Genomic DNA, 144,179 nt, shown 5'->3' with positions numbered 1-144,179 from the left:
TTGCTTTGACAAGTGCATTCCTTTGGCAAAACTCTGTTAACCCTTGCCTGTTTCATTTTGTACTCCAAGGCCAAATTTTCCCATTACTCCAGTTATGTCGTGACTCTCTACTTTTGCATTCCAGTGACCTATGATGAAAAGGACATCTTTTTTGTATTAATTCTAGAAGGTCTTGTAGGTCTTCATAGAACCGTTCAACTTTAGCTTCTTCAGCATTAGTGGTTGGACATAGACTTGGATTACTGTGATATTGAATGGTTTGCCTTGGAAACAAAGAGAGATCATTCTGTTGTTTTTAAGATTGCACCCAAGAACTGCGTTTTGGACTCTTTTATTGACTCTGAGGGCTACTCTGTTTCTTCTATGAGATTCTTGCCCACAGTAGTAAATGTAGTGGTCATCTGAATTAAATTCACCCATTCCAGTACATTTTAGTTCACTGATTCCTAAAATGTCAATGTTTACTCTTTCCAGCTCCTGTTTGATCACTTCCAATATATCTTGATTCCAGGTTCCTATGCAATTAATATTGTTCTTTACAGAATCTAGGCTTTACTTTCACCACCAGACACATCCACACCTTGGCATTGTTTCTGCTATTGCTCAGCTTCTTCATTTCTTCTGGAGCTATTTCTATGGTCTTCTCTAGTAGCATATTTGGCACCTACCAAGCTGGGGAGCTCATCTTTCAGTAATCGACAGGAGAAATTTAGATCTCAACAAAAAAGATACTCCCCTTCCAAGGGCAAAGGAGAAGCCCCAACAAGATTGTAGGAGGGGCACAACTGCATTTAAAATCAAATCCCTGCCAGAGATTCTTGGAGGATGCAAATGAAACCTTGTGAGCACCAGGACTAAGGGGATGGAGCAGTGACCCCTACAAGGACTGAGCCAGACCTGCCTTTGAGTGCTTGAGTGTCTCCTGCTGAGGCACAGGTCAGTAGTGACCTGCCACGGGGACAGGAGCTCTAGCTGCAGCAGAGCCAAACTACAGGGAGGCAACACAGCCCCCGCATCAGCCAAAAATTGGGTTAAAGATTTACTGAGCACAGCCTTGCCCACAAGAGCAGGACCCAGTTTTATCCACAGCTAGTCCCTCCAATCAGAAAGCTTCCAAAAGCCTCTTAGGGTTTCCCTGGTGGCTCACATGGAAAGAATCTGTCTGCAATGTGGGAGACCTGGGTTTGATTCCTGGGTTGGGAAATACCCTGGAGGAGGAGATGGCAACCCACTCCACTTCTTGTCTTGAGAATCCCCATGGACAGAGCAGTCTGGAGGGCTACAGTCCTTGGGGTTGCAGAGTCGAACATGACTGAGTGACTCAGCACAACAGAGCACAAGCCTCTTACTCTCATCCATCAGAGGGCAGACAGAATGAAAAACAAATAGACATCAGATCAGATCAATCAGATCAGTCGCTCAGTCGTGTCCGAACCTTGTGACCCCATGAATCGCAGCACGCCAGGCCTCCTTGTCCATCACCAACTCCCGGAGTTCACTCAGACTCACGTCCATTAAATCGGTGATGCCATCTAGCCATCTCATCCTCTGTCATCCCCTTCTCCTCTTGCCCCCAATCCCTCACAGCATCAGAGTCTTTTCCAATGAGTCAACTCTTCGCATGAGGTGGCCAAAGTACTGAAGTTTCAGCTTCAGCATCATTCCTACCAAAGAAATCCCAGGGCTGATCTCCTTCAGAATGGACTGGTTGGATCTCCTTGCAGTCCAAGGGACTCTCAAGAGTCTTCTCCAACACCACAGTTCAAAAGCATCAACTCTTCGGCACTCAGCTTTCTTCACAGTCCAACTCTCACATCCATACATGACCACAGGAAAAACCATAGCCTTGACTAGACGGACCTTTGTTGGCAAAGTAATGTCTCTGCTTTTGAATATGCTATCTAGGTTGGTCATAACTTTCCTTCCAAGGAGTAAGCGTCTTTTAATTTCATGGCTGCAGTCACCATCTGTAGTGATTTTGAAACCCAGAAAAATAAAGTCTGACACTGTTTCCACTGTTTTCCCATCTATTTCTCATGAAGTGATGGGACCGGATGCCATGATCTTCGTTTTCTGAATGTTGAGCTTTAAGCCAACTTTTTCACTCTCCTCTTTCGCTTTCATCAAGAGGCTTTTTAGTTCCTCTTCACTTTCTGCCATAAGGGTGGTGTCATCTGCATATCTGAGGTTATTGATATTTCTCCTGGCAATCTTGATTCCAGCTTGTGTTTCTTCCAGTCCAGCGTTTCTCATGATGTACTCTGCATGTAAGTTAAATAAACAGGGTGACAATATACAGCCTTGATGTATTCCTTTCCCTATTTGGAACCAATCTGTTGCTCCATGTCCAGTTCTACCTGTTGCTTCCTGACCTGCATACAAATTTCTCAAGAGGCAGATCAGGTGGTCTGGTATTCCCATGTTTCAGAATTTTCCACAGTTTATTGTAATCCACACAGTCAAAGGCTTTGTCATAGTCAATAAAGCAGAAATAGATGTTTTTCTGGAACTCTCTTGCTTTTCTATGATCCAGCGGATGTTGGCAATTTGATCTCTGGTTCCTCTGCCTTTTCTAAAACCAGCTTGCACATCAGGAAGTTCATGATTCACATATTGCTGAAGCCTGGCTTGGAGAATTTTGAGCATTACTTTGCTAGTGTGTGAGATGAGTGCAATTGTGCGGTAGTTTGAGCATTCTTTGGAATTGCCTTTTTTGGGGATTGGAATGAAAACTGACCTTTTCCAGTCCTGTGGCCACTGCAGAGTTTTCCAAATTTGCTGGCATATTGAGTGCAGCACTTTCACAGCATCATCTTTCAGGATTTGAAATAGCTCAACTGGAATTCCATCACCTCCACTAGCTTTGTTCGTAGTGATGCTTTCTAAGGCCCACTTGACTTCACATCCCAGGATGTCTGGCTCTAGGTCAGAGATCACACCATAGTGATTATCTGGGTCGTGAAGCTCTTTTTAGTACAGTTCTTCTGTGTATTCTTGCCATCTCTTCTTAATATCTTCTGCTTCTGTTAGGTCCATACCATTTCTGTCCTTTATCGAGCCCCTCTTTGCATGAAATGTTCCCTTGGTATCTCTGATTTTCTTGAAGAGATCTCTAGTCTTTCCCATTCTGTTGTTTTCCTCTATTTCTTTGCATTGATTGCTGAAGAAGGCTTTCTTATCTCTCCTTGCTAGTCTTTGGAACTCTGCATTGAGATGCTTATATCTTTCCTTTTCTCCTTTGCTTTTCACTTCTCTTCTTTTCACAGCTATTTGTAAGGCCTCCCCAGACAGCCATTTTGCTTTTTTGCATTTCTTTTCCATGGGGATGGTCTTGATCCCTGTCTCCTGTACAGTGTCACGAACCTCATTCCATAGTTCATCAGGCACTCTATCTATCAGACCTAGGCCCTTAAATTTATTTCTCACTCCCACTGTATAATATAAGGGATTTGATTTAGGTCATACCTGAATGTTCTAGTGGTTTTCCCTACTTTCTTCAATTTCAGTCTGAATTTGGCAATAAGGAGTTCATGATCTGAGCCACAGTCAGCTCCTGGTCTTGTTTTTGCTGACTGTATAGAGCTTCTCCATCTTTGGCTGCAAAGAATATAATCAATCTGATTTTGGTGTTGACCATCTAGTGATGTCCATGTAGAGAGTCTTAGCATGGCATTAATGCTAAAGAATTGGAGTCTAAAGAGATGAAGTGATTAGTAAAATCAAAGTTTCTCTAACAGAAATGGAAGTGCCTTGATTGCGTTAAAAAAGGTATTTGACTGAAGTGTTACCTATGCTGCATTGGTTTATACCTGTGTCCCTCCTCACCTAAGGATGTTGGGGGTAATCTTAGCCTATCACTGTATAGCTCTAGTGGTTCAGATGATAAAGAGTTGACCTGCAATGCAACAGACCTGGGTTGCATCCCTGGGTTGGGAAGATCCCCTGGAGAAGGAAATGGTAACCCACTCCAGTATTCTTGCCTAGAAAATCCCATGGATGGAGGAGCCTGCGGGCTACAGTTCACAGGGTCACAAACAGTCACACATGACTGAGCAACTAACACTTCAGCCTGTGCCTAGAGTTCAACAGCTATGCTAGAATAACGGCCATTCTGTATTGTCTCAGGCTAAAATTCTCCAAGTTGGCCCTGGATTCTTCAAAACCTTTCTTCTAGCAGGACAAGCTCTCAGTACCCTAGGTAGTGTGGGGAGAAATCAGTAGGGAAGAACAATACAAGTGGAGCCCTTTTTCCAAGTCATAACATTAAAAAGCTTTGAAAATGATTATCCTATCCTAATCTGTATTTTACACAAAGCCATTATAGCCCTTTACCTGTCCCTTATGATATCAGTTCTAAAACCTTTACTTTCTTCAATACCTTCTGAAAATGTGCTATTTAGTTGGTAATTTCCCAAGCTTGCTCTGAACAATAGATTCACAATGCTCTGAATGCTCCCCATCCTAGGATATGCAAGCTCCTTTATATCTTTTTCTTCCATTGTGGTTGCCCATGAAAAACCATTGCTCTTTTTCTCCATTTCGATATTAAACCTCCTTTCCCATTATCTATTTTGCCACTAAAATTGTTTCTTTCTTAATATTATCTCTGCACCATCATTCACAGAAATGAGTTATTTTCTAACTCTTAGTTAAATCAGCTTCTGCTGTCTCTAGGTTTGTATTTGAATCACTGAGTCTCTATCATAAGTATTTCAAGTAAGTAATTCTAGTTACCCACAGAAATGAATATGCGTTTAGTATTTTATTAGTTTTTATCACTCTTAGTTAGCTCTAAATTTAACTAACCAGCACCCCTTTACCTAGAAAGAGTAAAAAAAAATTTTTTTTCTGTAGTAATATCAACATAAGAATATTTGATAATGAATAACAATATATGTAAAGATAGCGATGACTTCCTGATTTAATCCTTGATTCAATTTCCTCTCTAGACCCAGGAGGGAGTTATTTAAGAGATCCCAATTAGGAATGATTTGAATTAATTGGAGCAACATAATGTACACACTGCACTGCATTCCCAATTAAGTTGGAAAGAGATAGAAGATATTCTGCTGACAGAATGTCTTTATTGAGCTAATAGTCATTATTTATGTATCATCAATTCTTTATCTAACATCAAGTGTTTTGCTTTTTCTGAACACAATATGCATTAAGAAACAAAATACCAGTGAATAATAGATTGGTTTAGTAAATAGGAATAAGCTTTGAACATATAGTATGAACTGATGAATTTCAAATACCCAGATTTCACCTCTTGTATATGTGTATGAATTGAATGTCAATAGTATGTATGAATTGGATGCCCCTCTGAACCCACTCTAGGAGAAGGCAATGGCACCCCACTCCAGTACTCTTGCCTGGAAAATCCCATGGATGGAGGAGCCGGGTGGGCTGCAGTCCATGGGGTCGCGAAGAGTCAGACAGGACTGAGTGACTTCACTTTCACTTTTCACTTTCATGCATTGGAGAAGGAAATGGCAACCCACTCCAGTGTTCTTGCCTGGAGAATCCCAGGGGCGGGGGAGCCTGGCGGGCTGCCGTCTATGGGGTTGCACAGAGTTGGACACAACTGAAGCGACTTAGCAGCAGCAGCAGCAGCTGAACCCATTCTGACTTAAGATAAAGCCCAAATCTATTGGATCTTGATAGCTCTCTGTTTGATACTGAAGCTAAAATGTGTCATGGAGAACACAGAGATTCTTATTGTGTTTAGGACATTCATAAAATAAAATTATTCTCAGGTTTTAAAGGCTTTAATACTGACATTTTAGAATAAAGAGTATTCTTTTTGCAATATAAACATTTATTTTTATTTACTTCAAACTTGTAGTATTTTAACAAGATCTTTTATTGTTTTTAGGATTGTGTTTGCTATATAATAACTTTTTCCTCTGATATTTTATGTCTCACAAATAAATAAATGTAGAATTTGAATTCACAACACCCAGACCTAATTGTTTTGAAACCCAGGCCTGCTAATTACACCTGTGTGGCATTGCATTGGTCATTTAGCATAGGTCAATGAGATTCTCATTTTATTCATGTAAGGTTAATAACTCTCTCTCTCTTCAAGTGATAGTTGAACGAGAGAGACAGAGGCAGAAAGAGATAAAGAGAGAAGGGTTATTGTTTTTAGATCAAAATAAATGCAACCATGTGATGTTCTTTGTGAAAGTCATTCAGTTGTGTCTGATTCTTTGCAACTCCATGGCTACAGAGTCCATGGAATTCTTCAGGCCAGAATACTGGAGTGGGTAGCCATTTTGGATAAAAGCAAATCCCCGTATGTAAGTCGTAGAACACTTTAATAAGATGCTGTGGTTTTATAGAGCAATTTTAATCAAATAATTTTTGTAGTATGTCTATAGAATTAGACTAATTCCTCTTCCACATAACCTCTGATTGAAGTCAATTACAACTTTTAGCTGATGCCTACAAAATGTTAACTCAATGAACTGAAAAACTTATTTAAAAATAAATCAATTTTTTTTCCAAAAAAATACAACTCGACAGCCCAATTATTGGTTTCACTGAATACCCCACATCAGTTTACCAGTTGACTAGTTGTGGCTGTCAATTACGCAGACCTAGACTTAATTGAAGCTGAGTACAAAGTCTTATTTCTAAGAGCAGATGAAGCCTTCCTGTTTCCCAAAAGCTATTATAGTTTCATTATAAGTAGTTTTCTGAGGCAAGTACCCAGACTAATTAAGTCTAATTTCCTATGGATTAAAAAAAAAGGCAATAAGATATCACTGATGTTAGGTAAAGAAATTCTGAATATAACACATTTATTCTGTTAAATTACTCGTGAACACGAGAGGACATGGCTGTGGGCCTTAAGAGCCAGTGGTGTTTTCCTCCAGTGGGAGCTGAGAGGTATAGGGAATTCAAGAGCCCTTAAAGCCTGTTTAGTAGAAACCCTGTGGGCAATCTCATTTCTAGATAAAGCTGAACTAATATCACAGGTCAAAACTTGCCAGCTAAGACATCTAAGAAAAATATATAAGTATCACTTCATATCTTATTATATAATAGGAATCTACACAATATTTTACAACCAAGAAAACCATGAAAGGCTAACCTTGCATCTATTTTGAACAAATGAATGATATATGTATATAATATAGTTGCATATATTCTAAACCCAAAATCACATCAGCAAATTTATAGTTTCAGGGCATATCAGAAGAAAACCAATTGTCAATTTGCTAGAAATATCAGTTGTTTCAGACTATCCTATGTTATAATCAGTTTTAAAAGGCACATTACTGTTACCATAAACCATTAAAGGTGGTTTATAACCAGGGGAAAAAATCCTTTAAAGTCTCTCACTGCTACAATTCACAAGCCATTGCTACAATTCACAACTCATTTGTTAGTCTTAACCGCCCTCAGCTTTGCCTTGGGCCATTAACTAACAAACCAATCATTAACTGTTAGTAATGACCATTTTTCCCAGGGATTATTGCTTAATTGAACTCTTGTACAGGACCCATTATTTTCTGAGATGTCAAAATAACTATGCTTTACTACATTTTTCTATAATATTAACACCTCCCAAAATAAGCAATAGCAGTGTCGGAGAATTAAATTTTTCAATGTACACACTATTTAAAATACATTACTTTAATGAACAATTCTGATGTTTCAGAGGAACTTTCTTAGTTTCTCATTCTCCTGAGCGTATCCATCATGTAACTTAGATGCAGAATTAATGTGTATTTCTCTTCAGTAATATACACAATGTCGAGACATTTATATTAGTAAACTGTATTATATATTCATCTGGGTAAAGCACATTTGGTTATTAGCATTCTGCTCCCGAGAAACAAGACACAATTGCTTGTCTGTTGCCATGGAAATAAATTAGGAAGGATAACCTGCCTACTTATCAATTTTTATTAATGCAATCAGCCTACCTGCTTAACCCATAAGTAACAATAGCACATTTAAACTAAGCTAATAAAGCACTGTAACTCTAGGGGTGCCAGTTAAAGTAAATAGAATAGAAAATTGCTGAAATAAAAAGGCTGAGTTATGTGTCATCGTTCTGGATGTGCCCCATTAATATTACAGGATAAAGAATGTTGCCATTTGAGAGGTCTTTAATGGTGACATTACCATCAACTAATATTTACTGAGAGGAATGTAAGACAAGAAGTCAAGAGTGATGTAATAAAACACGATTGCCCTCCTACTGTGTTGAAACACTTTATAGACATGTGTTAAAATTTGAACTAAGGAATCCCAATCCAATGCTAGCCAAACAAAGGTGAACAAAGCAGAATATATTTAATTGAGGATTAAAATGTAAATTCTAGAAACCTGTGCTGGAATGTTCACCTTTCTATAATCTAAGAAGAAAAAAAAAAAATACTAATCAATCAACAGCAATTTATAAGGTCCAAAAGATAGTTAACCTAAAAAATATAGTGTACTAATTTTTAAGGACTCTAGACCCATATTATAGCAGTTCCAATGAGGCTTAAAAATAATTGGCATTTTCTCTTTCTAATTCAGACTGACTTAATTCTCAATGCCTATACATTAATAATATTTACAAAAAGTGTTGTCAAGGAAATCAACAGCAAATATACTGTTTCTATAAGAAAAAAAATCACTTAAGTCTATGTATCTAGTGTCTGGAGGCTAAGGGTACATTTTTCTCATTACAGAAACAAAATCTGTTATATTTTAAAAAATAATGCTTAAGCTTTAGATGATAAGTTTATAATAATAAAAAAAACTAGCCTTAATTGTCTTTTAATTTTATTTTATTGTAGTAAGAACTACTAACATGAGATCAACTTTAATAAATTTTGAAGTGTACCAAACATTACGGTTGACTATAGATACCATTGGAGAAGGCAATGGCACCCCACTCCAGTACTCTTGCCTGGAAAATCCCATGGATGGCAGAGCCTGGTAGGCTGCAGTCCATGGGGTCGCTAAGAGTTGGACACGACTGAGTGACTTCACTTTCACTTTTCCCTTTCACGCAGTGGAGAAGGAAATGGCAGCCCACTCCAGTGTTCTTGCCTAGAGAATCCCAGGGACGGGGGAGCCTGGTGGGCTTTCGTCTATGGGGTCCCATAGAGTCGGACACGACTGAGGCGACTTAGCAGCAGCAGCAGCATAGATACCATGTGATACAATGGATTTCTCTAGATTCCTCATCTTGCTTAACTGGAACTTTATGCATATTGATTTGTATCTCCTCACTTTCCCCTCCCCTCAGCTCTTGATAATCACCACATTTTATTTTTTAAAAGTGTTTATTTTTTATTTTTATTTTTTAATTTTATTTTATTTTTAAACTTTACAATATTGTATTAGTTTTGCCAAATATTGAAATGAATCTGCCACAGGTATACCTGTGTTCCCCATCCTGAACCCTCCTCCCTCCTCCCTCCTCATACCCTCCCTCTGGGTCGTCCCAATGCACCAGCCCCAAGCATCCAGTATCGTGCATCGAACCTGGACTGGCAACTCGGTTCATACATGATATTATACATGTTTCAATGCCATTCTCCCAAATCTCCCCACCCTCTCCCTCTCCCTCAGAGTCCATAAGACTGATCTATACATCAGTGTCTCTTTTGCTGTCTCGTATACAGGGTTATCGTTACCATCTTTCTAAATTCCATATATATGCGTTAGTATACTGTATTGGTGTTTTTCTTTCTGGCTTACTTCACTCTGTATAATAGGTTCCAGTTTCATCCATCTCATTAGAACTGATTCAAATGTATTCTTTTTAATGGCTGAGTAATACTCCATTGTGTATATGTACCACTGCTTTCTTATCCATTCATCTGTTGATGGACATCTAGGTTGCTTCCATGTCCTGGCTATTATAAACAGTGCTGCGATGAACATTGGGGTACACATGTCTCTTTCCCTTCTGGTTTCCTCAGTGTGTATGCCCAGCAGTGGGATTGCTGGATCATAAGGCAGTTCTATTTCCAGTTTTTTAAGGAATCTCCACACTGTTCTCCATAGTGGCTGTACTAGTTTGCATTCCCACCAACAGTGTAAGAGGGTTCCCTTTTCTCCACACCCTCTCCAGCATTTATTGCTTGTAGACTTTTGGATCCCATCCATTCTGACTGGTGTGAAATGGTACCTCATAGTGGTTTTGATTTTCATTTCTCCGATAATGAGTGATGTTGAGCATCTTTTCCTGTGTTTGTTAGCCATCTGTATGTCTCCTTTGGAGAAATGTCTATTTAGTTCTTTGGCCCATTTTTTGATTGGGTCCTTTATTTTTCTGGAGTTGACCTGTAGGTGTTGCTTGTATATTTTTGAGATTAGTTATCAGTTGCTTCATTTGCTATTATTTTCTCCCATTCTGAAGGCTGCCTTTTCACCTTGCTAATAGTTTCCTTTGTTGTGCCAAAGCTTTTAAGTTTAATTAGGTCCCATTTGTTTATTTTTGCTTTTATTTCCAATATTCTGGGAGATGGGTCATAGAGGATCCTGCTGTGATGTATGTTGGAGAGTTCTTTGCCTATGTTCTCCTCTAGGAGTTTTATAGTTTCTGGTCTTACATTGAGATCTTTAATCCATTTTGAGTTTATTCTTGTGTATCGTGTTTGAAAGTGCTCTAGTTTCATTCGTTTGCAAGTGGTTGACCAGTTTTCCCAGCACCACTTGTTAAAGAGATTGTCTTTAATCCATTGTATATTCTTGCCTCATTTGTCAAAGATAAGGTGTCCATATCTGTGTGGATTTATCTCTGGGCTTTCTATTTTGTTCCATTGATCAATATTTCTGTCTTTGTGCCAGTACCATACTGTCTTGATAACTGTGGCTTTGTAATAGAGCCTGAAGTCAGGTAGGTTGATTCCTCCAGTTCCATTCTTCTTTCTCAAGATCGCTTTGGCTATTCGAGGTTTTTTGTATTTCCATACAAATTGTGAAATTATTTGTTCTAGCTCTGTGAGGAATACTGTTGGTAGCTTGATAGGGATTGCATTGAATCTATAAATTGCTTTGGGTAGTATACTCATTTTCACTATATTGATTCTTCCAATCCATGAACATGGTATATTTCTCCATCTATTAGTGTCCTCTTTGATTCCTTTCACCAGTGTTTTATAGTTTCCTATATATAGGTCTTTAGTTTCTTTAGGTAGATATATTCCTAAGTATTTTATTCTTTCCGTTGCAATGGTGAATGGAATTGTTTCCTTAATTTCTCTTTCTATTTTCTCATTATTAGTGTATAGGAATGCAAGGGATTTCTGTGTGTTGATTTTATATCCTGCAACTTTACTATAATCATTGATTATTTCTAGTAATTTTCTGGTGGAATCTTTAGGGTTTTCTATGTAGAGGATCATGTCATCTGCAAATAGTGAGAGTTTTACTTCTTCTTTTCCAATTTGGATTCCTTTTATTTCTTTTTCTGCTCTGATTGCTGTGGCCAAAACTTCCAGAACTATGTTGAATAGTAATGGGATAATCACCACATTTAAAAGCATTTTTAATCTTCAAATATATTTACTTGATCAGAGTTTAGTATTCAGAAAAAGCTAAATTTAATGACTAATCATTACAAAGTTCTTTCATGTTAGATACAGTTTAAAACTAACAAAGATATTTGTTCTAACTTTTCCAAAAAAAAAACCCAAACAAACAATAAAAACTCAAGTTTCTGTTATAATTCATAGTTACTTAAAATATGATTCATACAAAGTAAAAAGAAAAAAAAATCTTGTCTTTACACTGGAAAGAAGGAAATTGTCATTTAAAGGATCATCTCTTCTATCTGTCCATGTCTACCTAATCACATCTGTTCATAAAGATCACTGCAACATCTCTGATATTGAAAGGATAACATGAGTGTGCCAGGGCCAAGATGAAGCCTAACACATATATTATTTCATTCATCAACAACATGAAACAATGAAGACAGATATTAATTTTCTAGATCAGAAAATGAATGTTAAAAAAGATAAATTATGTGTCAAAATTAACAAATAGTAAATGCCAGAACTAGAACCAAAATCAAAACTTGTATTATTATATTGCATATTTGAAGATGTATGTCCCTTTTCTTAACTTGCTTTCCTAAAAATATGCAATAACACTGATTCCATATAATTGTTGAAGAAGAAGAAATTTATGCCCAGATAGTGCTGGGGATAAAAAATATAACATAAACAGGGTTTATGCTGTAATAAAAATAATAAAGGTGTAATGCAAATAAATACAAGTGTAACTTTAGTTATAGGCCTGTAAATGAATTTGCTAAGAAAGATAATATAGTTTTCTTTCATTTTTAAAAAAATAGTACACTGAGATGTAAGTCACATTCATGTTAATGGAATCATGTAATACAGAATGATATATAATATGATTCAAATATATCCTTTGTGATGTAGAATCATACAAATGGAATCTTTTGATATTGGCTTCTTTCATTTGGTATAATATTTTTATCATGTACCGTGTATCAATATATTCTTTTTTATGACTGACTATTAATTCTATCATGTGAGTATACCACTTTTTGTTTAAACTTCAAGGATATTTCAGTTATTTCCTTCTTTGGTTAGAGATCCCTTCAAGAAAATTAGAGATACCAAGGGAATATTTCATGCAAAGATGGGCACAAAAAAGGACAGAAACGTGATGGACCTAACAGAAGCAGAGATATTAAGAAGAGGTGGCAAGAGTATCCAGAAGAACTATACAACAAGGATCTGAATGACCCAGATAACCACAATGGTGTAATCACTCACCTAGAGCAATGTATCCTAGAATGCGAAGTCAAGTGGACCTTTGGAAGCATCACCACGAACAAAGCTAGTGGAGGTGATGGAATTTCAGCTGAGCTATTTCAAATAATAAAAGATGATGCTGTGAAAATGCTGCACTCAATATGCCAGCAAATTTGGAAAACTCAGCAGTGACCACAGGACTGGAAAAGGTCTGTTGTCATTCCAATCCCAAAGAAAGACAATGTCAAAGAATGTTCAAACTACTGCACAATTGCATTCATTTCACATGTTGGCAAAGTAATGCTCAAAATTTTCCAAGCAAGTATACAACAGTACATGAATGGAGAACTTCCAGATGTTCAAGCTGGATATAGAAAAGGCAGAGAAACCAGAGATCAAATGACCAAACTCCTTTGGATCATACAAAAAGCAGGAGAGTTCTAGAAAAAAACATCTGCTTTATTGACTACACAGAAGACTTTGACTGTGTGGGCCATAACAAACTGTGGAAAATTCTTCAAGAGGTGGGAATACCAGACCACATAACCTGCCTCCTGAGAAATTTGGATGAAGGTTAAGAAGCAACAATTAGAACCAGACGTGGACCAACAGACTAGTTCCAAATTGGGAAAGGAGTACATCAAGGCTGAATATTGTCACCCTGCTTATTTAAATTCTATGCAGAGTATATGATGCAAAATGCTAGGCTGGATGAAGCACAAGCTGGAATGAAGATTGCAGGAGAAATATCAATAGCGTCAGATATGCAGATGACACCAACCTTATCGTAGAAAGCAAGGAAGAACTAAAGAGCCTCTTGATGAAAGTGAAAGAGGAGAGTGAAAAAGCTGGCTTAAAACTCAACATCCAAAAAACGAAGATCATGGCATCTGGTCACATAACTTCATGGGAAATATATGGGGAAACAGTGGAAACAGTGTCAGACTTTATTTTTTGGGGCTCCAAAATCACTGCAGATGATGACTGCAGCCATGAAATTAAAAGATGCTTGCTCCTTGGATGAAAAGCTATGACAAAACTAGACAGCATATTAAGAAGCAAAGACTTTCCTTTGCCGACAAATGTCTGTGTAGTAAAAGCTATGGTTTTTCCAGTAGTCATGTATGGATGTGAGAGTTGGACCATAAAGAAAGTTGAGCACTGAAGAACTGATGCTTTTGAACTGTGGTGTTGAAGAAGACTCTTGAGAATCCCTTAGACTGCAAGGAGATCAAATCAGTCAATCATAAAGGAAATCAATCCTGAATATACATTGGAAGGACTGATGCTGAAGCTGAAACTCCAATACTTTGGCCACCTGATGCAAAGCATTGACTCATTGGAAAAGACCTTGATGCTGGGAAAGACTGAAGCCAGGAGGAGAAGGGGATGACAGAAGATGAGTTGGTGAATAGCATCACTGACTCAATGGACATGAGTTTAAGCAAGTGCCAAGAGTTGGTGATGGACACGCATGCCTGGCATGCTGTATTCCATGGGGTTTCAGACAGGTGGACATGACTGAGCTGAAATGAACTTCTTTGGGCTATTATTAATAATGCTGCTCTAAAGATTTATGTACAATTTTATGTTATACATATGTTTTCACTTCTTGTATATTTATATCTCCCTAATGGGTGGGATACCCCAGGTCCAAGGTAAGAGAAACCCAAGATGGTAGGTATTGCTAGAGGGCATCAGAGGGCAGACACACTGAGACCATAATCACAGAAAACTAGTCAATCTAATCACACGGACCACAGCCTTGTCTAACTCAATGAAACTAAACCATGCCATGTGGGGCCACCCAAGATGGACAGGTCATGGTGGAAAGGTCTGACAAAATGTGGTCCACTGGAGAAGGGAATGGCAAACCACTTCAGTATTCTTGCCTTGAGAACCCCATGAACAGTATGAAAAGGCAAAATGATAGGATACTGAAAGAGGAACTCCCCAGGTTGGTAGGTGCCCAATATGCTACTGGAGATCAGTGGAGAAATAACTTCAGAAAGAATGAAGGGATGGAGCCAAAGCAAAAACAATACCCAGCTGTGGATGTGACTGGTGATAGAAGCAAGGTCCGATGCTGTAAAGAGCAATATTGCATAGGAACCTGGAATGTTAGGTCCATGAATCAAGGCAAATTGAAGTGGTCAAACAGGAGATGGCAAGAGTGAGCATTGACATTCTAGGAATCAGCAAACTAAAATGGACTGGAATGGGTGAACTGAACTCAGATGACCATTATATCTACTACTGTTGGCAGGAATTCCTTAGAAGAAATGGAGTGGCCATCATGGTCAACAAAAGAGTCCAAAATGCAGTACTTGGATGCAATCTCAAAAATGACAGAATGATCTCTGTTTGTTTCCAAGCCAAACCATTCAATATATCAGTAATTCAAGCCTATGCCTCAACCAGTAATGCTGAAGAAGCTGAAGTTGAATGGTTCTATGAAGACCTACAAGACCTTTTAGAACTAACATCCAAAAAAGATGTCCTTTTCATGATAGAGGACTGGAATGCAAAAGTAGGAAGTCAAGAAACACCTGGAGGAACAGGCAAATTTGGCCTTGGAATATAGAATGAAGAAGGGCAACAGCTAATAGAGTTTTGCCAAGAGAGTGCACTGGTCATAGCAAACACCCTCTTCCAACAACACAAGAGAAGACTCTACACATGGACGTCACCAGATGGTCAACACCAAAATCAGATTGATTATATTCTTTGCAGCCAAAGATGGAGAAGCTCTATACAGTCAGCAAAAACAAGACTGGGAGCTGACTGTGGCTCAGATCATGAACTCCTTATTGCCAAATTCAGACTGAAATTGAAGAAAGTAGGGAAAACCACTAGACCATTCAGGTATGACCCAAATCAAATCCCTTATGATTATACGGTGGAAGTGAGAAATAGATTTAAGGGCCTAGGTCTGATAGATAGAGTGCCTGATGAACTATGGAATGAGGTTCGTGACACTGTACAGGAGACAGGGATCAAGACCATCCCCATGGAAAAGAAATGCAAAAAAGCAAAATGGCTGTCTGGGGAGGCCTTACAAATAGCTGTGAAAAGAAGAGAAGCGAAAAGCAAAGGAGAAAAGGAAAGATATAAGCATCTCAATGCAGAGTTCCAAAGACTAGCAAGGAGAGATAAGAAAGCCTTCCTCAGCGATCAATGCAAAGAAATAGAGGAAAACAGCAGAATGGGAAAGACTAGAGATCTCTTCAAGAAAATTGGAGATACAAAGGGAACATTTCATGCAAAGAGGGGCTCGATAAAGGACAGAAATGGTATGGACCTAACAGAAGCAGAAGATATTAAGAAGAGGTGGCAAGAATACACAGAAGAACTGTACAAAAAAGATCTTCATGACCCAGATAATCATGATGGTGTGATCACTGACCTAGAGCCAGACATCCAAGAATGTGAGGTCAAGTGGGTCTTAGAAAGCATCACTATGAACAAAGCTAGAGGAGGGGATGGATTCCAGTTGAGCCATTTCAAATTCTGGAAGATGATGCTGTTGAAGTGCTGCACTCAACATGCCAGCAAATTTGGAAAACTCAGCAGTGGCCACAGGGCTGGAAAAGGTCAGTTTTCATTCCAATCCCAAAGAAAGGCAATGTCAAAGAATGCTCAAACCCCCTCACAATTGCATTCATCTCACATGCTGGTAAAGTATGCTCAAAATTCTCCAAGCCAGGCCTCAGTAATACGTGAACTGTGAACTTCCAGATGTTCAAGCTGGTTTTAGAAAAGGCAAAGGAACCAGAGATCAAATTGCCAACATCCGATGGATCATTGAAAAAGCAAGAGAGTTCCAGAAAAACATCTATTTCTGCTTTATTGACTATGCCAAAGCCTTTGACTGTGTAGATCACAATAAACTGTGGAAAATTCTGAAAGAGATGGTCATACCAGACCACTTGACCTGCCTCTTGAGAAACCTATATGCAGGTCAGGAAGCAACAGTTAGAACTGGACATGGAACAATAGACTGGTTCCAAATAGGAAAAGGAGTATGTCAAACCTGTATATTGTCAGTCTGCTTATTTAACTTATATGCAGAGTACATCATGAGAAATGCTGGACTAGAAGAAGCACAAGCTGGAATCAAGATTGCCAGGAGAAATATCAATAATCTCAAATATGCAGATGACACCACCCTTATAGCAGAAAGTGAAGAGGAATTAAAAAGCCTCTTGATGAAGTAAAAGAAGAGAGTGAAAAAGTTGGCTTAAAACTCAACATTCAGAAAAGTAAGATCATGGCCTCTGGTCCCATCACTTCATGGGAAATAGATTGGGAAACAGTGGAAACAGTGTCAGAGTTTATTTTTGGGGGGCTCAAAAATCATTGCAGATGGTTATTGCAGCCATGAAATTAAAAGATGCTCTCCTTGGAAGGAAAGTTATGACCAACCTAGATAGCATATTCAAAAGCAGAGACATTACTTTGCCAACAAAGGTCTGTCTAGTCAAGGCTATGGATTCTCCAGTGGTCATGTATGGATGTGAGAGTTGGACAGTGAAGAAAGCTGAGTGCTGAGGAATTGATGCTTTTGAACAGTAGTGTTGGAGAAGACTCTTGAGAGTCCCTTGGACTGCAAGGAGATCCAACCAGTCCATTCTGAAGGAGATCAGCCCTGGGATTTCTTTCGAAGGAATGATGCTAAAGCTGAAACTCCAGTTCTTTGGCCACCTCATGCGAAGAGTTGACTCATTGGAAAAGACTCTGATGATGGGAGGGATCGGGGGCAGGAGGAGAAGGGGACGACAGAGGATGAGGTGGCTGGATGGGATCACTGACTCGATGGATGTGAGTTTGAGTGAACTTCAGGAGTTAGTGATGGACAGGGAGGCCTGGCGTGCTGCAATTCCTGGGGTCGCAAAGAGTCGGACACGACTCAGAGACAACTCAACTGAATGGATGGAAAGTGCTATCTCAATATGTTTTGGATGTGCATTTCCCCGTTTACTAAAGGTATCAAGATTCCTTCATGAGCTCATTGGCCTTTTGTAAATCTCCTGGGATAATGTTTATACTAGTATTTGCTAATTTTTTATTGGATGCTTTGACTTCATATTATTAAGTTATATGTGCTTATTATTCTGATTCCCTTGCAATTTCACATAAGTTTTAGAAACAACTTGTCAATTTGTAGAAATAGTCACCTGGATTCTGACAGAGATCGAGTTGAATCTGGTGAACAGTAAAGAATACTGGGATCTTATCAATAGTAAATCTTCTGCTTCAGTAATATCAGATTTTTCCCTATTTATTTACATTTTTACTTTATTGCATGATGTTTTATAGCTTTTGCAGTACAAATTTTTTACTTCTATTTATTTCTAAATATTTTGTTATTTCTGATGCTATTGTGAATGGAACTGTTTTCTTAAATTTCATTTTCAGATTGTCTGTTGCAAGTATTTAGAAATATTTTGAATTTTGCATGTTAAGTTTATATCCTGCAACCTTGCTGAATTCATTTATTAGTGCTCATGGGTTTCTTGAATTCCTCAGAATTTTTTATGTAAAATGTCATGTTAGTAAAGAAAGAATCGCTTTACACCAATCTGAATGCATTTTTTTCTTTCCTAATATCCTGGCTAGAATCTCTATTACAAAATTAAACAGAAATGGTGAGAACAAACATCTTTTCTTTTTCATGGTTTTGTGGGGAAAGTTTCCAGTCTTTCTCCATTAACTGTAATGTTAGCTATGGGGTTTTCATAGATGCCTTTTATCAGGTTGTTTCCTTCAGTTCCTCCTAGTTTGCTCAGTACTTTTATTATGAAAATGTGTTGGGTTTTGTCAAATGCCTTTTACATATTGATATAATCTTGTTTAAAAAGTGATTGATATATTATATTAATTATTATTTGATATTAAACTGATCTTGTGTACCTGGGGTAAATCTAACTTGGTCATAAAGTATAGTTCTTTTTTTTTTTTTTTTTTTTTGCATTTTTGGATTCACTTTGCTAGTATGTTCTTGAGATTTTTTGTGCCCATATTTTAAAAGAGATATTGGTCTGTAGCTTTCTTACAATGTTTATCTTTTTTGGGCTTGAGGGTAATACTAGACTCAGAGAATGAGTTGGGAAATGCTACCCATTCTTCTACTTTTTAGAAGAGTATATGAATATTTGGTATTATTTGTATTTTAAAATGTTTGGTCAGATTCAGTTGTGCAACCATCTGGACCTGGCTTTCTTGTGGATATGTCCGGAAGATCCCCTGGAGAAGGAGATATCCACCCATTCCAGGATTCTTGCCTGGAGAATTCCATGGACAAAAAAACCCAACAGGACAGTCCGTGGGGTCACAAAGAGTCAGACATGACTGAGCAACTAGCGCTTTCATTTTCAGTGTTTCGATAATTAATTAAATGCTGTTACTTAATATACTTTAATTGGATTGTTTGTTTCTTAAGTCAGTTTTGGTAGTTTGTATCTTTAAAAGATATTTTTTATTTCAACTAAGCTAATTCATTAATATACAATTTTATAAATTTTTGCAATAAACTTTATTTCTCTAAGGTGAGTAATAATATCATGTCTTTTACTTCTGATATGATTCTAGTGATATGATTTCTGTGTCTTTGCTCTGTCTTTCTGGTCAGCTGAGCTAAAGATTTGTCTGTCGATATTTTTGAAGCATCAGTTTTTACTTTCATTGATCTTCTCTATTTTTTACTCTCTATTTCATTAATTTGTTCTAACCTTTATCATTTCCTTCCTCTTCTTGCTTTTTCCTTTGCCCTAAGATAGAAGATTAGATCATTGGTTTGATAACTTTCTTCTTTTTTAGGATAGGCATTATTGCCTTAAATTTAATCGTAAGCTCTATCTTTTCTGCATTTCATGAATTCTGCTATATTGCCTCTCATTTTCATTCATTTCAAAGTAATTTATGATTTCCTATCTGTTTCCTTCTTTGACTTATTGGTTATTTAGCAGTGTGTTTAATTTGCACATATTTGTAAGTATCCTAAATATCTTTCTGCAATTGATTTCTAATTTAATTCCATTGTGTTTGAAGAGCATATACCTTTTACACTCCCTGGTGGCTCAGAGGTAAAGAATTTGCCTGTAATGCAAAAGACCCAGGTTTGATCCCTGGGGCAGGGCATGGCAACCCACTCTAGTACTCTTGCCTAGAGAATCCCATGGACAGAGGCACCTAGCCGGCTGTTGTCCATAGGGTCCCACAGAGTCGGACACGACTGAAGCGACTGAGCAGAAGCAGCATACGTTTATAACTATTCTACCTTATGAAGGATTGGCACTATTATCATGATAAAATGTTCTTTATATCATTAGTAATATTTTTTGTTTTAAAATGTATTTTGTCTTATAGTGCTATAGTCACTCCAGCTTTCTTATAGTTGTTGTCTGTCTCTCTTTGCCTTTGAATCTAAATGATTTTTAAGAGCAAATAGTTGGATTTCCTTGTCCCATCACCTCTCTGCCTTTAAAAACATCCCTTTTTTTTTTTTTTTTTTTTTGCAAAGTAATAGTAGGTTATAAAAGTGAAAATTAAAGAAGTAATAATTTTACAATTTGTATGGAAATACAAAAAACCTCAAATAGACAAAGCAATCTGGAGAAAGAAGAATGGAACTGGAGGAATCAAGCTGCCTGATTTCAGGCTCTACTACAAAGCCACAGTCATCAAGACAGTATGGTACTGGCACAAAGACAGAAATATAGATCAATGGAACAAAATAGAAAGCCCAGAGATAAATCCATGCACCTATGGACACTTTATCTTTGACAAAGGAGGCAAGAATATATAATGGATTAAAGACAACCTCTTCAACAAGTGGTGCTGGGAAAACTGGTCAACCACTTGTAAAAGAATGAAACTAGAACATTTCTAACACCATACACAAAAATAAACTCAAAATGGATTAAAGATCTCAACGTAAGACCAGAAACTATAAAACTCCTAGAGGAGAACATAGGCAAAACACTCTCCAACATATATCACAGCAGGATCCTCTATGACCCATCTCCCAGAATATTGGAAATAAAAGCAAAAATAAACAAATGGGACCTAATTAAACTTAAAAGCTTCTGCACAACAAAGGAAACTATAAGCAAGGTGAAAAGACAGCCTTCAGAATGGGAGAAAATAATGGCAAATGAAGCAACTGACAAACAACTAATCTCAAAAATATACAAGCAACTCTTACAGCTCAGTTCCAGAAAAATTAAATGACCCAATCAAAAAATGGGCTAAAGAACTAAATAGACATTTCTCCAAAGAAGAAATACAGATGGATAACAAACACATGAAAAGATGCTCAACATCACTCATTATCGGAGAAATGCAAATCAAAACCATTATGAGGTACCATTTCACGCCAGCCAGAATGGCTGTGATCCAAAGTCTACAAGCAATAAATGCTGGAGAGGGTGTGGAGAAAAAGGAACCCTCTTACACTGTTGGTGGGAATGCAAACTAGTACAGCCACTATGGAGAACAGTGTGGAGATTCCTTAAAAAACTGGAAATAGAACTGCCTTATGATCCAGCAATCCCACTGCTGGGCATACACACTGAGGAAACCAGAATTGAAAGAGACACATGTACCCCAATGTTCATCACAGCACTGTTTATAATAGCCAGGACATGGAAGCAACCTAGATGTCCATCAGCAGATGAATGGATAAGAAAGCAGTGGTACATATACACAATGGAGTATTAGACATTAAAAAGAATACGTTTGAATCAGTTCTAATGAGGTGGATGAAACTGGAACCTATTATACGGAGTGAAGTAAGCCAGAAAGAAAAACACCAATACAGTATACTAACGCATATATCAGAGAAGGCAATGGCATCCCACTCCAGTACTCTTGTCTGGAAAATCCCATGGATGGAGAGCCTGGTAGGCTGCAGTCCATGGGGTCACTAAGAGTCGGACACGACTGAGTGACTTCACTTTCACGCATTGGAGAAGGAAATGGCAACCCACTCCAGTGTTCTTGCCTGGAGAATCCCAGGGATGGGGGAGCCTGGTGGGCTGCTGTCTATGGGGTCACGCAGAGGTGGACATGACTGAAGTGACTTAGCAGCAGCAGCAGCAGCAACGCATGTATATGGAATTTAGAAAGATGGTAACAATAACCCTGTATAGGAGACAGCAAAAGAGACACTGATGCATAAAACAGTCTTTTGGACTCTGTGGGAGAGGGAGAGGGTGGGATGATTTGGGAGAATGGCATTGAAACATGTATAATACCATATATGAAACGAGTCGCCAGTCCAGGTTCGATGCATGATACTGGATGCTTGGTGCTGGTGCAATGGGACGACCCAGAGGGGTGGTAAGGGGAGGGAGGAGGGAGGAGGGTTCAGGATGGGGAACATGTGTATACCTGTGGCGGATTCATGTTGATATATGGCAAAACCAATACAATATTGTAAAGTTAAAAATAAAATAAAATATATAAAAAATAAAAAAGATTAATAAATGGGTTTATTAATCCCCCCCAAAAATCCCATTTTGTACAGTTCCTTGGCACTCCCCTCTACTGACTAGATGGGGTGTTGTCTGATTTACAATTGTTGAATGAAGCTAATTAGATTATCAATAAAAAAGGCAAGTAGTTGGATCTTGTATTTTTTTCATCCAGTCTGACTTAATTGGATGGTTAAATTGATTCACATTTAATACGCTATTAATGTAATCAGATTTGTAACTGCCATTTTACTGTTTATTTCCTATATGTCTTTTGCCTCCCCCCATTCCTTTCTTACTTTTTTACATTGCATTAGTAAACATTTTGTAATGTATCATGTATGCTTCTCTAATATTTTCTCACTAATATCTTTCAATATTTTTTAGTGGATCTTCTAGGGCTTTCCATATACTCTTTACTATATCCATATCAATTCTAGATTTATACTAGCTTAATTCCTGTTCAATAGAGAAATGTTATACCTCTATTCTCTTTTGTTATAATTATTACATTATATAATTTCATATCTTTTAAAGAAGCTGAGTGGAGAGAAGCCAGCAAGTAAATATTTACAACTTTTGTTATATTAATCTGATTTACCATTTCTTTTTCTTTCTATTTGTTATTGTGGATTTGAGTACCATCTGGAGTCATTTCCTTAGCCAAATACAGATTTTCTCCTATCTGTCTCTTTTGTATTGTTTTTGAAAAAAATATTGCATTTTTATATGTTATGGGTTCAATGTATATATATATATATATGTATGTATATACAGAAAGAGAGAGAGTTTTGTATAACTATCTTTTAAATCAATTAAGAGAAGACAGGAAAAGAAATATACATTTATATCATCTTCTATCATTGCCAGGAGAAATATCAATAACCTCAGATATGCAGATGACACCATCCTTATGGCAGAAAGTGAAGAACTAAAAAGCCTCTTGATGAAAGGGAAAGAGAAGAGTGAAAAAGTTGGCTTAAAGCTCAACATTCCGAAAACTAAAATCATGGCATCTGGTCCCATCACTTCATGGCAAATAGATGGGGAAACAGTGGAAACAGTAGCTGACTTCTATTTTGGGGGGCTCCAAAATCACTGTAGATGGTGATTGCAGCCACGAAATTAAAAGACACTTACTCCTTGGAAGGAAAGTTATGACCAACCTAGATAGCATATTCAAAAGCAGAGACATTACTTTGTCAACAAAGGTCCATCTAGTCAAGTTTTTCCAGTAGTCATGTATGGATATGAGAGTTAGACTATAAAGAAAGCTGAGCACAGAATTGATGCTTTTGAACTGTGGTGTTGGAGAAGACTCTTGAGAGTCCCTTGGACTGCAAGGAGATCCAACCAGTCCATCCTAAAGGAAATCAGTCCTGGTGTTCATTGGAAGAACTGATGTTGAAGCTGAAACTCCAATATTTTGGCCACCTGATGCGAAGAGCTGACTCATTTGAAAAGACCCTGATGCTGGGAAAGATTGAAGGCAGGAGGAGAAGGGAATGACAGAGAATGAGATGGTTGAATGGCATCACCGACTCAATGAACATGAGTTTGAGTAAACTCCAGGAGTTGGTGATGGACAGGGAGGCCTGGCGTGCTGTGGTTCATGGGGTCGCAAAAAGTTGGACAAGACTGAGCGACTGAACTGAACTGAACTGAATTACCTTTACTACGGTAATTCTTTGCTTTTTGTGTGGATTTAATTTTCTATCTGCATTGACTTGATTTCAGCCTGAAGAACTTCCTTTAGAATTTCTTGTAAGATAGGTCTCCTAGCAACAAATTTGTTCAGTTTTTGATTATCTGGTAATGTTTTTATTTCACTTTAAATTTGAAAGATAGCTTTGTTGTAAATAGGACTCTTGGTTTACTGTTGCTATGAGCACTTTGAATGTGATATGTTATTATTACATTGCCTTCGAGCCTTCATTGTTTCTAACAAGAAGCTGATCATCTTTTTGGAGCTTAAGTGTAAGCGATGCATTATTTTTCTCTTTACTTTTAGGATTTTTTCCTTGTTTTCGATTTTGGCATTTTTACTGTGATATGTTTGCAGATCTCTTTGTTTTTATACTGTTTGAAGTTTATTGAACTTCATGAATGTGTAGATTATTGTATTTCAATGAATTGGAAAGGTGTGAACCAGCAAGTCTTTGAATATTTTTTCTCCTCCTTTCTCGTCCTTCTCTTCTTGTAATATTCTCATTATTCTTACACTGGTATACTTAATAATGCCCACTTTTTCAGAGATTTTATTTTTCTTAATTCTTTCTTTTTCTCTCTGTTCTTCAGTTTGCATAATCTCTATCACTCTAGCTTTACATTTGCTAATTTTTTCCTTAGCCAGTTCAACTCTACCGTTTAATCCCTCTACTGAGTTTTCCACTTTAATTATACTTTTATATTGCAAAAGTTCCACTTAGTTGTTTCTATTATATCTATCTCTTTATTTATATTTTCTGTTTAATAAGATATTGTCATCGTATTTCTTTTATTTCTTTAATTGTAGCTTTCTTTTTTCTTTGAGCATATTTACAATAGCATTGTGAAGTCTCTTTCTATTAAATTCTAAACATATTCACTATTACAGGCAGCTTCTGTTGCCTATTTTTTTCTTTCATATCTCATTTTTTGCTGATGAAAAGGATAAATTTTACATGTTTTGTAACACCTCTGGGTACACTCCCTCTTAAACTTGTTATTTGTATCTGTTTCTTATTGGTTTAGTGATTAGCTGAGTTGTTTTAATGGAAACTCTTCATCTCCTAAGAAAGTTTTAAACCTTTGATGTTGTCTTCACAGGGGCTGTTAACAATTACATTTTTTCCTCTAAAATTCATATGTTGGAGTGCTAATCCCCAGTACCACAGAATGTGATTTTATTAGACAATAAGGTCATTGTAGATGTAATTAGTTGTTAGGATGAGGTAGTATGGAATGAGTGTTCAGTCGCTCAATCATGTCCAAGTCTTTGCAATCCCATGGACTGTAGCCAACAGGCATCTCTGTCCATGGAATTTTCCAGGCAGGAATACTGGAGTGGATTACCATTTCCTTCTCCAAGTACGGAGTAGAATGGACGTTTAATCCGGTATGGCTGGTGTCCTTAGAAAAAGAAGATATCTGGGCACTGATTTGCATACAAGAAGAGCACTATGAGAAGAGAAAGGATGTTTCTATGAGACAGGGAGCACCAATGATTGCCAGCAAACTAATAGAAACTAGTTGAGAGGCATGGGAAAGATTGTCATAACCCTCAGAAGGAATCAACCCTGTCAACACTTTATTCTGGGCTTCTAGCCTCTAAGGTCAGTTCAGTTGCTCAGTCGTTTCCAACTCTTTGCGACCCTATGAACCGCATCTAGCCTCTGGAACTGTAAAATAATGTGTTTCTATTACTTAAGGCCCTTAGTTTCAGTCACTCTGATACAACAATGATTTTGACAGGGCTATCTTAGTCTCTTTCCATGACCTTATCCAGCTGTTATGTTCCCAAAATTGCCAACTTATTGCTTGATAATGTTTATCATTGTGCTGGGACATAAATGGATCCATAGATGAAGCCATTCAAGTTTGTGTTCCTTTGAAGGGATAATTCTGGAGATTAATGTTTGGGATTTTTTTTTTTTTTTTCCTGACTCTAGGTGAATCTTCACAATTGTCTCTTTCTCTGATTCTCTCAAGAGAAAGTAATTAGTACACAATTTAGCCTGTGTGCCCAATGAACCTATCAATCTCCTCACAAATTCCCTTTATTTTTGTGCTGTTTTTGGCTCAAAATTGTCCACACTTTATATCAAGTCAGGTTTCTTTAAGAGACTCAGAGCTATCATTTGTATGACTTGCTTCCCTCTCTCCTCTCACCCCAGACAAATCTCTGAGCCCCATCTCTGGAATTGGATATAAAGACAATGTTGTGCTTTTCTCTGAGTGACATGGTTGCTTTAGGAATTGAGTGTTCCATGGTTGGAGAAAGGAATTTGGCTAAAATCTTCTTGCCTGACACTCCCAGTGTGGAATCACTACCTTAAGAGCTAGGCACAATCAGGGCCTTAATATTGTTAGTGGCACCATATCCAAGGCAGAGTTTCCAACCCACAGTGTGGTCCTGAGTGGAAGAAGGGAGCTCCTACTTCTCAGCAATATATACACATATCTTAACCTCAACAACATGTAGCTGGGTACAGAATGAAAAGTGTTCATGTCCTGTACCTCTTGGGAAAATATCCTCCTGGTTGGAGCTGGAGGAAGAAGTAGCCTAGTGCTCTTGGTTGCACTTATCTAGAGCAGAATTTCTATCTTCCAGGTATGACAGGGCAATTGAGGCAGCAAATCTCAGTTCAAATGCAACAGATTCTCACTCTTCTTACAGTAATTATGTTTCCTTGAATAATTGTTTCTTTATTGTCTCTGTGTTCCTGACACCATTCCCTGAGACTTTAAGTGGTTGTTTTTTAAAAATTTCTTGCCAGTTTTGCTGGACAGAAGGTTCAGCCAGTGCCTCCCTCATTCTATCAATCTGTAATTTATTTAATACCATTTTGAATACCATTTTAAAATGTCTGTTTAAAAACAGAGATTATCATGAGATTTTACAATATTGTCCTTTATCTTTAAAAAAATTTAGTCATAAATACTCCAGGAAAAAGTTACACTGGAAAGAAAATACAGTCTTTAAGTCTGACAACAACTCTGACCTATTTCTCTTATATTTTGTTTCAAGATCAACCCAAGATTTCTTAATTCATGATTTAAAAAAAAATACTTTCAAGTTCAAAACTCTACACTTGATTTTCTAACTTCCTATTTCCAAAATGTAATATGTTTTAGTAAATAAATAAAATGATTAAGTTTTGAATAATTGAATGGTCCATTTATGATACAATTAAGTTTCATTGTCTTATTTTTTTATATGCTTGCTTTTGTTTTTAATTCAGAGAAAGTGAAAGAAAAGCAAGTATGACATATTATTTCCTTGTGAACAGAATTTAATTGGAAAAAAGCTAAGAGTGTTATAAAATTTGGGGTTGGAGGAATGTGTTATATTTACTAACATATGTAGTAAATTAGAAGTCTGATAGTTACAACATTTTTTAAAAATCTTTTGCACCATTGTTTTTAATAAATGAATCACTGGGTTTGTTTCATACAGCTTATAATTTAAAAGTATTTGAACAAATTTGAGAATATCAATTGCCTTTTTCCAATTTCTAGAAACCTAGAAAATTTATTTATACTTAAAGAACAACATAGGACTCTAGGCTTAACTATTCTTATGATGTTAAATTTCCTGAAAAAAAATACTGCAATTGTTACTTTTTAGGTTCACAGTGAGAATCAAAGGAAATAAGGCAGAAAATAAAATAAAGAGCAGTACCATAGATATCTTAATGTCTAGACTTAATTAAGCTTTGAAAAGTGCTAGGTGAGGACTTTTATCATTCAGTTCAGTTCAGTCGCTCAGTCGTGTCCGACTCTTGCCACCCCATGAATTGCAGCACGCCAGGCCTCCCTGTCCATCATCAGCTCCCGGAGTTCACTCAGATTCACGTCCATCGAGTTAGTGATGCCATCCAGCCATCTCACCCTCTGTCGTCCCCTTCTCCTCCTGCTCCCAATCCCTCCCAGCATCAGAGTCTTTTCCAATGAGTCAACTCTTTGCATGAGGTGGCCAAAGTACTGGAGTTTCAGCTTTAGCATCATTGCTTCAAAGAAATCCCAGGGCTGATCTCCTTCAGAATGGACTGGTTGGATCTCCTTGCAGTCCAAGGGACTCTCAAGAGTCTTCTCCAGCACCACAGTTCAAAAGCATCAATTCTTCGGTGCTCAGCCTTCTTCACAGTCCAACCCTCACATCCATACATGACCACAGGAAAAACCATAGCCTTGACTAGACGGACCTTTGTCGGCAATGTAATGTCTCTGCTTTTGAATATGCTATCTAGGTTGGTCATAACTTTTCTTCCAAGGAGTAAGCGTCTTTTAATGTCATGGCTGCAGTCACCATCTGCAGTGATTTTGGAGCCCATTGGCAGAAGGTAAATCAGTTAATGACTTATATCAATGTCATTGATTTTAGGCTCTTACCATATCTATAAGTATGATTTTTCCCACAATCATTGTATACAATGACATTAAAATTATTTTTGGTATAGATACTGGCTCAAGAAAGATTTTCAGTCATTTATAACTATTATTTGACAGTAAGAGAGCAGAATGCCTTTTGAAAAATTTAGGTCTGTACAATGACATAAAATAATTTATCACAAATGTTAATACTATATTGTAAAGCAATTAGCCTACAATTAAAAGAAACAAAAAATTAAAAAAGATTATATTATTATAGTTAACATGTTGATATATACTAAACATTTTATATACTTGATACAAGTTAATTGCCAACAATTTTGTCATCTAGACATTTTTCAAATTATATATAAGAAAATTGAAGCCTAGCAAGATTAAGGAAGTAATCCGAAGTCACAAAGAGAGTGACTCAAAGGCACATAGTGATTTTGAGGCTTTGAGTGTGCATACAACTACTATTTACACAGTATTTTAATCTGTCTTGAAGACACAACTATAGTATATCAGAAAAAGAAAACAACCCATGTAGCATTCTTTAGCCTATATAGAGGTAATAGAATGTGTGTATATATAATTAATACTTAATTACATAATTAACATTATAATTGATAAAACATCACGCTATTGTGTCACCTCATTTTTTATGCCTGGTTATTTTAAAAGTCTTATTATAATATATTTGACCTTTCTTCATGAGCTTGAGGGAAATTTTAATTGCCTCACAATAGTATGAAATTTTTCATGGAACATAATTAATTTTATATAATAATTAATTTTCAGTTTCTTTCCAAATTAATTATTATTTATTCCTAAATAGATTCAAAATTTTAAATTAGATACAAATTTTTATTAATATATGTTGTATTCATAGGTAACATATATTAAAAATAGATAGCTTAGTTTATCATACCTGAATACATTTTAATAAGAATAGTATTCTGAATACACACAAGAAGAGATTTTTTATAATTATAAAACAAGATAACACATCAAAAAAGTGAACAGCAGAAGCCTTGTAAGCCAAAATGTTTTATTATTAGTAATTGCAAAAGTAATATGAGAAAGCAAGGATGCTAATGAATAATACCATAAATAAAACACAATAATATTCTTTCTTTATTATCTAAAGATGTTGCAGTGTTAAATAGTAATTATAGAATCCATAATTAGTTAATGAAGTTCAATAAGAAAACTTGTCAATAACAAAAAGTCCAAAACAATGAAAGTAAAGAATTTCACATGCGCTAGAAATTTTAGATATTTTATCTTTAGACTTACCAACTGAGATACTGGATTCTAGATGATCTTAGAAGTTATATTTTTCATGTAATACACACACTTATAAATTCTATAAAGAAGAGTAGATTTTGTATATAATATATATGATATATATAACAAATTCTTTTGTCAAATACTGGCAACTAAATACATGTCTTGCTAATGGACATAGGAGCCTGGTGGTCTACAGTCCACGGGGTCACAAAGAGTCGGAGGTAACAGAGTGACTAAACACACAGCACTGCTGCTGCTGCTAAGTCACTTCAGTCGTGTCCGACTCTGTGCGACCCCATAGATGGCAGCCCACCAGGCTCCCCTGTCCCTGGGATTCTCTAGGCAAGAACACTGGAGTGGGTTGCCAGTTCCTTCTCCAATGCTTGAAAGTGAAAAGTGAAAAGGAAGTCATTCAGTTGTGTCCGACTCTGTGCGACCCCATGGACTGCAGCCCACCAGGCCCCTCGGTCCATGGGATTTTCCAGGCAAGAGTACTGGAGTGGGGTGTCATTGCCTTCTCCTGTAGTGAACATAAAACTAGACATCAGTGGATAAAATGATTGCCAGAAAACAAATTTCAAGTCACAACACTTACTTTAGGCTTGACTGATCCACAAATAATCAGTATTTTAAAGTAGGAGATTGTGTCATACTTTAGCTTGATTTGTTGTTACTAAATATAATCTATACCAAGTATAACAATCACTAATATTCTGTTTCTTATGATATGGTAAAAATTTTATTAACTTGTTTGAAATATAGAAGTATTTTTAAACTATAAAGGATTATTATAAGATCTTTATAAAATTATCATGATATTGTCAAATTTATCACTTATTATCTTTCCATGTTTCTAATAATTCTTTTGCTGCCATGTTTTTAAGAAATTTCCAATAATAATTACTTTTGGAAATCTCTGTAAATGTAGCCTATAATTTAATATCTTGTTATCTTTGAAGTTTAAATATGTATTTGCTATAGTTGCTTGTTTTCTCACACATAATATATGAATATAACAACTGTACTATGGTACTAAATTTTATTACTTTCACTTATTAATGAAATACATTTGTGCTTGGGAAGGTATTTTTAGAAATGTGTTCACTGAAAATGATCTCTCATCTATAATTTCTACCATAAGGCAGCTAAGATTCCCTCTTAAGTAAGATACATGTACAAATTTAGTATTTTAATGAGAAAGTCTAAATTTATTTTCAAGAACACTTCACTTAGCCCATGTTATTTTGAATGTGTATAAATATAGGCACTCAGTGTTTCAAAGGGGAACCACTAGTTGATTATAGTTCTAGGATATAGGTACTCAGTTTGGGTACAATTTAACCTTCCCTAAAGATCCCTTTATTATGATTTCTTCCAGAGCATATTCTATTTATTTACCTTTTCATGAACTTATACTCACCTCTGAATGACCTCTATTTAGCTTGTGTAGAATACCTTTCTGTCCCTGGAGTTGAATCAGCAGATACCCGAGGAAGAGCATTCAATCCCCCAAACCCCCTCCTGAAGGTCTCTATAGAGAGCTGCCTCAATCCCAGGAGCAGGATTACAAGTCTTGAACTAAGCCTTGTACAGGTGGTAGAGTAACTAAAGTAAGACATAAAAGTTGGGCTCACCACTCACTGAGAGAATCCACATGAAAATAGCAATGGGGAGATTTCTTTCTCTCCCATTTACTCTAATGTTTGAATATAGTTTTCTATATCCAGAAATTATATGTTTATAGAGGGTACATAAGATGAAGATTAAAAGATGTATGTAAAAAATTTTTTTAATGCGTCTTTTATTGGGGAAAGTGTTATAAATCTGACTTTTCTAAAGTCTGAGTTATTGTCACAGACCAAAAAGAGATGTATAGAAGTAAATAGATGATTATACTTAAGTTGCAAAGATAAACTATTTCCAGTTTGAAATGAAAATGATGGTAGCTATATTGCAACTGTCTTCTTGGATCAAAATTACATTGAATAGACCAATTAATAAAAAAGAAAAGACATAAACTTGTTGAAACTAGAAGAACATAAATTTTCCATATAGAATATAGTGCTGGGTTATAAAGAGATATTTATTTAATGTATATTCCCATACAGACATAGAATTGTGTATGTATATATGTATTATGTATATGTCAATAGTAAATTTTATATATTGAATTATTTTCTTCTTCCAAAAAGTTTATGTTCTGAATTTGAGATATTGATTCCCTGTAGACATTGAATCCTAAATGAGAAAAACACAGGAGACATTTATCATAAAAACTGCCTTCCAGGAACTGATGAACTCCCCTTCCAATTAGCACTAGATCAAAACTATGTTTTTTCATGTAGAGTTTCTTGTTTGTTTGCACTCATTTTCTGTCTCTAATCAAAAGGGAAAACAGATCCAAGTAAGACCAAATTTCTTTCATGGTATTAACATATCTTTACAACAATGAATGTATATATAATATTTGTAACAATGAAAGGTAATCTTTCCTCTCAGGAAAGATTTCAGAGAGTTACCCATCATTATTTTTATTATGAAAATTTTCAAATATACTTTAAAAATGGAGAGGCTAACATGGTAAAACACTGTCATGTCCTGTCAGTTGACTGAGTGATGGTTGCTCAGTCATATCTGACTCTGTGCAACCCCAAGACTGTGGCCTGCCAGGCTCCTTTGTCCATGGAATTCTCCAGGTAAGAATGTTGGAGTGGGTTGCCATTTTCTTCTGTCAGTTAGCTTTAGCAAATATCAACTGTGGCTAATTTATTTCTACTCTCCCATTTCTCCTTCAAAACTTTTGGGGGGAAACCCAGGTGTAATATTACTTACTCCATAAGTATTCCTGTATAAATCTGTTAAAACATACAAAAACTTAAAAAAAATAGAACATAATATAATACATATGAGTTACAAACTCAGTATATTGCCAAATACATGTTCAATGTGAATTTTTCATAATCAGCCCAAAATATTTTTATTTTTATTTTCATATGTGAATCAGATACTCAGGTAAGGTTCATATGTTCAAACTAGTTGATGTACCCAACATATATACTGTTATCTATAGATTTTCTCTGTTTTCTTTGCTTATTATTTAGTCAAGAAAGGAGTTGATTGTCCTTATAGAGTTTCCCACAATTATCATCATCCTATATCTACTACAGTCTCTGTAAATTACAGTCATGTCTAGAAGATTTATCGTATCAAAGTTTTGCTTCTTTTTTTTAATAATTCTTCATAGACCCTTTTGCATTATTCCCTCAAGAGATAGATAACATATAGTTACTTGGTTATCAACAATTGATAGACATTGTCTCAATGCATTAATACGCTGAGGTTTTAAAACACCTTTATAAACTTGGATTACTTCTTCAATCATTAGCAGAATATTCTGAAATAAAAATTTCACCATTAACTATTTGGTTACACTGAAGTATATTTTATATAGGAAATGCCGGATGTATCCTTGATTATTTTCCTTTTTAAAATCTATTTTCTTCCTTTGAATGTTGATTCCCATACCATCTTCCTAATGTGATTGTTCTAGATACCCACTGTCATGAAACTATATACTGTAAACCTTGGTGGCTTAAAACAATGACAATCATTTGCTTACTGGCCATATTTCTGTGGGTCATGAAATAGAGAGGAGTTTAGCTAGGCAATTCTGGTCCTTCAGAATTCTAATGTTATTGGAGTCAAATAGTGGCTATAACTGGAATAGTAGGAGATTAGGTAATGGCTTGGCCAGGCACCTGCCTTTGTATATGAATGTTATGCTTCCATGTTGAGTACTTTAAATTTCATGTCGGAAGCAGAAGATATTAAGAGGAGGTGGCAAGAATACACAGAAGAACTGTACAAAAAAGATCTTCATGACCCAGATAATCACGATGGTGTGATCACTGACCTAGAGCCAGACATCCTGGAATGTGAAGTCAAGTGGGCCTTAGAAAACATCACTATGAACAAAGCTAGTAGAGGTGATGGAATTCCAGTTGAGCTGTTTCAAGTCCTAAAAGATGACTCTGTGAAAGTGCTGCACTCAATATGTCAGCATATTTGGAACACTCAGCAGTGGCCACAGGACTGGAAAAGATGAGTTTTCATTCCAATCCCAAAGAAAGGCAATGCCAAAGAATGCTCAAACTACTGCACAATTGCACTCATCTCACACGCTAGTAAAGTAATGCTCAAAATTCTCCAAGACAGGCTTCAGCAATACATGAACCGTGAACTTCCAGATGTTCAAGCTGGTTTTAGAAGAGGCAGAGGAACCAGAGATCAAATTGCCAACATCCGATGGATCATCAAACAAGCAAGAGAGTTCCAGAAAAACATCTATTTCTGCTTTATTGACTATGCAAAGCCTTTGACTGTGTGGATCACAATAAACTGTGGAAAATTCTGAAAGAGATGGGAATACCAGACCACCAGACCTACCTCTTGAGAAATCTGTATGCAGGTCAGGAAGCAACAGTAAGAACTGGACATGGAACAACAGACTGGTTCCAAATAGGAAAAGGAGTATGTCAAGGCTGTATATTATCACCCTGCTTATTTAACTTACATGCAGAGTACATCATGATGTACATCAGATGGAATCAAGATTGCTGGGAGAAATATCAATAACCTCAGATATACAGATGACACCACCCTTATGGCAGAAAGTGAAGAAGAACTAACAAGCCTCTTGATGAATATGAAAGAGGAGAGTGAAAAAGTTGGCTTAAACCTCAGCATTCAGAATACTAAGATCATGGCATCTGGTCCCATCACTTCATGGCAAATAGATGGGGAAACGGTGGAAACAGTGGCTGACTTTATTTTTTTAGGCACCAAAATCACGGCAGATGGTGATTGCAGCCATGAAATTAAAAGACACTTACTCCTTGGAAGGAAAGTTATGACCAACCTACTGCTGCTACTGCTAAGTCGCTTCAGTCATGTCCGACTCTGTGCAACCCCATAGACGGCAGCCCAACAGGCTCCCCTATCCCTGGGATTCTCCAGGCAAGAACACTGGAGTGGGTTGCCATTTCCTTCTCCAATGCTTGAAAGTGAAAAGTGAAAGTGAAGTCGCTCAGTTGTGTCTGACTCCTAGCGACCCCATGGACTGCAGCCCACCAGGCTCCTCCATCCATGGGATTTTCCAGGCAAGAGTACTGGAGTGGGGTGCCATTGCCTTCTCTGTGACCAACCTAGACAGCATATTGAAAAGCAGAGACATTGCTTTGCCAACAAAGGTCCGTCTAATCAAGGTGATGGTTTTTCCAGTGGTCATGTATGGATGTGAGAGTTCGACTATAAAGAAAGCTGAGCCCCAAAGCATTGATGCTTTTGAACTGTGGTGTTGGAGAAGACTCTTGAGAGTCCCTTGGACTGCAAGGAGATCCAACCAGTCTATCCTAAAGGAAATCAGTCCTGGGTGTTCATTAGGACTGATGTTGAAGCTGAAACTCCAATACTTTGGCCACCTGATGAGAAGAGCTAACTCACTGGAAAAGACCCTGATGCTGGGAAAGATTGAGTGCAGGAGGAGAAGGGGATGACACAGGATGAGATGGTTGGATGGCATCACTGACTCAGTGGAAATGGGTTTGGTTGGACTCCGGGAGTTGGTGATGGACAGGGAGGCCTGGCGTGCTGCGGTTCATGGGGACACAAAGAGTTGGACACGACTGAGCTACTGAACTGAATTTAGTATCTTAGGGTCCCCTGGAAGAAAAATAGATTGAACCTTCACATCGTAAGACTCCTGATTAAAATTCTGAAAACTTATGACAAAATAAACAACCAAAGAGCAGTTTCATGTAGAGAACCACTGATTTGAATGACCGTGGATTTGTCATATAAAAAAACTGAGTCCAGAAGTGACACAACATTTTTCAGGTGCTGAAGGAAAAGACCTATCATCTATGGATTCTATATCTAGAAAAAATATCCTTTATGAATTAAAGTGAAACTTCAGAAGTTTTAAGAAATATAAAACTAACACCTTCTCTGGAAAAAGAAAAAAAGTCTAAAACTGGTCTCCAAGTAGGAAGGAAATGGAAACAGTGGAAAGTTGAAACTTCAGAAGGAAGTAAATCAATGATGTCAATAAGTAAGGAAGGTGTTTAATGTGTTGCTATTATGATTGATTGTGACTTTCAAGAGAAAATTGGATAACTTTACAAAAATGGGAACCACAATAGTTTGTAACCCATGGGATCCTCTACATCAAGGGATTACTACATCACTACTAACTTCAGGAATTAAATTTGGCTTGATTCCACTAGGCAAGCAATCATGTCCAACTCAGGGAAAAGAGACAATGGAATAGAAGACAGAAATCATAAATATCATTACCACCATTTGACCCATTACTGAAATGAATTATGAGTATTTTTCTTAATTTGATATTCTCGCATATATTTATATGTATACATATGCATCTTTTCATATATATATATATATGTAAATATGTCTGTGCGCTTTAATTTTTAAATTTTATTTCAACATGGCTGAGGGGTCATATGTGACATTCTTTTGTATAGAGGGTTTTTACGGTTTTGGTTATGTGAGGAATAATTGCATCTTCTATGTGAGAGATTTTCTATTACCTTCAGCTGGAAGTTAAACATGGTTTAAGGAGTTGTGTGTGGACAAGGGATGGACATGTTGGCTTTGTACTTTGCTAACTTGGTAATGGTACCACTACATTTGCCAGAAAGTCCCTTTTCTGAATTCTTGTCAATAGAGTGTGGGGGGAAATGCACTCATGATTTGGAAGACAAATGACAGCACCTATTACCCTCTGAAAGTATTCCTGTTTAGAGGTAATGAGAGACAAATGTAGCTTGTCCTTGGCTTTTTTGGCATTATGATAAGTTCTTTATCCTGACGTCTATCAGCATGGAACTATAGGCTTAACATTAGACAAAGAGGCCATAGGTTTCTTCAGGGTCAGTCCCCTCCCCACACCCCACCCCCCATCCCCGTTCTTCTTCTCGGTGTTATCTAGCAACTAGACTTGTCTGGACTGGTTACTGATTCTGACGCTTCAATTCCTTGTATCAGACCCATGTTTCCACTGCTTCTCTCACCATTTCTGTAATAACTTTCTTTGGTCCATAATGCATGCTTTAACTGAACCCTGGCTGTTACCATCACTTTGCTCTTTGTGGAGAGCTTTCCACTTCTGGAGAGAGGATGTGTACATTAATGATTGCATTAGATATAGTCGCTTTACACTTTCTGAGATTCAGTTCACTTCAGTCACTCAGTCGTGTCTGACTCTTTGTGACTCCAGGGACCGCAACATGCCAGGCCTCCCTGACCATTACCAACTCCCGGAGTTTACCCAAACTCATGTTCATTGAGTCAGTGATGCCATCCGGCCATCTCATCCTCTGTCATCCCCTTCTCCTCCTGCCCTCAATCTTTCCCAGCATCAGGGTCTTTTCAAATGAGTCAGCTCTTTGCATCAGGTGGCCAAAGTATTGGACTTTCAGCTTCAACATCGGTCCTTCCAATGAACACCCAGAACTAATCTCCTTTAGGATGAATTGGTTGGATCTCTTTGCAGTCCATGGGACTCTCAAGAGTCTTCTCCAACACCACAGTTCAAAAGCATCAGTTCTTCAATGCTCAGCTTTCTTTATAGTCCAACTCTTACATCCATACATAACCACTGGAAAAACCATAGCCCTGACTAGATAGACGTTTGTTAGCAAAGTAATGTCTCTGCTTTTTAATATGCTGTCTAGGTTGGTCATAACTTTTCTTCCAAGGAGTAAGCGTCTTTTAATTTCATGGCTGTGGTCACCATCTGCAGTGATTTTGGAGCCACCCAAAATCAAGTCTGTCACTGTTTCCACTGTTTCCCCATCTATTCGCCATGAAACTGATTCCCTCCTACCCCCACCCCTGCCCATGGAAACTTAGAGACTTAAAGTTAATACAAAAATTATTATTTTTAACTATTTATATTGCACTGATTTATTTATTAGGTACAAGCACTCTGTTTTTCTGTAGCTAAAATGTTAGCATTTGTACACCAAAATACACCTTTACTTAGGCTATAAATACTTCTTATAAGCTAAATACAGCTAAATAGTTCTTAAATATGTATATGTATATAAATACATATGTATGTATATAGGTGAATGTTATGTTTCACTAAAACTTTCTTAGAGGTGAGAGAATTTTTCTTTGAAAAATTACTGTAATATTTGTACACTCTGTGAAAATAAACATTGAATTATTTCCTACTAAGTAAGGTTTGAAGCAATTTTATTGGTACAGTTGCTTTTCTCTTTGTTGAATTAATTTTATTTAACTAAACATTGAATTATGGACTTCATATGTCATATTTGTTACATTTAAATTTTATTATATACATGTTGTATGTTTAATTGGAGAAGGGAATGGCAACCCACTCCATATGCTTGCCTGGAAAATGTCATGGACAGAGGAGCCTGGCAGGCTACAGTCCATGGAGTCTCAGAGTCAGAGACAATTGAAGCAACTGAACATGTACACTTGTCACGTTTAATATATGCTTGTCATGTTTAATATACTGCAGTTGCTTGAATATAAAAAGGTATTTTTCATGTGTAATAAAGCAAAACATTAATATCACATTATTTTCATTTTTTAGAATGTTAAAAACTAGAAAGTTATATAAAGTTATAGTGGGGATGTGGGGATAAAGGGATGCAGTCATTCTTTTGCATTCCTTGAAGGAGTAGAGGCTTGTTGAAGCATTCAGTAGGTTAGTTCTGTTCTCATTTATTTGAAATATATTTCAAATATGTTTACTTCTGCTTATATTCTATTTGAACTGTTATTTGAACTGTGGTGTTGGAGAAGACTCTTGAGAGTCCCTTGGACTACAAAGAGATCCAACCAGTCCATCCTAAAGGAAATCAGTCCTGGGTATTCATTGGAAGGACTGATGTTGAAGCTGAAACTCCAATACTTTGGCCACCTGATGAGAAGAGCTGACTCATTGGAAAAGACCCTGATGCTGGAAAAGATTGAAGGTGGGGAGGAGAAGGGGACGACAGAGGATGAGATGGTTGGATGGCATCACCGACTCAGTGAACATGATTTTGAGTAAACTCCAGGAGTTGGTGATGGACAGGTAGGCCTGGTGTGCTGCAGTCCATGGGGTTGCAAAGTCAGACGCAACGGAGCAACCAAACTGAGTTGAACTGAATTGATACTGTACGTTAAGCATATGTCTCTTTATATAATGTTTTCATAAAACACTTTATAGAATTCCAAAAATCAAAGCTATACTAAAAAAATTTACTCAGTATTTGCCTTCTTAAGTGTTTGACCTCCTTTCCCAACTAATCTCCTAAATTTTCAATTGAGGTTTCCTATGCATTTCTTGACAAAACAGGCAGTTACATGAATATTTTTAGAGTTTTCCCTTATTCTTACACAAAAGCTAAAAAACTTAGAAGTGTCTTGCATTTTGCTTTTTCTTTTTTTTGAAATCACAGCATAAGTTCATAAAGATCACTCTTAATTTTTGAAAGTATCTTCATAGTACACCATTGAGTAGGTGAACAACCATTCTTCATGGAATCTTCCATGTATGAGCATTTAGGACTTTTATTTTTCAATATGTTGTAATTGCAAATAATCCCTGACTGAATAAATGTGTGCATGTGTGTTCTTCTATCAGCTAGATTCCCAGAAGCAAGTTGCTAAGTAAAAAACAATAAAATGTGATTTTCTTATATACTGCCAAATTTTTCTCCATGTGGTTATATCAATTTGCATTTTCATCAGAATGTGAGTACCTGTTTTTTCATAGCCTTACCAACAAAACGTCTGTGAAATTTGTAACTTTGCCAATATGATAGGGGAGAAATGCAATTATGTTTAACATTTCTCTAATAATGACTGAAGCTGAACATCATTTTTTTTAATTTACCAATTTTATTATTTTTATCAGTAATTTCTTATAACTAGCAACTTTTCAATCATGTATTTAAAATGTTTTCCTCACTTTTAAAGAGTTCCTTATAAATTATATATGCCATTCCTTTTTCTGCAGTTTATGTTGCAAATAGTCTCCAACTTTTTTTTTAATATCTCCATAAAGACTTGTTGGTATTTTTATTGAGATTATGTTGAATGTGTAAATCTACTTGGAGTTAACAAATAACTATGATATTGAGTCATCCCACCCCGAAACAAGAGTCTTTTAATTTCTTCCAGTCTATTTTGTATTTTTCAGAAGTGTTTATATCCGTATTTATTTGTGTTTTTATTTCTTCATGGTATTTTGTTTTGTATGCAATCTTAATTGGATATTTAAAGGTATCAGTCTTTTCACTTATTACATTTAGTTTTAAGTCACACTGAAGCTTTTCTTTTTTAATATCCTATTTATAGAGAAATTAATCCTGTTTTCTTCTAAAGCTTGTATAGTTGCATTCAAGTCTCTGATCAGTTTGGGGCTTCTTTTGTATATGGTGTGATGTATGTACAAATTTTATCTTTGTTTTTTCCAAATGGCCTTCCAGTTTTCTCAGCACTATTTATTTAAAAATTCTACTTTATTCAGTGATTAAGATTCCTTTTCAAGTTTTTTAATGAACTTTTATTATCTTCTACTGACCAGCAGGCCAGTATCAATTTATTTTAATTGTAGAAGCTATATGTAATAATTTAGCCTCCAGCAGAACTTCAGATATGCAGATGATACCATGGCAGAAAGCAAAGAGGAATTGAAGAACCTCTTGATGAGGGTAAAAGACAAGAATGAGAAAGCTGGCTTAAAACGTAGCATTCAAAAAACTAAGATCATGGCATCTGGTCCCATCACTTCATGGCAAATAACTGGGGAAAAAATGGAAACAGTGACAGATTTTATTTAGGCTCCAAAATTGTGATGGCACTCATGAAATTAAAAGACACTTGCTGCTTGGAAGAAAAGTGATGAGAAACCTAGACAGTGTATTAAAAAGCAGAGACATCACTTTGCCAACAAAACTACAGTTTTTCCAATAGTCATATATGGATATGAGTGTTGGACCATAAAGAAGGCTGAGAGCCGAAGAATTGATGCTTTCGAATTTTAGTGCTGGAGAAGACTCTTGAGAGTCCCTTGGACTGGAAGGAGATTAAACCAGTCAATCCTAAAGGAACTCAACCCTGAGTATTCATTGGAAGGACTGATGTTGAAGCTGAAACTCCAATACTTTGGCCACTTGATGCAAAGAACCAACTCATTGTAGAGACCCGGATGTTGGGAAAGATTGAGGGAAGTAGAAGGGGAAGACAGAGGATGAGATGGTTAGATGGCATCACAAACTCAATGGACATGACTTTGAGCAAACTCTGGGATATAGAGAAGGACAGGGAAGCCTGCTGTGCTGCAGTTCATGGGGTCACAAAAAGTAGGACACAACTTAGCGACTGAACAACAACAAATGTTCCTGGCTTGTCTTCTTTAAAGTTCTCCTTGCTATTTTTGAGAATTGGATTTTCTAAGCTCTTTTTATTTTTATATCCCCATAAAGATTTGTTGGTATCTTTATTGAAATTATGTTGAATGTGTAAATCTAGTTAGAGTTAACAAATAACTGTGATATTGAGTAATCCCACCCAGAAAGAAGAGAGTCTTTTAATTTCTTCCAGTCTATTTTGTATCTTTCAGGAGTGTTTATGTCCATATTTAAATAGATTTTGAATAATCCTTGTTAAATATATTTCTAAATATTTTAGTTATTTTGTCCTACTTCATACAAGGAATTCTCTACATTATGTCCTCTACCTCATTTTTATGTAGATGAAGGGCTATTGATTTTAATATGTTTATATTCTTCCACCTTACTAAAAATTTTAATTCTAGAATTATGTGAAGCTATTCATTTTCTGGGACTTTCTAGGTATACTATTACTCTGTTTTTGTAGTGGACACTGTGTAGCATGTCTCTCAGATTTCTCCCTTCTGGATCCAGTGCTTAATTGCTGGAGTACTGGCACTTGCTGGCTCCATGAATTCGTTTCATCTAAAGGGAGAAGCCTTATCATAAGTCATACTCTTTTGGTGATATCATATATCCAAAGATTACTGTGTTTTGGTGCGTGAGGCCTCAGGACCCTTTGGAGATAGGTCATACATATCTCCAAAGATAGGTCTAACAGTCCTACATATCTGGCTCCCTGGCAGTTGTTGATTGCAAAGACACTCCCTCCAAAATATCCTAAATGCAAATCTCCCAATCTATGTTTACTTCCTGGAAAACATAATGTAGAAAAACCTTCAAAGAGAGGTCTTTTCAGATCTTCTTTTCCTATTCTTAAGATTCAGTTGACTTGATTCATTGGCTAAAATTTGCAATACAATATTGAAAAGTAATGGCAAGAGTGGAAATCTTTCCCTTTTCTTGATTTTTGTGGCCATGTCACTAAAATTCCTTATAAGTGAGATGATAGCTTTATGGCTATTATATATATTTATATATATATATATTTATATATATATATATACACACACACATACACAGAGAGAGAGAGGAATGAATAAGAATAGAATATCATTAATTCTTACTTTATTGAGCATATTAAAAAGTTTTAAATGAATGTTGAATTTTGCTAAGCATTTTTGAGTATCTATGGATATTTATTTTCTGCCCTTAGGTCTATGAAAGCAGTGTATGATATTACTAGATACCCTAACATTCAATCAGCTTGGATTATAGGAATAAATCAACTTGGATGGCACATCTGTTTAAAATGTGTGTTGAATTATTTTACATATATTTTACAGTATAATTTGTGTATCAGTTCAGTTCAGTTTAGTCCCTCAGTCATATTTGACTCTTTGCAACCTCATGAATTGCAGCACGCTAGGCCTCCCTGTCCATCACCAACTCCTGGAGTTCACTCAGACTCACGTCCATCGAGTTGGTGATGCCATCCAGCCATGTCATCCTCTGGTGTCCCCTTCTCCTCCTGCCCACAATCCCTCCCAGCATCAGAGTCTTTTCCAATGAGTCAACTCTCCACATGAGGTGGCCAAAGTACTGGAGTTTCAGCTTTACCATCATTCCTTCCAAAGAACACCCAGGACTGATCTCCTTTAGAATGGACTGGTTGGATCTCCTTGCAGTCCAAGGGACTCTCAAGAGTCTTCTCCAATCCACAGTTCAAAAGCATCAATTCTTTGACACTCAGCTTTCTTCACAGTCCAACTCTCACATGCATACATGACCACTTGAGAAACCATAGCCTTGACTAGATGGACCTTTGTTGACAAAGTAATGTCTCTGCTTTTGAATATGCTGTCTAAGTTGGTCATAACTTTCCTTCCAAGAAGTAAGCATCTTTTAATTTCATGGCTGCACTCACCATCTGCCATGATTTTGGAGCCCCCCAAAATAAAGTCTGACACTGTTTCCAGTATTTCCCCATCTATTTCCCATGAAGTGGTGGGACCAGATGCCATGATCTTAGTTTTCTGAATGTTGAGCTTTAAGCCAACTTTTTCACTCTCCTCTTTCACTTTCATCAAGAGGCTTTTTCGTTCCTCTTCACTTTCTGCCATAAGGGTGGTGTCATCTGCATATCTGAGGTTATTGATATTTCTCCCATCAATCTTGATTCCAGCTTGTGCTTCTTCCAGCTACATTTTCATAAATGATACTGATGTCTGATTTTGTTTTTGTGCTATCTTTATCTGGTTTCAGTGTCACTTTTTAGTGAAATTAATTTAAAATTTTTAGTGTCTTCTGTTTTAGCAATGCTGAAGGAGTGGAATGTGTGTTGTTTCTTTTGCTCTTTCAGTTGATCTGATTCAGTTTTCAGTATAGTTTGTGGATACTGTGTGAAAAGATTTGTTTTAGGCCAATAGCTCAACTATGAAAGACAAAATGTTTTACTTCATGATCTATGATGAAAATATGAAGAATTTATTTGGCTAAAATTCACAGACTTACAATATTTGCATTTTATTTGCAATATGTGTATTATATTATAGATAAATTTTAATAGTCTACCATGTAAGGAAAGTAAAAATTAATGGGGTGTATTGTGGGAGTTAGGTCAAGAATCTAATCAGAGAGATGAATGAAGTGACTATTGTAACAATAAAGTGAGTTGATCACCCTGAATGCTATGATGTTGTAACTAGTGTTACAGAGTTGTAGATGGGTTAATGTTTACTTGGCCTATACAATATATAGAATTGTGTAATAGATTGGATCACAGCCTTGTCGTGGCGAAGGAGCTCGCATAACTTAATGAAGCTATAAGCCATGCTGTGCAGGGCCACTTAAGACTAAGGAGTTATGGTGAAGAGTTCTGACAAAATGTGGTCCACTGGATAAATGAGTAGAAAACTACTCCTGCATTGTTGCCGTGAGAACCCCATGAGCAGTATGAAAAGGCAAAAAGACAACACTGGAAGATGAGTCCCCTGGATCAGAATGTGTCCAATATGCTACTGGGGAAAAGTGGAGGGCAATTACAAATAGCTTCAGAAAGACTGAAGTGGCTGAGTCTAAGCAGAAACGATGCTCAGATGTGGATGTGTGGTGGTGAAGGTAAAGTGCAATGCTATACAGGAACCCGGAATGTTAAGTTCAGGGATCAATGTAAGTTGGATGTGGTCAAGCAGGAGATGGCAAGAGTGAACATCGACATCTTCGAAATTAGTGAACTATGATGGACAGGAATGGGCAAATTTAATTCAGAGGCCTATTATATCTACTACTGTGGGTAAAAATCCCTTAGAAGAACTGGAGTAGCCCTCACAGTCAACAAAAGGTTCCAAAATGCAGTACTTGGGTACAATCTCAAAAACAAGAAAATGAGATCAGTTCATTTTCAAGGCAAATCATTCAACATCACATAGTAATCCAAGTCTCCACCAACCATTGATGCTGAAGAGGCTAAAGTTGAATTGTTTAAACCTACAAGACCTTCTAGAACTAACACCGGGATAAGATGTCTTTTTTATCATAGGGGCTGGATTGCAAAAGTAGGAGACCAAGAGATATTTGGAGTAATGGGTAAGTTTGGCTGTGGAATACACAATGAATTAGGGGGAAAGTGAACATAGTTTTCTCAAGAGAACACACTGGTCATGAAAAAACACTCTTTCCAACAACACAAAAGATGTCTTTACACATGGATATTACCAGATGGTCAATACCAAAATCAGATTGATTATTCCTTTGCAGCCAAAGATGGAAAATCTCTATACAGCCTGCAAAAATAAACAGAGCTTACTGTGGCTCAGATCATGAACTTCTTATTGCAAAATTCAGACTTAAATTGAAGAAAGTAGGGAAAACCATTAGGCCATTCAGACATGACCTAAATCAAATCCCTTATAGTTATACAATGGAAGTGACAAATAGATTCAAGGGATTAGATGTGGTAGGTAGTGTGCCTGAAAACTCTGAATAGAGGTTAGTAACGTTGTACAGGAGGCAGTGACCAAAACCATCCCAAAGAAAAACAAATACAAGAACAAAAAGTGGTTGTCTGAGTAAGCTCTACAAATAGCTGAGTAAAGAAGAGAAACAAAAAGCAAAGGAGATAGGGAGAGATATACCCAGTTGAATGCGGAGTTCCAGACAATAGCAAGGAGAAATAAGAAAGCCTCCTTCAATGAACAATGTAAAGAAATAGAGGAAAACATTAGAATGAGAAAGAATAGTGATCTCAAGAAAATTGAGATATCAAGGGAATATTTCATGAAAAGTTGGGCATGATAAAGTACAGAAATGACATGTACCTAATAAAAGCAGAAGATATTAAGAAGAGGTGGCAAAAATACACAGAAGAATTATACACAAGAAGTCTTAATGACCTGGCTAACCACAATGATGTGGTAACTTACTTAGAGCCAGACATCCTGGAATGTGAAGGCAAGTGGACCTTAAGAAACAGTACTAAAAACAAAGCTAGTGGAGTTGATGGAATTCCAGCTGAGCTATTTAAATCCTATAAGATGTTACTCTTAAAGTGCTGCACTCAATATGTCAGCAAATTTGGAAAACTCAACAGTGGCCACAGAACTGATGAAAGTCAGTTTTCATTCCAATCCCAAAGAAGGGCAATGTCAAAGAATGTTCAAAGTACCATACAGCTGTGCTTATTTCAGAGGCTAAGAAGGTTATGCTCAAAATCCTTCAAGAAAGGCTTCAGCACTGCATAAAGTGAGAACTTCCAGATGGTCAGGCGGGATTTAGAAAAGGCAGAACTAGAAATCAAATTGCCAACATTCGTTGGATCATAGAGAAAGAAAGGGAACTGCAGAAAAACATCTACTTCTGCTTCATTGATTATGTTTACGCCTTTGACTGTGTGGATCACAACAAACTGTGGAAAATTCTTAAAGAAATGGGAATACCAAACCACTTTACCTTCCTCCTGAGAAATCTGTATGCAGGTCAAGAGCAATAGTTAGAACCCGATATGGAACAACAGACTGCTTCAAAGGAGAACAACAAGGCTATATATTGTTACTCTGCTTATTTAACTTATCATTTAACATCAGTGAAATGCTGGGCTAGATGAAACACAAGCTGCAGTCAAGTGGCTCTCATTATCACTGCATTCTGGGGAAGTACACAGGGATCTAGCAGGTTTGGATATCAGACACTGTATGTATTCTGACCTTTTGGTTACTAGGCTTTTAGGCTGTGTGATTAAGGAGTATCCCTCCCTTGGCATCATGGATGCTATGATCTCAAAGCCATATAATATAGTAGAATTCCAGCCTGCAGCCTTATTCTTTCACTTCAGGGTACATGATTAAGGGATATCTGTATATTCCCTGGTATGATCGAGGTGTGATGTCCAAGACTCTTAACTGTAGCTTTCCAATGTTGTGTACCTTTTGTGTTAGATCCTGATCTCCCATTTCTTTAGCATTCCATGGGACTCTTCAAGAGGCCACATGTCTCGCTGGAAGGCTATTTTACAAGGAATCAATCTTGAGCAATTAACACATTTTTGAGTAGTGTGCAAAATGGTGGATCAGAAGGTATGATTTTGCAGTGAGATAATAATTTTATTTTTATCTCTAAAAAGATCTGGAGAAAATGGGTAAGGTAATAGGAACATGAGAAATGACATGGGATAGTCATTCACTGATAGTCAGCTCAGAAATTTAGGAGTAAACCTGAATCTGCAGGACAAAGAATGATTCTGCATAACACAGAGGCAGTAGAAATAAAGCAAGAGATGAAATTTTGACAAATGCATCAAGTTTTCACTATTTTCAAATTTAAAAATGTGTACATAAAAAAAAAGTCAAAGACCACAGCTCCACATGTGGATGAAAGAAAATGATTTTAAAGTTCTTCTTGTTGCACACAATCTATTTTTCTACCCTAATTTGTATATTGTTGTTTCCACAACATTCATTTTTATACTGTTATCATTTTGTTGGTTTCCTAACTTAATATTACTAATGTCCCTTAACTCTTTTTGTTGTCTAGATATATGTTCTATTGCTTTGAATTCAAATGGACTCTTTTAATGTCTGTTTTTAATTTATATACTTTCTCTTGAGATAACATCAGGTGCACAGGCAAAGAGCCAGATGTGCAATTTCTGCAAAGCTCTGAAATCATATGAAAACAGGGGAGGGATAGATTTGTTGGACTTACTCTAAAATCATGAGAGGGCTAGGACCTTCTGCAGAGGAAATTCTGCAGAGGCATTTAAACACTGGTTTAAATAGCAGTGTTCTCAGGAAATTTTATTTCAATACTAATTTAAGAAATTAAAAAATAAAACTTTACTGTTTGATATGAGAGATATTGTGGAAAAGAGAAATGATTGTCTTTTAAATTGACAATTGTAATGTAAATTTTGCGTTTTGACTAATGATATACTGTTGTTAATATTTATGGAGAAAGGAAACATTTTGAGACTAAATAAAACCTGTTTCTCATCATGTTACAACCCTTCTAAAATATGTGCTCCTTTCATAGTCACGTATACTCTGATTTTCCTCTTCCCCTCGCATATGTCTTTTACTGTGTTAAGGGCCGCTCACCTCATGAACAGATACTCCATATCTAGACATACTCTATTTCTGCATGCGTGCATGTGTGCATGCTCAGTCGTGTCCAACTCTTTGCAAACCCGTGGACTGTAGCCCAACATGCTCCTTTCTCCATGGAATTTTCCAGATAAGAATACTGGAGTGGTTAGAGACTTTATTGCTTCAAAATAATCCCTCATCCATACTACTGATATGATGTGAAAGTCTCTCAGGCCCATCCAACTCTTTGCCACCCTATAAACTATACAGTCCACTGAATTCTCCAGGCCAGAATACTAGAGTGGGAAGCCTTTCCCTCTCCAGGGGATCTTCCCAACCAAGAGATGGAACCTAGGTCTCCCACATCTCAGGCGGATTCTTTACCAGCTCACCCACCAGGGAAGCCCAAGAATACTGGAGTGGGTAGCCTATCTCTTCTCCAGCATATCCTCCCGTCCCAGGAATCACACCGGGGTCTTCTGCATTGCAGGCAGATTCTTTAACAACTGAGCTATCAGGGAAGCCCATACTACTGATACCACTGTTAAAGGTCTCTTCCAGGAACTTCATGAGATGCAAATCTCCCTGAGAAGAAAACACGAAAAGTTTAAATGAGTCTTTCAGAATGTAGTACAAATTAAATTGTGTGGTTTTTTTTCCCCTAAGAGTAGAGGTTACTAGGTAAAGTGGGAAATAAAAAGGATATAAAATCACTAGGTAACCAAGGAAGAACATTGAAGAAGCCATGGGGCCAGGGGCATCAAGTACTAAATGTCTCTATTTTCAATTTTGGAAAAGGTTAAAGAGTCTGGAAGGACTCAATCATAATTTTCCTGGAAGCTGATAATTATTAGACACAATTTTTAGTAATGAGATCTGCTCAATTGAGAGCACAACACAATCATGTTTTAATGCCTTTGCCACAGGAATACTGCAAAATGAATACAAAGCAAGCAACCAGGGAAAAGTGGACCATTTAAATAAAGCCAGACTTTATCATTCTGGAGAGATACAGATTTAAAGGAATTTTAATTGGGGACTGATTTTATCACCCCACTGTTATATTGCATGCATATCAAAGTCCAGAAAGCTCATTCCTTTTACTAGGGGAGCACCAGATCACCTTGATTTTCATATCTGAAATGATGGATTTACATGAGATATATGAAATAGTGAAACTATGGAAGCAGATAATCCCAGTTTAAGAGTTACTGCCTCAAACTGCTATAATATCCCTTTCATCATGAATTAGGTATATATGCTTTAAGTATTGCTTTAAAAAAAGTGAATGAGGGGATTATTTTCTTGAAGTTGAAGGTATTTGAACAAGACTTCGCAAAGCATTTTAAACCTTTTTGGAAATGTATAGACTTCTTAAATGTGCAGAGATTTGGGGCTATGAGTGGGAGCCACCAAACTCAGCTCGCCAATCAGAGGGTAGTTAAGGGGAAACAAGACAGTCTGGGCTTTGTGATTGCATGAGTCGTGTCCAGACCCTTTGCAATGCTATGGACTATAGTCTGCCAGGCTCCTCTGTCCATGGGATTCTCCAGGCAAGAATCCTGGAGTGGGTTGCCAGTTCCTTCTCCAAGGGATCTTCCCCATCCAGGGCTTAAACCTGCCTCTCTTATGCCTCTTGCATTGACAGGTGGGTTCTTTACCGCTAGTGCCACCAAGGAAATCCCAGGCTTGGTGATTAGAGACAACCAACTCCTTGCCAATGTTGCTGATGATTTTGCATTATTCTTGGGTTTTCTCTTCACATCACAGTTCTCTTAGGTACCTCCAGTTCATCTTAGTTCCCAGCTGTTATCCTTCATTTTAATCTTTTCCCTGTGAAGCATTCCCTTTATCTCACAACTCTTCATATGCATGGCAGCTTTTTTATCATCAAATTTTTACTTAAGGACCTACATCATGGATTCTAACTGGGCTGATTATGTGCATTCTAAGTCCTACTTGATGAACATGAGATGACATTTAACAGTAAGGATGGTTTATGGCAAAGAAAGCCAAATACCACATATTAAAAATCTTTAGTTATTTTAGAGGTATCCTCACCTTTCTAAAACTGCTGTAATATAATTTACTTACTTGACTTTCCTAGGATTTTTGCTTTGGGACCAAACATCTACATAAATCACAAAAGTTTGATGATTTTTCTAAGCCAATTATAATCTTATTTTTGTTTCAATGCTTATAAATAAATATGAAATGGTTAAGTAGATGAAAGTAACATAACTTACAAGTTGTAAATAGTTACTGTTTTATTATTTATACACCACTCAAATTGAGTGTGATTTTCAATATTTAATGTAGAATTATATCATGCAGTTGTCAAGTAACTCTAATCATTTCAGGACTTAACAGATAAAACATTAATAGAGTAAATACTAAAAAAGATATTTTTGTAAAATGTATGCATACTTTAGTTAATGAATTGCTATTAAAGAAAAAAGTTACTTAAAATAGTACTGTGAATATAAATTAAAAATGATAGAGCCTAGAGTAACGTACCAATAGGCTTTAGTAAATATATCCATTGTGGTCAAAATCAGCAGTCTAGTAACAGAGATCCCACACTCCTATGTACTTGAATATTGAGAGAAAATTATAATTGAATATGAGGAGGCTAAAAAGGTATAACCTACATATCAACACAATTTTCAATCAAAATCTAAAGAATGAAAAATATCTAGACTATATATTGCTTATTATTTTTAAATACAAAAGATACATGTGATAGTTGTATTTCTTAACATTATGATGGCTTACCTCACATATTTCTGAATAAATTCAAATTTGGTAATTGTTTTCTTTAATAATTTTTGTTTCATGCTGTATAGCTACATTTTCTTCCGTATCTACCTATTTCAGCAATTTGTTGAAATGAAAACTATTTGAAATAGGTATTTATAAGATAGCATAAAAATGTACCCATCTCACCACTGAGATATATGAAATATAAACATTTTGCCACTTTTACCTTTAACTTTGTTTTGAGAAGTTTTTCTTCAAGTCCACTTTGCACCCTTTCTAGATTTCGTTCACTGTCACACCTCACTATTTAAGATTTAGTATGCTTTCTCCCCATTCCTGCTTTTGTTTACCAGCTGGCAAGAGCTTCAGGAGCAGAGGCAGCTTGTCCTCAGTCTCTGAAATGCAATCATGCCTGGTGCCCTAAGATAACCTTCAGAATACAATGAACTCTGCTTCAGTTTCATCTTCCAGATATAGTGCAATCTCTCTTTTTCTTAACTATAAACTAGAACTACATTAAGAGATTCTAGGAATTGTAGTCCTAACTATAAACTAGAACTATATTAGAAGATTCTAGGAATTGTAGTTCTAACCTGACTCTTCAATACCACCTGAGTAGAACAAGTCATCCTCTTTTATTCTCTTCCTGCTTCCCTTTTTTCACTTTATTTGTCCCTGGGAATTTTGTTGAAAAAAAAAAAATGTGTTTCTAAGAGAGTCTTAATCCATATTGCATTAGAAACAGCCTCCCAGTTTTAAATACATCTCGGTTTATTTGTACCCTTCATTAAAATGTTAACAGGTTTTTTTCTTGACTCTTGGTTGCATTAATCAAAACATTTTATTACTATGTATTGTGCTAGTTGGAGAAGGAAATGACAACCTACTCCAGTATTCCTGCCTGGGAAATCTCATGGACGGCGGAGCCTGGCTGGCTGCAGTCCACGGAGGTCGCAAAAGAGTTGAACATGACTTAGCGACTAAACAAAAACAACAACAAAATTAAAAGCACTGGGCAGACAACTCAGTTACTGCTCTGAAAGCATTATAGATAATACTTAATGCATGAAAGGTCCATGATTCTCCACTATGTTCCACTTTTTCATCTTGTTTTCAGAAAGGTTAATTTCAGCATGTTAATTATAATGATGGCATTATATCATTTCAGATTAAAAAGTTTCTTATACCAATAAGCTTAAATTCAATGTTATCATCTCTAAATAATCTATCTCTGAATGTATATTGCAGGCAGATGAGGATTTAAACTACTCTGTCTCATTTGGGGGGGAGTTGATACCTGTATTTGTATGGCTGAATTCCTTCACTATTCACCTGGAAGTATCACAGTATTGTTAATCAGCTATTTGCAGGTCAAGAAGCAACAGTTAGAACTGGATATGGAACAGCAGACTGGTTGCAGATTGGGAAAGGAGTACCTCAAAGTTGTATATTATCATATTGCTTATTTAACTTGCATGCAGAGTACATCATGTGAAATGCCAGAATGGATGAAGCACAGGCTGGAATCAAGATTGTTGGGAGAAATATCAATAACCTCAGATATGCAGATAATACCACCCTTATGGCAGATAGCAAAGAAGCAAAGAGCCTCTGGATGAAGGTGAAAGATGAGAGTGAAAAAGCTGGCTTAAAACTCAACATTCAAGAAACTAAGATCATGGCATCCAATCTCATCACTTCATGGAAATAAATGGGAGACAATGGAAACAGTGACCGACTTTATTTTCTTGGCCTCCAAAATCAATCCAGATGGTGACTGTAGCCATGAAATCAAGACACTTGCTCTTTGGAAGACAGGCTATGAAAAACCTAGGCAGCATATTAAAAAGCAGAGATATTACTTCACTGACAAAAGTCTGTAGAGTCAGTGCTATGTGAGAGTTGGCCCATAAAGCTGAGCACCAATGAATTGATGACCAATCAATCCTAATGGAAATCAGTCCTGAATATTCATTGGAAGGACTGATGCCTAAGGATAAAACTCTAATACTTTGGCCACCTGATGTGAAGAACTGACTCTTTTAGAAAAAAAACTCTGATGCTGGGAAAGATTGAAGGCTGGAGGAGAAGGGGACAACAGAGGATGAGATGGTTGGATGGCATCACTGACTCCAGGGTCATGAGTTTGAGCAAGCTCTGGCAGTTGATGATGGACAAGGAAGCTTGGGGTGCTGCAGTATTATGGGGTCACAAAGAATCAGACACCCCTGGGCGATTGAACTGGACTGAACTGATAGCCCAATACAAAATAAAAAGTCCAAAAATAAAACAAAAAAAAGCAAAAAACAGATGTGAAATATCTGAATTCCACATGAAATTTTCAGTAATTTAGTTGATGGCACAGTGGTTAAGAATCTGCCTGTAATGCAGAAGATGTGGGTTCAATTCCTGGGTTGGGGAGATCCCTTGAAGAAGGAAATGACAACCCATTGTAGTATTCTTGCCTGGAGAATCCCATGGACAGAGGAGCCTGGCAGGCTACAGTCCATTGGGCCACACAGAGTCGAACACAACTGAAGCGACTGATCACTTAGCATTGTGCTAATATTGTAAATAAGGCCTTTATTAGAAAAGGATATCTTAGAAATAGTCTAAGCTTATGTACAACATTCCTAATTTTCTTCTCATTTGTTTTATCCAATCGGATTTTCTAAGACTTTTAGAGCCGTAGATACATTGGATTTTCTGTTTAGATGGTTACATTACTTAATGAGAAACAATATTTCGTTTCTTAGTTTTCCACAACTATCTTCCTTTATTTAGTACAATCTTTATTAGTGTCTATAGTAGCAGTGTGTTTGTATTACTTCTGAATATAAAACCATGATCTTTATATCCTACTCTTAAGAAGTGTATCTCTTTGATATAGTTTTGATTAGAGCCCATTACTAGAAAGCGGTCCCTTTCTGTTTTTAGTTCCATAAGAGATTTCTGCTGCCTAAATTTCAGTGTTGGTAAATGTTATGAGTATGTAAATGTAATAGCAAGTGAGTGTTGAAATTAAATATTTTCCTTATATATTGATATATTTTAAATGTTTGGTATTTTAAGAGGTTAATGTGGCAAATATCATAACATATTTCAAGTATTTTAAAATTCAATATTTTTTAAAGTATTCTTGCATTCTTAAGATGCACTATACCTATTGGTTGTTTCATGTCAGTTGCTAGTTTTGATTGCTGGTATTTTATTTTGGATACTTGTATCTGTGTTGATAGTTTTCCTTTCTAATGATATCTTTATTTTTTCTTATAATAAGAAAAATTATTGTTTTTGTAATAAGAGTTTATGAAGATCATTAAGGGTTGGGGAAATGTTCTAACTTCTAAATCTCTTAAACATTGTGTATGAGGGAACAGCTTTTTGATTCTTGATGGTTTAGTAAAATGAATTATAAAGCCATGTGTATTTGGTATTGTTGAGATTTTAGATGCATTTATTTGTTCTGTGGCTAATTTTTTGTTTTTTTGGAATTAAAAAAATATTTTAATTGTTTTAATTATAGGTTTTGTTGGGTGTTCTCTTGAAGCAGAGTATTAAGTAGTTTTTCCAATGTAGTGATTGAATTAAATTCTCTTTCATGTATCGACAGAAGGCTACTTATCTTGTCCTTAACATAATGTTTAAATATGTTTTCATATCCATATTCCACTTTATTTTCTTAAAATCATGTGTGTATATATATATACATATGCCTTCTCTTTTTCTTTCGTGATCACTACACCATCTTTGACTAACTCTTAGTATTCTTGGAGTATACTTTTGGTTTTGTTATTCCATTCTGCTTTTGCTTTGCTTTCTGTTTCATTTGTAAAAATTATTGATATTTCTTTATTTTACTCGCTTTGGTTCTGTTCTGTGTTTTTTGTTAATTTACCAATTTGAGTGATCTTCCACCATGGTTATGTTCAAGAATGAATTGACTATTTTTAATGATATTTTCTTAATCATTTTAAGACCTTCAAAAAGGAATGAAAAACCTTGAATTTTTTAGTATTATGTTTAATTCACACTTAATTCCTGGGACATTTGACATCTGACAGTTTTAAATTTTCCAATTCATGGACATTTAGCTCATATTCTATTTTTACAATATTGAAAATCTGCAAGAACTATAGTAAATAACTTTTTTTTTTTTAATTCCTGATATTGAGTTTTTTGTGTTTTCTCTCATTTCTTGATGTTGGATCTGCCTCTTTGAAACCCCACAGACTACAGCACATCAGGCTTCCCTGTCCTCCACCATCTCCAGGAGTTTGCTCAAACTCATGCCCATTGAGTCAGTGATGGCGTCCAACCATCTCATCCTCTGTTTTCCCATTCTCTTCCTGCCTTCAATCTTTCGCAGCATCAGGGTCTTTTCCAGTGAGTTGGCTTTTCATGTCAGGTAGCCAAAGTAGTGGAACTTCAGCTTCTTGATAGCTGTCTTCAGATCAAATTTCAAAGAACTATAATTTAACATTTTGGTTCTATTGTACTCTTGTTTCTATTTGATTTGTGGCTCAACTGGTAAAGAATCCGCCTGCAATGTGGGAGACCTGGGCTGATCCCTGGGTTGGGAAGATCCCCCGGAGAAGGGAAAGGCTACCCACTCCAGTATTCTGGCTTAGAGAATTCCATGGACTGTGTAGTCCATAGGGTCGCAAAGAGTCAGACACGACTGAGTGACTTTCACTTTAACTCTTTTTTTCCCTTCTTACATTTTTGCAGGTTTAATTTTCCACATTTTTCTAGCTTCTTGAGATGCACAGTTAACTCAATGAGTTTCAACTTTTCTTCTTTTCTAAAATGTGAATTAAAGCCATAAATTTTGTTTTAAATACAGCTTGTTTCTCATAATTCTAATGTATATAATTCATTATGATTAATCAGCATTATTATTCCAATTTTGATTTTAATTTGATCTATGGCTTATTTAGTAGTAAATTTCTTAATTTCCAAATTATGATTTTGTTAGTAATCTTTTTGTTTTTGATTTATAGCTTAATTTTATTGTAGCCATAAAACATACTCTATAATTTTACTTTGTCATAATTAATTGAGATCTGCTTTGGGTGAAGCATGCACTCAGAGTTTTTTTAAGGTGTTAAGTACAATTTAACTATTGAGTAGTTTGCCTTTAAATGTGTTCAGTGTTTCATATATATCAAATAATTCAAATTTGCTAGTTTTATATTGAAATTTTCTATGTTCTTGAATTTTTTATCTTACTCTGTCACTGAAGGAAATATATTAAGATCTCTTACTATAACTGTAGATTTGCCTTTCAATTTTATAAGTATTTGTTTTATAGCTATTTCAGGATATATTAGTTGGTTTTTAAAATATATAATTTTTATGATCTTGCTAGAATTAGCATTTTATCATTATAATGTTTTTCTTTATATCACTTATGTCTGTGTAGCTATATTTATGTGTGCACTTTGTCTATTTACTCTAAGAGCTGTTGTCTTTTCATCTGAACCTTAGCTGAGTTAAAATTACTGCAATCATTCATGTGTTTGAGTTTAAAGCTACCATCTACTTTTTGCTTTTCATATGTCTTTTATTTCCTTTTTTTTCCTTCCCTTTTTAAGATATGTCTGTGTGTGTGTTTAATTATGTTTCCTCCTTTATTTGTTCAGAAATATTTACTCTTTCATTATTGTTTAAGGATTAGCCAAGAGATTACAACATACATCCTTCATAATTTATGTCTAATATTCATGTTTACTCTGGTCCTTGCCTGGGCAATATAAGCACCTTAGGAAAATTGAAATCAGGTCATTTTCTCCACAAATATCATTGCAGTCATATTTAAGTTACCCATATTCAATTTTAAATGAAACAAGACATTATTATTGTTTATGTAGTCAATATTGGGAATTCCCTGGCAGTCCAGTGATTAAGATTTCACCTTCCAATGCAATCGTGTGAGCTAGATCCCTGGTTGGGGAGCTAAGATCCTACATGCTGCTGCTGCTGCTGCTAGGTCACTTCAGTTGTGTCCGACTCTGTGTGACCCCATAGATGGCAGCCCACCAGGCTCCCCCCTCCCTGGGATTCTCCAGGCAAGAACACTGGAGTGGGTTGCCATTTCCTTCTCCAGTGCATGAAAGTGAAAAGTGAAAGTGAAGTCACTCAGTCATGTCCGACTCTTAGCAACCTCATGGACTGCAGCCTACCAGGCTCCTCCGTCCATGGGATTTTCCAGGCAAGAGTACTGGAGTGGGTTGCCATTGCTTTCTCTGGATCCTACATGCCTCATGGCTACAAAAACAAAACATAAAAGAGAGGTAATATTGTAGCAAATTCAAAAAAGACTTTAAGAAAAAGGTGCACATCAAAAAAAATCTTTTAAAAAGTAATTATTTAGATTTACTCTCTTCTCTATGTTTCCAATGGAGATTTTATTTTAATGCTTGACTAGTAATTTTTAGTATGTCTTTTAGTAGAGATCTGTTTGAGCTGTGTTCTTATAACTTATTTATCTAAAATATCTTTACTGACTTTGGTTTTTCTCATCAATCTGCTGAGGAATAATTTATGTACAATGAATTATATGCATTTAAAGTACATGCCTTTTTGAATTTTGACATGTGTAGAAACCCATGACAATACCACCAAAATCAAGGCACAAAATGATTCTATCACCTGCAAAAGACTCAACGTGCGTCTCTGTCCCTCTCTGTGCCCCTGTTGTTTTTCAATTGTTAAGTCGTGTCCAATTCTGTGACCATCTCATCCTGTCATCCTCCTCTCCACCTCTGCCTCTGGACCTAACCAAATTACTAAGCTTTCCATCAGTTTGGGTTATTTTGCATATTACATAAATTATAACTTGTGCTTTGTATTGTCTGTCTCTCGGTCCTTTTTCTGCCTCTTATATAGTGGATGCAGTAAGTAAATTTTGTTGTTGCTGTTCAGTCACTCAGTCATGGCTGACTGTGACCTCATGGACCTGAAGTACACCAAGCTCCTCTGTCCTCTACCTTCTCTGCTGCTGCTGCTGCTGCTGCTAAGTCTCTTCAGTCGTGTCCAACTCCGTGCGACCCCATAGACGGCAGCCCATCAGGCTCCCCCGTCCCTGGGATTCTCCAGGCAAGAACACTGGAGTGGGTTGTCATTTCCTTCTCCAATGCATGAAAGTGACAAGTGAAAGTGAAGCAGCTCAGTCGTGTCCCACTCTTAGCGACCGCATCTCTAAGCTTGCTCAAATTCATGTCCACTGAGTCAATGATGCTATCTAACCATCTCATCTCCTGCCATCCCCTTCTTTTACCTTCAGTCTTTCCCAGCATCAGGGTCTTTTCCAGTGAGTCAGTTCTTCACATTATTAGGTGGCCAAAGAATCGGGGCTTCAGTTTCAGTCAAACCAGTCAATCCTAAGGAAATAAACCCTTAATATTCATTGGAAGGACCACTGCTGAAGATAAAGCTCCAATAAGCAAATGACTTATTTTTAATTTTATATTTATTTATCCTTTAAAAGTTTAGACTTTATACCCATCCATTATATTATCCTTAAACACTTCTCCATAGTTTCAACTTTTTTTATCTTATTTAGTATTATCTACTCTGATGTTCTACAATTTATCTCACAATTATTTACACACATTCAGAGTACAACAAATTTGATGTGAGATCTATTAATTATTTAAGGACATAGAAAGATCTAAAAGGAAATCTGTATTTTAAAAACAGAACAAATTTATATTTTGCTCATTTTAAGATCTGTGTGCATAGAAGCTCAGTAGCTCAGTCATGTCCCCCTCTTTGTGATCCCATAGGCTATAGCTTTCCAGGTTCCTCTGTCCACGGAATTTCCCAGGCAAGATACTGAAGTGGGTTGCCACTTCCTCTTCCAAAGGATCTTCCCGACCCAGGGATCTAATCTACATCTCCTCTGTCTCATGCATTGGCAGGCAGTTTCTTTACCACAGGGTCACCTGGGAAGCCCAAAGACAGATAGCATAAGAATTTATATACCAACATTTATATAAAAATTGTAATCTCAGTAAGTATTCTTGTATTCATTCAACAAATATTTTCAAACATCTTCTTTGTCCTAGGTGTTATATATAGTTTAATGAACAAAGCAGGTGAAAGTTCTTGCCTCTGTGAAGCTTACATTCTCATGAGGGGAAATAGATCACACACAAAATGATAAAATTTTTTATAATATTTATGATTTATGGAGGAATAAGTGCTGGGCAAAAAGGATAAGTGAGGAAAATAAGAGAACTGACAGGAGAATTGCAATTTAATTAGAATACTGTGTCATCATTGAAAAAGTAACATTTTTCAAGGAAAGGATTTATTTGCATTGTAAAGTTGTAATAGCCAAGAAATCAGACTAGAAGCACATCTGTTAGAGTCATTGCACTTGAATGGAAACTGGTTGTGTGGATGTTACAGCCATGGCTCAGACTCCTTTGAAGTTTTTCACATTAAGAAATAAGTACTTAATTAATAAAAGCAGCAAACAACACAATTTAAAATGTTTACAATCTGCTTTACTGTTTTCAAATAACCAATGATTTTACAAAAAAACAAATAAATACATAAAATGGAAAAAAAGTGAAACAAAAGAAAATGTCTTTGATTATGAATGAAACAGGCCACAAAAACAAATAACAAAACTGAATGCACTTAGACCTGAGTAAGACCACAACTGATCTTTCTACTTTAACATGCAGCTAATAAAATCCCTGATTTTGATCATAGGATGAGAGCAAAAAGTGGGAATGGTTTGATCATTATCTTGCCTTATGGTAACTTTACACTTTCTTGTCAGATTTTCTAACCATTTGTGGGAATTACATATATGACCACTGAATTAAAAAAAATATATATGTTGTTTGGCAAAATGTGAATAAGACAAACTTGTTTCTACATCATCATGCTAAAGACTAATATTTTATTTAAAACATTCTATGAATATTTAATTTTCAGCATTGTCATGTGTTCATTTCTTAAGTTTGAAGGTAAAATAATATATTTTCTTTTAAAGGAAAAGAGAATTACCCTCATTTTACCTTATTGCAGACTCTGAACCATTTTGTGGCAAGCTCCTGCATATATAACCACTTTAGCTGACACCTTTTCCATAAGAAATATTCATTGTTATGTTCAAATACCATATATCAAGTGAACATGTAAGTGTCCTCATTATTCATAAATCAGACAGCACCCCAAGTGTACCCAGCATTAAATTGCTTTTGAACCATCTATAATCTCTAGAAATGTCTCCTTCCAAAATACATTTTGCAGAGCAACTCAATTTGAATTCTGAATTTACTGTAGCAACACACAAAAGTCTAAAGATAGGTTTGAAGGTCATTTTGACATTGCTCCTTTTAGTAAAACTTTGCTCTATTTGTGGAACAAAACCCAGGAATGTTCTGCATGTCACAGCATAAGATTATAAGATGCTTGAATGGTCCTTTTCTGAATAATAATGTAGTAAACTCACCCTTTTGTTAAAAATAGATGTTTGTTCTTTCTAAAACAGAAACAACACACAGCTTTGAAGGAGACAAGCAGAAAGCCATGAAATGAGTCATCAGCTGTGTTTGGTTACAGTGGGTTTATCTGTAACTGTGTGTGAAAAACCACTCGCTAGAAGTCAGCAGAAGTGCAGCCAATTGCTGAGAGCTAATCATGCTGGGTTATTCTTGGAGGAGGCTGGTGTTTGTAGGGAGCATTGACAGTTACCAATTATTGCCTCCACTTGGCAAAATGAATGGGTCTGAACAGTTATCTTGAAGGTGTTCTCAGCAAGAACTATATTTAAACTGCTGACACCAGTAATTGTGTCTCTCTCACCCAGTCCTGAGTTTGATCTTAACTATTTTACGGTAGGCAGTCAAACGTGCTTACCTTGGGCTTTCATTGCCCACAGAGTGGGTCTGATAAACAGCTTGCACTGAAGTGCATGTTTTACAATGATCTCTTATCTAATTTCTGGTGAGTATCATAGAAATGAAAGGAATATTTTTACTATGGTTGCTACTGAAATACTCTGGTATAAATTTTTATCATCAAATCATTTCTAATCCTCATAAAAAAGCACCCGAGAGCATAATAATATCTATATGTAGTTTTAAACTGATAATTTATATCTGTTGAGATGCTATAATAAACTTGCCTTGGGAAACATAGTCAATGAAAGGGATGTATTTATTTCTGTTGGTTACCTTGAAGGTATGCAACCTAAAAGGAAGCATCATTGGTGTCTTTGTCATTATAGGAAAAAAACCTCTCCTTTCTTGTTTGAGTTTGTTATAGTGATGATCGTTATCAACGATATGTCAAAAGAGCTTATTACTTTTTGTTGAAACTTTCTATTTTCAGTAGTCCCAAGATACAGGTAAAATTTAAATAAAAAAATAAGTTATATGCACAATATGACTGCAAAAGAGACATTCTTTGTTTAAAATGCAATAGGAAGATAAAGGACTTCCCTGGTAGCTCAAATGATAAAGAATCTGCCTGCAATGCAGAAGACCTGGGTTTGATCCCTAGGTTTGGAAGATCCCCTGGAGCAGGGCATAGCAAACCACTTCAGTATTATTGCCTGGAGAATCCCCATGAACAGAGGAGCCTGGTGGGCTACAATCCATGGGGTTGCAAAGAATTGGACATGACTGAGCTGACAAAGCACAGCACAGGAAGATATAATGAATCAGGAGACAAAGTCACAGAAGTGAAGAGCAACCACCCTCATTCTCACCTGAAGGAAAAGCAGATCGAGGCCCGTCTACAAGTCAGGGGTGCTAGCCCATCTTCATCCACGCTTTGCCTCTGTTATCAGTGAGATCATCTGTCATTTTCTTCATTTTTTCTTCCTTCTTAATGGCTATTTTAAATTTGCTATATTTTGCAATGACTCTCAAAGTCTCAAGGATCATTTCATAGGAGAAAATCCACAAGTATGGGTAGTTGTTTGAGGAAAAGCACTTTCGTTTTCTGTTCATTTTGTTTTTAGCTGGCAAAGGAAGGTAAATTTAGGAAAATGAAGAACTATAAAGAGGAAGTTTAAAAACAATAATTTCCATTCCCCTTGCTTGGAATATTTTAAGTACACAAACAAGTAAATAATCACACTCTGATTCCATTAATTATCTTAAATGATGCTCAGCTAAAAGAACAATACTGACTAGTTTAACATTATTTGGTTGGATATCTCATTCTTCTTCAATTCTTTTTGTCTATGGTTTCATAATTAACTAAGTAGAAGTGAAAATTACATTAACTTGTTTACTGTTTTGATTTTGGCATTGATTTAGGAATAAATTAGTTTTGTACCTTAAAATAACACCATTGAAAATGAATGCATCAGACTATTGCTTCCATGAAGATGTTCCCAGGGATTGTCTTTATCCACTGTTAAGATAACACAAGATATGTTCCTCTTGGGTTCTTTAAATAGGACCTATTTTAAAGCAACTCTTAATTCTCGGCTAAGATAGTGTGACATTACAAATCTTGCTAATGCTTCTTTCACCAGATTGCATCTCCCTTCCCTCATATAGTTAATTAATGACTATATTTATAAGAATCTCTGAAAACAATAAGAATTTTGGTTTATTTAGGGTGAATTTACACAATCAAATGTTGTTTATTTTGAACAGAAACAAGAATATGATCTGATTAATACAGAAAGTGATGTATAAATTTCCAAGCAGCCGAATCTCAAGTCAACTTAGCCACTCAATCATTTGAGGAAGCAGAATTTTGCCTAAGTGTGAGTCATATGCTTTCTTCTTTCTCAGTATTAGCATTCAGTTGAGCAATCTTTCCCCAGATGTATTCTATGACCAACTCTCCTTTGACCAAGGAGTCGGAGGAGAAATTATTTTACATTTCTGAAAATACTACCCATCTGCAACAGCATCTGCAATTCATCTCTCATTCATTTCTGCTAGGAATGTAAAATGGTAAAGACCCTCTAGAAAACAGTTTGGCAGCTTTGTAAATTATTAAACATACTATTAATCTAAAACCCAACAATCACACTCCTGAGTATCTATCATAGAAAAATAAATGGATATGAAAATCTTTTTATGATGTTCACAGTTGCTTTATCTGCAATATTGCAAACTGGAAATATCCTTCAATGGGTGGATGTGGATGGGCTAAAAAAGCCACAATACATCCACACAATGGAAAACTACTCAGCAATAAAAGGAACAAATTATTCACATAAGAAATAACTTAAATCAACTCAAGGGCATTGTGCTCAAGCCCATTTCAAAAAATTACATACTGTAATATGATTTCATTTCTATCACATTCTCAAAATGACAAAAGTGTAATGAAGAGAATAGACCAGATTGCCAAGGCTTCCCTGGCGACTCAGACGGTAAAGCATCTGCCTGTAGTGCGGGAGACCTAGGTTTGATTCCTGGGTGGGGAAGATCCCCTGGAGAAGGAAATGGCAATCCACTCCAGTACTCTTGCCTGAAAAATTCCATGGATGGAGGAGCCTGGTAGGCTACAGTCCATGGAGTTGCAAAGAGTCAGACATGACCAAGCAACTTCACTGACTGGTTGGCTAGGATTAGGATAAGGCTGTGACTTGGTTTGTAAAAAGAAGTTTCTTTGTAGTGATTGGATAGTCTGTATCCTAATTGTAGTGGTGGTAATTGAGTCTATGCAGATAATAAAATTTCATATTACACAATCACAACATGCATGTACACATATTCTAGTGCAGATAACAACTGGTAGCAAGTCTGAAAAGATCCATAATTCACTTAATACTTTTGTACCAATGTCAATTTCCTGGTTTAAATGTATACTGTGATTAAAAAGTTGTCAGTGTGAAAAATTGAGTACCAGGTCTCAGGGGAGTCTCTGTGTACAATTATTGCCACTTTTTTTTGATTCTTAAATATTTTAAAAGTACACTATCTATTTAATCTACGTATAGCCACAATAAAGTGAAAGTTTGCAGTTGCCTACTAAGTCACAGGCATTATAAGTATTTTATATCTCTGAAAAAAGGTAAGTTTCCTTACAATTTATGATTGAAGAACCTAAAACTTACCAATTATATTTTCCCAAAGTCACACCTATAGATTGGGCCAACCGTCCAAGCCTCTTTTTTTTGTTTTTTTTCCCCCACATTTTTTTCTGTTTTGGGCCTTTTCATTCTATTCTCTTATCTCTTTTTGTCACTAAATATTTGCATGATCCTTGAAACTTAGTTTCTCACTCCATACCTCCTCAATTTTTTTTTTTTAATGCTTTCTTTCTTTAATGCTTTGGGTTCTTAAGGAGAACCAAATATAACATGCTCTGAGTTTGTTCTCAAATTTGGGATGGGTTCAAGCACTCTTGGAGGTACTTTCGTGTAAGTTATTGCCCAAAAGATTTGTAAAATCAAGAATCAGTCTGAGTTCCAGAATTGTATCACCAAGCTAGATCTTAAATTGTGCCTTCGTCTCCAGAGAACAATTTAGGACACTCACTATGTAATCAGAGAGGTTTTCTAAAGCACATTGAATTTGAAAGGCATAATCTCATCCACATTTTCTATGTATAATTTTATAACTTTTAAGTAATTAGCCTCCAATTAAAATAAATAAGTTTAAATTTTAAAAAAAATGAAATTTCCCATTGCACAAAAGCCTTAAAAAGTATTCAGTTCTATTAATAATTCTGACAAAATTATTTTGAGAAAAATAGATATGAAGCAACCTAAGAGCTGTAAGCTTGGAAAATTGTCCTTTTTGAAATATTGATTGAATTTTCAAACCTTGAAGAGAGTTTTTAGAGTTTATATTTTACTCTAAAGGTGACTGCATATGGTTTTTCTTATAATATATATTTGGTATGGATTTTAAAGGAAATTCAAATTTTGTGGAATTGAGAGCAAGTAAAAAAAATGTATTACAAACCCAGTGTTAGTTGTTCAGTCATGTCTGACTCTTTGCAACCCATGGACTGTAGCCCATCAAGCTCCTCTGTCCATGGAATTCTCCGGGCAAGAATACAAGAGTGGGTTGTCATTTCCTAATTCAGGGGATCTTCCCCCAGGGATTGAACCTGGGTCTTCTGCATTACAGACAGATTCTTTACCATTTGAACCACCAGGGAAGCCCATTACAAACAAACCCAGGAGAGTAGCATATTGGATAAGACAGCATTTTTAATCCAAGCTAATGCAGGTTCAGAGACTTATTCTGCCACTTGCTGGTGTTTTCTTTGACAAATCTTTGAAATGTCTTTTATTTTTTAATTATGTTAAGACCCTAAAGTACTATAAGAATACATATTTTATAAGTATTGCATATAAATCAAATTGTGATAAATAAAATCATTATCAAAGAGAATTATCACAAATTGCTGAGAAAAATGATCATCCAAAAAAAAAAAAAAGCTATTGTTCGAAAGAGTTGATGAGTCATAGTCTTCTATATTAGAAATTCAAACAGAAGGCATTGAAAAACATTAACATATGTAAGATGAATGAAACAGATAAACTATTTCGTCCCATAAAGTTGGAGAATGTAAAAATTATAATACTGTGAAATATTTAGTATATTTTGTACATTGTATTTAATCTAAATGCTAATGTTGAAAAGAAAAAATTGAATTATTTAGAAAATGTAATCTTTTAGAGGAATGTTTCTAAAAAGGTGTGGGAATCTTAAATGTGGAAATGTTAGTCTTTGATCAAGTTTTGTATTTATCTTTCAATAGAATTGTTAAAAGGAAATATTATCATAAAAGTCAGCTAGGTTCAAGTTAAAAACAAACAAAAAAATATAGGTGTATGAGATCAGAATCTACTAAACACAAGTTGGACTTAATGGTGCAACATTTTCTTAAAATGGAATTTAACTTTAAAAACAATTTCCTGATGAATGAAATGTTAGGCATGCTCACTATTTGATTTTTAATCAAGCCAAATGTTTGTCCAAACCTATTTTAATAAAGATTATTAAATGTTGTAATTAATCATCAATAGTTTTAATTAAACCTCTGTTGCTTTAGAGAAATGTTTGATTGGCAAACAGTATAATTCTCTTGCTTAAATTGCATTACCTGTGGGCTAATCTAACTTTTGTCTGTGATATTATATTTCCAGAGTTTGTCAGACATAGGTAGGTACTCTCAGAGCTTGGTTTGATTCCCCCATGCCAGAGAATTAATTAACAAAAGACAAGAGAGTAAAATAGTTTTAGCAAATTAAGAAAACAATATGTCTAAATTTAGCTTAAATGTAGAACATGAAATCCTTACATCATTTGATTGACAGAAAAGATGCAGAAACATTTAAAAGGAAAGATCACATTATGGATTACTAACCAAAAGTGATGTGGTAGAAAGTTAATATGATATAAAAAAGTATAATTATAAGGCTTTAGGTGAAGAAAGTAAACCAAATGGGTCATCAGAGAGTCTGTTCGCAATGAATTATAGAAGCTCTTCTTCCTCTAACTTTTTCCTTTCTTACTACTCTTCAATCAGTCATTTTTGCTGCATGTTTTGCGTTTCATCTTTCATCGCATCTTATTTTATTTGACAAAAGTAGTGATTTCTTTGATATCTGTTGCAAGATTTTTGGTTTAGATTACATACCCTATTTTTGGTATTGTCAAGGCAGTACAAGCACGCTTTGTTTCCTCTATATTGCTGAGAACTTGGATTTCACCATCCAAATGACCTAGTCTAGGCTCTCATTTTTGTATAACGCTAGCTCGTTACTGTGGACCGCTACAAAAATACGTCTCAGACTTGGTTGCCTCATCTGCAAAAGGAAGACAATAATGCTAACTAAATTAGTCTGCTAGGCAGACATTAAAAAAAGAAAATACCACAGACTGGGTGATCTAAATAACAAGTTTATTTTTTCACAGTTCTGGAGACTGGGAAGCCAAGCTCAAGGTGCTGGATGATAGATGTCTTCTGACTGTGTCCTCAAGTAGGTTTTTCTTTGTGTGTGCACATTCTTGCTGTTTCTTCCTCTTATAGGAACGTCAATCTTATTGGATCAGGGCCTCATGCATATGACCCATGTAACCTTAATTACTTCCTGAAAAGCCCTGAAAGTATTAGTCACTCAGTTGTTTCTGACTCTTTGTGACCACATGGACTGCAGCACATCAGGCTCCTCTGTCCATGGGATTCTCCAGGCAAGAATACTGGAGTGGGTTGCCATTTCCTTCTCCAGGGGATCTTCTTGACTCAGGGATCAAACCCAGGTCTCTTGTATTGCAGGCAGATTCTTTACCATCTGAGCTACCAGGGAAGAAAAGCCCTATTTGTAAATAAAGTCACACTGGGGGTTAGGGATGAAATATATAGATTTGGGGGGACACAATTCAGTCCTTAACACAAACCCTGAAAAAAATTAAATATATATTGTCAACCTTGAATGGTTTTTAAAATATATATTATCTTTTGCAATACACTTGATAATGTGTAAGTGATCAACAAAAGCAAGTAATTTATATTTTATTTTGGTTAATTAAGATATAATGATAAATAAGTTGTAGAATAGAAATATCAGCAAGTTTACTAGTTGGCTTCTGGTATATAAAAAAATAGTCCAAAACCTAGTGGTCTGAAACAACTATTTATTTAACACATGATTCTGTGGGTTGGCCTTTTGAGCTGGACTAAGTCATCTAGTTGGTTCATCAAATCTAACCAAGCTTAGTTGATTGCCAATAAATTTATTTTGAATTTTTAATGAATGGTGGGCTTTTTGAAGCTGGGCATTTATGATGGTTTTCTCTGAGATGAATGGGATGAGTGGGGTCCCTCTCCATCTGGTCTCCATTTAATATTTCAGCAGATAAGGCCAGGCTTGTCCACAAGGCTATCAAAGGGCTCCAAGGATAACAAGAAAGCAAGCTCCATTTGCAAGTGCTTATCAGTCTCCCCTTGTATCACACTTGCTAATATTCTATTGATTAATGTAAATATCATGAAAAACCCAGAATCAAGAAGTGGAGAAATGGATTCCATATCATGGGAAGATCTGAAAGGTCCCGATATAAATATGAGAAGACAGGAAGGTAAGACTTGATGTTAATAATCTATTACAAAGCCCTTGACCAATAATCAATGGTCTCTTTACTAATGCCTGTGATCACCAGTCAAGATACCTGATCAAACTGTGCCATAATAAGAATTTTTACATCAATGCCATTATTTTCTTCAGTTATTTGGAATTGAGAGAATGAGGTGCTGTTGCTTAGGAGTGTTTTCTGAAGGTTTTACAAGGAAAGACATTATTTCTCTTCCTAAACTTTGACCTCTTACTTCCCATTGCCAGGATAATAATAGGCACAGACAATAGATGGGACAATATAATAGCTTTGAAATCATCGATTGTAGTAGTGTTAAATCATTAAGAGCCTAACCCTAGGGAACCAACATCTATATACAAAGCTCTACTAATTTAAGGATAGTTTTTTCAGTCTTCTATTCGTGGCTGAAATCACATTTTTTCTTTTTGCTTCCTATTTCTTTCATAGTCAGTGTCACATGTTGCCTCAGAGGAGAGTCAGATTCTGGAATGAAAGAAAGAGTTACATCTTGACTTGTTAGTTTAAAAATATTTCCTGTGGTTAGCACTCAAAGGATATAGAAAAATGTGATGAGCCAAAGCAGATTCTATCTTCCCCTCGGATTAGAAATAGATCTCTAAGTTCTGGAAGTTTTCAGTAGATCTTCATTTGTACTTTGAATCTGAAAAGAGAGGACATTTATGTCAGGATGCCTTCATAGATTAAGTAACAGAGTCCCTCTATATCCCCTTGTGTGGGAGTAGCAGAATACATGTTCATGTTCAGTGTGTAAGCAAAGAGAGCACCTCTTGGGTGTTTCGATATTCTTCTGATTGAAGATTGAACTCAAATAGTGCATTGGCTTAGTTAAGGAAGATAAGAGGGTGGGGAGAGGTTGTGTGGTTTTGATTGAGCTGTAATAAAATATCAACCTGCAGTTACTGAAGCACAAGATCCAGAGGGGAAGGACTGTATGTGGATGCAACTTCCAAGGATGAAAGCTAAGGAGCAGATGCCCCTTTCAGAATTGTGAAGCGAAGAGCATAATGTCCTAGTCTTAAATGAGAAGTTATACCGCTTGTACCAGAGACATTTTAAATGCCAGTTACCAAAGTAAAATTCAACACAATAAAATTCACCATTTTAACATGAACAATTCAGTGAGATCATTCACATTGAGCAACTACCATTTATATCAGGTTTCAAAACATTTCCAGCACTGCAAAAGAAAAACCTCATACCCATCAATCAGTTTCTCCCCGTTTCCCCTCTCCCCACCACTCTGCCCCTAGCAACAATCGAGCCACAGTCTATCTCTATGAATTTGTCTATTCTGGATATTTCATGTAAGTGGAATAATGAAATATGTGATCTTTTGTGTCTGGCTTTTGTCACTTAGTTGTTTCAGAGGTTCATCCATGTTGTTGCCTGTATCATTACTTCATTCCATTTTATGACAATAATATTTCATTGTATATATCTATGACAGTGTGTTTATTCATTAATCTATTTATGGACTTTTGGGATGTTTCTGCCTTTTGATTGTTGCGAATAGTGCTGCTATAAACATGTGTTTGAGTACCCATTTTCAATTCTTTTATATGTATTTCTAAAGGTAAAATTATAGCATTATGCAGTAACCGTAACTTATGAAGAACCACCAACTCCACAGTGGCTTAACAATTATGCATTTGCACTAGATCTTTTTCTCTAATAGATTAAACATCTGAAGAAAATTATTGAATGATTTAGGTGAACTGAATATAAAAATGTATGAAAAACTAATAATGAAGCTAATGATCGTTATGTCAAATACAACTCATAGAATCTAGATTTAAGTTGCACAATTTAAATACACCCATATTATATCTATCATCCATGTATGTCTACCCACACACACTAGTTTTAAAGCTATAATAATGAGAAATTTGCTTCAATACATAAAATAAAATCTATATTATCAAAAGCCCTAAAGTCATAATAATACAGATTAAATATACAGAATTGACTAAAAGAGATGTATATCAAGTAGCTGATTTTTTTTTTTTTTTTGGTCAACTCTAGGCAAACTGGTAGAAAATGTTCTTTTAATATTAAGAAAGATTCCTGAACAGCTCACATGCTTTGGAAACCCTCCATATAATTTTTCTAAGAATTTTAAGATACTGTGATTTATGATGAATCTGTATAAATGTCATTGTTTAGTCTAGCTGGTAAGTTTTCCTAATCATGTACCAACAGTTCACTATTTATTTAAAAAAATAGTTTTTAGTAAATTACTGGGTGAAAATTTTAAAAGAAGCCTTGATAAGTACATTTTTTTCTGAAATATATACAGATGGATAATGAAATTTCTTTCTTACTCATCATCTGATGTCTGCTCAGTTTTTAAGTGGAATTATAAAATGTTTTCCAAATATAAGACTGTTTACTGAGCTAATAAAGTAATTAGTCTGATTAAACTGATGGTCAGCTCAGGCAAACAAAGTCTGTCAACACAATCTGTGTGTTAACACAGAAGATATTTATAATTTAAAACAAATGTGTTCAAATAAAATATTTTATGTAGATAGATTTCTGGCCAACCATGGAGAGCTAAACAACTTTTTGAAACATGTTTGGAAACCAATTGAAAGATAAATCTGACGACAGCAAAAGACAATTAATCAAGGATAAGCATCAAATTCATATACAACAATTTCTTTTACAGAAAGTGTGCAGTTTGACCTGAATCTGAAAACACAAATGACAGAGGAAACAGAATAGGCAGAACAATGGCCCGCCCGAGGTGTCCACATTCTAATTCCCAGCTCGAAATTCACTTTGGACCTATGAATACATTACCTTATGTTACAAAAGGACTTTGCAGATGTGACCAGTTTAAGAATCTTAATTAACATAATATTTGAATGCATCCAATCTAAATACCAGGGATGCTTGACAGTTGAAAAGCAAGTGATAGGAAGAAAATCAGAGTGATCCAGTGTGAGAAAAACTTGACCTACCATTGCTGGCTTTAAAGATAGGTAAGAGGCCACAAGCCAAGGAATGTGAATGCCCTCTGGAAGCTGGCAAAATCAAAGAAAAATAAACTCCCTTAGAAACTTCAGAAAGAAGTGGAGCAATGCTGATACTTTGATTTTAGCTTAGTGAAACCCATGTTAAACTTATGACCTACAGAATTGTAAGAATATATTTAATTTGTTTAAGCCTCTAAAGTTGTAATAATTTGTTACAGAAGCAGAAGATTAATACACCAGAAATGAGTGACGGTGACATGTGAGTATAAATTCTAAGTTACGCCTCCTTTGAGGCATTGTATTCATTACTCAATTGCATTAGTTTCATTATGACACCAGCACAAAAATAATGATATTCACGCATCCAAGATTAAATGCTTCTTAAAAATTAGCAACATAGACAAACCAGAGAAATGTCTGTGGTAAAAAAATGATGATAGTATAACAATATGTACAAAATGGTGTCTGCAATTACTCTGTGCTGAAGTTGAAAACATCAATGAAATGGATGATTTTACATACTACACAGAGAAGTCTATGAATCAATAACTAAGAATAACACTGAAGAACTCATAAAAATGTTTATTGTCACTGATGAATTATTTAGTTTCTTACAGAACAAACACATTGATATTTTATAAATTATTCCACTTCATACAAGATAAAAAGCTCCATAAATCAGAATTTGAAAAAAAAAAAAAAAGATGTGTGTTGCAGAATAATTAGCACAGAAATAGAAGCATGATTTAACCCAGTATTAATAATTTTCAAAAAGAGGTGTAAAGACATTCAACATTAGGGAACTACTAAGATCCTTTACTGTGTGAGTAAATTAAATAAAAACATTTTATCCTGAAGCAGTTTGACCAGTTTTATTTGACAAAGTCAACACAAATTTCTATTCCAAAATACTAAGGAAAACAAACAAAGGTCATTTCCTTTAAAAATAAATTTACTTACAGCAAAGGAAATTATAGTAAGTGATGAAATGTCAGTAGAGTACCTATGAAAATTAGAACGCTTAACAGAATATCTGTTAAAAGCATTATTTTAAGATGATTTTTGAAATTTATGCTTTATGCATTTATAGTGAAACAGAAATAAGACGTCTGAAATCTTATCTTTTAATCTTTCTCCAAAGATTAAATGGTCATTATTTTGTGCAATGTATGTACACACAAAAATCCTCAGGAAATATATTGAAAAACTTTTCATAGAAAAATTCAGTATGTGTCTTACAATAGGGTTTAGTTCAGTCAGTTCAGTCTCTCAGTCATGTCTAACTCTTTGTGACCCCATGGACTGCAGTATACCAGGCTTCCCTGTCCATCACCAACTCCTGGAGCTTGCTCTTTCTCATGTCCATTGAGCTGGTGATGCCAACCAAACATTTCATCCTCTGTCATCCCCTTCTCCTTCTACCTTCAATCTTTTCCAGCATCAGGGTCTTTTCCAAGAAGTTAGTTCTTCACATCAGGTGTTCAAAGTATTGGAGCTTCAGCTTCAGCATCAGTCCTTCCAATGAACATTCAGGACTGATTTCCTTTAGGATGGACTGGTTTGATCTCCTTGCTGTCTAAGGGACTCTCAAGATTTTTCTCCAGCACCACATTTCGAAAGTATCAATTCTTCAGCTTTCAGCTTTCTTTATAGTCAAACCCTCACATCCATACATGACTACTGGAAAAACCTTAGCTTTGACTATACCAACCTTTGTTGGCAAGGTAATGCCTCTGCTTTGTAATATGCTGTCTAAGTTTGTCATAGATTTTCTTCCAAGGAGCAAGAGTCTTTTAATTTCATGGCTGCAGTCACCATCTGCAGTGATTTTGTGGCCCAAGGAAATAAAAAACTTTTCATAAAAAAATTTCAGTATACTATCTTACAATAGGGTACCTACACAAAAATCAGTAGGTTTACTGAGGTAGAAAATAAGCTGTTAATATTCCTACACTTATAAGAAAAACTACAATAAAAATGTTTGTTATTTATTAGAAAGCAAATATAAATGACTTATACGCACACAATTGTAAAAATCAAGGAGAAAGCTGTCATGATTTTTTTTCTAAAATGTTAAAATATAAGATTCAATTAATCTATTGAATTCATAGATAAATTATATGGAGACTTTCTTGCTACTCATTAATATGGTTTTTAATATTTAATCATTATTACTGACAAGAGCAATAGGGAGATATCAAAAATAATGAGAATATTTTCAAAGAATATTATAAAAGAAACCTCATTTGCATTCTCAATATATTAAAAGATATAAGGCACTCACCTACATGACTCCTTGTTTTTGGTTAGAACTCAATTATTAAGCCTTCTAATTTAAACTGGATGTTTGGCAAGCTACATGTTTTAGACTAAATGTTGGAATCCCCCCAAATTCATACTTTGAAATTTTAACCCTCAGCCTCCACATTTGTGAGAAAGACGCTTCTGCTATTTAAGTCACTTAGTTTTCAGTATTTTAATGTAGTAGCTTTGGCAGACTAAGACACTACAGTTTGTAAATCTCCTCAGAACCTTATTTAGAAGATATTCCTAGCTTCTTCCCAGATCAGAGTCATCTATATAAGTTAGCTCTTTTAGTTATTATTTTTTTACTATTTTATTAAAATATTCATAAATAATAGAATATGGCAAGAATACACCCTCCACATCACTCCCTGTTGATATCAGGACTCTTCCTATCTCTAACCCATGTTGTATCATATTTTATTTTGGATGCTAGATTCACTATTAAGAGGTCCTCTTAGATCATTTTGATAGATCATAGGAATTTTAGTTGTACAAAGCTTTTCGTATGAAAAGAGTGAGAAAAATTGTCTGCCACTTCAGAAAAGCACAATTCACCTAATACAAGTAGCCCAGTTTTCTAACTGAAAGAGACCCAAAACTTCAGCGTTAGTAAAAACTTGTAAAAGTAAGTAATTTCTCCTTTTATGCTCTGATTGTCAGGCAACATTTTAGAATGAGAGCCAGACCCCAATACTACTAGAACTTTATTTACATTTTAGCCAAATCTCTCTGATGGGAAGGTGCAAAAAATTCACAAGTTTAAACTAATAAAATGTTACTGTTTTCCATAATATTCCATCATAACTGAAATGTATTTAATATTTGAAAAAATATTACAGCAAATAAAGAAAATGTTAACAAAATTCTGTTTTGCAAAGGTTCTCATATTTAAAACATTCTTTAAACCAGGGCGACAAGCTAGGGCCCTCAGGGCAAATGTACTCCATTCCTGTCTTTGTAAATTAAGTTTTATTGGGATACAACCTCACAAATTTTGTTATGTACTGTTGTCTATGGCAACTTTCATGCTTCAGCAGAATTGCCTAACTGCTCCAGAGACCTCGAGGCTGGCAAAGCCACAAATATTTATTATCAGGCCCTTTGCAGTATAAAGGATTCTGACTCCTGATGTAAATAATATTTGATACTGAATTCAGTGATTTTAGAAAAGGCAATGTAATTACTTTCACGTATTTATTTGAAATGAAATACAGTGGAGCAGATGAATACTCCATATGCTTGTCAAATGATATTTGGTAAAAATCTTACGTTTCTACTGTTTTTGGTTGTCATTAAACATGCAGCATTGAGAAGCTGGCTCACCAGTTTGTTGCCATTGTTTTCAAAGTGTTAGTCACTCTGTTGTGTCTGACACTTTGCGACCCCATAGACGGTAGCCCTCCAAGCTCCTTTGTCCATGGAATTCCTTCAGGCAGGAATATTAAAGTGAGTTGCCATTCCCTTCCCCAAGGGCTTTTCCCAACCCAGGGATAGAAACCAGGTCTCCTGCATTGCAGGTGGGTTCTTTACCACTGAGCCACCAGGAAAGTCCTTGGGTTAATATATTTCAGACATGTATTGTGTTAGGTGACAAATCACCTAATTTTCACATTTCTTTTCTAAATTACTTGGAAATAAAAATTTTTGATGTTTAAGTATGAGTAAAAAATATTGATGCTTAAGACTCCTGAATCTTTGTAATTTCTTAACATTCTAAGTGTGATGAATAAGGACAAATACTGATTTTAAAAGAGTTTGGGCATTAATGAAGCCAAGTTTCAATAATACCTATACAGAGCGTTTGAATAGTCCTAGAAGATTTTATAGTTTAACAGCCCAAAATAGGAACATGGGCATTTTTTAGTGTTTATCCTTTTAAGCTATTGCTTAGAATATTTTCACTAAAATAAGTGTTTTATTTCTTAGTTCATTTGCTTCTACTAAAGTCATATAGGTGTGATTATAATACTTCAACTGCTTACTATGGAAGTTATAATGATATTAAAAACTGATCATGACTTCCGAATGAGACAAGCTGCAGGATATAGCTAAATATATAAACCCATGAAAAGAATGTGTTTTCATGCAAAGTCTTGAGTATCATTAAAGAACAAAGGAAAAAGGAAACAAGGAAATGGGAAGATACAAATAAAAATAATGAGCAATTATATTCTGCTCACCAGAATTCCCCCTGCAGTTTCAATCAATGTCTCTGCTTCTGCTTTCTATTCTAAATAATTGTGCTAGTTCTGGTAAATATATCCAGCATGATCCAAAACAGCTGTAACTGCTTTCCTGTGATTAATTAATTAATTCTTAATCTTTTTTTTTTTTTTTTGCTCACTATTTCATGGAATTTTTGAAACACTCTATATTAGTTTTTATTTATGGTCCAAACTTGCAAGGAATGAATGATTTCAAAAGATAATTCTGACTCTACACACTAGAGTCATAAGTGAGCAAGCAGTCCTTTTTCAAAGAAACACTCCAGAAAGGGACCAGCTATGTGTGAGGGATTTCCACCCAAGGAGCTCTGCAGTTATGTAATCTTAGGCAGATTTCTAGTCCCCAGTACTATTCTCTACCAAGAGGGCATACAAATACTACCTTCCCCATGGAATTCTTGTGAGATTAAATGAGAGGATATATGTATAAAGTGGTAAGGACCATGTCCGGTATGTGGGGATTGCTCAACAATGTTAGTTATTTCAGTACTAACCTTGGAAGTTCTATGCATGATCAAACAATGAGCAAGCACTAACAAACTTGAGTAACTCCTTTTCTAGGTTACTTAGAAACCTATCTACTTACAAGCTGCCCTTTAAATGTCCCAAAGAGTACTATGTTCTGTGAATCCCCACTTTTCTCTGCAGTATTAATGCTGAATTGCTAAGCTTGTTTTAGAAAAGGCAGAGGAACCAGAGATCAAATTGCCAACATCCACTGGATCATAGAAAAAGCAAGAGAGTTCCAGAAAAACATCTATTTCTGCTTTATTGACTATGCCAAAGCCTTTGACTGTGTGGATCACAATAAACTGTGGAGAATTATGAAAGAGATGGGAATACCAGACCACCTGATCTGCCTCTTGAGAAATCTGTATGCAGGTCAGGAAGCAACAGTTAGAACTGGACATGGAACAACAGACTGGTTCCAAATAGGACAAGGAGTTCATCAAGGCTGTATACTGTCACCCTGCTTATTTAACTTATATGCAGAGTACATCATGAGAAACACTGGGCTGGAAGAAACACAAACTGAAATCAAGATTGCCGGGAGAAATATCAATAACCTCAGATACGCAGATGACACCACCCTTATGGCAGAAAGTGAAGAGGAACTCAGAAGCCTCTTGATGAAAGTGAAAGTGAGAGTGAAAAAGTTGGCTTAAAGCTCAACATTCAGAAAACGAAGATCATGGCATCCAGTCCCATCACTTCATGGGAAATAGATGGGGAAACAGTGGAAACAGTGTCAGACTTTATTTTTCTGGGCTCCAGAATCACTACAGATGGTGACTGCAGCCATGAAATTAAAAGACGCTTACTCCTCGGAAGGAAAGTTATGACCAACCTAGATAGCATATTCAAAAGCAGAGACATTATTTTGCCAACAAAGGTTCATCTAGTCAAGGCTGTGGTTTTTCCTGTGGTCATGTATGGATGTGAGAATTGGACTGTGAAGAAGGCTGAGTGCTGAAGAATTGATGCTTTTGAACTGTGGTGTTGGAGAAGCCTCTTGAGAGTCCCTTGGACTGCAAGGCGATCCAACCAGTCCATTCTGAAGGAGATCAGCCCTGGGATTTCTTTGGAAGGAATGATGCTAAAGCTGAAACTTCAGTACTTTGGCCACCTCATGCGAAGAGTTGACTCATTGGCAAGGACTCTGATGCTGGGAGGGATTGGGGGCAAGAGGAGAAGGGGACGACAGAGGATGAGATGGCTGGATGGCATCACTGACTCAATGGACATGAGTCTGAGTGAACTCCAGGAGTTGGTGATGGACAGGGAGGCCTGGCGTGCTGCGATTCATGGGGTCGCAAACAGTCAAACACAACTGAGCGACTGATCTGATCTGATCTGATCTGATTGCCAGAAACTAAATTCATATTGGAAGATAACAGCTAGGTTTAAATACCAGGATCCTCACAGTAGACTCTCTTTAGTGGCAGTGGTGAGGTGACACCTGCAAATAAAGCAGACTCAGTGAGTGGCCTGAAGAGGTGCTGAGAAGAGAAACAGCCATCAGTTGATGTTATGAAGGCAATTATAAATGGGTGAGCCTCTGAGGAAAGACCTTGTGTTACATAGGTCTCCACTAAAAGCAGCTTTTGCAAAATGATTGATAATAACTTAACTCACCCTATTTGTACACCCAAACTGATTAATCTCAGAAAATATGAAATATACTGATAAAATATTCTTAACTAAAAGTAATCTGCATTAAACTTGTATCACCTATGAATGAGCTTCCCCAGTGGTTCATGGGTAAAGAACACATCTGCAATGCAGGAACCACAGGAGATGTGAGTTCGATCCTCGGGTTGGAAAGATCCCCTGGAGAAGGGGGTGGCAACCCTCTGCAGTATTCCTGCCTGGAAAATCCCATGGACAAAGGAGGTTGGTGGGATACAGTTCACAGGGTGGCAAAGAGTTGGCCACGACTGAAGCGATCTAGCACACACAGACCTATGAAAGGACTACAAGTATGACTCTTTAATTAGCATACCTGCCTTAAAGGTTAGGACCCTCAGATTCATTTTCCCTACAGCAACTAGCTATTATTTAAAAATAAAATTTAGCTAGGCTATGTAAAAACTCAGAATCTTTATTATTTTCACCTATTTGGTAAAGCTCTGGCTTTTTAGTATCCCTGCAATGTTCTGTTCATCCTGGCCTTGCCTTCCTCCCAGCCTCATTTCTCACACCTCCCACTGTACCCTTATGTTCTATGCTATGCTATGCTATGCTAAGTCACTTCAGTCGTGTCCGACTCTGTGTGACCCCATAGACGGCAGCCCACCCGGCTCCCCCGTCCCTGGGATTCTCCAGGCAAGAATACTGGAGTGGGTTGCCATTTCCTTCTCCAATGCATGAAAGAGAAAAGTGAAAGTGAAGTTTCTCAGTCGTGTCTGACTCTTAGCGACCCCATGGACTGCAGCCTACCAGGCTCCTCTGTCCATGGATTTTCCAGGCAAGAGTACTGGAGTGGGGTGCCATGCTCTAATCTAATCTAAATTTCATTCAATCGTGTCCGACTTTTTGCGACCCATGGACTATACAGTTGATGGAATTCTCCAGGCCAGCATACTGGAGTGGGTAGCCTATCCCTTCTCCAGGTGATCTTCCTGACCCATGAATTGAACCAGGGTCTCCTGCATTGCAGGCATATTCTTTACCAACTGAGCTATGAGGGAAGTCCTATATGCTGAAAGGCTATTAGTCTCAGAATCCAATAGCAAGAAACATTGAGCTGAATTTAACTGTATGCCCTGCATTGTTTCAGATTTATTATTGTTTCAAAGCAGTTTGTCTTCTTATTAGATCACAGTCAGTAAGCATTTACTCAATAAATGCATTTCCATTATCTTATTATTCTCAGAGTCAGAAGATAGTTCCTAATGATTTGTCTAAATTTTTCTTTTAAAAATTCAAATGTTTTTTCTGCAACCTGCCTCTTATGGGAATATAGATTAAATTGTGTCATTATATACACACTTTCATATACTGAGAGTTGTTGCAGAGTGATAATTTTTTTTCTTTTTTAAACAATTATGTGTGTTGTGCTCAGTTGCTCAATCATGTCCAACTCTTTGCAACTCTATGGATTGTAGCCCACCAGGTTTCTCTGTCCATTTTAACATAGCAATTTGCATATTAATAACTTTGAATAGTAAAGGTAGATGGATATTCCCTTTAGACTATTTTTCTGGCATAATGTAAAGATTTAAAGACTGAAATTCATATCTGTTACAATGGATAGTAATCATCGCTTTGTAAGAAAATATGAAAATTACAAAATAAGTTGAAAAGAAATTCACAGACATCCCCATGTGTCAGAAGATGACTACTCTATGCAAATGTGGAAAGCTTGATAAGTATTACAATTTATTCTTTTAAGAGTGTGGGCATCCTTGAGTTATTATTTCTCTAGAGAGCAGTAGTAAAGTGGGCAGCTGGTACTCACATAGGGTGTACATAACAGCTTTCCCACAACTAGGATACAAGTTCCTATGTAATTGGATTTTTGAATGAGGTGACAATTACTTCCAAGTTTTCTATCAGTTACTCTCTAAGGTGTTATTCAAAATACTCTATATAACAACAGTACAATAAGTGCCAACCAATCAGAGTGCATACCTCGCCATTCAGAACAGACACCAGTCATAAACAGCTAGCACAGCAATGTGGATTGAATCAGCCCTGGCTATGCTGGAATTCTCATTAAAAGACAAAATCATTTGCCTTTAGAGTACTGGCCAAGGCTTCAAAATATCCCTCTCTAAACATAAAGAAAAGAAAATTCACACTAGACTTTCTTTTCTTATTTTCTTTTTCTTCAAGCATGATAATCTGTTAAGAGCCAATCTGATTGGTGGATATTAGAAGACAGAAATTGAAGTGAGACTGGAAAAGTTGTTAGGAACGCTACTTTTTGACCATGTAAAGTTTTTATAGTGCATGTAAAATTTTTCTACAGAGTATGGTCCTTTGGCTAATAAACTTCAGTTAAGGAAAAATAATGCCTTTTGGGAGAAACTTCACCTTGACACTACTATAATATCCCTCATGAACCTCCACCAATTACTATAAGTTGAAATAATGCATATGAAGATTTTCATACAATTGTTTCAAGAACATAGTAAGTATTCTAAAAATTACACTACTACTATTTTTGTTATTGACACCAAAGGGCAAACTCAGGATGAAATTGTGCAGCAAGGGAATGTGTTTCATGATACTCATTATTCTCTCATTCCTAGGCTGTGTACTTCACTCTCTCTACACCCATCGTCTTTTACATATGAGTAAAAGTTCACATTACAGATCCAACCTTTCTTCTCATCTTCACACACTGATCGTATGTATGTATCCTGTTTTCCAAGCTCTGCTCACGATTAAAAATACAATCATTTGACATTTTTCTCTCTCTCTCTCACTCTCTCTCTCTCTCTTTTTTTTTTTAATATGTTTTTATTTGACTGTACCAGGTCTTAGTTGTAGCACATAGGATCTTTAGTGACAACATGTGTGATCTTGTGCCCTGACAAGGGATTTAACTTGGCCCCCTGCATTGAGAGTGCTGAGTCCTTAACACTAGACTACCAGGGAAGTCCCCTGAAATTCTTTCAATGGACAATAATGATTGACAGTATCCCTGATCTTTTTGGCCTCAACATGCTTACATTTCCACAAGGATATTAAAAATGTATTGTAAATGTTATATCAAAGAACCTTTGGTAATTTCCTAGAGGATGACTATAAAAAAATAGAAATATTCAGACATGCACCCATCCCCATGGTACAGAAGGGCGACTTATGCCCTCTTTCAGTGAAGAGGAAGCAGACTTCTAATTTATTATATCTTCTCATGCATATGATATTTATTTGGTTGTAACTCCTTTTAATGGTGACATGAAACCTCAGGTCAGGAACAAGCTAGCTTAGTTTGAATCTTTCCATTGTGTTTACATAGGAGGTTTCTAAGAATAACTGAAGATTATAATCTATGGAAATAGTCTTACGCAATTTAGTTGAACATTTCTAGTTTTATTCATAAAGTTATTTTTTATTTTTTTCTGCTTCAGAATAAGAACTGTAGGGTTGGACCCATTAAATTTATTTTATCACTTTTAATGCAAAGATTATTACTGTAATTTACATATCTCAGTAAGAGCCAAAAGCTTCCTGCTGTGGCTTTTTCTACCAATGTGCTACAAATTAACAACCAAACTACATTAAAGCAAATGAAAAAAAATGCAATTCTTTTCAGTATAAAGAAAATTATCTGCCCACGAGACTGTATAATTCCTTCAATAAGATTTCAAAAAACAAGAAAACAAAATTTTTATGTAAACTACTTTAATGTTTTAGTCCCATCTGAGTCAGTAACATAAATCTTGAGAAAATGTAGTAAAATCATACTGATCACCAAAAATGAAAGCATTAACTTTGAGTCTGTGAACTATGCTTAAAGTCGTAAGAGAAAAATGCGCATCAGTGATATTTTAGAGAATCATTGAGGCATTAATTGTGTAGAAATTATTGAAGTACAGCTTTTCCTATTTTTCACTGGTACCAAAGCATAAACTTTTGGTAAACAAGTAATCCAATACTTCAACAATGAGTTCTCACAAAGAAACACCCCATCCAGAAATTAGAATTAATATGTCATTACTCAAAATATGCCAGGGGAGTAATAGACATTTCTATGCCTTATATCTTAATGAAAATCCCTAGACCACCTAAGTATCCTGTCTAACACTGTCACTCACAGGTTTTACCAGGATAATAGAAAAATAATTTCAAGAGTCTGTCAACAGGGATCAGTCTTCCAATGACCTGCACTTACTGCTCCCTTAATTCATATGTTGAAGCTCTAACCCTCAATCTGATGGTATTTAGAGTATGGCCTTTGGAAGGGAGGTAATTAAGTTTAGATGAAGTCATGAAGTTGGGCCCCATGATGGGATTAGTGATCTTGTTAGAAGAAAGATACTAGAGCTCTCTCTCTGTTTTCCATATGATGATTCAAGGGAAATGTGGCCAACTATAAACCAAGGGAGTTCTTGCCAGGAACACACTCTGCTAGCACATTCATTTTGGACTTTACAGCCTCCCTGATTATGATAGATAAATGTCTGTTGATTAAGCCACCCAGTCTATGCTGTTGGTATGCCTTAACCTTAGCTAAGGCATTTACTAAGGATTTATGAGATGCTAGGGGCTTCCCTGGTGACTCAGATGGTAAAGAATCTGCCTGCAATGCAGGAGACCCAGGTTTGATCCCTGAGTAGGGAAGATCCCTTGGAGAAGGGAACAACGATGCACTCCAGCACTCCAGTATTCTCGCCTGAAGAATTCCATGGACAGAGGAGCCTGATAGGTTACAGTCCATAGGCTAACAAAGAGTTGGACATGATTAAGAGACTAACACTTTCACTTTTCACTATGATATGTTGAACATGGACGTGAAGTCACTCAGTCGTACCTTGCTCTTCTCGACGCCATGGACTGTAGCCTGCCAGGCTCCTCTGTCCATGGGGATTCTCCAGGCAAGAATACTGGAGTGGGTTGCCATTTTACAAATTAATGACTTAACTTTTCTATTATCTCTTTTAATGTTTAAAACAACCTAGTATGGTGATTGCCATTATCATTGCCATTTTACAAATAAAGAAACTGAAATGGAGAATAAATAATTTACCCAAGGTTACACAGATAGTCCTGGGCAACGGCACCCCACTCCAGTACTCTTGCCTGGAAAATCCCATGGACCGAGGAGCCTGGTAGGCTCACAACCGAGTGACTCACTTTCACTTTTCACTTTCATGCATTGGAGAAGGAAATGGCAACCCACTCCAGTGTTCTTGCCTGGAGAATCCCAGGGACAGGGGAGCCTGGTGGGCTGCCGTCTATGGTGTCGCAGAGAGTTGGACACAACTGAAGCAACTTAGCGGTAGCAACAGCACACAGATAGTCAGTGGCAGAAAATCTTCTGACCTCAGACTATTATATTAATTATAACATGATTCTATCCCATAAATTTGTGTTGTTCCTCAATTAACATCAGAAGCCATTTCTAATAATAACCTCTACAATTCAGTTATATATCTCAATAGCTTATAATTGAGAATATTTAAGGTGGATTTTATTGCTAGATAAATATCCTTATTTTAGATGGCAAGAAACAACTTTGAGGATGCTGTTGTGGAATTTAATTGGTTTATATATCACATATGCACTATTATAACTGTAAAATGTACTTATGTTCATTCTTCATTTTATTCATTTAGAGTATATGTCAATAAAACCAAAAAACAACCATATATACTCCTTTATTTAAGAAATTCAGTAATTAGACAAGAGGACAGATTATGTATTAGACAATATATTTGAGCTTATAGAGACAGACCGAGAGATGAAATAGAAAAATTAAAAAAATAACTAAGTCTGGGAAGTCAGAGAAAGTTTCCAATCAGATGTGACATTTCAATTGACATTCAACAATGACGATCATTTTGCAATCAGGTGATACCTTCACTTTAAAACTGAAAGACCTACTCAGGTTGCCAGCTGATCATTAAAAATAATTTTCACTGACTCTTCACTACATCATTTTTCTAACATAATGCAAAAAGAGGTTGTAGCAGTGATGGTTTTGTAACATTCATATATATAGTAGAGTTAGTGCTTATGCCCATAAAATTTAAAGAATATATTATAAATAATTTTTGACCATTCCTTATTTAAGCAAAGTAAACTTCATTGATGGATACACAGGTGGATTATAACATAACACAGTCTCAGTAGTTATTATCAAACATTGTAATATAACAATGATAATTCAGTCAATTGTGTACTAATTATAATTATAGTGATAATCAAGAGCAAAATTTTTAAATGCTGGAGGCTTTTAGTCATAAAAAATTAGCATCTTCAAGAATTATACTTAAACTCCTTGCATGCTTGAGTAACCAATTATATAAATATTTTAAGTGATATGCTGTATTATATTTGCATGAAACCAGGTGGGGGAATTTAAATGGAAAACAGAAGAAAAAGTACAATGTAAATATTCTATCTGGTAGTCATATATGTGTGAAAATGAATAATAGGAGCTAACCAAACCCTTTAGCATTTAGATTAATTGACTTCATTTCAAAAAATAGTGTTAACAGTTTTGTTTGAAGATAGCAATATTTTCAATATGCTGGAAGTTACACTTTTGCATCCGTTTAAAGTGCTGAAAGGAGTACGTACTTTTAAAGATTATTTTATCAATAACACAAGCAAAATATTTTAATGATACTTATCTGAGGAATGAAAGATAATTTGTGAGATAATATCACAGTAAATGTGGCAGTAAAGACATAATGAAAAGGAACATATAAAGTTGAGATTATAAGGCAAAAGAGAGCAAGTGTTTGGAATATTTTAAATATCACAATACACTGTCCATTTCCACTCTAAAATGTGACAGAACATGGCACAATTAGTTTTTGATTCAACTGTTTGGGCTACTAAGTCCTAGTTTTATTACCTGCAGTCATACGGTCATGTCTAATAGGCATATTTTCCTATCTCCATTATAGCTTACACTGGTAAATGCAAGAAACAAGTATGTTGTATATGTAGAACATGGATCTGAAGTTGTCTTCTGAATGTACATTGTGTACCATTTAGGGTAATACACTGCAGGAATTCTTCTGTGTCGTTGTAGGTTGGAGTTGATGCATGAACTGTTTTAGACAGCAAGACAGAATTGTTTTCAATGTAACCCTCAGGGAGTCCTTCTGAAAAGGGAAAACAATGATTTTGAAGGTTCATTTCAGTGCCAGCTGGCAGAGATCTTAAAGGTTATTCTATTTTATCCATACTACATATTTATTTAAATCTCTCCATTTGCAACATATGAGAGCAGTGTTTATTTAGAAATATTGGAATTTTTAAACTATGTTTATAATGGCAAGAAGTGAAAAGCAGAAAACTATGTGCTAAATACCACTTTATTTGGCTGTATTGTATTAATATTATTATTTTACAAAGATTTACTTTATTTTCATTAAAAGATTAAACTCCAAGCTGAGATATTTAGCTCCATCTTAACTGGTGACTGAAGACCCACCTGGACAACTTCTATTATTTCTAGTTTCTGCCAAATTAAATATTTATTATACAGGAGTGCTACTCTAAAGTCTAGATTAATTTGATCCAACTAGGTTTGGAAGTGAATAAAAAGATGTTGAAAAGATTTGGAATTCACTTAAAGACAAGCAGTCTATTGAAGAAATCAAGTGTCATAAGTGACTTTTCAAGACATAGTCTTTAAGATTAATACAGTTTCTGGGTAGGATTATATAACTTCACCTTTCTTTAAAACGTTCAAATGTTAAATAACTGTAAATAATAAATATATAAATAGCTCATTCTCAAACAAGAAGCCGCCACTTTCTTTTACCTTTTCCATTTTTTTTTAAACTCTTGTTGAACAATATTTGGGCTATTCACGGATAGAAGACAGATTACTATTCCCTTGGTAGAGACAGCTTCATGTACATGCAACCCGTGAGATCTCATAGGACCTCTTACTTGGTTTACTGCTTTGTTGCCATCACTTAGAAATGCATAATAATTTATCAAAAAGCAGTCTCACATATTTATTTTGCACCAGGCCTTGCAAGTTAAGTTCCTAGGCTTGACTGATGAATTTGGGCGAAGGTAGACAAACATATTTAAAAACAAATGAAAAAGCTTTGTTACATAAAACAGGTCTTGATGGTTAGATTGAAGATGAAAATATGCCATTGTTTATTATTTAAAGTGAAAGTGAAATCGCTCACTCGTGTCAGATTCTTTGCGACCCCATGGACTGTAGCCCACCAGGCTCCTCTGTCCATGGGATTCTCCAGGCAAGAATACTGGAGTGGGTTGCCATTTCCTTCTTCAGGGGATCTCCCCTATCCAGGGATTGAACCCAGGTCTCCTGCATTGCAGGCAGACACTTTAACCTCTGAGCCACCAGGGAAGTACACTTATTATTTAAAGACAGTAATGATTCAATTGGAATATTTTGCCTGCAAACAAATTTCAAAGACAATATTGTGATGAAATGGATTAGACAAGAATCAAGCACAGGATATGTGAGAAGCTGGGGGGGTTGGGTGGTGACTGATGAGATACACCTAGCCTTCTCTTGAGTTTCACTAAAAAAAAAAAGGAATATTATCAAAGCAATTATAAATTTCCATGATGAGAAAACTGGCTTAAATGCAGAACATCTATAATCTAGCTTGCTTTATAACTCAGTGGTGTGTACTTTGGTGAATACAACAGTAATCTTGGTAGCTTTTAAAAATTTGATACTGTGATTTATTGGATCAAGTAAAAAGCCATTGTAAACATTTTTAATAAATTCATCCTTGTGGTTCTGAATAAGATTCATCCATGAATCATACTTGCAAAAATACTAATCTATCATAATAGTCAATTGGTTTGAAGATGAAAATTAATTTTCTACTCATTAAACAATCTTGTCACTAAGTTTTTAATTCAAGATTTAGCTGCATTAGGTACACAATACATTTTTTTTTACTATAACATTTTTAGTTGAGAGTTATACATTGGGTTTTACAGAAAATTTTCCTGAATGAGTGGAAAACTCAAAAAGCTTAAGTAAAAGAAACATATAATGTAATGGGCTATCTACAATTATATCTGATGAAAATATCTGGAGGACTTATGCCTTTCTTTGATTAAATTAGCCCCTGAGTTTACAAAAGACATCTTTTAAGACAAGTAATATTTGGAGTGGCTTCCCAGATGGCTGAATGGGTAAAGAAGCTACCTGCAATGTGGGAGAGGCAGGAGATGCATGTTTGACCCCAGGGTTAGGAAAATACTGTGGAGGAGGCATGGCAACCCACTCCTGGAGAATGCTATGAACATCGAAGCCTGGCAGGCTACAGTTCATAGGACTAAAAAAAGTTGGAAATGGCTGAAGCGACTGAGTACACACATAGTATCTGGAGTAAAAAAAAAAAAAAAAAGCTGGTAGATTGAAATGGGAATAAAACTAAGGCATACTGCTACTTAATTTTTTTTTCCCCATTGTCTATAAAGAAAGCTGGATTAATTTAATACACAATGATGCCATTGTAAAAGTGTGTTTTATACTTTGCATCATTGAAGAAAGTAGCATTACTCAGATAAACATGAATATTAAATTTATTTGGCTTTTTATATGTGATTAACAGATTTTTTGCAATCAAGTGAAATTGCTGTAAAACCAGAAAATATTCTCATCTCTGTCTCTTTTTCTTTACTCAGCAACTAATTTTAACCCACTGGATTATTTTAAGTATCATCTTATTCAACATTTGAAATAAAAAATCTGCTTTTTAATGGAGAGTCTGCATTCATCATAAAGATAAAACAAGAAGAGTCTTTGGCAGAGATTTTCTCCACAGAAGCAGACTATTTTTGTCCTGTACATCTAGCAAGTTGTAAAAATATAAATTCCAGAAGTTATATTAATATTTCAAGAATTTTAAAAAACAGAAAATACATACATGTAGGAACTTTATTTGTTTTTTTCTATTATGGTTAAGTAATTAACTTTCATGGGCTTCCTAGTAGCTCAGCTGGTAAAGAATCCACCTCCAATGTAGGAAACTGCAGGAGTCCAGCTCCAGCTGCCTGATTCAGGGAATCAGCCTGAAGGGGTGAGCAGTGTTGGCGGACGATGATGTAGCCTCTGACTCATAGTACGGAACTACACATTTATTTCAAGCTTTAGGTTCTCTTTTATACTTTGATCAAAGCATTAGGTCAGAGGTTTGACATTTTCAGTTTCCCCCACCCAGATTTACTGTCTCCAGCCATATTCCTCAGTTTATATCTTATCTTTCTAAATCCTGTTTGTCCCTAGCATCTTAAGATCACTAACTCCTAAAAAGGCTTCTAGCTATTCTTAATTATTCCTAAAGCCTAAACTCAGAAAACTTTCTTTGCCAATAAACATTTCCCTCACAATCAGGTCTCAGATAACAATCCTTCCCATGGCCTCAAGCTTCGGCCTACGTGCTCATCCTGGGACATTCTTTGTAAAGATCCTTGAACAAATGTCAATGGTTATTTTATAGATTATTTTCTGGGCATAACTACAAAAGGCTTTGTGCTTTCTCATGCTTCTCTCAAGAACAATAAGCACCTTAACATTCTTTTCAGCCAACTCAACTGAAGAAAGGAAAGAACAAGTCAGAATCACAAGAGCTTACTCCTTTATCCCAGGACCCTGCCTGCAGAATGAGGAGAGGGGTTGGAGCCCTGCCTCCATTTTGTCAGTAATGCCTAATGCAGCTCCCGACAGGAGACCCCAGTTCAATTCCTGGGTTGGGAAGATCACCTGGAGAATGGATAGGTTACCCACTCCCGTGTTCTTGGGCTTCTCTGGTGGCTCAGACAGTAAACAATCAACCTGCGATGTGGAGATTTCTGGGTTGGGAACATGCCCTAGAGAAGGGAACAGCTATTCACTACAGTATTCTTGCCCGTAGAATCTCATGGACAGAGGTGCCTCACAGGCTACAATCCATGGGATCGGAAAGAGTCAGACAGGACTGATCGACTTTCACTTTCACAATGGACTTTCAGCAGGGGAGGGGGACATTATCATAATTCCTTTTATTAGTTAATTATTTGTAAAGATTTAATTTATACAGAAGTTTAGAAGATAGTAAACAATAAATATAATCAATGAAATGAGAATAGCATTGTTCATTATTTGCTTATTTGGGGAAATTAAATATGTGCTTAAGAAAGTTATAACATGTACCAGGTAGACACTCAGATCATGAAGTGAAGGGAAGATTACATTTGATTTGTATTTTTACCATTGATGTCAATATTTCTAATGATACTGTTTCCTAAATATACAAGCTATGGTGTTGATGCTATAATATTGCAACAGAGAATTTACATTGAATTACATTAGTCAGAGCTTCTACAAGCCAGGCTTCAGCAATACATGAATGTGAACTTCCAGATGTTCAAGCTGGTTTTAGAAAAGGCAGAACCAGAGATCAAATTGCCAACATCCGCTGGATCATGGAAAAAGCAAGAGAGTTCCAGAAAAACATCTATTTCTGCTTTATTGACTATGCCAAAGCCTTTGACTGTGTGGATCACAATAAACTGTGGAAAATTCTGAAAGAGATGGGAATACAAGACCACCTGACCTGCCTCTTCAGTAACCTATATGCAGGTCAGGAAGCAACAGTTAGAACTGGACATGGAACAACAGACTGGTTCTAAATAGGAAAAGGAGTATGTCAAGGCTGTATATTGTCACCTTGCTTATTTAACTTATATGCAGAATACATCATGAGAAACGCTGGGATGGATGAAGCAAAAGCTGGAATCAAGATTGCTGGGAGAAATAGCAGTAACTTCAGATACGCGGATGATACCACCCTTATGACAGAAAGTGAAGAAGAACTAAAGAACCTCTTGATGAAAGTGAAAGAGGAGAGTAAAAAAGTTGGCTCAAAGCTCAACATTCAGAAAACAAAAATCATGGCATCCGGTCCCATCACTTCATGGCAAATAGACGGGAAACAGTGGCTGACTTTAATTTTCTGGGCTCCAAAATCACTGCAGATGGTGACTGCAGCCATGAAATTAAAAGATGCTTACTCCTTGGAGAGAAAGTTATGACCAACCTAGACAGCATATCAAAAAGCAGAGACATTGCCAACAAAGGTCTGTCTAGTCAAGGCTATGGTTTTTCCAGTAGTCATGTATGGATGTGAGAGTGAAACTATAAAGAATGCTGAGTGCCGGGGACCAGCCCTGGCTGATCCAGGGTATTCGAAGCGGGGACAGCGTCGGTGACCTATTTATTTAAATATTTTATCAAAGATATAAAGAGTAATAGAATGAGGATAGCTCAGTAGGAAAATTCAGTGGAGAAAAGAGGCTGAGTAGCTTGGTTTACGCAGGAGACCAATAAAACTTCAAGACAAGAAGTTTGCACCACTTACGTAGGCCGCAGGTGTCCTTCCGTTCTCCCAAAGGAGAGGAGACACTGAGGCCTCCCCGGTCGGATCTTAGAAGCCCAGGCATAATTAGCAAGCATGGCGGGTTCCGCGCTCCAGATGGAGACTCAGCCAGAATTTAGGAGAGAGAGCGACATGGGGAGACCAAGTTTAGGTGAACAAGGCCCGCACTTTATTTTCCAAAGTAGTTTTTATACCTTAAGTTGTGCATAGAGGATAATGGGGGAAGGGGTGGAGTCATGCAAGGACAGCAGTTCCTGGTCCTAATCGAAGCCAGGCTTTCAAACTTATCATATGCAAAAGTTCAGGTGAATTACATCATCTTCTGGCCAGGAGGCCTGTTAACATTTTAAGAAACTTATCTTTCTCTAAAGGTGATTATTCCAAAGTCAGGCACCAGCCTCCAAAAAAGCATTGGACAAAGCTGCATTCCTTTAGGGCAAAGGTGAGGTGGGCTCAATCAAGAAAAGAATTAACTCAAAGGTCCAAGGTTACAAACATTAAAGCTACTACTTACACCAATTATATTAATCAATACACTGCCAGGGACACAGCAGGTAAGGGATATGGAGACTTAGCAGCAAACATTGGCCCAATAAGTGAAAAACCCTTCACCAATACAATTTCTAATCAATCTTTTAACTACTCAAAGGAATCTGTGTTTAGACAGTTTAGAACATCTCCTGCCTCTCACAGTTGGGAAGCTCTGAACGATCACATGTGGCCGGAAAAACCTATTCAGGCAGGCTAGAGAATTTCCAAAGGAGTTTGTAGATTGAAACACTGTCACACCCAGGAATTATTAACTGGAGCTGTAAGCTAACTCTTTTTTCAGAGAGAGGTAGTGGGGGACAGCCCCCTGTAAAGTCAGAGATGTAGGTGAAAGCACAAAGCAGAAAGTAGGCAGACTCTGGTTTGGGGGGTACATGCTCGAGAATTTCCAGGGGGACTCCTGAGGCTCGATCCCGCCTTTGTGTATGCCAAGCCTCCTTCCTCATGACCTTTGTCATGGGTGGAGCTCCTCACGCTGGCTCCTGGCAGTGATAGAATTCCAGTTGAGCTATTCCAGATCCTGAAAGATGATGCTGTGGAAAGTGCTGCACTCAATATGCGATATGCACTCAATACGCAATATGCCGGCTCCCGGCAGCTGAGCATCGAAGATTTGATGCTTTTGAACTGTGGTGTTGGAGAAGACTCTTGAGAGTCCCTTGGAATGCAAGGGGATCCAACCAGTCCATCATAAAGGAGATTAGTCCTGAGTGTTCATTGGAACGACTGATGTTGAGGCTGAAACTCCAATACTTTGGCCACCTGATGCAAAGAACTGACTCATTAGAAAAGACCCTGATGCTGGGAAAGATTGAAGGTAGGAGAAGGGGAGGACAGAGGATGAGATGGTTGGATGGCATCACTGACTCAATAGACATGAGTTTGGGTATACTCTGGGAGCTGGTGATGGTCAGGGAGGCCTGGCGTGCTACAGTCCATGGGGACACAAATAGTCAGACACAACTGAGTGACTGAACTGAACTGAACTGAACTGAGTCATAACTTGAGTATAGCTTGCTGTTTCAGTGCAGTAATGTGACAATGTTGTTGTTTTTTAAGTCCCATCTATAATAAGGTGATAAACTGCAGAAAATACAAATATTTTAAGGAAAAATTGTGAGCAGATGCAACTGACAGCAAATTGGATGTGAGTAAAAAATTGTTTGATAGTTTACTATCTGGATTAAAAATAGAATCTAACCAATATATATGTGATTATATGTTTTTATTCTAGTTAAGTTTGTCAAATGATGGCATCAAAATTTTAATTCCCAAGTAAAATTAGTAATTCTACTCCATAATTGCAACTCATAAAATATATGGTGTTATTACCATCATAAAGTATAAAATAAATACAAATAAAATGACTAATGTATTCTCCAGAAATGAAAATTTTTAATTATGCCGTATTACACATTTAGCTCTGATTCTTCCTTCACTATATGTCACATCTCCACCTACAAGTAAAGAAAATAACATGAGAACTCAAATGAAAAACTGTCTAAAATTTGTTACCACCAAGTAATTTATTGACACATGAGTACAATCTTGGTTGTATTTATGCTCATTCTCCATAGCAGACAGATAACTATTTTCTAGAGGGACAAAGCAACAATGTTCTTCTACTATTACTATTATTACTGATGTTACTATTATTATTCTTAACTCCAGAAATTATTCGTAGGTCACCAATTTTGCCATTAATGTCTTTCTTCTGTTTCATAATCCAAACCAAGGTAACACGAGAATGTTTCTAAAATTGTAAATTCTAAAAAGTATGTCCAGTCTCTTCTATGCCTTTCTCTTGCTCTGCTTAGCCAGTTGTTCACCCCCCAACACACGGGTCCAACCATATTAACTATTTCAAAGTAATGCCCTTCCAGTAAATCACCAGACCAATGAAAGAGTTCAGCAAACTGCCCACAATCTATGTCTTCAAAGACTCTATTTTCACCTCAAAACTGTGTTTTCTGTATGTTACAAAGTCCTTCTCTATAAATTCCACTTCTCTTTCTTGGAAATGTCCTTTCTTTACAACTTCAAATTTTAGACTTATTCATGTGCAAATCTGTATCAGCAGACTTTAATTTGTAAACTGAATTCTAGCTGCATGTCTCCAACATGTTGTCTGGAAATTTCATACTGCACATTCCATCAATATTTAAGCTCAAACTATTCATTTCATTTTTTTCAACATTAATTTCTGAATTTCACTAATGGAGCATTTTCCCCAAACTCAAAATACGTTTGATTTTCATCTTTTATCTCTCATATTCATCAATTTCAAAAATCTCATCAAGTCTTTCTTTAAATATTTTTTCTTTCAATTCTTTACATTTCTATTAACCCCATTAGCTCATGACTTTCCATTTTATTCCCAGATAGGGGGGAAAAACAAACAACTAATCTGCTTTTCTTCATAAAAGCATTCTTCGATAATTCATCTACAGTTAAACGAATACATTTGACAAATCTTATTTTTCAAGATTACTCCTCTAATCAAAATATTGAGAGATTTCCTCTTATTCATGGGACCAAACTATGAACTTTTAATAATGGCACTTAACTGCCCTCCATTCTCCAGAATCTGGTTTCAATTTACTGTGCCAGTACTCCCAGCTGTATTTGTTAGTCTACTCCAGCTGGAATGTTCACATATGGAGCATCTGTGCTTGTGAGAGATTGCTTTCTTTAATGGAGACTGGAAGGTAAGAAAGTCAGTGAATCTGCTCCTCCCCAAAAGCAATAAATTTATTGACAAAATAATAAACAATTACAGTCAACAATTACAGACCTATGGAAATTAACCAAATTCACAGAATAAATGAATAGATGAAAAGCATCCACTCAAGATATTCTACTAAACCTCAGTAAGAACAGCATGGACTGTATGTAGCACTTTAACTTTGAGCTGTTTGCATTCTTTGGAAAGAAAGTGTTAGTCCCTCAGTCGTGTCTGACTCATTGTGACCCAGGGATTGTAGCCTGCCAGGTTCCTCTGTCCTTGGATTTCTCCAGGCAAAAATACTGGAGTAGGTTGCCATTCTCTTCTCCAGGGGATCTTCTTGACCCAGGGATCAAACCTAGATCTCCTGCTTTACAGGTGGATTCTTTACCACTAAGCCCCTAGGGAACCCAGTTGCATGGTAGGCATGAAATCCAGCAGGCTTATAGCCAACAGGGATGACTAATCTCTTTTAGGGAGTTCTGTTGACAGCCTCATCTTAAAGTACAATCTATAGTTTGACAAAACTTTAGGACAATCTTCAGGAAAATCTCCTTTCTGAGAACTTTGAAGCCATTTAACTTGGAGCTTAGATCTGAAAAGCAAAGCAAAAAATAAACAACAGAAATAGCAACAAAAAATGTTTTCAAGAATTACTGAAGCCAATAGCATTTTACTCTAACATACACTGTGAGTACAGTTGGGGCAGATAAGAGTCTGGGCAAAAATTTAAAAGGAACCACTAAATTATTTATCTTCTCCATAGTAAACTGCCTTTTCCAGAGTGGCATGCACACGGAATCAAATACTATGCAACTTTTTCAAATTGGCTTCTTTCATTTAAAATATGGCTTAAAGATTCACCCATGTCTAGGCATTTCTTGAATAGTCATTTCTTTTTATCATTGGAGAGTGTTCCATGATATGTCATGTCATAGTCTGTTTTAATTCAACTACTGAAGGATGTCTTGGGTGCTTCCAGTTTGGCAATTATAAATGTAGATGCTGTAAACACCCAAACATTGGCTTTTGTGTGCATACGTTTTCAAATCATTTGGGTAGCTTTCTTGGAGGGTAATTGCTATGGTAAGACTGTGTTTAGTTTTATAAGAAATTGCTTGTTTTCAATATAGCTATGTCATTTTGTACCCCACTGGCAGTGAATGAGAGCTCCATTTGCTTCATATTCTTACTAGCAATCGGTATTGTCAGTTTTGTTTTTTAATTTCAGACGTTCCAACAAGTGTGTAATGGTATCTTATTGTTATTTCCACTTCCCTAATGACAAACGACAATTAGAATCTCTTTATGTCTATCAGATCTTTTGCCCATTTTAAACTAGGTTGTATCATAGACAGAATAAAGATCCCTTTCACTCCCAATATGTGGACATCCAAATTCCTGGAACCCTTAGAATTAATTTGTCAATACCAATAAATCTATTGGTTTTGGAGTATTAATATTATTATATATAAATTTTCAATGCTGGTTTATTAATTCTAGGTGATTTAATGTAGATTCCTTGGTGTACTGGAGTGGGGTGCTATTGCCTTCTCCGATATAAATAATCATATCATCTGCATAAACAATTTTTGTTTCTTCCTTTCTAATTAGTGTACATTTTATTTCTTTCACTGATTGCACAAGCTAAAACTTCTAGTATGAAACTGAATTGGAGTGATGAGAAAAGGACATCCATACTTTCTTCCTGATCTTGGGAGAATAAGTGTTTAGTTTCTCACCATTAAATAAATAACAACCGTAAGTCTATCGTAAATGTTCATTATTAAGTTAAGAAAGTTCCACTCTATTATTAGTTGCTGAAAATTTTTTATCCTGAATGTTGGATTTTATCAAATGCTATTTATGAGTCAATTAAACTGATCATATAATATTTCTTTAGAATGTAGATCAAGTGTTAGTCGCTCAGTCATCTCTGCTCTTTGCAAGCCCATGGACTATGTAGCCCTCCAGGCTCCTCTGTCCATGGCAAGAATACTGGAGTGGCGTGCCATTCTACAGTTTATTAAATTTGATGATTTTTAAAAATTTTAGCCAGATTTGCATAGTTGAACCAAATTTCACTTGATTAGGTATTAAGTCACAGAGTAAATCCTATAAGTATGAGGCAAGCCTGGCCATCCCTTTTTTTATTTCTGATATTAATAATTTTTGTCTTTTCTATTTTTTTCTTGGTTAACCTGGCTAGATATTTCTCAATTTTATTGATCTCTCCAAATAGCTAGCTTTTGGTTTTGTCATTTTGTGTGTTGCTTTATTTCCAGTTTGTTGATCTCAGTTCTAAATTTTATTATTTCCTTTATTCTGCTTGCTGTAGGCGTCATCTGTTCTTTCTCTACAATCCTCAAGTGGAAGCTTAGATTTCTAATTTTAGATCTTTCTTCATTTCTAATATATACATTTTATATTACAAATTTCCCTCTAAGCATTGCTTTTGCTGTATCCCACAATTTTTTAAAAGTTTTATTTATTTATTTTTGTCTGTGCTAGATCTTCATTGCTGCACAGGTGTTTCTCCAGTCGTGGTAAATGGCTATTAGTCTAGTTGCAGTGCATGGGCTTCTCACTGAAGTGGCTTTTCTTGTTGCAGAGCGTGGGCTCTAAGGGTGTGGACTTCAGTAGTTGTAGCACATGGGCCTAGTAGTTGTGGCTCTGAGACTCTAAAGCATAGGCTTAGTAGTTGTGGCGCACCGGCCTAGGTGCTCCACAGTTTGTGGGATCCTCCTGGGCCAGGAATTGAACCTATGTCTCATGCATTGGAAGGTGAATTCTTTCCCACTGAAACACCAGGGAAGCCTCTCACCCAAATTTTTAATAGCATATATTTTTATTTAGATAAGTTATCTTTTATTTCTCTTGATATTACTTTTTGACCCATATGCTGCCTGGAAAATCCCATGGACGGAGGAGCCTGGTAGACTGCAGTCCATGGGGTCACTAAGAGTCGGACACGACTGAGCGACTTCACTTTCACTTTTCACTTTCATGCATTGGAGGAGGAAATGGCAACCCACTCCAGTGTTCTTTCCTGGAGAATCCCAGGGACGGTGGGGCCTGATGGGCTGCCGTCTATGAGGTCGCACAGAGTTGGACACGACTGAAGTGACTTAGCAGCAGGAGCTACTTAGAAGTATACTTCTTTTCCCAAATATTTGAATTTTCAGTTATCTATATGTTATTCATCTGTAATTCTACCATGGTATGAGAATATACTTTGTGAGATTTCATTTATTTATTTATTTATTTTGGTGTATTTTATGGTCCAGAATATTGTTGACATTGATGACTGTTCTAAGTGAAGTGGAGAAGTATGTATATCCTTCTCTGTTGGATGGAATATTCCATACATGTCAATTAGATAAAGTTGATTGACTTGTGCAGTTCAGTTCATCTGTATTCTCATTGATTTCCTGCCTGCTTGATGTATCAATTACTGACAGAGGAGTGTTGAAGTCTCCAACTATTACTGTAGATTTATTTCCCCTTGTAGAGCAGTTCTGTCCGTTTTTGCTTCATGTACTTTGGTGCTCTGTTGTTAGGTACATGAGCATTAAGAATTGTTATGTTTTTTGAGGAATAGATTTCTTTATCATCACGTAGTGCCATTCTTCATCCATAATTTTTATTCTTAAGTCTGCTTTTTATGAAATTGATACAGTTATCCCAACTTTCTTTTGATTGATGTTATATTTCCCTTTAATTTTAACCTCTCTGTGCCTTTCCTTTTAAAGTGGATTTTTTTACAGACAACATATAGCTTGGTCTTGTTATTCTCAAGATACTCAACTAGATAAAACTGTGTTTACAGAATTAGAGTATAGCAACTATGTTTTATCAAAAGGAGAACTTCAAAAAAGATAGAGAAAGAATAATAATGACAATAATGATTTTACTGTGGCAAAAATGAAGTGTAAAATAGAAATTCTGGAAGTGAACAAGTGCAATAACTTAAATGAAAAATTTACCGGAGGTGCCTAACAACAGACTTGAGCTGGCAGGAAAACAACTAGTGAACTTGAACATAGTTTAATGAAGATAATCTAGAATGAGGAACATAAAGATAAAGGAACAAAGGAAAATTAACAGAGCTTAATAGATATGAGGGACAACATAGCAAACATTCACACATCAAGCATCCCAATGTGTGAATAAAGGAAGAACCAGAAGAACAGTACAGTGGTAAATCAGAAGAAAACTATTCGAATAAATAATTAATGAAATGTTCCAAAATTGAATGATATTTAACCTAAATATACTAGATGCTCAAGAAATTCCAAGTAGAATAACCTCAAAGGGACCTTCCACTTCATGTTGTTCAGTTGCCCAGTTGTGTCCAACTCTTTACAACCCCATGGACTACAGCACGCCAAGGCCTCACAGTATCCTGGAGTTTGCCCAAACTTCATGCTCATTGCATCGGTGATACCATCTAGCCAACTCATCCTTTAGCACCGTCTTCTCCTTCTACTCTCAATCCTTCCCAGCATCAGGGACTTTTCCAATGAGTCTCCTGTTCACATCAGGTGACCGAAATACTGGAGCTTCAGCTTTAGCATCAGTCCTTCCAAAGAATATTCCTTTAAGATTGACTGGCTTGATCTCCTTGCTGTCCAAGGGACACTCAGAAGTCTTTTCCAGCACCACAGTTCAAAGGCATTAATTCTTTGGCACTCTACCTTCTTCATGGTCCAGGTCTCACAAAAGGGAAGACCATAGCCTTGACTATACAGCCTTGACCATATCCTTGACTTTGTAGGCAGAGTGGTGTCTCTTTTTTTAAATACACTGTCTAGATTTGTCAGTAGCTTTCCTGCCATAAAGCAATCGTCTTCTGATTTCATGGCTGCAGTCAGCATCCACAGTGATTTTAGAGCCCAGAAGAGGAAATCTGTCACTACTTCCACATTTTCCCTTTCTAGTTGCAATGAAGTAATGGGGCCCAATGCCATGACTTTAGTTTTTTTTTAATATTTAATTTTAAGCTGTTTTTTCACTCTCCTCCTTCACCCTCATCAAGGGATTCTTTATTTCCTCTTCACTTTCTGCCATTAGAGTGGTCTCATCTGCATATCCAAGGTTGTTGATATTTCTCCTGTCTATCCCACTTCATACTTTTAGCAAACATAATGGAATTGAGAGATGGAAGAGTAAACCTTGAAGGCATCATGAGAAAAATGAGTCATCATATTCAAGGATCTTGTATAAAATCAGCTAACTCATCAGAAATCATTGTGGCCAGGAATCAGTGCTATGATATGCTAAGTCACTTAAGTCGTGTCCGACTCTGTGTGACCCCATAGACGGCAGCCCATCAGGCTCCCCCGTCCCTGGGATTCTCCAGGCAAGAACACTGGAGTGGGTTGCCATTTCCTTCTCCAATGCATGAAAGTGAAAAGTAAAAGTGAAGTCGCTCAGTCGTGTCTGACCCTCAGCGACCCCATGGACTGCAGCCTACCAGGCTCCTTGGTCAATGGGATTTTCTACTGGAGTGGGCTGCCATTGCCTTCTCTGCCAGGAATCAGAAGGAAAAATATATTCAAGTTTTGAAAGAAAAAGACTTTCAACCAGATAAAAATTATGTTTAATGAAAAGCTGGGAAATTTAGATAACCTCAGCTAAGCAGAGACCAACGAAAGTGATTATATGAATTTTTCATTGTATATGTGTGTGATAATGTTTCTAATATATAATGGAATAATATTCATAAAAAAGAACAACTATGGATGCTTCCTGTTACATGAATCAACTTCAAAAACATTTTAGTGAACTAATACATTTTCTGAAAGAATTATTTCACATAATACATTATGTGAAAGAATTCAAGAGACCACATATTTTATGATTCAATTTATAGAAAATATCAAAAGAAAAACTCCACAAAGCTATAAAGACAGCAAATACATTAGTAGTCACCCAGATGGAGCCAGGGAAAAGGAAGGGTAAACAGCAAATGTGCACAAACAGAATTTTGTTTTAGGGTGATAGAATGTTCTAAAAGGGATTTGTAAAGAAGACTTTACATTTAAATAGTAGCACATTTATTAAAGGGGCTTCCCAGTTGGCTCAGATGGTAAAGATCATTGAACTGTATCAATATATTTAAAAATAATGAATTAAATGCTATGCAAAGTATGACTTTAAAAAGTCATTTAAACAAAACAATGGAGTGGTGGGCAAGAAACTGTACATACAAAGATGGAGAAGACAGGATCTCCACCTTTATTAGCAACCAAAGTAGTAAGAGGAGGGAGAACTTCAGAAACCACTTCACCCCCCCATCAAAAATTGAAAAAAAAAAATCCATCAATGAATTACAATGGAATTTTCTGTTTGAAAGAAAGTTGAGTATTGAGGTTGCAGTTTGTCGTGTTTGAGGAACTGAAGTTCTTCTTATATAAAGCAGTTTAAAGGCTTAGATTATGATCTTTTTAAGACTTCCATAATGCAAGTGATAAAGTGAATACTACCTCAATCATCTCTATCATCCTTTATTTTGAGTCCATTGAAGATCAGTGATGACCACTGCTTGGCAGGCTGTGGGAAGTCAGGCTAATTCATTACCTGATCTGTCCTGTGTTTTGAGGGTACCATTCATCTCCCCATTTTTGAACACCTTTAATCACCTTACCTCTATCACCCTCCTTTTATAAAACTGTACTGTGATCTGGGGGGTAGCAACAAGTGAAAGTCATCTGACAAATTTGAAACAGAAAGGCATCTTTTGTGTAGTGTTTTAGAATCTATTATAACAGATCAATACTGAAAACCTGCAGTATGCACATAAGAAATGACAATTGACTGAACTAAGATCATGGCAGGGATGAAATTAAACAGAGGCAAAAAATAAATAATATTTAAAAGGTACACTTGCTACAATTGAGCATAAAATGACCTGCTAATTATCAAAGGGTAAATTTAAGGCATTTTATCATGTTCAAATGTTTAAAGCAAGATAATTATTGGGGGGAAAAAAAACCCTGTATTTTCAATAATGTTTAATTTTAGGTTATGATTCAAGGATAAAAATGTATGCAAAAAATATAAATATGCTGTTATACTGTACTTTGCAATTGAAATCACCATATCTTCTAAATTACAACACTGGTTGATATTGTTTAAAAGTGAAGCAGTTGGTATAAACAGTGTATCTTCCACAAAAAAACTTCTACTAATCAACACTTGAATATAAGCTACATTAATTTATAATTTTTTTCTATTTTGTTTATTTCTGTATCTCCAAAGCTGAGAATGGTGGCTATATATTGCAGGTAAAATATATACTTTTGTTGAATAAATAGGTATGCACAAGAAATCAAGGGACAACCTCTTAAGAAGGAAATCTCTTATCACCAATGATATCAATGTTGAAGGAGTTATTTGAACTGAGATATCACAAATTGAAAATACATTCTCAGGACTTTGTAATAGAGTTAACCAGAAGGGGTCAGTACCATTCTACCTTGGACCCAAACATGATGAACTAGAGCTAAACAACTAGAAATATAAAATCCCTTCAAGAAGAAACAAAAAGAAATTTAAGTATCTAATCAGATGAAGTGTCCTCATATCATGCACAGAAACTCAGTAATTCCTATAACTGTAGTACTAGTAAAGCCAAATTATTCAGTAAGACTTGTGAAATAGTACATATGTCCTATGCATAATGCACTTGTGCAGCGATCCTGGCATTGCCTGAAGGTAACCAACTCATTTGGAATGACAGCATAAGGGGTATGAACATTTTCTAAATCTAACCTGCCAATGTTAATCTACAAGTTTTATTGTCACAGTTCTCATAATGATTTGTTGAGACTTCCTATGGGCTATTAACGATCATAAACGCTCTTACCATTTTCTAATATAATCCCACCAACATTCTGTAAGGCTGTTGTACAGATTAGGAAATTGAGAATTTAGAGACTTGCAGAAAGATAGCAGTAATTTTGTCCATTTCATTCAGTGCTAAATACCCAATGCTAAACTGAGGTGCCTGTTAAAGGCTGAATTGTGACCCACTGACTACCGGATCTTAATGATCCAGATGACCCTGATGGTGTGGTCAGTCAACTAGAGCCTGGCATCATGGAGTCTGAAGTCAAGTGGGCCTTAGAAAGCACTGCTACAGACAAGGTTAGTACATGTGATGAAATTCCAGCCGAGCTATTTCAACTCCTATCAGATGATGCTGTTAAAGTGCTACGCTTGATATGTTAGCAAATTTGGAAAACTCAAGACTGGCCACAGGACTGGAAAAGGTCAGTTTTCATTCAGACCCAACAGAAAGAGCAGTGCCAAAAAATGTTCAAACTACTGTACAATTGCACTCATTTCCCATGCTAGTAAAGATATGCTCAAATAGGCTTCAGAGCTATATAAATCAGGAACTTCCTTATGAACAAGCTGATTTAGAAAAGACAGAGGAACAAGAAACCAAATTGCCAACATTCATAGGGTCATAGAGAAAGCATGTGAATTCAGGAAAGTATCTACTACTGCTTCATTGACTACACTAAAGCCTTTGACTATATGGTTCACAATAAACTGTGGAAAATTCTTAGAGATGGGAATACCAGACCTCCTTACCTGCCTCCTGAGAAATCTGTATGTGGGTCAAGAAGCAATAATTAGGACCTTACATGGAACAACTGACTGGTTCCAAATTGGGAAAGGAGTACAACAAGGCTCTCTGTTGTCACCCCATTTATTTAACTTATATGCATCATGAGTACACCATGCAAAATGCCAGGCTGGATGACTCACAAGCTGGAATCAAGATTGCCGGGAGAAATATCAGCAATCTCAGATATGCAGATAATGCCACTCTAAAGGCAGAAAGTGAGTAGGAATTTAAGTCTTTCGATGAGGGTGAAAGAGGATTGTGAAAAAACTGGCTTAAAACTCAACTTTCAAAAAACTAAGATCATGGCATCAGGTCCTATCATTTCTTGGCAAATATATGAGGGAAAAGTAGAAGCAGTAACAGATTTTATCTTCTTGGACTCCAAAATCACTGCAGACCATGACTGCTGCTATTAAATTAAAAGATGCTTGCTCCTTGGAAGGAAAACTATGACAGACCTAGACAGTGTATTAAAAAGCAGAGACATCACTTTGTTGACATAGGTCCATATAGTCAAAGCTATGGTTTTTTCCAGTAGTCATGTACAGATGTGAGAATTGGACCGTAAGAAAGATTTAGTGCTAAAGAATTGATGCCTTTGAATTGTGGTCTTGGAGAAGACTCTTGAGAGTCTCTTGGTCTGCAAGGAGATCAAACTAGTTAATCCTAAAAGAAATCAGTCCTGAATATTCATTGAAAGGATTGATGCTGAAGCTGAAACTCCAATACTTTGGCTACCTGATGCAAAGAGCCAACTCACTGAAAAAAAAAAAAAAATCCCGATGCTGGGAAAGATTGAGGGGCAGGAAGAGAAGAGGATGGCTGAGGATAAGACGCCAGAGGATAAGATGGCAGAGGATAAGCATTACCAACTCAATGGACATTCATCTGAGCAAACTCTGGGAGATAGTGAAGGACGGGGAAGCCAGATATGCTGCCGTCCATGGGAACACAAAGAGTTGGACACGACTTAGCAACTGAACAACACCAACACTCTTCAAAATACATTTGTTGAGGCTTCAGTCCCTCCTCGGAATGTGACTGTATTTAGTGAAAACACCTTTAAAACTGTGATGGGATAAAATTGAGGTCATTAGAGTGTCCCCTCATCCAATTTGACTAATATCCTTTTAAGAAGTGGGAATTTGAACACACAAGGAAACATCATTGGTGCTCCTGAACAGAAGACACAAGAATGTATGGATACAAATGAAAGACCATATGAGGACACAGCAGGAAGTGGCTATCTGCAAGCCAGGAGAGAGTCCTCAGAATAAATCAACCCTGCTGAAATTTGGATCTTTAACTTGCAGCTTCTGGAACCATGAGAAATAAATTCTGTTGTTTAACTCACCTAGCATTTGGTACTTTGTCACAACACCCCACAACACCACAACACAACAACATCATAATAATACAGTGCCCATAAATATCTGTTGTATAAATTAAATATTTTGCCAAATTCATAAAATCTAGAATGTCTGTAATTAGTCCTCAGATTCCAAGCTGTTATACTTACCACTAGAACTTTCTAGCTTGGAGGAGCTAATCTTTTATGTTATTGCAGAAGCCAGATTCTTTAAGGGAATTCTAAATTAGGCACCTTCAATTTCAAATTTCTTTTGCCATAGGGATTTTTCAACAGTTTATTAAAGGTTCATATCTTTTGTAGTATAGATGTTTGAAATTACCTTTTCTTGGCGTTGATAACTTTATCATAGGCTCAACTGCAAAACATATGTTCAAGCTAATATAGCATTTATGGTTTAGGAATCCCAAGAAATAAAGAATGTTCCCTTCAACCAAGAAATCAGCAAGCAGAATGTAAATAAAATTAAACTAAATGCTGATCCATGGATCCAAGGAAGCTTAAAGATAAATTATATATTTATATATTATTTACATATTTCTATACAGCACGAACAGAATTAAAATTTTGGGTTACTTTCTCAACCACAAAAAACAGACATTTTTCAAAATATTTGAGGAAATTAAGTGTTAGAGTCATTCTAATTTCTCTTCCTGAATTTATCCCTCAAAAATCAAATGATTCAGTGGGCCAGATCTTCAACCTGACTATACCGGGATCTTGTGGTTTAGTAGTTGATCTCTCCATCTGAGCACAGAATTACCTGGAATCACTGGAACACAGAGTGTGATTGAATCACTCACCTGAAGAATGCAGGGAAGAAAATAACTAAATTTATAGGAACAAGGACAGCTGTAGTTGAACAAGCTATACAGGTAGATTTGGGTGGCAGAAACAATCAAAATAAATGAAATAAAATGCACAATAGTATTGCTTGAATTTATTCCTGAAGTAGCAGGTTTGTTTGTTTTTCTCCATGAAGAATTAAAGCTAAACTCATATAGTCTTTAGGAGAAGGCTGCAGGCCATGGTCAATATTTATTCCCAGGTGTGAATTGCAATCACACTTTTGATTCTACATTCACTTCACCTCAGGGATTTCCTACAGGGAAAGCATTTAATAATAATTGTGTAGGTCCTTACAAGTATAAATACCTTCTTAAATGTGATCACTGGATAATACATGAGTTAAGTTAAATAAGAATCTCTTTCTAAAAATTGTATTCTGTTGCTTTAGGGGATTATAATGCAATATATTCAGGAAGTTTATGACCAATAAAATGTGTCACTGCTGATCATATCTGTGTGTCTGTGTCTGTGTGTGTGTGTGCCTCCTTCTTAGCCTCTGTTAGTAGCTTACCTACTGATGAACTGGAGCAGCCTTGTGACTTCTATAAATAGCTTCCCCAAACCTCAGATTCTATTATTAGCAATTAGATAGATAACAACTAATCCGTATTCACTCTTCTAATTGCACTGCATCTGGGTTCTTCAAAGTCCCCTGCAATTTTGTCTTTTAAGAGTGTAAAAATGGGAAGCACAAAATCTACCACTCTTATTTTGTACAATTTTGTCAAAATTATGATTTAATAGCAATAGAATTTTCAACAGCTAGGCAATTTCCCCGTTTTTATCCCAAAGTCACATCAAGTGAACCTGAGTCCATGATGAATGTCTACATTAAAGCTATCATTGCTAATGGTATTCCATATCATTTGTCTTTGGTTCCGTGGGACCAAATTACAATCACCACATGACTGTAGCTTATCTTGTGATTAATGATGGTTTTACTAAGTCACTGACAGTGAAGCTACTGGGAGGAAAATGGTAATATGGTTTGAAATTTTAAATTGCACATTTAAAAAATCATTACCTGGTTTTCAAAGAGATGGTTAATTTGTACATGATAGGGGGTAAAAAGCTGGTTCTTTTAGCCACTAGAGGAAAGAATTTCTCAAGACAATTATTCCAAGTTTTAAAGGTCATAAGTAAAATGCTATAAATAACAAGATGAATCCAAATTAGACTCAAACATCTGTCACAAAGGATATTGGGTTTTTTTCAGATGAATAAAATTTTAAAATACAAAAAATGCAAAGACTCAGATATACTCCAATAGCAAATAAGATTGGGTAATATATTAAAGAGTATTCTACATGATATATTGTAGGTTCAGAAAATTGCTCTGCACCATTTCCTTGAGAGTCATTGATGCACATCTAAGTCATTAGTGAAGGAATATTATCAACATTCACTGGACTTTTGATATTTTCTTCTAAATTACCTCAGCCTCAAAACGAATATGAACTTACATTATTACTACAGGGACTAATTGGCATTAGTTCGCTATAAGCAAAAGATATTTCTAAATTCATTTTGCTTCAGGAAATAGATGGCCAGTACCAGAGAAAGTTGTTTTGATTGCAGCTTTATCTCTTTTTCTACATGAAATTTTAAACCTTTTTGCAATAGCAGCCTCAGTTAAAGTTCCATAATAGACAATTTGCAACTCAAATGCCCATAAAATAACCTCAAAACTCTGAAGATAAGTCATAAATGGTTTTGTCCTCCAATACGTTGGTATAAATAGAACAGAAGAATCAAACTTCATTTCTAGCCCTTCTACAAGTCAATTGACCATATCTTCTCTGATTGAAATGGTCAAAATATGTCCATCTCTCAAAAGCCCATAATCATCCAAGTGAGTGCAACACTAACAATGCTAGCTTAGATTGTTATTTTATTTCTGTGCTTTTCATGCTATGTTAGCTACAGAAAAAATACTTTTCTCTAGTAGTGTGTTGATTCTTTATATAATCTTGGGCTGAAATATTTTATCTAATGTTTGATATGATAGTGTCTGAAAGAATAAGAGCATCCAATAATTTGAATTTCCTTGACATTCTTAAAAAGCATATATATGATAATGGCATACATTTTTAGTGAGAGTCATCAAAATGTTGGGGGCCTCATTGTTTAATCTGGGCAAGTGATCAATTCTACTTGTGCTCACTCTGCTGTTTAGAAGACTAATTGTTGTAGCAATTTTAGCTGATTTTAATGTTCTAAGAGCACTTAATGAAGATCATTAAACATTTATTAGAAGCATATTTGCTTCTACGAACCTCTAAAACAAGAGCAGTATTGCATTTTAACCATTTGTTTTTTAGTGATGATATTGATGGTGCTTATAAAGTGATATATAATTTTCTTGATATAATCATTTAATGTGTTATTTCAAATAAACAGGAAGATGGCATTAATGATGTAGTCTGCATGAGTGATGACAATTAACACTTATGCTAGTTATTTTTGTTGTTGTTGTTCAAAAAGCTAAGTTAAAGAGACATTTTAGGCTATTACACAAAAGAGTAAAGTCAATTTAAAAAGAAAAGAAAGAAAAGAAAATTTATTAAAGAACTGTCATTGGAATGGTTGCATGATGGCTTCTGAGGATTTACACTTCCAACATTTACACTTACAACAGAGTAAGTGAAAACCAAACAAAACTTAATCATTAAAATTATCTGGAAATTGTATTAAAGACTATAGCCAGTAAAGAAATATTTATTTTTAAAAGTCTACTAAAGTTTCATAATAGCAGTGAGAGGCTATAACATTTGAACAAAAACTGTTTGCTCACTCACCCCCTTCTTAGCTCAACCAAATGGGAACTCTGCATGAGATTAGTATCAGTCAAGAACTTAAGACTGACTCTATTCCCACTTCCCAGTTGGAGGTCTACTTTTCTTAGAAGATCAGGATGTCACTGTTTCTCAACTGCCTTACAAATAACTGAGTCTAAGAGATGGGAGGGGACATTTTTTGCATAGCCTCCATGGCAGTAGAAGAAAAAGAAAATCATAGAAGGAGATAGTTCTTGGTTTCTTCCCAAAATGACAAACTACTTTTGTAGTAGGGTGTAGAAAAATGGAAGGTTTAAATATACTCTTAGAAACAATAGAGGATGTGGTGAAAGGAAGTTGGAAAGAGAGTCATACATTTATTAAAGATATATGCTAAATTGGATGGGCTCATTTGCCAAAGAGAACCTGAGAAAGAGAAACAGCTTGGAGGAGACCTCCTGGAGTAGAACAAATCACAAATACTGACCTGTGCAACCATTCCTTCAAAGGAACCTACATTTGAATTAGTCTGTGAAGCAATCTATGATCCAGAGCATTGTTGAAAATGATAAAGCCAACAACTAATAATTACTGGATCTCAATAGTGGGTGATCACAAATGATGGATCTTCAGTTCAGTTCAGTTCCGTTGCTCAGTCGTGTCCGACTCTTTGCGACCCCATGAATCGCAGCACGCCAGGCCTCCCTGTCCATCACCAACTCTTGGAGTTCACTCAGACTCACATCCATCAAGTCGGTGATGCCATCCAGCCATCTCATCCTCTGTCGTCCCCTTCTCCTGCCTCCAATCCCTCCCAGCATCAGAGTCTTTTCCAATGAGTCAACTCTTCCCATGAGGTGGCCAAAGTACTGGAGTTTCAGCTTTAGCATCATTCCTTCCAAAGAAATCCCAGGGCTGATCTCCTTCAGAATGGACTGGTTGGATCGCCTTGCAGTCCAAGGGACTCTAAAGAGTCTCCTCACTGTTCAAATAAAGAAATAGTCAAAGAAAACCCTGCAAAAACAGTTGTTTTTCCAAAACTGACTCAAGGTGCCCCTTTAGATACAACATCAAAAAACTCAATAATGAGAGAACAACATAGATCTAACTAAAATAATTCAGCCAGTCCCTAAGCAAATAAGCAAACACATGAAAATAACAAGTTTGGAGTTGGGCGGGGGGTGGGTACAGTACCCAAAGTTGTTACGATATATTATCTAAAATGTCCAGTTTTCAACAAAATTTCTAGAACATCCGAAGAAAGAAAAAACTGTGACTCATATACCAGAAAAAAACTCCACATGCAACAGAAACTGTCCATGAGAGTATCTTAATGTCGCATTTTAAAAAAAAGACTTCAAAGTAAACATTTTAAACATATTCAGAGAAATAAAGGAAAGCATGATTAAAGAAGGAAAGTATGCTGACAATAACTAGATAGAAACTATGTATTACAAAAGATCCAAATGGGAATTCTAGAGTTGAAAAATAAAACTGAGATGAAAAATGGACCAGAATAAAACTGCAGATTTATGTGCTTGAATTAGTGAACTTGAAAATAGATTAATTAAAACAATGCAAGTGAAGAGAAAAAAAAATTCAGAAAAATGTGAACAACATTAAGCGCAACACACACATCATGGAAATATCAAAAATAGAGATGAAAGAAAGAAAGAGAAAACGTATTCAGTGAAATGTTGGCTGAAAACTTTCCAATTTTGTTGTAGAACAATAATCTACACATCCAGGAAATTTAATAACTCCAAGAAAGGTAAAGGCAAAGAGATTCACAAACATATATATCATAACTAAAATACCAAGAGTCAGAAACAAGGAAAAATTATTGAAGGCAGTAAAAGAAAAATGATGCATCATTTACAAAGGAAGCCCAATAAAATTAACAGACTCCTTATCAAAAAATTCTGAAAGAGATGGGATTATCAGACCACCTGACCTGCCTCTTGAGAAACCTGTATGCAGGTCAGGAAGGAACAGTTAGAACTGGACATGGAACAACAGACTGGTTCCAAATAGGAAAAGGAGTACATCAAGGCTGTATATTGTCACCCTGCTTATTTAACTTATATACAGAGTACATCTTGAGAAATGCTGGGCTGGAAGAAGCACAAGCTGGAATCAAGATTGCCGGGAGAAATATCAATCACCTCAGATATGCAGATGACACCACCCTTATGGCAAAAAATGAAGAAGAACTAAAGAGCCTCTTGATGAAAGTGAAAGAGGAGAGTGAAAAAGTTGGCTTAAAGCTCAACATTCAGAAAACAAAGATCATGGCATCCAGTCCCATCACTTCATGGCAAATAGATGGGAAATAGTGGAAACAGTGGCTGACTTTAATTTTCTGGGCTCCAAAATCACTGCACATGGTGATTGCAGCCATGAAATTAAAAGAGGCTTACTCCTTAGAAGAAAAGTTATGACCAACCTAGACAGCATATTAAAAAGCAGAAGCCAAGGCTATGATTTTTCCAGTAGTCATGTTTGGATGTGACAGTTGGACTATATAAAGAAAGCTGAGCCTGAAGAACTGATGCTTTTGAACTGTGGTGTTGGAGAAGACTCTTGACAGTACCCTGGACTTCAAGGAGATCCAACCAGTCCATCCTAAAGGAAATCAGTCCTGAGTGTTCATTGGAAGGACTGATATTGAAGCTGAAACTCCAATACTTTGGCCACCTGATGCAAAGAGCTGACTCATTAGAAAAGACCCTGATGCTGGGAAAGATTGAGGGCAGGAGGAGAAGGGGATGACAGAGGATGAGACAGTTGGATGGCATCACCGACTCAGTCAATGGGCATGAGTTTGGGTGAACTCCGGGAATTGGTGATGGACAGGGAGGCCTTGTTTGCTGCGGTTCATGGGATCACAAAGAGTGAGACAGGGCTGAGCAACTGAACTGAACTGTACTATCATAAAAAGTGAACGCTAGACCACAGTGGGTTAAAACATATTCAAAGTGCTCAAAGGATAACAACACAACAAAAATCAAGACTTTTTGATTTTTGATAAAATCAGAATTGATCGATTGGTTTTTTGTTTTGGATAAAGTTCACCCGGACTTCCCTGGTGGCTCAGAGGTTAACGCAAACGCATCTGCCTGCAATGCAGGAAACCTGGGTTCGATCCCTGGGTTGGGAAGATCCCCTGGAGAAGGAAATGGTAACCCACTCCAGTATTCTTGCCTGGAAAATCCCATGGGCAGAGGAGCCTGGTGGGCTACAGTCCACGGGGTAGCAAAGATCGGACACGACTGAGTGACTTCAAAGCTCACCCACCTTTAAAGAAATACTAAAGGAAATTCTTCGTTTGAAAGCTTACAGGTGTACAGATAGTACCAGTAATGGTAATTAAGCAATAATAAAAGACAGCAGAAATGTACATTTTCACACTGTCTTAATTGATTCAAAAAGCAAGTGAATAAAACAATGCATACACAATATTTTATTGAGCCTATATCATGCAGAAGTGGAATATATTTGCCAGTGTGCTATACTTGGTCACTCAGTCCTGTCCAGCTCTTTGTGACACCATGGACTGCAGCCAGCCAGGCTCCTATGGACAGGGGATTCTCCAGGCAAGAATACTGGAATGGGTTGCCATGCCTTCCTCCAGGGGATCTTCCCAATCAGGGATTGGACCCAGGTCTATGCATTGCAGGCAGATTCTTTACCCACTGAGTCACCAGGAAAGTCCAAGAATATGGTAGGTAGCCTATCCCTTATCTTTCCAATCCAAGAATCAAACCGGGGTCTCCTGCATTGCTGGCAGATTCTTTACCAGCTGAGCTAACAAGGAAGCCCCTATATTTCCCAATAACAGCACAAAAATGGTGGTTGAGAGCATGTATTGAGCTAAAAAAATGATCATGTATAATAGTAACTTGAATCCACAGAACAAATGAAGGGAAACAGAAATGGTAAATCAGAAGGTTAATACAACAAAAGCTACATATAAAAAATTCACAATGGTCTGTTTTGAAACTTTGCAGATTAAACATAATCATTGGATATGTAATAAAACTGCTTAACTTTTGGTTTCATTTGTAATATAGATATTGGTTTGGTAACAATGTGGCTTAAATTAATCCATATTAGTAAAAGTTAAAATCATTATTTACTCTCTTAAAAATCAAATATTTTACTAAAATACATTTTGTAGATTAACATATATAAAATTTCTTATTTGGGTTTCTATTATTATATTAGGATAATCACCATAAAGTTTTTAAAAAACAACTGTAAATTGCATTTGTGAAGATCCACAGACTGAAACAAGCCCTTACAACAAATGATTTTTTACTTACAAAATATATAACATATAGACTAAGTGTGATTATTTTACCTGTGCAAACCCTTTGAATCTTAAATAATTGACTCTTATGTGAAGCCTATGCAGTACCGTTCAGATATATGCCATAATAGGCATTCATTGATTTTAACATTAATAATGGCAAGAATTCATCTTGCACATGTGCAAAGTTCACATTGTAATTGAGACAAGAGTGAGAAAGTTTAGATGTTATCATAGAGTCATCTAGCTCACTTTTCTGCTCCTAAGAAGCATTATTAAATTATCTCACATATTATGAAAAAGTATAATGTTTTAAGCCACAACCAGATTAAGAAAAGTCCCTGAGAAACTCTTCCCAATATGTAACCATTATTAACATTTGAAATAATTTTAATATGACCTAAATAAATCCATCATTAGTGTATTTTTAGTTCATGTAGAAAATGTTCCTTGATATTGTAATGTATCCATTCATCACTTTTAAAAGCAAATTTTCAAAGAAAAGTTTAAAAAAAAAAAACCTTCAAAGAATGGAAGGTTGGGATCTCAAGGTGTTGCTTTAATTGTGGATATTATAATTACTGAGATATTTCTGTAGTCTGTCTCTCTGAAGTTGAAAGCAGAAAAAAAATGAAGGTAGAATAGAATCTCAAGAAAGACTACACAGCTTTCAACATATCTTCCTCAGTCAACCAAATTGTTATTAAAAGGTGAACTAGATCTTGACATGGAGTATCTTATGAATGTTGTAGTGCTTGACATATATTTGATGAAAGGAAGGTATCTCACACCTGATAATTCAGCGGGTGAAGAATCTGCCTGCAATGCAGGAGACACAAGAGACAGGTTTGATCCCTGGGTTAGGAAGATCCCCTGGAGAAGGAAACGGCAATACCCTCCAGTATTCTTGCCTGAAAAACCCCATGGACAGAAGAGGCTGGCAGACTACAATCCAAACGGTCGCAAAGAGTTAGATACAACTGAGAGACTAAGCATTCACATTTTCAAAGCAATGAAGTAAAGCAGAAAATGAAGTGTAACAATGATTGTGTTAGAATTCATGCCTACCAACATTTTCATAGAGAGGATGTGCTGTGCCACCTATACATCGAAATGCCAGATTTTAACTCTAGTTCAATCAGAATATTTCATTGTTCCAGACATTTTTCTTCCTTCACCTAAAAGCCATTTTTGAGAGATGTGACTCATGGGAGTATAAGGAAGCTTGTATTACAAGAGGGAATCAATGAGGTCACCCATAAGGGAGACATAGCTCAGATCTCTTCTCTCTGTATTCTCTTTCAACCTGCTCCTTTCTGTTTTTCCTCTCATTCTGACTTGGATATACCTTTCTATCACATACAGGTTTTTCCTAAATGCTTAATTGAATAAACTGTATAAGGGGATTGATATAATATGAAATCTAAAGGACTCTCCAGACAGCTGCCTCTGTCTGCCAGGCATCGTTTATAAACCTTTCTAATGGGATGCTACCTGTCAACTGCCAGTATGTTGAAAGAGATCTTTTCACAAAACAGGGTTGCCTGCCACACTGTAACTGTCTTTATTGTGGTATTTGTGGTAACTTGTTTAAAAAGATCAAGCCATCACCACACTCAAACCACAGATTTTGGATATTCACACATCTGGTCTAAAACTCTATTTTGTTTTAAACTCTAAAGTGGGTGAATTAAAGCAAAAACAATGCCCAGTTACAGATGTAACTGGTGATGGAAGTAAAGATCAATGCTGTAAAGAACAATATTACATAGGATCCTGGAATGTTAGGTCCATGAATCAAGTCAAATTGGAAGTGGTCAAACAGGAGATAGCAAGAGTGAACATCGACATTTTAGGAATCAGTGAACTAAAATATTTTTGCTGACTGTATTGAGCTTCTCCATCTTTGGCTGCAAAGAACATAAACACTCTGATTTCGGTACTGACCATGTGGTGATGATCATGTGTAGAGTCTTCTCTTGTGTTGTTCGCACAGGGTATTTGCTATGACCAGGGCCTTCTCTTGACAAAATTCTGTTAGCCTTTGACCTGTTTCATTTTGTTCTCCAGGGACAAATTTGCGTGCTACTCCAGGTATCTCTTGGCTTCCTACTTTTGAATTCCAGTCCCCTATAATGCAAAGGACATCTTTTTTGTGTGTTAGTACTAGAAGGTCATTGGAAGGACTGATGCTGAAGCTGAAACTCCAATACTTTGGCCAACTGATGGGAAGAGTTGACTCATTTGAAAAGACCCTGATGCTGGGAAAGATTGAAGGCTGGAGGAGAAGGGGATGACAGAGGGTGAGATGATTGGATGGCATCACCAACTCGATGGACATGAGATTGAGTAAGCTTCAGGAGTTGGTGATGGACAGGGAAGCCTGGCATGCTGCAGCCCATGGGGTCACAAAGAGTTGGACATGACTGAGCCACTGAACTGAACTGACCTAAAATGGACCGGAATAGGTGAATTTAATTCAGATAACCTTTATATCTACTACTGTAGGCAAGAATCCATTAGAAGAAATGGAATAGCCCTCATGGTCAACAAAATAGCCAAATGCAGTACTTGGGTGCAATCTCAAAAACGACAGATGATCATTGTTCATTTCCAAGGCAAGCCATTCAATATCACAGTAATCCAAATCTACGCCCTAACCAGTAATGCCAAAGAAGTTGAAATTGAATGGTTCTATGATGATCTACAAGACCTTCTAGAACTAACACCAAAAAAAGTTTCCCCATTCTTCATAAGGGGATTATAATGCAAAAGTAGGAAATCAAGAGATGCCAGGAGTAACAGGCAAGTTTGGCTTTGGAGTACAAAATGAAGCAGGGCAAAACCTAACAGCATTTTGTCAAGAGAATGCAGTGGTCATAGCAAACACCCTCTTCCAATAACACAAGAGAAGACTCTACACATAGACATCACCAGATGGTCAATACTCACCATCATTATATTTATTTCAGGCAAAAATGGATAAGTTCTATACAGTCAGAAAAACAAGATCAGGAACTGACTGTAGCTCAGATCACGAACTCTTTATTGCCAACTTCAGTCGGTTGAGTTCAGTCGCTCAGTTGTGTCCGACTCTTTGCAACCCCATGATTTGCAGCCCACCGGGCCTCCCTGTCCATCATCAACTTCCAGAGTTCACTCAGACTCATGTCCATTGAATCAGTGATGCCATCCAGCTATCTCATCCTCTGTTTTCCCCTTCTCATCCTGCCCCCAATCCCTCCCAGCATCAGAGTCTTTTGCCTTGAGTCAATTCTTCGCATGTGGTGGCCAAGTATTGGAGTTTCAGTTTTAGCATCAATCTTTCCAAACAACACAAAGGACTGATCTCCTTTAGAATGGACCGGTTAGATCTCCATGAAGTCCAAGGGACTCTCAAGAGTCTTCTCCAATACCACAGTTCAAAAGCATCAATTCTTCAGCGCTCAGCTTTCTTCACAGTCCAACTCTCACATGTATACATGACCACTGGAAAAACGATAGCCTTGACTAGACAGACCTTTGTTGGTAAAGTAATGTCTCTGCTTTGTAACATGCTATCTAGGTTGGGCATAACTTTCCTTCCAAAATGTAAGCGTCTTAATTTCATTATTTTATGATAATTTCATAATCACCATCTACAGTGATTATGGAGCCCCAAAAAATAAAGTCTGCCACTGTTTCCACTGTTTTCCCATCTATTTTCCATGAAGTGATGGGACCAGATGCCATGATCTTCGTTTTCTGAATGTTGAGCTTTAAGCCAACTTTTTCACTCTCCTCTTTCACTTTCATCAAGAGGCTCTTTAGTTCCTTTTCACTTTCTGCCATAAGGGTGGTGTCATCTGCATATCTGAGGTTATTGATATTTCTCCCGGCAATCTTGATTCCAGCTTGTGCTTCTTCCAGCCCAGCATTTCTCATGATGTAATTTGCATATAAGTTAAATAAGCAGGGTGACAATATACAGCCTTGATGTACTCCTTTTCCTATTTGGAACCAGTCTGTTGTTCCATGTCCAGTTTTAACTGTGGCTTCCTGACCTGCTGCTGCTGCTGCTGCTAAGTCACTTCAGTTGTGTCCGACTCTGTGCGACCCCATGACGGCAGCCCATCAGGCTCCACCATCCCTGGGATTCTCCAGGCAAGAACACTGGAGTGGGTTGCCATTTCCTTCTCCAATACATGAAAGTGAAAAGTGAAAGTGAAGTCGCTCAGTTGTGTCCGACTCTTAGCAACCCCATATGTCCGACTCTTAGCGACCCCATGGACTGCAGCCTACCAGGCTCCTCCATCCATGGGATTTTCCAGGCAAGAGTACTGGAGTGGGGTGCCTTTTCCTTCTCTGTTCTGACCTGCATATAGACTTAAATGAAAAAAATAGGGAAAACCACTAGACCATTCAGGTATGACCTAAATCAAATCCCTTACGGTTATACAGTGAAAGTCACAAATAGATTCAAGGGAATATATCTGATAGACGAGAGCCTGAAGAACTATGTTTGGAGGTTCATGACATTGTACAGGAGGGGGTTTCAAAACCATCCCCAGGAAGAAGAAATACAAAAGGCAAGATGGTTACCAGAGGAGGCCTTACAAATAGCTGAGAAAAGAAGAGAAGTGAAAGGCAAAGGAAAAAAAGGAAAGGTATATCCATCTGAATGCAAATCTCCAAAGAATAGCAAGGAAAGATAAGAAAGCCTTCCTCAGTGGTCAGTGCAAAGAAATAGTGGAAAACAATAGAATGAGAAAGACGAGAGATCTCTTCAAGAAAATCAGAGATACTAAGGGAACATTTCATGCAAAGATGGACACAATAAAGGACAGAAATGGTATGGATCTAACAGAAGCAGAAAATATTAAGAAAAGGTGGCAAGAATACATAAAAGAATTATGCACAAAAAAGGATCTCATGACCCAGATAGCCACAATGGTATGATCACTCACCTAGAGCCAGACATCCTGGAATGTGAAGACAAGTGGATCATGGGATATCACTATGAACAAAGCTAGTAGAGGTGATGGAATTCCAGCTGAGCTACTTCAAATTCTATGCTGTTGAAGTACTGCACTCAATATGCCAGCAAATTTGAAAACCTCAGCCAGTGGCCATGGAACAGAAAAAGTCAGTTTTCCTTCCAATCCCAAAGAAAAGCAATATCAAAGAATGTTCAAAATACCTCACAGTTGCACTTTTCTCACATGCTAGCAAAGTAATGCTCAAAGTTCTCCAAGATAGGCTTCAACAACATGTGAACCAAGAACTTCCAGATGTATAAGCTGCATTTAGAAAAGACAGAGAAACCCAGATCAAATTGACAAAATCCATTGGATCTCAGAAAAAGCAAGAGAATTCCAGAAAAACATCTACATCTGCTTCATTGACTACACTAAAGCCTTTGACTGTGTGGATCACAACACACTGTGGAAAATTCTTCAAGAGATGGGAATACCAGACCACCTTACCTGCTTCCTGAGAAACCTGTATGCAGGTCAAGAGGCAACAGTTAGAACCAGACATGGAATAATAGACTGGTTCAAAATTTGGAAATGGGTACGTCAAGACAGCATATTGTCACCCTGCATGTTTAACATAATATGCAGAGTACAGCATGCGAAATGCTGGAGTGGATGAAGCACAAGCTGGAATCAAAATTGCCAAGAGAATATCAACAACCTCAGATATGCAGATGATACCATCCTTATGGCAAAAAGTGAAGAGGAACTAAAGAGCCTCTTGATGAAGGTGAAAGAGGAGAGTAAAAAGAAGCTTAAAACCTAACATTCAAAAAGCTAAGATCATGACATCTGGTCCCATCACTTCATGACAAATAGATGGAGAAACAGTGGAAAGAGTGAGAGACTATTTACCTGGACTCCAAAATCACTGCAAATGGTGACTGCACCCATGACATTAAAAGATGCTTGCTCCTTGGAAGAAAAGCTATGGGAAACCTAGATAGCACGTTAAAAAGAGGAGACATTTTTTTGCTGTCAAAGATCCATCTAATCAAAGCTATGGTTTTTCCAGTAGTCATGTATGGATATGAGAGTGGACCATGAACACTGAGCGCCAAGAAGTTGATGCTTTTGAACTGTGGTGTTGAAGACTCTTGAGAGTTCCTTGGACTGCAAGATCAAGCCAGTCAATCTTAAAGGAAACTAATATTGAATAGTCATTGGAAGGACTATGCTGAAGCTCCAATACTTTGCATTGATCTATTTACCTATCTCATGTGAATGCAGTGATAGTTTATTGAAACTTTATAGTAAAGCTTAAAATCATGTGTTGAAACTTCTCTAACTTTGTACATGTCTTTCAAAATTGTGTCAATGTCCTTTTCTGCTAATCCTATTTTCTCTCACATTCTAAGATTTATTTTCTCCCATTTATTGGCCAAATTTTCCTGCTTCATTTACACATCTAGTTATTTTTTTTTGGTTGCATACTGAATCTACTGATTCTAACATTGTTTAGTATCTAGTTTTTGTTCTCAATTAATGTTGCTATTTCAGTAGAAAGTTAAGTTACTTTAGAATCAGGTTGGTCCTTGTGAAGTTTTTTTTAAGTTTATGAGTTTAGGGTTGTCATGACTATGGAACTAGTTAACCCCATAAATCTTTTCCTTGTGCATCCTTTCCTGGAAGTTCTGAATATTTACCAAGCTCTCCCCATTCTGGCTGGTGGAATATCAACTATCAGCTAAAGTGGACAGAGCTTGGAGAGCATGCTGAGCTTCCAGTAAAGGACCACCAAAGGAATACTTTAAGAGGTTAAACTAATCCCATATTCATGACAACTCTGGGGTAAAGAATCTGCCTACAGTGCAGGAGACGCTGGTTCTACCCCTGAGTCAAGAAGATCTCCTGGAGGAGGAAATGGCAACCCACTCCAGTATTCTAGCCCGAAAAATTCCATGGACAGAGGAGTCTGGCAGGCTGCAGTCCATAGGCTCACAGAGTCAAGCACAACTGAGTGACTGAGCATGCATGCATCTCAGCTGTCTCACAGCAGTGTATTGCTTCTGAGAATTGCTCAGTTTATGCATTCTCTAGTAGTTTCTTGCACAGCCTGGTGTATCCTTTGGTATTTGGCAAAAGTAGCAAAAAGGAGCTTGGGTGTTTGACAGAAGTTAAAGATAGCCATGTGCATGTTTCCACAGCTTTTTCTCTGTATAGGTTCTGATGTGTGTATATGTGTGTATTTTATTTTTAATTGGAGGATCATTGCTTTACAGTATTGTGTTGGTTACTGCCATACAACTAGAATCAGTCATAAGTGCATGTATGCATGCATGCAAAGTCACTTCAGTTCAGTTCAGTTCAGTTGCTCAGTCTTGTCCGACTCTTTTCGACCCCATGAATCGCAGCACGCCAGGCCTCCCTGTCCATCACCAACTCCCGGAGTTCACTCAGACTCACGTCCATCGAGTCAGTGATGCCATCCAGCCATCTCATCCTCTGTCGTCCACTTCTCCTCTTGCCCCCAATCCCTCCCAGCATCAGAGTCTTTTCCAATGAGTCAACTCTTCTCTGAGGTGGCCAAAGTACTGGAGTTTCAGCCTCAGCATCATTCCTTCCAAAGAAATCCCAGGGCTGATCTCCTTCAGAATGGACTGGTTGGATCTCCTTGCAGTCCAAGGGACTCTCAAGAGTCCTCTCCAACACCACACTTCAGGCATGTACAATTCTTTGTGACACTGTGGACTGTAGCCCACCAGGTTCCTCTATCCATGGGATTCTCCAGGCAAGAATACTGGACTGAGTTGCCATACTCTCCTCCAGGGGATCTTCCTGACCCAGGGATTGAACCTGTTTCTTCTGCATTACAGGCTGAGTGAAATCTTTACTTCTGAGCTGCTGGGGAAGCCTATGTATATGTATGTATATGTACATATTCCCTCCCTCTTAAATCTCTCTCCTACCCCACCCCTATCCCACTTCTCTAGGTTGCCACAGAGCTCCAGGCTGTATATTTCTTATTCTTTTAGATACTAACCCACAAATGCCATCTGTCACAACACTTTTTAACTGAAGGGTAATTTCTGCTGTACAACATTATTAATCAGCTATAAGTATACATTTATCTCCTCTCTCTTGAATTCCCTCCCACCCACCCCAAATGACCTCTCTAGGTCATTACAGATCATGGAACTGAGCTCAGTGTGCTATGCAGCAGCTAGCTGTTTATTTTACACATGGTAGTATATATATATATATGTCAATGCTACTGTCTCAGTTCATCCCACCCTCTCCTTCCCCCACTGCATCCACAAGTTTTCTCTCTATATCTGTGTCTCTATTCTGGCCCCACAAAGAGGTTCATCGATACCATTTTTCTAGACTACACCCACATATATATATATATATATGTGTGTGTGTGTGTGTGTGTACTTAATATATAGTATTTATATTAATATATGTATATTAATATATAGTATTTAACAATTTTTAAGCTCTGATCTTTGCCTCCTCCACTCAGTGTGCGGACCATGCTTTGTTAAGGTCCAGGAGTTTCCTCCAAGCAGAACATCAGGCTTTTTTCTTCTTCTCAAGAATTAAAATTCTTCACTCTCTGTGATTCTGTGTGGAAATGTTTGCTTATTTGTTGTTTTGTTGTGTTTCTTTTCTACCTGTCTGCAGTAGGAGGACAAATATAGCACCAGTTACCTCATCACAGTCAGTGGAGCAACCTCTTCAATTTATTTTCAAGACTTGCATAACACTGTCAAAGTCTAAAAGCAGAGTACACAGATAAAGCAGAGCTCAGTTTTATTTAAGAATAGGAATGCAATGATCTTAAACAAAGTAGTGTCAATCCCAGCATTAAAAACTACTTCCCTAGCCCTAATATCATTGTTTCAGGGATTATATAATGATTGAATGTTATAAAATCTTAGCATCACATATGTAGGTTAAAGAAGAAAAATCCTTTCAGTTTTCATAATAAGTCCCAACAAATCTTCAGTATGGAGTTACTAAAAATTAAAGCATATGCTTAACATAATAAAGCATATCCATTTCAAGTCAGAAATTAGTACCATAAAATAGAATTAAATGTGAAATGATTTTCAATAAATATACAAACAGTAGAAAAGTACTGATGTCATCACTAATATTCAATGTACATATATATGTGAAAGTTGCAGCGATGTTCAAGTCTTTGCAACCCATGGACTGTAGCCCCCAGGCAACACTGTCCATGGGATTTTCCAGGCAAGAATACTGGAGTGAGTTGCCATTTCCTTCTCCAGGGGATCTTCCTGAACCAGGGATTGAACCCAGGTCACCCACATTGCAGGCAGACTCTTTACCATCTGAGCCACCAGGGATCCCTTGCACTAATTTGAGCACTATGGTACATGTAGTGGTAGAAATAAGCCAAAGAAACTCTTACAAAATACTATAAGTATTTTGTTGTTGTTGTTAAATCATTCATATGGCAGTGATGATTGTCAATGAAAGCTAGTAATGTCTTATTATTTAAAATTCAAGGTATGTCTAGGGACTAATAAATTTGGATTTTCCACTAAATGGCATTTCATCAACAATAAATACCATAAATATAATGTCCTATGTATTTCCCAACTTATTTGTCCGTTCTTTCCTTTCACCTATTAATTATTTGCCATCTCCCATTCAAGATCAAGAGAAAAAGAATTTTTTTGTCAGAACTATAGGCAAAGTACTAATAAAATCTCTGAAAGCCTAAAGGAAAGTTGCACTTAATTATGGAATTGCATGTCAAGCTTTAAGAAGTAACCGTATAGTTTCCCATGTCTACAAAAAGTCTGACATGATTGAAGCAACTTCACATGCACTATTCATGTACTTATGAGCCTGTGAGTGCTTGCCTGCCTGTGTGCATGCTCAGTTGTGTCTCACTCTTTGTAACCCCTTGGACTGTACCCTGACAGTCTCCTCTGTGCATCAGATTCTCCTGGCTAGAATACTGGCTTGGTTTGCCATTTCTTCCTTCAGGGGATCTTCCCAATCCACGGATCGAACCTGGGTCTTTGGAGTCCCTGCTTTGGAAGGCAGATTCTTTACCACTAGTGCCACCTAGTTATGAGTAGAGTTGGTAAAGTTTTCCTCATATTAGAATGCTGGGGGAAAAAAGGCCCTAAGATTAACGTGTAACACAAGACTTCAGGCAATTCAATAAGGCAAGAAAAAGAAACAAGTTTTGTTGTCATAAATAATAACCATTGTCTTCAGGTTCTTTGTCAAAGAAAATTGCGTAAGATGGAAAAATGGAAGGGAAGGAAAGAAAGAAAGAGAATAAGACATGTGAGTTACGAGTTTGTGAGGTGATCTATTTAAACAAAAGCAGTGAACATATCTTAAGTAATATGGTAAACATGACAAAAATATAAACCTAGCAAGAAACAGGCATTGCATGTATAACGGAAAAGGTAAAATTTTATTAAGAAAGATGAAAGTATAAATAGCATGAAGTATGTAGTATTTATAAAAGTTGTCTAGTTTAAAGCTGTCAAATCTTTCAAAAATTAATATATATTTTAAAGTTTTAATTAAAATGCTATGGGATATTGTTACCATCTTTGTGAATTCCATATATATGTGTTAGCATACTGTATTGGTGTTTTTCTTTCTGGCTTACTTCACTCTGTATAATAGGCTCCAGTTTCATCCACCTCATTAGAACTGATTCAAATGTATTCTTTTTAATGGCTGAGTAATACTCCATTGTGTATATGTACCACTGCTTTCTTATCCATTCATCTGCTGATGGACATTTAGGCTGCTTCCATGTCCTGGCTATTATAAACAGTGCTGCGATGAACACTGGGGTACACATGTCTCTTTCAATTCTGGTTTCCTCAGTGTGTATGCCCAGCAGTGGGATTGCTGGCTCATAAGGCAGTTCTATTTCCAGTTTTTTAAGGAATCTCCACACTGTTCTCCATAGCGGCTGTATTAGTTTGCATTCCCACCAACAGTGTAAGAGGGTTCCCTTTTCTCCACATCCTCTCCAGCATTTATTGCTTGTAGACTTTTGGATCGCAGCCATTCTGACTGGTGTGAAATGGTACCTCATTGTGGTTTTGATTTGCATTTCTCTGATAATGAGTGATGTTGAGCATCTTTTCATGTGTTTGTTAGCCATCTGTATGTCTTCTTTGGAGAAATGTCTATTTAGTAAAGAGACACTGATGTATAGAACAGTCGTTTGGACTCTGGGAGAGGGAGAGGGTGAGATGATTTGGGAGAATGGCATTGAAATATGTATAATATTATATATGAAACGAGTCACCAGTCCAGGTTCGATGCACGATGCTGGATGCTTGGGGCTGGTGCACTGGGACGACCTGGAGGGATGGTATGGGGAGGAGGAGGGAGGAGGGTTTGGGATAGGGAACACATGCATGCCTGTGGTGGATTCATTTTGATATATGGCAGAACCAATACAATATTATAAAGTTTAAAAATAAAATAAAATTTTTAAAAAAAGGAAAAAAAATAAAAATGCTATGGGAACTTTTTTGTAATTTAATAAATAGATTTAAAACAACCTGGAATGATGACAAAGAATAGAATATGGACAAAAACATTTTGAAATAATTATTAATTAGATACAACTTTCCTTAGTAGATAGCACAATATATTTTTTAAAAACAGCAAATAAAAATCAGTGGTACTAGAAGAGACAAAGCTATAAACAGAACAAAAGAGAAAAGATGATGTACTCAGCGTAATATGTTAGAACAGATGGGGAATTATCTTAAAATGAGGTCATTGCTACATGCTATATATCAGAATAAATTTTGGATAAATAATGTAATGTAGAAAGCTAAGTCATAAAGTTACTAGAATGAAATTATGGAGTATGCTTGTGTAATTTTGCTATCATAACCATAAAGGTACACCTTCAGAAAATACAGCACTAGGTTTGACCGCGTGAAAAATCTAAAATGGTTATATGCCAGGAAGCACCATTAACTGTTTTGAAATGCAAATGAAAGAATAGATAGTACATTTGTAACATTTGCTGCAACTTAATTTTCATGCATAGGCAGTATTGCCAATCAATAAGAATTCAAATATTCAAATGAAAAATGGTCAAGAGACACAGCAAATCATAAGTTAAAATGTATTTGGGTAATGATCATAACAAAATTTTCAATGTCATCAGTCATTAAAATATTCAGAAAGCATAATGATTCAGTGCCTGGGATTCAAATATGAGCAGTCATAAGTTTGAGTTCCAAGTTTGACATTTACTAGATATGTCACCCAACTGAATTAATAATGTATCTCTTTGAACTTCAGTTTCCTCAAATGTTTTATAAAGCTTAAATGATGTATCTCATGTGAGAGTCAATAAACTACTTTACACATTGCATAGTTTTACTTTGTATTTATCTTGTATTAATATATTCAATTACATATTAATGATTTTTTAAAACAATGAGGTATCTTCATTTGTCAAACTGGAAAATATTTTATTGTATTGATAATGCATTGCATTATTATATAAATTTCCAGGTGGTGTATGCATGGGAATTCAGTATTCTCATATAGTGAGAAGGATTTTCATTTCTACACATTTGTCTTAAGAAATCATAAATTATGTCCACAAAAACTTTAGCTATAAGAAAATAAAAAGCCTTATTGTTTTCTTACAGTGTTGCTGTCGTTCAGTCACTCAGTCATGTCTGAATCTTTGCGAGTCCAGAGACTGCAGCATGCCAGGCTTCCCTGTCCTTCACCATCTCCTGGAGACTGCTCAAACTCATTTCCATTGAGCAAGTGATGCCATCCAACCATCTCATCCTCTGTTGTCGCCTTCTGCTCCTACCTTCAATCTTTCCCAGCATCAGGGTCTTTTCTAATGAGTCAATTCTTCTCATCAGGTGGCCAAAATATTGGAGCTTCAGCTTCTGCATCAGTCTTTCCAGTGAATATTCACAATTCATTTCCTTTAGGATGGACTGGTTGGATCTCCTTGAAGTCCAAGGGACTCTCAAGTGTCTTCTCCAACACCACAGTTCAAAAGCATCAATTCTTCAGTGCTCAACCTTCTTTATGGTCCAAATCTCACATCCATACATGACTACTGGAAAAACCATAGCTTTGAGGATATGCACCTTTGTTGATAAAGTAATGTCTCTGCTTCTTTTTAATATGCTGTCTAAGGTTTGTCATAACTTTTCTCCCAAGAAGCAAGCGTCTTTTAATTTTATGACTGCAGTCATCATCTGCAGTGATTTTGGAGCCCAAGAAAATAAAGTCTCTCACTGTTTCCCTATTTATTTGCCATGAAGCGATGGGACCATATGCCATGATCTTAATTTTTTGAATGTTGAGTTTTAAGCCAGCTTTTTCACTCTCCTCTTTCACTTTCATCAAGAAGGCTCTTTAGTTCCTCCTCACTTTCTGCCATAAGGGTGGTGTCATTTGCATATCTGAGGTCATTAATGTTTCTCCCAGCAAATTTGTTTCCAGCTTGTGCTTCATCCATCCCAGCATTTTGCAAGATGTACTCAGCATATTAGTTAAATAAGCAGGGTGACAATATATGACCTTGACGTTCTTTCCCAAATTGGAACCAGTTCGCTGTTCATGTCTGGTTCTACCTGTTACTTCTTGACCTGCATACACATTTCTCAGGAGGCAGATAAAGTGGTCTGGTATTTCCATCCCTTGAAGAATTTTCCACACTTTGTTATGATCCACACAGTGAAAGGCTTTGGCGTAGACAATAAAGGAAAAATAGATGCTTTTATGGTATTCTCTAGATTTTTCTATGATCCAATGGATGTTAGCAATTTGATCTCTGTTTCCTCTGCCTTTTCTAAATCCAGCTTGAACATCTGGAAGTTAACAGTTCATGAACTATTGAAGCCTGGCTTGGAGAATTTTGAGCATTACTTTGCTAAAGTGTGAGATGAGTGCAATTGTGTGATAGTTTGAACATTCTTTGGCATTGCCTTTCTTTGGGTATTGAATGAAAACTGACCCTTTCCAGTCCTGTGGCCACTGCTGAGTTTTCCAAATTTGCTGGCATTTTGAGTGCAGCACTGTATTTATAGTGTTATATGCTAAATGTGACTTCATGACATACTAAGTCTGTGATGTTAAACAAGTTGGTTTCCTTTCTAAGCCATGAGTTCCTCATTTTCAGAGTAGGGAATAACAATAATGGTTTTTAATAGAAATAATTTAGCTATTAGTTTTATTTTTAAGTGGTTAATAGGCATTAGTTCTTATTTCTTTTTTTAATAATAATTCTTTTCATTATTATGTTTATTATTTGTCAGTCTCCCAAATAGTTTTGGCTTCTTGAAATAACTTAAGGGATTTCCAACTTGTTGGAGGGCTCCCCAGGTAGTGCTAGTGGTAAAGAACCCACTTGCCAGTGCAGGAGAGTTAAGAGATGCGGTTTGATCCCTGGGTTGGGAAAATCCCCTGTAGGAAGGCAAGGCAACCCACTCTAGGAATCTTTCGTGGAGAATCCCCATGGACAGAAGAGCCTGGGGGGCTACAGTTCATAAGGTTGCAAAGATTCAGACACTAATGAAGCCAGTTAGCATGCACATGCATGCATGCAATTAGTTGGATCATAATCTATTACTAAACAAAATGATGAAGAAGAATTTTCAAAGAACTCTCATGAAATCCACAGAGGATGTTCAGGTAGCCATGGTGGGGAGAGGTAAGCAGCAGCTAGGTCAAGCAACGACTTTCCCCTTCCTTACTTCCTCCAGAGCAGGTCTGTATCTACTCTGGTACCTGTTAGAGTCCTCCTTCAGACTGTTTGTACAAATTCTACCAGTAAAATATAAAAGCTACTTGTTTAGAATATAAGTTGACACAGAAACTGTACATGACATATTATTAAGTTTTAAAGATCAGATTGTCAAACATGATAGAGCATGTGATAGAGGAAATAAATACTGTGACTGTTCAACTGGCGGTCATTATTGTTTTCTCCTTTGGGAGCACCGCATAATTTTTGATAAGTATTTCATTATATGAATAAGGCCTATGAAGATCATTATAAAGAAGTAAAGAAATAGTCTTTAGAAAATATCAAGAAATGAATTTCATGTTCCTTTTACAATGACAGGGGATAATTACTCAAAATCACAATCAGAGACTACTAAAGATTTGTAATCTGTTTTTATTTTGGACAATGATGGATAATGGCAAAGAAGAAAGCTTATATTTTCTGAGTTAAAACAGCAATACATATTGGAATAAAAATATTTTAGTGTTACAAATGTTATTTTCTAATCCTATAGATTTATTTCTTATATTCTGAGGCAAACTTTATAATCATTCTGAGTTTCAGATTCCTCAGCTGTGAAATGCAAATGACTGATTTATAGAGTTTGGAGATTGAAGATTATGTAGCAAAATGGCCAAGTTCATCGTAATAGGCACAAAAGAGAGACTAATTTTTACTTTACATGTTATCTACCTTAAGAAATGGAAACTTTAACAATACTCAAATCTCAAAATTTAATTGTCTTTAAAAGTAAGGACAATGACTATAATATTTAGCTTTCAGTTTATTGTAAGCTGAATACATGAACTCAGTATATCATGATGTTACAGTTTCAAAAAAACTCTGTCAACTTAAAAAATATTGGTAGAAAGAATCTCAAGAGTACCGATTGTTGATTTTCATGAATTTTCTCTTTCTGCTTGACTTACCTTTTCATGGATAGCTGCCTATGTCACTGAAAGATGGCTGTTTGTGTTTAGTATAGATTTGTTCTTGTTAATATTTTAATAGTTGCTATTTTTGGTTTTAGTAAAAGACTTCTAACTCTTTTATTTTCAGGCTTGAAACTTGAAACGCTTAGGGAACCTATTGGTTGTACACAACAGATTTGTAAAGTAAAGTGTTGGGGCTCAAGCTTCCATGTGGCCACCAGCCTCACGCAGTGTGTTGGCAAAATCCTATACACCTGTTTGGCTCACTTGTGTTCTCTCTCTATCTTTTTCTCTCTCTTGCTCTTGTTGGCCATCTCAACTGAATGGTGACATTTACTTTTTAACTTTTATTAGACAGAAAATAAACCTTACCTAAACAAAAGCTTCTTCTATGATTTTGAAATGTGGCTTAAAGAGAACTCACATTGGCACAGTAGTTCCAAACACATTTCACTAAGATTTAAAATTTATTTCAAAATTGTATATCATAAATTATATCTGAGATGTCTAATTTCTAAAGTCTGAAATAGTCTAGTATATATATGTGATCCACTGTGAAAACAGCCTAAAAATTACCTCACATTGAAAAGGTGCCAGTGACTGGGTTAACATTTTCTCACGTGGCTATATTTTATCCCTACAACATCTTCATGATTTTGAACCCCTGTTTTATAGATCATAAAACTGAGATTCAAGACACATAACCATAGTTACACAGCTGGTAAATAACAAAGCTATATTTGATTCAATACTTTATTACAGATGTAAAACAAATTTGAATATTAATCTAACTTTTTCAAAGTATAAGATATTTGAAAGCAAAGATCATCAAATTAATGAAAGATACAATCTTTGACTTCAAACTTAAGAAATGACATGTTTCTCATTTTCTTCAGTTGTTCAACTTCTGATGACAGAAATTATGTTAATGATGACGTTTGTGCAACTGTTCACCAAGGAGATATATTTTGGAAGTTCACTTTAATGACAGGAGTAATGAGATGGGGAGGGAGGTGGGAAGGGGGATCAGGATGGGGAATTCATGTACACCCATGGCTGATTCATGTCAATGTACGGCAAAAAAATAACACAATATTGTAAAGTAATAGCCTCCAAGTAAATAAATTAATTTTTTAAAACTTGCAAAAAAAATGACAGGAGTAAGAAAGTCACTATTTCTAAAAGAATAGAGGGAGGATTTTAAAATAGAAACTCGAGTTTTCATTTTTGTAACAGAGAGAGTGATTCACTTCATCCCCTTTCTGTATCTCTTGCTGCACAGGTTGTCAACATTCCAAGACCTAGAACTGGACAGAGCAGCAATTGACTATCATCCTGGACTCACAGAGGTATCCGGACTGGGTGAGTTCAATAACCATTTGAAAAGTTATATTGTATTTATCATTTTATTTTTCTCAAAAATACCCCGAGTCTCATATTTGGGCAGGGTAATTCAGAGTGCTAAAGAGTTAACCAAATGAAATGGGAGGCAGTTATGTTTGTAAGAGAGAACAGAGAAAGATAGTCTATTTTAGCTCTACAACTGGCATTTTGTATCCTGTAAAGCAGAATATGATTAGTTACCAGCAAATTTAGTGGGTGTTGCAAGCATTACTAAAATTACATTTTAAGAAAAATCCTTTGATCTCTTGAAAGCAGTGATCTGTATAAAAATAAAGTGATTTGGGTATTATATATGCAAAATTCACCTCTGAGGAGGAAAAGAATAAGACAATTAGTTTATTTCAATATTTTGGCTTGCAGTGAAGCGAATTTGTTCTGGGTAAAAGAGAACATGATCAACTATAATATTTGCAGTTCTAATAGCTTATATAATTCTGTTTAATTATTAATAGTATAATTGACTCCTGAGGACAGTTTGTTGCTCTTGAACTGGGTAAGCAAATAAAAACTCTTAGAAATGCATTTACATTTATCAGCAATATATTTACACCTAGGATGGTGGTTGAGACTTAGCCTCCTAGAAAACTTCTAAATGTAATCTGAAACCAGTCCCATACTTGGAGGAAAGGGAGACCAAAGAAGGAGATAGACCACTCTAAGTTGGCAGGCTTAATAAGCAAAAGAATTTAGTCATAGGCTTGTCTTGGGTAGATGTAAGATAGATTTCCATACCCATAAATCAAAATCTTAATGTTCTGAGAAACTTTAACTGGGCTTAGTCACATATATCATCCAGATGCTCACACCTATGAGTATCTCAAGGCTGTATCCTTGGGGCAGCTTCCAGGAATAGGGAGAGCAAGTAGAAAGCACATTCCAAGGGCAAGAATGAGTTTGAGGATCTTCCAATTGCCTGGGTTCAGTTTGAGGATGAAATCAGAGTCAAGTGTCTTGCTGACCTCTCCCAAAAACTACACAACAACAAATCTTATTTTACAGTTTATTGTGTTGATTCATTTTCTTTGGAGTATGATTTTTGCAGTACAAAAACAAGAACAGAGATTATGAGAATCTGTTTAATTTTGTCAAGTCACATAGGCCAATAAAATAACTCACTCATTCTAAGATTAAGCAGATAATGGCATGAGTTATAAAGTTTGATTTCATTGTTTGATCAAATTAATTTGAAAATCACTACCCCCATTCTTTTTTATAACTGTACATTTATGTCTGTATATTATCTCCTAGAGCATGGGTAATTTAAACAGGGGGAGGGGGGTGGGAAGGGAGAGAAATATGTTGACTAGATTAGTGTGCAAATTTGAAAAATCTTTAAGTCAAATTGTTTACTTAAAGTTATGTTTCTTTGGAGCAATGGAGAGAAAATAGACCCTGTTTTATATCAATGGATTGATTATTCACTAATAAATTTTAGTTTCATAAGTGTGGGAAAACCTTTCAATTCTGACTTTACAAACGCCTTTGAGTTCGCACATGCCATGAGGTTTACTAGAGAGATAGTTTCTATAAGTGACTGAAGGCTCAAAGGCCTACAACTGAGGAAGGGTGAGAAGCAAATTTTAAGATAATGATGTAAACCTTAAAAGGCTGTATAGAGGGAAGCAGGGTGTAAAATGGTGGTCCTGAAGAAGCATCAACAATTAAACTCATCTAGAGGTTGAAATCTTTAGTGCAACATACTGATTTATTACACAGATCCATCCTTTGTGACACCTCCCTTGCCATTGATGCACTTTCCACCAAACTGTAAAAGAAAATCTTGCTTTTAAGAAGCCATTGGAGAAACTTCTCTGGTGGCCCAGTGGTCAAATATCTATCTTGAAATGCAAGGATGTGGGTTGGATGGCTGATTTGGGAACCAAGGTCCCACATGCACTGGAGCAATGTATCCAGCGCATCACAATCATTGTGGCAGCACACGATGAAGACCTTACATGCTGCTGCTGAGGCAGCCAAATAAATACATATATAGATAGTAGATAGGCAAACAGAAAAACTATTTGCTAAAGGATGTAATCTACACCTTAAATTCAGCAATATGTTAGCAACACAGTTTATAAATATGATCCATGCATTTTCTTTTATATGTCATTTTATTAGGACAAAAAGAAAAACAAGAATGAAACAGCTAAAGTGGGTTACATAAGTAACTTATATTTTCTGGACTCCAAGATTAAATTTGTTCTTATCATCTAAAAAGGTCCATCTAGTCAAGGCTATGGTTTTTCCAGTAGTCATGGATGGATGTGAGAGTCGGACTATAAAGAAAGCTGAGCACCAAAGAATTGATGCTTTTGAACTGTGGTGTTGGAGAAGACTCTTGAGAGTTGCTTGGACTGCAAGGAGATCCAACCAGTCCATCCTAAAGGAGATCAGTCCTGGGTGTTCATTGGAAGGACTGATGTTGAAACTGAAACTCCAATACTTTGGCCACCTGATGCAGAGAGCTGACTCATTTGAAAAGACTCTGATGCTGGGAAAGATTGAGGGCAGAAGGAGGAGGGGATGACAGAAGATGAGATGGTTGGATGGCATCACCGACACAATTGACATGGGTTTGGGTGGACTCCGGGAGTTGGTGATGGACAAGGAGGCCTGGTGTGCTGCAGTTCATGGGGTTGCAAAGAGTCGGACATGACTGAGCAACTGAACTGAACTGATCATCTAAAGGTTCACTATGTTTCAGACAATAAATGCCTCATTTTTGTGTTTTCATTGATATTGATAAATCTTACTAAAATCTTGCTTTTGGTGGCTTTTGCTTTGTAAATGTGGAATTAAACCAAAACACAGTGGCATTGTATTTCCTTTTCAAATTATTAAGTCAGAAGTTCATTTTATTGAAACAAAAATCCTCCAAGAGCATGAATTAAACAAGTTTGGAAGAGAATGAGATGGATTGTAGCCATCATTTTCCAATGCTACTTTAAAAGTTGTTGCTCACAGGAATTACTTGATATAAAAAATAAAAATTTATTCTTCCTTTAACTTTACCAAATTTCTGTTCTTTTACCTTCTCCTACATGCTTTATTTCACATACATATTAATATGTAGCCCCAGAACTTGAGAATTTCTATCATTTTTGATAAAGCATTACATCTAATTTTGTCTAGAAACTATGTAGAATATACAATACCAAACTTCCATTTTCGAAAACAATATTAGAATCACAGCCATATGATAGAGTTTGAGTAGAAACTAACTACTTTGTAGAAACAGGTTGCAGAAGATTCAAGGATCACTGGGATTTCTTTGGAAGGAATGATACTAAAGCTGAAACTCCAGTACTATGGCCACCTCATGCGAAGAGTTGACTCATTGGAAAAGACTCTGATGATGGGAGAGATTGGGGGCAGGAGGAGAAGGGGACGACAGAGGATGAGATGGCTGGATGGCATCACTGACTCGATGGACGTGAGTCTGAGTGAACTCCGGGAGTTGGTGATGGACAGGGAGGCCTGGCGTGCTGCGATTCATGGGGTCGCAAAGAGTCGGACATGACTGAGTGACTGCACTGAACTGAACTGAACTTGCTAATTAAGTTTTGATATAGCATGGGATAGTTGCATACATTATAGTATAGGACATAATGTATATAAAAAAATACTTTGGAAAAAATCCTTGTGTTTTCATGTTTACTCAAGTAATCTGTCTCATAATCTATAGTAGTGCTGTGAAGGGACAATTTTTTAGCCAATAAGGAATCTAAATTCCAATGGGATTAAGTTAATCATAAAAAAAGTAAAATAGGACATTCTCCTCTACATTAATTTTAATTGGACAGCCCATGCTGTAATATTTATACATCTTGATCAATAAATCATGTATTGAGATTTATAGAGACTATCACTATCATTTGTTTCATCATTCATTGAAATATATAAAATATATTTTACAATTGAACATATATAGATTTTATAATGTATTGAAAAGAGGGTGAAACAATGAAAATATAGCATAAATAGAATTATATTATGTAGAACCTCACCACTTTATTTCTTGCGTTGACATTTCCAGAGGTGTGAAAGCAAAATCAATGAAGATATATCATGACAAAATTGTCCCAGTGCATGTCACATGATAGTCTAGCAACCCTTATTGTATATTTTGTTGATTAATTAGCAAATAACTCCAATTCAGCAGCAAGTCTTATGCTTCATTTTTCTTCCCCAAACCAATTTTTTTCTACAGATATTTAAGATATATTTAGTTTACTTTGAATTGTGTAACTGCTGGGAAATGACCTAAGTAGATATTTCCTGTGGAAAACAGTAAAGCTCTTATTTTAATTTGGATCTAACTTAAGCTATAAATAACATTTGAATCCGGAGAAATCTTAAATGACTTAGCATTTTATACATAAATTTTGCCATAATAAGACTAAGATAATGAGGAAGTGCCAAGGAGTGGATATATAAGAAGGAATTACTATACATATTATTCCTAGAGACTTACTTGTTAGTTTTACAAATATTATTGAATTTTCTGAATTTATTTCTTAACATTTATATAGTCTGAAAATATATATAATCATATCACAGATTGTGTACATTGTCAAATTATGATCATGTTCTGCTGCTTTATTGCATTTCTAGAGTTTACATTTGCATTGGCCCCAAGTAAAGGACAAATTACCTCATGGCAAGCTGTGTAAATAAAGCTTTTGCAGCAATTTACATAAGGATGAGTAGTGGGGAAATTAAGTCATCAAATAGCACATAGTCTTTAAACTCTGCAAAACTCAATAGACCTGTTCTGTAGGTTTCATACCATAGTCATTCACTAGCAGATGTGTTGTTACATTTAATTTTATACAACTAATTATGATGATATATGATAAAGGATTTCACACTGCAAAATTTTTATTGTATTTGTTGAATACAATTCAATTCACTGGATCTTTAAACACTTCCCTGATAGTTATAACTATTGGTTTTTTAATGGCCAAAAAATGGCAGTGATAAAATTATACTCAAATTATATTTAACATGCTCAAAATGGGATGAGAAAGTGAAAAACCACCATTTCATAATTTAAAGTTCATTGATATTTGTTCTTTAAAAAAAGAATCCAAAAATGTATATGAAGTTAATGTTATTAACTTGAAATTTATTGGTTTAGTGGGAAGTTTTAATATTTAATTTGAAATTGTGGTTTCATAGAGTTTCAGAGCTAGAAGTGAAATAAGTTTTATTTGTACATATTTAAGTAATAATATAAAACTTAACAACACTTGGAAGTAAAGAGTCCTTGGCTTTGTGTGTGCATGTGTGTGTGTTTAACTGAAGGGGCTTGAAGTTAATAAAGGTAAAAGAGAAAAGAGAGAATTCTAATTATTTTGCCTTTCAATGTAGATCAATGTTTGCTAATTTTGTTACTTGTTTGTTTTCATTTTCATAATCAATAGCAATAAAAGCCCATATATATTTTTTACATAAGTGTATATTCATTTCAGGGCTTCCCTGGTGGCTCAGACAGTAAAGAATCCACCTGCAATTCAGGAGACCCCGATTCAATCCCTGGGTCAGGAAGATCCTCGAAGAAGTGAATGTCTACCCACTCCAGTATTCCATGGTCAGAGGAGCCTGGCAGGCAGCAGTCCATGCTCATTTCACAGATAACAGAGAAAAACAGAGGAGACAATATTTTCTTCTCTCTGCAAGAAATTTAAGGGAACCCAGTAGGTGGGACAGAAGCTATCAGTACAAGTGGTAGAAGCAAGTTAAGTGACTTAACATTACTGGAATTAAAAGCAGAGATATATGCCCTGCTTGTATTAGAAACTTGTTGCTAAAAATGAAATCAGTGGAAAACTATCATGTGTTCCTTGACCATACATACTATCTGAATTGCTATAACAGCCTGCTTTAACTGGAAAAGAGCAAGGCTCTTTAAGACAGGATTTTGACAAGATATTCTGTAACTTGCTTTGTATAGAGCATGCCCTATCTCAGTAGCCCATAGACATCTCTCCAGCATAAGCATCAATACAATTCTTCCCTTCCCATGACTTTCATTCCCTTAGCTACTTGTTCACTTCCATTGCAACAAATATAACACAATTTCAAAGAGCCAAAATTACTTTCTAATACAGAAATGGTAGACTAGAGAATGTTTTTCTGAGCCCTGTCCCTCAAATTCTGTATCTGTTGTTCAGTTCAATCATTCAGTCATGTCCGACTCTTTGCGACCCCATGGACTGCAGCACTCCAGGCCTCCTTGCCCATCACCAACTCCCGGAGTTTACTCAAACTCATGTCCGTTAAGTCGGTGATGCCATCCAACCATCTCATCCTCATCGTCCCCTTCTCCTACCACCTTCAGTCTTTCCCAGAATCAGGGTCTTATCAAATGAGTCAGTTCTTCACATCAGGTGGCCAAAGTATTGGAGTTTCAGCTTCAGTTGTTAGATAATAATTTTACATCTTTATTTGGCACAGATAGATGATAATGCAGCTATTCATATAATATGAAGCACTATATCTAATAACAATAAATATCTTCAGCAGTGTGTGTTGGGATTGAAAGATAGAGACAAAAAAAGTAAAAAAGAAAATATAGAAATATTCTTAGATGAAAGATTTAAAGGATTTTAATCCTCAAGTTTATCATAGCCTCTTTGATACTCCTATCGGTTAATATACACCTATAATATCTAAGACCTTCTGCTGAGGTTCAGTTACTCAGTCCTGTCTGACTCTTTGCGACCCCATGGACTGCAGCACACCAGGCTTCCCTGTCTATCACCAACTCCCAGAGCTTATTCAAACTCAAGTCCATCGAGTCAGTGATGCCATCCAACCATCTCTTCCTCTGTCATCCTCTTCTCCTCTTGTCTTCAATCTTTCCCAGCATGAGGGTCTTTTCTAATGAGTCAGTTCTTCACATCAGGTGACCAAAGTATTGGAGCTTTAGCTTCAGCATCAGTCCTTCCAATGAATATTCAAGACTGATTTCCTTTGGGATGGACTGGTTAGATCTCCTTGCAATCTAAGGGACTCTCAAGAGTCTTCTCCAACACCACAGTTCAAAAGCACCAAAACCTCGGGGTGCAGATTTATTTATAGCCCAACTCTCACATCCACACATACTGGAAAAACCATAGTTTTGACTATATGGACGTTTGTCTTCAAAGTAATGTCTCTGCTTTTTAATATGCTGTCTAGTTTGGTCATTCAAATGGGCATATCTTTTATTTACTCCTTTGCTTTTCGCTTCCCTTCTTTTCACAGCTATTTGTAGGGCTTCCTCAGACTGCCATTTTGCTTTTTTGCATTTCTTTTTCTTGGGGATGGTCTTGATTCCTGTCTCCTGTACAATGTCACGAACCTCCATCCATACTTCATCAGGCACTCTATCTATCAGATCTAGTCCCTTAAATCTATTTCTCACTTCCACTGTATAATCATAAGAGATTTGATTTAGGTCATACCTGAATGGTCTAGTGGTTTTCTCCATTTTATTCAATTTCAGTCTGAATTTGGCAATAAGGAGTTCAAGATCTGAGCCACAGTCGGCTCCTGGTCTTGTTTTTGCTGACTGTATAGAGCTTCTCCATCTTTGGCTGCAAAGAATATAATCAATCTGACTTCGGTATTGGCCATCTGGTGACGTCCATGTGTAGAGTCTTCTCTTGTGTTGTTGGAAGAGGATGTTTGCTATGACCAGTGTGTTCTCTTGTTAGAACTTTATTAGCCTTTGCCCTGCTTCATTCTGTACTCCAAGGCCAAATGTATCTGTTATTCCAGGTGTTTCTTGATGTCCTACTGCATTCCAGTCTCCTATAATGAAAAGGACATCCTTTTTGGGTGTTAGTTCTAGAAGGTCTTGTAGGTCTTCATAGAACTGTTCAACTTCAACTTCTTCAGCATCTCTGGTTGGAGCATAGTTGAATTACTGTGATATTGAATGGTTTGCTTTGGTATGAACAGAGATCATTCTCTCATTTTTGAGATCGTATCCAAGTACTGCATTTCAGACTCTTTTGTTGACTATGATGGCTACTCCATTTCTTCTAAGGGATTCTTGCCCACAGTAGTGGATATAATGGTTTTTATTCCAATCCCAAAGAAAGGCAATGCCAAAAATTGCTTAAACTACCACACAATTGCATTCATCTCACACGCTAGTAAAATAATGCTCAAAATTCTCCAAGCCAGGCTTCAGCAATATGTGAACTGTGAACTTCCAGATGTTCAAGCTGGTTTTAGAAAAGGCAGAGGAACCAGAGATCAAATTGCCAACATCTGCTGGATCATCAAAAAAGCAAGAGAGTTTCAGAAAAACATCTATTTCTGCTTTATTGACTATGCCAAAGCCTTTGACTTTGTGGATCACAATAAACTGTGGAAAATTCTGAAAGAGATGGGAATACCAGGCCACCTGACCTGCCTCTTGAGAAACCTATATGCAGGTCAGGAAGCAACAGTTAGAATTGTACATGGAACAATAGACTGGTTCCAAATAAGAAAAGGAGTCCGTCAAGGCTATATATTGTCACCGTGCTTATTTAACTTATATGAAGAGTACATCATGAGAAACGCTGGGCTGGAAGAAGCACAAGCTGGAATCAAGATTGCCGGGAGGCATATCAATCATCTCAGATATGCAGATGACACCACCCTTATTGCAGAAAGTATAGAAGAACTAAAGAGCCTCTTGATGAATGTGAAAGAGGAGAGTGAAAAAGTTGGTTTAAACCTCAACATTCCGAAAACTAAGATCATGTCATCTGGTCCCATCACTTCATACCAAATAGATGGGGAAACAGTGGAAACAGTGGCTGACTTTATTTTTCTGGGCTCCAAAATCACTGCAGATGATGACTGCAGTCATGAAATTAAAAGACACTTACTGCTTGGAAGGAAAGTTATGTCCAACCTAGACACCATATTAAAAAGCAGAGATATTACTATGCAAACAAAGGTCCGTCTAGCAAAGGCTATGGTTTTTCCAGTGGTCATGTATGGATGTGAGAGTTGGACTATAAAGAAAGCTTAGTGCCAAAAAATTGATGATTTTGAACTGTGGTGTTGGAGAAGACTCTTGAGAGTCCCTTGGACTGCAAGGAGATCCAACCAGTCCATCCTAAAGGAGATCAGTCCTGGGTGTTCATTGGAAGGACTGATGCTGAAGCTGAAACTCCAACTTTGGCCACCTGATGTGAAGAGTTGACTCATTTGAAAAGACCCTGATGCTGGGAAAGATTGAGGGCAGGAGGAGAAGGGGAAAACAGAGGATGAGATGGTTGGATGGCTTCACTGACTCGATGGACATGGGTTTGGGTGGACTCTGGGATTTGAAGATGGACAGTGAGGTCTGGCGTGCTGTGGTTCATGGGATCACAAAGAGTCGGACACAACTGAGCAACTAAACTGAACTGAACTAGGCTGGTCACAGCTTTTATTCTAAGGAGCAAGTGTCTTTTATTTTCATGGCTGCAGTCACCATCTGCAGTGTTTGAAGCTCAAAAAAATAAAGTCTTTCACTGTTTCCATTGTTTCCATGTTGATGAAATGCATGTGTGTAAGACTCTGTTTTATTTATCTTTTCTGTGTTTCATTTTGTGTCTGATACACACACACACACATACACACACACACACACAGGTCCTGTAATGATTTTTATGGTACTAATGACAGAGCTTGTAACCACAAGCTCTTATAATTTACTACAAGAAAAAGATAGTACAAATATAAAATGTTTCAGTTCAGTTCAGTCACTCAGTCATGTCTGACTCTTTGCCACCCTATGAATCGCAGCACGCCAGGCCTCCCTGTCCATCACCAACTCTCGGAATTCACTCAAACTCATGTCCATCAAGTCGGTGATGCCATCCAGCCATCTCATCCTCTGTCATCCCCTTCTCCTGCCCCCAATCCCTCCCAGCATAGAGTCTTTCCCAATGAGTCAACTCTTCACATGAGGTTGCCAAAGTACTGGAGTTTCAGCTTCAGCATCAGTGCTTCCAATGAACACCCAGGACTGATCTCCCTTAGAATGGACTGGTTGGATCTCCTTGCAGTCCAAAGGACTCTCAAGAGTCTTCTCCAACACCACAGTTCAAAAGCATCAGTTCTTTGGGACTCAGGTTTCTCCACAGTCCAACTCTCACATCCATACCTGATCACTGGAAAAACCATAGCCTTGTGTAGATGGACATTTGTTTTGCAAAGTAATGTCTCTGCTTTTTAATATGCTCTCTAGGTTGATCATAAATTTCCTTCCAAGGAGTAAGCTTCTTTAATTTCATGGCTGTTTAAGAATAGCTAATTGGCTAATAAAACATAGGAAAAACATTTCAAACAGATAGAGAATATCTGTGACTAAGTAAATTAAAAGCCCTATCAAGTAGGCTTGAGGTGTAGCTAGAACATTGACAGATAAGTATGAAGTGACAGAATTCCATATAGAAGGAACATGAGCATAATCAGAAGAGGTAATATATGGACAATTACTAAATGAACTAGTTGGTCTAAGAAAAGGTAAATGAACATATGTAATGTTCATTAGGTAATGAACTGACTGAATATATTTGAATTACCTTAAGTGTAAGGAGAAGGGCAGGGTCTTCACCTTGAGAGCAATAGACTGTTGTTGAAGGATATTCTATGGGAGTAAAATACAGTTGAGCTTACCTTTCAGATGAGCATGTTGGGGAGACATAAAGGAAATTGGATAGGAAGAGAGAAGGCATAAGAAAATTGGAAACTGTACCTAAACAAAGAAAAGTCATGAGAACATAATCTACCAAAGTTAATGAAAATTTGAAGGATAATACCAATGAAAAAGACTATAGAGGCCAAGTGCATAATGTTGCATCTGGCCATAAGTGATGAGTGAAAAGGAGATGACACAGACATCTCTGTGGGTTTTCAGAGTAAACAACTTAGAGAATGACACAAGATTAATTTTTAAATGGTCGGGGTATAAACTAAAAGGACAGATGAACTGTCATTTGAACATGTCCAGTGTGAAATAGTATTGATAAACCATCTGGAAATGTCTAGCAGGAAATTTGAAATGACAATCTAGAAATCAGGCAAATATATTTGGATTTGATCACTCTATCAAAGAATCAGTTACTCAACATGATTCTTGAGATGGGGTAGTGCTTGTCCTCCCCAAGGGAAAGACCGAACCATAGAATATGGTTCAGCCCAGCGTATTGAATACTCCTTGCTCCATTTTTTATTTACTTTGGTGAGAAGAGTCCTCCTCATTCGTATTTTTACATATTTCCACACTTTCACTCAATATACACGAACATGTTTCTGCACACAGGCAGACTCATGCACATGCATGAATGTTTTCATCACCTTATTCCTGTTGGTACAATAGGCAGCATGCTTTGTGCCTGAAGTTCTATAACATTCTAGAAGGCTGCATAGTTCGATGGGGTCAGAATGTCAATTTAAATTAAACTTACAGATGAGTTGACGGACACTACCTTAACTGTCTCAGGCAGGATTTTGCTTCACCAGAGAGAATCTGACAGCTGTTGTTTAAAAGAAGCCTCACTTCCACTCATTTCCTTATTGTGAAATGCCAATTTCCTTCCTGAGACTTTCTTCCAAGTTCTTGATCCCAACCCTAGAAATTTGCATATGAAGTTCCCAGGGCAGCTATAGTATTGAAACAGCTGCATGATTAACCCAGCAATCATTCTTCCACCTTTCCCTTCCTATAGCACCTGCACTTCTGCTCCTCCGGCACCTGTCTGCTCATACTGTCTTGCAAAAGAGTTGCCTTTGGTCTTATCTCTGCTGCTAATATTGTAAACACTGAAAAAGCGGTAGACTTCTTAGTGCTTAACATACAGAAAGGATTTAAAATAATACATACTTGACAGATGAATAAATGACTAAGTGTAAGGAAAACTTTGTACATTTTTTAATTGTTTGACATTGTTAAATACAATGCCTCACATACATTGTTTATAGGGGTTCTCAAGGCAATAACACTGAAGTGGTTTGCCATTCCCTTCTCCAGTAGACCATGTTTTGTCAGGCGGGATAAGAAGGGGACAACAGAGAATGAGATGATTGCATGGTATCACCGACTCAATGGACATGAGTTTGAGTAAACTCTGGGAGTTAGTGATGGATGGGGAGTCCTGGTGTGTTGCAGTCATGGGGGTCACAAAGAATCAGACACAACTGAGTGACTGAACTGAACTGAACTGAGATATATTACTCTTAGCTCCATCAGGCTATTCAAAAGTCAAATGAGACTCATACATCTAAGAAACCTAATAAGTAAGAAATTGCTAAAACTTGCTTCTCTCTAGGGCAGCCTATTGAAAGGTACACTATATTCCTTTAAAGTTGAAAATAGATAGTGAATAATATATATTTTTAAAATGTAGTAAATGGTGAGTAGAGTCAAAGTAATATTTTAAACTGGGAGCTTCCCTGGTGGCTTAGGGGTAAAAAATCTGCCTGACAAGGAGGAGATGTAAGTTCGATCCCTGAGTTAGAAGATCCCCTGGAGAATGGAATGGCAACCCACTCCAGTATTCTTGCTAAGAAGTTCCACAAACAGAGGAACCTGGTAGGATATAGTCCATTGGGTTGCAAAGAGTCAGGCACAACTTAGAGACTAAACAACAGAAGCAACAATATTTTAAACTATGCATTGTATGATATAAAAAATAGTGATAGAATGAATGTGTGTGTACATGACAGTGAGGTGAATGTTAAAAGGTGTGGGCCTCACCCCTGTGTTTCCCAGAGAGTGCTTGCCCTCTTATCCTTTCCTTTCCCAGGACCCAAATTTTAAGTCCATCATTTTCCCTTTTTTCTGTGCTTTTAGCACAAAATTTGTATTTCTAAACAAAATTCCACGTTGTTGTGAATTGTGAAGAAAAGGATTGTGAATTGTAAATTCTGCTCTAGTTTCTTTCTTCTCTAATCATTATGTTCCTAATATTCATCAACATAATTGCATGCATGTATATCTATTTTTCTGATTTATGTCTTTTCCTAATATATTTTCTTAGTAGTATTGCTAAGCATTTTGGTTGTTTTGAATAGTTGCCATTACATTGTGCTGCTGATAAAATTTTTTTCACTTGTTTCCTGGTGCACATGTACAGGAGGGGAATTCTAGGATCATAGATTATGAGCATTTTGAATGTTCTGTGAAAGTAAAAGTTAGCTGCACAGTCATGTCCCACTCTTTGTGATCCCATGGACGGTAGCCTGCCTGGCTCTTCTGTCCATGAAATTCTCCTGGCAAAATACTGGAGTTGCCATTTTCTTCTCCAGGAGATCTTCTCGACCAAGGGTAGAACCCCGGTCTCCTGCACTGAAGATTCTTTACCAACTGAGTCATTAACCCAAAGGCAATGTTCTGTATGATGCCACATTTTATCCAAAGTGGCCCATGGATCTCCATTTCCAACAGTATTAGCTAAATGCTCCCCTTGCTCCAAATCCTCAGCATTTGTTATCTCCAGACTCTTGGTGTTTGCCAGTCCAGTGGGCACAGTGCCTCGTGTCATGAATTTGCACATGTTCCTGATTACATATCAGATTGGAAATTTGCCCACAAGTTTATGGGTTATTTGTGTTTCCTATTATATGAGGTGCTTGCTTTTTACATTTTCACACTTTTATCTGACTGTGAATTTTCACTTGATTCATGGGAGTTATTCACTCATTCTGCGTACTTACACTGATTGCTGCCATGTGCTGCATACATTTTCTCCCAGTTAGGAGCTTTAGTTTTTACTCTACAGTGGTTGATACTTAAAATAGTTGAAATTATCAGTGGTGTTTGATTTAATAAATTCTTCTTTATTTCAATTCATGATGATATTATCCTAAATCATCAACCAAAATATTGCTCTTTTCACCTTTCAGTCATAAATGTGTATAGGTACAGTCAGAGAACAAATTTTATATTTTCTCCATATAGGTAACTAATTGTGCCAGCAGGATTTGTTGAAAAGTATATTCTTTTTTACAGATCTTGAGTGAAATAATGTCATGAATCAAGTATGCATATATGTATAGATCAATGCCTTTGTTGGATTTTCCTATTTGTATCAATACCATACTGTATGATTAATTATAGACTTATAATAATTCTTCATAACTGGCAGGGCAAATTCTACTCACACCATCCCCATGTTATTCTTTATCTTTAATATTTAGCCATTCCTTCATATAAGTTTAGGATTATCCCCTTGAGTTTCATATGCAAAAAGAAGAGATAATAAGTGAAAAAAAAAGTAATTCTATGGGGTCTTTAATTATAATGGACTTGGATCTATAAATAACTGAGAGTAGAAATGAGAGTTACAAGTTTTTAATAATGTTATGTATTTTTTCACATTTTTTAACTGAATGGGACAAGTATGTATAAATGCAATTGATTATTGTACTTTGATTCTGTAGCCCACATCTTTGAAAATTTTGCTAAAATTTCCTAATCCCTTGTAATAACTTATCAGTAATTTACTTTTGTTTTTATACATTGATAATCATATATTCATATAGTACCCTTCTATTTTAGTTTTGTTTTTCTTTCCAATAGTACGTTGCCATTAATATGCTCACTTTCTCTCTCTCTCAAAGTTGCTCAGTCATGTCCGACTCTTTGCGACCCCATGGAGTATAGCCCACCTGGTTCCTCTGTCCTTGGAGTTCTCCTGGCAAGACTGTAGTAGTGGGTAGTCATTCCCTTCTCCAGGGGTCTTCCTGATCCAAGGATCAAACTCTGGTCTCCTGCATTGCAGGCAGATTCTTTACAATCTGAGTCATCAGGGAAGCACCATTAATATGCCAGTTCTCAGCATTTGGTATAATGTTGAAGAGAATAGTGGGTCAAAAAATTTTGCCTAGTTTCCTGAAAGCTTTCAGTGCTGTTACATCACAAAAAGTGTGCTATATGCATTTCTTAAAATAACTTTACAACATTAAGAAATGTTCTTCTGTTCCTGCATATATAACTGATTTTATTATGATTAAACATTGAATTTTGACAAATATTAGTCATCTATTAAAATAACCATAATAATCATTAAATTATAATACATTAGTTTAGTTTAAAAATGTTAAGCCCAACTTGTAGGACTTGAACATAATGTATTACCTTTTATGCAATGCTTGCATTTGTTTTACTAATACTTTGTTAAGAACTTTTCAGTTAATTTTCATAATTATGCTGTATTAGCAAGAGGGTTTAGAGTATACTTTATAAGTTTTAAGATAGGACAGCCTAGCCTTTACTTCCCATACATATCTTCTTATATGTAGCTTTAATTTTAATGTTCCTTATTGATTCCTTTTATTTACAGTCTGGGTGTCCCTGGTGGCACAGTGGTAAAGAATCTGCCTGCAGTGCAGGAGACACAGATGATGCAGGTTCAATTCCTGGGTCAGGAAGATCCCCTGAAGTAGGAAATGGCAGCCTACTCCAGTATTCTTGCCTAGAAAATTCCATGAACAGAAGAGTCTGGCAGGCTACAGTCCATGAAGTCACAAAGAATTGGACATGGACATGTCTGAGCCACTGAGCACCCACTCATACACCTACAGTCTAGCAGTTCACTATATCTCATAAGGTGTGTTATGTTCCATAACACCGGCATTGTTCAGTATTTAATTTTATCAGAGAGCATACCATATGACATCATTGACAGGGGAAATATTAGGTGCTTTTTGCTGAAAACAAAACAGAGATGGATCATAAGTGTTCTTCCACATGTGAGAATGTGTTCTATGTATTACATGAATCTTTCAGACTCCTTGATGAGGCCATGGCAGATGTGGCTTATTTTAATACAATTATATTACTATTGGGCTTCTCAGATGACTCCAAATCTGCCTGCCAGTACAGAAGACTCAGGAGACATGAGTTCAGTTCCTAGGTTCAGAAGATCCCCTGGAGGAGGAAAAGGCAACCATTTCAATATTCTTGCCTGGAAAACCCCATGGGCAGAGGAGTTTGGTGGGCTATGGGTGATCTGCTACAGGTCATAGAGTCAGACATGACTGAGTGACTGAGCACACTCACTACTATTAATTGTTAAACGAAAAACTCATAATAAACTGGAACAATGCTGGACACCTTACTTTAATCCAACTTATTATGTGCCAGGAACTTTTCTAAGCAATTTTAATTTTATTTCTAAGTTTCTTGTATTTCTAAGAACTTTGAATTCTATAACTGCCTTGTGAAAGATGCAGTACTATTTACTCTTTTTTTTTTTGTAGATGGAGAAACTGAGTCATGGAAAGATCAAGTACCTTGCCCAAGATCTTAGTGATTGTAAATGATGGAACTGGGGAGCAAGATGAGTCAAGTTTTGGACATTATACACTTAATTCCT

At 36.5% G+C, this 144,179-nt stretch overlaps 1 long non-coding RNA gene across 1 annotated transcript; it reads left to right on the top strand.

Annotated features, from left to right (window-relative positions):
• The first annotated feature begins 70,631 nt into the window (after window positions 1–70,631).
• Window positions 70,632–133,602, top strand: LOC147366236 (uncharacterized). Its single transcript, XR_015132448.1, has 3 exons — window positions 70,632–70,678; window positions 127,697–127,776; window positions 133,296–133,602. It is a non-coding gene; the product is annotated as an uncharacterized LOC147366236 (long non-coding RNA).
• The last annotated feature ends 10,577 nt before the right edge of the window (window positions 133,603–144,179 follow it).

This window comes from Bos grunniens, chromosome 9 (genome assembly GCF_055505025.1).
Source record: "Bos grunniens cultivar Pamir isolate PY7600 chromosome 9, Bosgru_T2T1.0, whole genome shotgun sequence".
NCBI classification, from domain to species: Eukaryota; Metazoa; Chordata; class Mammalia; order Artiodactyla; family Bovidae; genus Bos; species Bos grunniens.
Note: the sequence above shows the minus strand (reverse complement) of the source record. Positions and strands in the feature narration are given on the sequence as shown.